The sequence below is a fragment of the Coptis chinensis genome, chromosome 6 (genome assembly GCF_015680905.1).
Source record: "Coptis chinensis isolate HL-2020 chromosome 6, ASM1568090v1, whole genome shotgun sequence".
Taxonomy (NCBI): Eukaryota; Viridiplantae; Streptophyta; class Magnoliopsida; order Ranunculales; family Ranunculaceae; genus Coptis; species Coptis chinensis.
This window is the reverse complement of record NC_141461.1, coordinates 3,782,789-3,926,967: the sequence shown is the minus strand read 5'-3', so window position 1 is coordinate 3,926,967 and position 144,179 is coordinate 3,782,789. Positions and strand designations below refer to the sequence as shown.

General features: G+C 38.0%; 9 protein-coding genes, 1 long non-coding RNA gene and 2 pseudogenes across 13 annotated transcripts; 4 read left to right on the top strand and 8 right to left on the bottom strand.

The window, feature by feature from the left end:
- The first annotated feature begins 5,212 nt into the window (after positions 1-5,212).
- LOC147490859 (uncharacterized) lies at positions 5,213-7,828 on the top strand. The gene is made up of 2 exons (XM_086567124.1): positions 5,213-5,911; positions 6,752-7,828. The coding sequence occupies exons 1-2, from the start codon at positions 5,213-5,215 to the stop codon at positions 7,826-7,828; spliced, it is 1,776 nt and encodes a 591-aa protein (XP_086423250.1).
- Positions 7,829-17,388: 9,560 nt separating this feature from the next.
- LOC147490858 (LEAF RUST 10 DISEASE-RESISTANCE LOCUS RECEPTOR-LIKE PROTEIN KINASE-like 2.4) lies at positions 17,389-21,497 on the bottom strand. 2 transcript variants are annotated; one of them, XM_086568946.1, is made up of 4 exons: positions 21,390-21,497; positions 19,284-20,663; positions 19,105-19,185; positions 17,389-18,870 (listed from the first exon to the last, which is right to left on the bottom strand). In XM_086568946.1, the coding sequence occupies exons 2-4, from the start codon at positions 20,077-20,079 to the stop codon at positions 17,609-17,611; spliced, it is 2,139 nt and encodes a 712-aa protein (XP_086425072.1). In that variant the 5' UTR covers positions 20,080-20,663; positions 21,390-21,497; the 3' UTR covers positions 17,389-17,608. The 2 variants fall into 2 exon arrangements, with proteins under 2 accessions (XP_086425072.1, XP_086425074.1); XM_086568948.1 differs by having other exon boundaries at positions 19,284-20,333; positions 21,390-21,481.
- A 9,859-nt stretch (positions 21,498-31,356) lies between these two features.
- On the bottom strand, positions 31,357-32,991 carry LOC147490857 (uncharacterized). Its single transcript, XR_015199241.1, has 3 exons — positions 32,433-32,991; positions 32,263-32,343; positions 31,357-31,719 (listed from the first exon to the last, which is right to left on the bottom strand). It is a non-coding gene; the product is annotated as an uncharacterized LOC147490857 (long non-coding RNA).
- An 11,006-nt stretch (positions 32,992-43,997) lies between these two features.
- Positions 43,998-51,990, bottom strand: LOC147490856 (rust resistance kinase Lr10-like). 2 transcript variants are annotated; one of them, XM_086565247.1, is made up of 4 exons: positions 51,334-51,458; positions 51,043-51,227; positions 50,873-50,953; positions 43,998-45,525 (listed from the first exon to the last, which is right to left on the bottom strand). In XM_086565247.1, the coding sequence occupies exons 2-4, from the start codon at positions 51,146-51,148 to the stop codon at positions 44,264-44,266; spliced, it is 1,449 nt and encodes a 482-aa protein (XP_086421373.1). In that variant the 5' UTR covers positions 51,149-51,227; positions 51,334-51,458; the 3' UTR covers positions 43,998-44,263. The 2 variants fall into 2 exon arrangements, with proteins under 2 accessions (XP_086421373.1, XP_086421372.1); XM_086565246.1 differs by having other exon boundaries at positions 51,043-51,990.
- Positions 51,991-52,400: 410 nt separating this feature from the next.
- On the top strand, positions 52,401-66,093 carry LOC147490855 (Small GTP-binding protein). Its single transcript, XM_086565248.1, is given in 23 exon segments — positions 52,401-52,715; positions 53,051-53,227; positions 53,556-53,642; positions 53,936-53,992; positions 54,205-54,270; positions 55,341-55,403; positions 56,350-56,394; positions 57,130-57,230; positions 58,358-58,454; positions 58,766-58,837; positions 59,048-59,202; positions 59,446-59,503; positions 60,237-60,317; positions 61,141-61,227; positions 62,742-62,813; positions 62,905-62,962; positions 62,965-63,038; positions 63,240-63,313; positions 63,494-63,581; positions 64,039-64,116; positions 64,938-65,013; positions 65,164-65,204; positions 65,731-66,093. Coding segments are annotated over 23 exon segments (2,067 nt in total). The 5' UTR covers positions 52,401-52,451; the 3' UTR covers positions 65,827-66,093.
- Positions 66,094-67,184: 1,091 nt separating this feature from the next.
- On the bottom strand, positions 67,185-69,498 carry LOC147490854 (Lung seven transmembrane receptor family protein). Its single transcript, XM_086565249.1, has 5 exons — positions 69,233-69,498; positions 68,249-69,164; positions 67,959-68,054; positions 67,537-67,673; positions 67,185-67,442 (listed from the first exon to the last, which is right to left on the bottom strand). The coding sequence occupies exons 1-5, from the start codon at positions 69,448-69,450 to the stop codon at positions 67,277-67,279; spliced, it is 1,533 nt and encodes a 510-aa protein (XP_086421375.1). The 5' UTR covers positions 69,451-69,498; the 3' UTR covers positions 67,185-67,276.
- A 10,939-nt stretch (positions 69,499-80,437) lies between these two features.
- LOC147490853 (putative plastid-lipid-associated protein 4, chloroplastic) lies at positions 80,438-83,069 on the bottom strand. The gene is made up of 6 exons (XM_086565252.1): positions 82,698-83,069; positions 82,472-82,585; positions 81,945-82,040; positions 81,244-81,318; positions 80,683-80,750; positions 80,438-80,598 (listed from the first exon to the last, which is right to left on the bottom strand). The coding sequence occupies exons 1-6, from the start codon at positions 83,010-83,012 to the stop codon at positions 80,526-80,528; spliced, it is 741 nt and encodes a 246-aa protein (XP_086421378.1). The 5' UTR covers positions 83,013-83,069; the 3' UTR covers positions 80,438-80,525.
- Positions 83,070-86,180: 3,111 nt separating this feature from the next.
- LOC147490852 (GATA transcription factor 26-like) lies at positions 86,181-92,280 on the top strand. 2 transcript variants are annotated; one of them, XM_086565250.1, is made up of 7 exons: positions 86,181-86,752; positions 86,917-87,023; positions 88,406-88,765; positions 89,473-89,977; positions 90,095-90,150; positions 90,558-90,684; positions 91,634-92,280. In XM_086565250.1, exons 2-5 carry the CDS (start codon positions 86,984-86,986, stop codon positions 90,135-90,137), a joined length of 948 nt encoding a protein of 315 aa, XP_086421376.1. In that variant the 5' UTR covers positions 86,181-86,752; positions 86,917-86,983; the 3' UTR covers positions 90,138-90,150; positions 90,558-90,684; positions 91,634-92,280. The 2 variants fall into 2 exon arrangements, with proteins under 2 accessions (XP_086421376.1, XP_086421377.1); XM_086565251.1 differs by having other exon boundaries at positions 86,435-86,557.
- Positions 92,281-93,250: 970 nt separating this feature from the next.
- PTAC6 (plastid transcriptionally active 6) lies at positions 93,251-95,648 on the bottom strand. The gene is made up of 6 exons (XM_086565253.1): positions 95,115-95,648; positions 94,951-95,019; positions 94,744-94,856; positions 94,319-94,430; positions 93,629-93,718; positions 93,251-93,542 (listed from the first exon to the last, which is right to left on the bottom strand). The coding sequence occupies exons 1-6, from the start codon at positions 95,607-95,609 to the stop codon at positions 93,426-93,428; spliced, it is 996 nt and encodes a 331-aa protein (XP_086421379.1). The 5' UTR covers positions 95,610-95,648; the 3' UTR covers positions 93,251-93,425.
- A 1,047-nt stretch (positions 95,649-96,695) lies between these two features.
- Positions 96,696-106,986, bottom strand: LOC147490850 (putative wall-associated receptor kinase-like 16; annotated as a pseudogene).
- A 10,684-nt stretch (positions 106,987-117,670) lies between these two features.
- Positions 117,671-118,650, bottom strand: LOC147490849 (uncharacterized). Its single transcript, XM_086567123.1, has 2 exons — positions 118,099-118,650; positions 117,671-118,003 (listed from the first exon to the last, which is right to left on the bottom strand). Exons 1-2 carry the CDS (start codon positions 118,648-118,650, stop codon positions 117,671-117,673), a joined length of 885 nt encoding a protein of 294 aa, XP_086423249.1.
- Positions 118,651-130,063: 11,413 nt separating this feature from the next.
- On the top strand, positions 130,064-133,706 carry LOC147490848 (wall-associated receptor kinase 5-like; annotated as a pseudogene).
- Positions 133,707-144,179: the final 10,473 nt, after the last annotated feature.

Here is a 144,179-nt window from a genome sequence, read left to right as displayed (position 1 = left end):
TAATGGAAGGTGGTTTCTATCAAGGCTAACTAAAAGAGAACAACTCTACGCAAAGTTAGAAAAAAAAAATTTAATAAAATAGCAGCACAACTATGAATCTCTGCAAGTGACCCTATTAGTGAGTTATGACCTAACTTAGGCCAGAGAAAGGAAGATCTCTAACAATGAATAAGCTGCCTTTCTTTAACTCGTAAGATAATATCTCTAATTAGAACTTCAATAATATAACTATAACTATAAGTTCATAAAAATTCATATGCACTAATAGTTTATAACTAATAGTTATATGTTTGTCATAAGGACTCTCGGGAAGCACGTTTATGTTAGTAAAAATATTCATGTCATTCAATTATTCTAGGAAATGACATTGCAACCATTAGCACATCTCACCCTACACAATCTATAATGAGCAACACAAGGTATGATCCAAGCACATATTTAACTAATGAGCAACACAAGGTATGATCCAAGCCAAAACCTCAAGGTATGATCCAAGCACATATTTAACTTAGAAACCTAACTTAGGAAGCAATTAAAGTGAGCAACACAAACTATAATGAAAAAAAATGCTTCATTTGTAGTTAAAATACCTAATTGGTATGCAAATTACATAGATAAAAAAACGAAGTGTTTACCATGTCCAACAAACATCTATGACCAATATCCAGTTGTCATTTTATCTTCCCATTTAGGTGCATGTTCCAAGCCTTTATACCCTTTTATCCTCTATCTAATTTAGTACTTGAAAAGAGAAAATATAATAACAAATGTAATAAAACAATAGACAAATTTCTTCCAAAACAGATAAAGAGTTTGGGGTTGACTACTATTTTCAAGGGAAGTTGCAGGGATACAATGCTCAGGTTTACATTCTCCCAAGTGAAGAGCTTATGAATGTAGAATTTCAAACAAATCCACCGTAGGGGCTTTCTCAAACCTCTTCCACCTCTTGTCTGAATTAGATTTATGTATGTATATTGCTAACATTTTTCTACCCTTATTGTTTTTGCAAATTAAATTTTGACAATTTTCATTTTGGATCTACAATATTTTACTTACGTATGTTAAAGTTGAAGGTCTTTTATCGGACAAAATTTTAGAAGAACAACTGGTGTAGTACTATAGATAAAAAAACCGAAGTGTTTACCATGTCCAACAAACATCTATGACCAATTTTCATAACAGGTAGGGAGAGAGAACTAACATATATGAATTGCCAGTAAGCATTGAGGGAGTCAAAATCTTTACCAAGGTATGCCCGTAAGCTTTCGAACGCTTCATTGCCAGGCAATATTTTCTGAAATCAGTTTTTTGTTTAGATACATAGGATCCTTATTTTTCTCAATACTTAAAGTACAATATCTATGAGACATATCCCCAAATACATAACAATATTCCAACTTCCTGAGCTTATTGAGTTCCATAGAAGAGCAATTAGGCAGACTTGACGAAATTGTTTAATTATATTCTTTAACAAACTATAAATTCTATCTAATATATAGCGCGCGATAGGGAAAAAAACTACTATAGTACAATATTTGAAGTTGGAATTAGATAGATCAAAATAGAAACGAACATAAAAACTCTCAAACCCAAAATCCTACACTCATTCTAGATAAATCTCTTCAAAGAGATAGTTTATTTTTTTTAATTATAAAGTAAACACCGATACAGAAAACAGAGAAAAAGAGTTTTCAAGAATTACCCGAGTCATATTCTCAAAATCCATGTCCTTTATTGCTTTCATAGTTAGTTCAGATTAACTAACTGAATTTCCCCCTTCTCCAACTGTATGTGCCACCATATCTGCACCCCCATAAACAATCATCGTTGGGTTGGGTACCGTTATAGCACCACCCACGACTATGTGCGCTGCCCAAAATCATGGCGTGCCAGTGCCGCCCAAAATCATGGCGTGCCAGCGCCGCCCAAAATTATGGCATGCTTGCCCTGCCCAATTTTATGGCGTGCCTGCCTGCCCAATTTTATGGCATGCTTGTCTGCCCAAAATTATGGCATCATAAGCTAGATATAGCAGTTTCAGATTTAGAAAATATATTTGGCAAGATACGCTTTCATATTAAAACTTTACATAATTACAGAAGATTTTGTAGCAATGAAGGAAATAATACTTCTCATTATTATCCTATAAATACTCCATTCCTCTTAAACAAAGAACTACGTTCATTTGAGAGACTTGATTCCAGAGAACGATTTGGATACGTAGGCAGCCATTGAAGGTACAGTCTCAACAATTCATTGCAGCAACCTCCCTTACGAAATCATTGGTGTGCTTGGGTGAGTTTCTACCCAAACATAATTGGCGCCGTCTGTGGTTCTTACCAACGAACCTTCGTCCACGTTCTTTCTTCCAAGATCCGGTAATGGCAAAAACAACAAGATCTCAAGTGAGCAAGAACGCAAGATTACAACAAGAAGAAGAAAACAACTTACCAAATCCCGAAGTTCTGACTAATTAGACCTTGATGAATCAACCAGTCGCTCCAGATCTGCAAGCTCAGCCTTCAAACTTCTAGGTGCCACGATAACGCAGATCTAGACGTACACGACTTCAGGCTCCAATAACTCATTCTCAAGATCTAGAGGCAAGCAAAGCGGATTCAGAGAATATGGAGATAGGAGATGAAGATGTGCCTTTAGAAGTGTTGCGTCAGAGGTTTAGAAGAGAGAAAGAACATAGCAACTACTTGCAGAAGCAACTGGACAAAGGGAAGAAAGTACAAAGGGATGACACCGATGCAGCATCTTCCACACTGGCAAGAGCCCCCAGATCTGGTGAACAATGGAGTGTATTCAACCGACTACAATTTAAGTACGGTACATCCCATCCATTGGAGCCTGTCCCTGAGCATCATCAGAATCACTCAAGGTCAAGTAGACATTCATCCCATTCAAGAAGGCGATCCAGATCTCGAAATACCAACAATACTAGGCATAGCAGTGGTCATAACATGACAAGATCATTGAAGGTTGATCATAGCACATCAGAAAGGTGGATAACATCCACCATAAGACGCAATGCTAGACGCCAAGATCAGGACCTCAGAGATGAATTGCAACATGACCTTAGACATGGCTTGAATGCAGCAAACCAATACAGACAGGTTAATGAAGGTCAGCCCAGAGTACAACGACACTAAAGAAACGGCTCCCCAGTTCGACAGCCTAGCCCTTTTTATCGGCATAAGTCTCGCAGCCCAAGGAACCAACCAAATATAGAAGCAAGCAATAGTTGGGGGCGACAACACCGTGAGATGCAACGTAGTGAAAGCACTCCTCAAATCGGAAATTTAGAAGTCATAGGAGCACCATTCACGGAACAACAAATCAAAGACATTATCAAGAAAACAATAACCAATGTGGGTGTCGCTGACGCACAATGAAAAGACCTTGCAGTGAACGAAGATATCGTCGGGAGATTTTCTTTTAAGATACAAAATGTAGAGCATCAGGAAGGATTCAAATAACCATACCTTCCTATGTTCAAAGAAGCAGGAGGTGACCCCAACGATCATGTTATGGAATTTAAAAGTAGGTTAATTCTCTGGCGCAGAGATGACCCCCTCTTATGCAAACTTTTTCCTTCTACATTAAAAGGAGAAGCTCTACGTTGGCTTTCCAGCTTGCCAGCTCGATCTATCGCGTCATTCCAAGAATTAGTAAACTAGTTCACAGATCGGTTTAAGCATAATTGGACACGTCCTAAAGATGTTAACATCTTGCTAAACACGAAGCAGCAAAAGAATGAAGCACTGGCAAAGTTCGTAATTCGTTTTCGCCAAGTGCAAGCAGAGGTCACCGATGTCCCTGACATAATGATCATTCATGCATTTAAAGGAGTCCATTTCGATAAAAATGGAATCTACAACTCCCTTGTACGGGACCCCCCCATAATCAAAGTCCGATTTGTTTGTATGAATACAACAGTTCATTAATGTGGAGGAAGATGTTAGATCAAAAGCCTCCAGAGATAAAGACTTTCGGAGTAAAGACGCAAACGAAGGTAAAGGCAAATAGAAGCAAAACATATCGGAAAGGCAACAATAGAAATCAGAATACAAAAAGGTTAACACAGTTCGTGAGGAAATGAAGCTCACTCCATTAAATGCCAAGTATGATGCGATATATGAGAAGATCAAGGGACGCAACTTACTTTTTCCTCCGCTGCCCTTACATGAACATACTAAGTCTAAACGTGACAAAAATCTTTGGTGTCACTTCCACAATGATTTCGGCCATGAAACAGAAGAGTGCAGATCCCTTAAGGGAAAAATACAGAGACTAGTTGACAAGGGACAATTAGACGAGTTTTTGCTTTCAAAAACTGTGAAGCAAAATTTAGCAATGACTAGCCACAATGTCATACTAGCTGGTCATGCCAAAATCAATGACATTTCACGAGCAAGGCAAAAGTGTGAACAACGAGCTAAGTTCGGTTTCTTGCGTGAATTTTATCACGTGAATAACATTGATTTTGTTGAAGGAATTCGTTCAGAAACTACAGAGCCTGGTCCCCTATGTTTTAGTGATAGAGATCTAATTGGCGTCCATCATCCTCATTATGATGTTGTCGTCATCTCAGCTTTCGTTGGATTATGGCGAGTTCAGCGACATCATGATAGATACTGGAAGTTCTGTAAGCGTCGTTTTTGCAGGTTGCTACAAGAACATGCAGCTATCAGAAAATTTAATTATTACAGAAAATAATCCAATCATTGGATTTGACGGAACAGCAACAACCCCAGTAAGAAGAGTCTCTTTACCAGTCACGCTAATGGACAAGTCAATCGACATTGAATTCCTTATGATGAATTGAAAATCCCCTTACAATGCAATCCTAGGAAGGGACAGGCTCCACAGCATGGGCGCAATAGTCTCTACATTTCACCAGGCAGTAAAGTTCCCATCTCTTGACAAAATTTGTAAGGTCTTGCGACCCGGATGGCTTCCCACAAATTGTCATGAAAAGGTCTTGGAGGAATATCGTCAGTCGGATATGCGGGGAAATACAATTCTCAGTAATTCGCAGCAAGTATCTAAATCAGAATTAATCCCACACAGTATTTACACTGCTAGTTCAAGAAATGAAGGACCGCCAACCATAGACTGTCTCTTAGAAGTTCAGATTGGGAATTTAGGCAGAAAAACAACTTTTATATAGGCAGAACTAACGGAAAATGAACAAAAGGAAATGGTAGCACTCCTTAGAAAGAACAAAAAGATTTTTGCTTGGTCAGTTGAGCAGATGCCAGGAATTAGCTCAGAAGTTGCATGCCACACACTTGACATTGATTCTACCATCAAGCCAATTCTGCAGAAGCTTAGGCGCATGGCCCCAGAAAGAAAATTCAAAGTCAGAGAGGAAATTGATCGGTTACTCTCAACTAAGTTTATACGGCCAATTTCATATCCGCAGTGGTTGTCTAATGTGGTTGCAGTACCCAAGAAAGATGGTAAAATGATAGTGTGCATTGATTTCACCAATCTTAACAAAGCTTGCCCGATTCATCCCTACCCTCTCCCACGAATATCGGAATTGGTGGATGCCACGTCTGGCTACCCACGATTATCATTTATGGATGCGTATTCGGGATACCACCAGATCCTGCTAGCTGTGAAGGACCAAGAAGCAACTGCATTCATAACTGACCAAGGGATTTTTTGTTACCAAGTTATGCCTTACGGTTTAAAAAACGCAGGGGCTACGTACCAGAGGATGATCGACACCATATTCGGAGATATGTTGGGCAAGACAATGGAAGCTTATATTGATGACATGGTTGTAAAATCCAAACACAGTGGAGATCATAACTCTGACTTACAATCAGTCTTTGACAGAATTGATGAATTCAACATGCGGCTAAAACCTTTGAAATGTGCTTTCGGACTGGTATCAGGGAAATTTCTAGGGTATTTGATGACTCGTCGAGGCATCGAAGCTAACCCATAACAGATCCGATCCATTCAAGCCATGCCCTTTTCAAAAACCAAAAAGGAGATTTAACAGCTCACAGGGCGCTTAGCAGCACTAAATCGTTTCATCTCTAATACTCGGACCGGTGTCGTCCTTTCTTTCAGACGTTAAAAGACTCAGCAAGGTGGAATGATGATTGTGAAAATGCATTTCAATCAATCAAGAACTACCTGGTCTCGCCACCAATCTTGGCCAGCCCAGCTACAAGGCAACCTGTTGGAGCTTACTTGGCGCTACGATATCTTTAGGCGATAAGTGCGATCCTGTTCATCGATGGAGAAGACGGTCGCCCGATCTTCTTCAATAGTAAAACACTAACGGGGGCGGAAAGAAGATATGCGAGAATTAAAAAAATTGCTCTAGCGTTGGTTCATGCTGCTAGACGCCTCAAGCCTTATTTCCAAGGAAGACTGGTCAAAGTATACACGGAATATCCTCTACGCAAAGTTTTCCGAAGTGCCCAGGAATCAAGTTGACTCGCGGAATTGGACATCTACTTAAGTGCTTATAGCATCAATTTTGAACCTCGCATTTCAGAAAAGGGTCATGCACTTGCATCCCTAATGGCAGATTTCCCTATCGACGATTTTGTCCCCGAAGTCAACCAAGATGACAGTATCTATAGTGAAACGACTATAGTTGGGGGCGAGGAAGCCTCGCCAAAGCATACTGACCCTTCATCCGATTCATGGATTGTTTAATACGGATGGCTCACACAACAAATCTGGCTCTGGATTAGGATGTGTTTTTATCAAGCCAGATAAATCAACCATTGAGCGCTCAGTTCGTTTTGGGTTCAAGGCCTCCAATAACGTAGCAGAATATGAAGCTGTCATGTACGCAATGCGCACAACTTTGGACTTAGGAGTTCAAAAATTACAAATTTTCACTGACTCACAGTTGGTGGCAGGGCAATTCTCCGGCTCTTTTGAAGTCCGAGACGATAAAATGGCAGCATACCTAGATCTAATTCACCGACTTGCTCACCAGTTTGAAACCATCCAGATTATACAAAGGCCTCGGAATGATGTTCGCCATGCAGACGCCTTAGCATATCTATCCGCAGCAGTAGACATTGATGGACCAAGACATGTTAATGTTGATTTCCAGCAAGACCCAAGCATTGACTTGTCCTTAGAACAACTCACAGACATCTACATCAATGCGTGTTGTTTTTTCAGTATTGATAGGGAACATCTACCATCAGACATTAATATTGTCAATACGTGGAAAAGGAAGTATGATATTCCCCTACAAGACAAGCCCAGCGACGACGCTTCCCAAAAAGATAGAAACATGATTCTTCAAAAAAATGATGCAGACTCCTGCCCTATACCTGAAAGTAACGATCAAGGTGACGACGAAATTGCAGAAGAGCCCGACAACTTCACTTACCCAAACGTCGTGGCAGACATCGGCGATTGGCGCACCCCGGTCATTGCATTTCTACGCAATGGCATAGTCCCTTCAGAGCCCAAGATCGCGGATAGCGTCAAAAGAGACGCATGGAAGTTTATATTCGTATCTTCATCCACAGGAACTCTGCAATTGTACAGGAAAGGTAATTCATTGTCTCTTATGCTGAGGTGTCTCACAACACAGGAAGGAGCAGCCGTGCTACAAGAAATCCATGCAGGGATATGCGGAAATCACTCGGGTGGTCGAAGTTTGGCTCATAAGGCAATGACGCAAGGATATTGGTGGCCTCATATGCAATTGGATGCGAAAAACATTTCCCAAACATGTATTCCTTGTCAGAAACATTATCATTTGGGTACTCTTCTAGCCACTGAGCTGCACCCGATTTTCTCACCATGGCCATTTGCAAAATAAGGTTTAGACATCATTGGGCCTCTACCTAGAGCTCCAGGGAATGTTCGTTTTCTGCTCATAGCTACAGATTACTTTACCAAGTGGGCAGAAGTACAACCTTTGGTGCACATACAAGCTTCGGACGTCAAACGGTTCCTATGGAAGGATATAATTTGCCGATTCGGTATCCCCGCTGAATTAATATCAGACAATGGAAATCAATTTGATGCAGAAGAAATACACAGGCTTTGTGCTAGTCTCCATATTCAACACAATTTTTCTACACCCTATCAGCCCCAAGCAAATGGGCAAGCCGAAGCGACAAATAAATCTATCTTAGCAATCCTCAAACGTCGACTCGAACAGGCTAAAGGCAAGTGGACAAGGGAGTTACCAGCCGTTCTATGGGCGTATTGAACAACTCCAAAACACTCGACAGGAATGTCACCATTTAACCTGGCTTATGGAGCAGAAGCAGTATTACCCACGGAAATTTTTGCTGCGATGACCCGCCGCTACCTTAAACGATGGCAATAATGACGAATTACTAGCTCATTCAAAGGCCAATCTAGATGAAGTGCGCGAGGACAGTATTGCTCGTCTCCTCCATTACCAAGCTGCAATGAAGAAGCAATATGACAAGAAGCTTCACTTGAAAGTTTTTCATCCGGGCGACTGGGTTTTGTGTGACAATCAAAGATTATTGATGAAGGGAAGCTAGGTGAAAACTAGGAAGGACCTCTTATCATTGACCGTACTGCTTCCAAGGGAGCATATTTTCTTCGCACAATTTCGGGAACCTCTCTCTCGAAACCATGGAATGCACTCCATCTTAGGCGTTTTTATCGTTAAATTTGTTTCCTATTAGTTCAAATTGGTAGCTTAATTGACAGCTCCTTAGTGCTTGTCCATGAGACAAACTAGCTATGTTGTTTCAGATTTCAAATCATCAATAAAGTCCATTCTTCCACATTTGACTTCTTTACTTTCATTCAGCAAGGCAAACATAGTGTATGTCAATTACTCAAAAATAGTGTATGTCGATTACTCTAGTTCAGTCACCACTATAGTAGTTTAGGTAAGGTTAGTATTTAACCTATACAAATTCAAAGTCGTGGAGTTTGCGTTTGTGACACCTTACTCCACGCATAAAAAAAGTCGTGGAGTTTGCGTTTGCGACATCTTACTCAAACGCATCAAAAAGTCGTGGAGTTTGCGTTTGCAACACCTTACTCCACGCGTCAAAAAATCGTGGGGTTTGCGTTTGCAACACCTTACTCCACGCATCAAGAAGTCATGGGGGTTGCATGTGCAACACCTTGCCCCGCACACCAGAAAGTCGTGGAGTTGGCGTTTGCAACACCTTACTCCACACAACCAAAATCGTGGAGTTGGCGTTTGCAACACCTTACTCCACGCATCCAAAATCGTGGAGTTTGCACTTACAACATCTTACTCTACGTAAAAAAAAAAAAAAAATAAAAATAAATCACAGAGTTTGCGTTTCCAATACCTTACTCTACTCATCAAAACTCATATATATATATATATATATAGTGAACGTTGATGATTCCAACCACTACAAGTTACAATTACAAATTACACTTGCACAAATTGATCAAGTGGGAATGACTGTATAAATGCAAAATGGTTTATAGTGTCTATCAACAATATTGAATTATCACCTAAGGTATTCTTCACTATAAAAGATACTGGTCACGCACCGGCACTTAATTACAAGCCTTCCAATTCCATGACCTGAACGCTAATCATATAACGTAGTCCTCGAGTATAACTCGTTAGGATGAAAATCGAGAAGGTTGCCAAATGCCCGTATGCATTGCCTTGTACTTAGGAATTTTGCCTAGTAGTCGTGCAAAAGTTCTAAATCCACTAATATGTGAGAAAGTGGATTATCAAAGTCTAAACTCTTAACATGGTATACTTGTTAAATGTTTCAATCTTCAGGCGTTAATGTACAATTTATGGCAAACATCTTCAGGCGTTAATGTACAATTTATGGCTTCACAAATACTCCATAGTAAAATTTGGACTTTCACAGGCTAATCTTGCGAGCTGGGAGCCATTTCATGGTCGTTTCAAATTCCATCATCCTGGGACACATAAATGACACAAACAAGCACCATAAAATGATTCTGCAATTTATAAAATTGAAACTACAAATGTTAAAGAATATTGCCGATCATTAGATGAAACAAATATAGGAAAAAAGAACACCCCAGGGTATATTTCTTTTCTATTGCTACAATGAACAACCTACGGCTTTCCAATTTACATATGTTCCAGATACCCCATACCCAAACACTCATAAAGTTCAGACCAATTTTGGATCGACATCTCTAACAACAAAATTATGATCAAGAGAAGGGACACGTAACACGGAAAAATAAGATCTAGAACAAGATACAAGAGAGTATAAAAGCGGTTAAAATGTCAGAATTTGAGGAGGCAACTAATTCAGTGTCACAAACTCACAATATATTAATTTTCTTTTACAATTTGCACATCCAAGAGCTCGAATGTGAAACAAAAAATTGAATGTTTTCATGGACACATTTTGGTGTTGATGCCTCTCTGGACCACCGTGATCAAGCTGTTGTATCTATCTACCATCATGATAGGATCCTTCGATTCAAAGAACTTGTTTCAATGCATACTTTCAAGAACAGCATGATCACACTCATCAAAGACCAGGATCAGTTCAACCATGACCAGCGCAATCTTGGTCCACAGCAGGCGGACACACTTTCAATGTTGTTAATGACTGCAAAGAAATTGAACGGGTAAAAGGTATTACTTTCAATGACTTAAGGCAGCAAAACCGTTCCCATCTATCTCCAGTTGCCATCTGCTCCTGACATTACTAGCTCTGTGGATACTGAAAAACAAGGCCTTCGGCCACACTTCTTGCTCTTGCATGACCATACATCTTGCTGACAATGGTCAAAGCAAAATCTGCTGCAGTTGCAAGGCCCTTACTTGTGATAATTTTACCATCAATTACAACATCAGCACCATTTCCAGCATGCCTGGTGACCTTGCTAATGATGGATGGATGACCTGTAGCTCTTCTATCCTGTTACGCACACAAAGTACCAGTAATAATATTACAGAAGTTATATTAGAGAAGCTCTCAGTCTTACGAAGTTTGAACCTATCTTTCAATAACCTTGATGGTGAGGTACCAAACAAAGGGATCTTTCAAAATGGAAGGGCTGTTTCAGTTGTAGGAAACTACAACCTCTGTGGAGGCATTCCTAAACTCCCTTAGTGAAGTCCCTCTCTTATCACTTATCACAAGTTATCAATGTATATTTGATTATAGTAGTTTCTCTAAGCATCAATGCTCAGCAATAAAGCAAAGGAACCATATCGATGCGGTAAGCAGTGGCGTTGAAACAAGAGTTCCATGTTCCATATCCAAGCACTTGCAGTATATGCAAAAAAAAAAAAAAAAAAAAAGATCAATCGGCAGTATATGCAAGCACTTGCAGTACAAGAGATACGCGGAGCAACAAGGTTATTTTATTAATCTCTTTTTCCAAACTATATAACACAACAATAACTAAACATGAAAACACCATTTCAAACACCTATCCAGCTATAGATAATAAATTCCTACTAATGCTGCTCCTAGAATATGGTAGAATGCCACGTTAAGCAGGAGAGCCATAGTCATCCCCCGTTAACCCGGGAGCCTCTCCTGCTCCATCTTCAAGTCCAAGATCTTCAATTGCATCCTCCAAGGCGCTTGGCATCAGTACACCACAAATCTCCTTTTTCGGACAGCAATTGTACATTGAAGTATAATGTTGCAAGGCATCATTCAGTACACCGCGCGCGCCACTCAAATCGTTAACATATTTTTTCGTCAAAGCCTCAAGTTGAGCTTTCTCAAGCAAGGCCGATGAGAGTTCTTTATTCAATTCAGATTGTGTACTTCTCTCCTCGCGCTTCTCTCCTCGCGCAGCTCTCGAATAACTCTCTTACACTCTTTGTCTTTCCCTATGATCACTTGCGCCATCTCGGAATTTTGATGCACCAAACCGTCCTTTTCAAAGGTCAACACGTCCAATTTTTCCTTTAGGACCAGCGCCTCCTCGTCTGCCCTAACAGCCTCGGCCTTTGCTTGTTCGTTTTCTTTCTGTAACACATCGATCATCAAGGGTGTTGGAGTCAGTTCCTTTTCTCGGCCCAACATTGCCATCAGCTTAGCTAAACTCTCTCTAGCCTGTAAATAAAGTCCAAAGATTCAAATTTATACAAAAAGAAAGACACAGGGAGTATATTGGTATTTATATATCCATTTTACCTCTTGCAATTTCTGCATTCCCATGATACACAATTCTGACGTCTCCCCTATGCTTTTCACGTTGCTTGAGCAAATTTCCGAGGCAAATTGGTTATTCATATACTCTTCAACCATCTCGCTAGAGAAAACTATGTCATCTGCTGGCTTCAACACATCTATCACGTCATCATCAAGAAAGACCATCGGGACGTTATTTAGGGGCGGATCCAGTGTAATATTTCCAGCACGTAAAGAGACACCAGACATGTCTTGCATAACTCTAGCTTCACTAGCATGATTGGGGGCGGCATGGATATGTTTTGGTCGTGTATACTGAGAATGTCTCTCCATGGTTCCAGACCCTTTTTCACTTACAGCAACACCATTCCTTATAGCCTCATTGCTCATAGCAGCAGGGTCCACTCGACACCCTGCATCTTCAGCAACTTGACCACAACTAACTCCGTTTGTGTCAACCTTCACGCCTTCATCGACAGCGACCACTTCGGGTTGCAGGTTCACGCTAAATCCTTTGTCGGCTTTTCGCTTGCTCCTTCGTTCTACAGCAGCGGAGGCTTTATGAAGCACTTCCAGTGCATTCAATTCCTCTTCATTACTTAATCTTTTCCTTTTCGGTTTCGCAAGAGCGTCCGAACTCGGAGACATATTCCTTTGGGAATCTCTCTCTTTCTGATGTTGTTCGGGACCTTGACCTTGAGCTTCAAGTTCTGGTTGCTTGGCAGTTAATAGCTTAGTTCTATAAGGGCTCTTCGGCACATAAAGCGGGGGCCCATACTTTTTGTCTTCACCATAATGACAGCCAGGGACTATTTCATTAGGCCATGACAAATCTAAATATTTTCGTCTCGATCCTTGCTGAAGTAAAATTGAAGATGATCCATAGCTTCTTGACTCACGTCAGCTCTCGGGATGTCAGCTCTCGGGATGTTTGGTCGCTCATCTACAAGTACAACACAAACAGACAAATCACAAAAAATAAAAAATAACAATAATTAATATATATCTATAATAAAGCACGCAATTCTGAATCTTTTCATACTTAGGATTCTATTGGGAACGCGATACCCATGAGGATTCCAATCCCTTCGTACTAAGAAACAATACTTGTCCCAGTTAAAGTACCCTTTTGGGAGCCCTCTAAATCTCATATCTTGATATGCCCATTCTACATGATACGTTATCGACCCGTCTTTTTCTTCCGTATGTTTTGGACAAATTAACAACATCAGTTCGTCAGCCCCAAAAGGACAACGATATACTTTAGCCAAAGTGCGTACCTGCGAAAATACTAACCACAGTGACATAGACACCTGAATCGGAGCAATGCGCCATACAAATAATACCCGAGATATCTCCTTGTCAAGGGGAAGCACCAACCCATACTCCATCTGTGCGAACGTCACTACCAACTCGTTTTCTTTCACCACGTGTCCCCTGTCAAATTCTGGAAGTTCTTCAACAGAAAGGTTCCTCAAGTGGAACATTCTCTTCAGATCACTAGCAGTAGTACTTCGAGCAAATTTATTTGTTGGTAAGGCAGAGTGCTCTGCCCATCTGCGATGCAGCGTCTCGCCCGACAAGCTAGTCATCATCCATCTCGCCCCATTGACGCCGGCCTTAGCCTTCAACTCCCAGAATCCTCTGTCACAATCACCATATGGCCGTATAATATCTTTCGACTGCACAAACTTTGTGGCCTGTGTTTCTTACAACCTTACCACGCCCTCAATTTACTTAGTATCACTATGATATGAAATACATGTGAAACAACACTCGTTATATAAGCTTCTTATGATTCTCACAACTTAGGGATGGAGAGCAACTTTCTATCTTCACGTTCCTATCCTTCTATTTTGACATTCAAGGACCTTACTAATAAGCAACCCTTAGATCAATGTTTCTATACCCCACAAATTTACCCTTTATTGTTTCTTATTTCTTAAATATTGAGTCAAACTTCTATAACCAAAGGTTGCTTATTATCAAACTTCCTATTCGCACATGCCAACCTTATTAAACCCATTTTTTATCCAAAACTTTCTATTCGCACATGCCAACCTTATTAAACCCATTTTAAGAGCCGTGAGATTTTGCATGGGCCTTAATAGCTACATATGGTAAGTTAAATTTGACGTCCTCTCCTGCTAATAATCGCACAATCCACTCGAGAGTCGTAGCGTTTGGATTTGGTCAGGTTTGGATGTGGTCAAGTACCTTAGCTAACGTCCACCGTCACATCCCCTTCGAGCTAGTTTTTTTTATTATGATTCTTCACCACAAGGAACTAGTTCCATCTAGCAAAGAGGGGGCGGTGTATGTGCCACCATATTTGCACCCCCATAAACAATCATCGTTGGGTTGGGTACCGTTATAGCGCCACCCACAACTATGTGTGCCGCCCAAAATCATGGCGTGCCAGCGCCGCCCAAAATTATGGCATGCTTGCCCTGTCCAATTTTATGGCGTGCTTGCCTGCCCAATTTTATGGCGTGCTTGTCTGCCCAAAATTATGGTTTCATAAGCTAGATATAGCAGTTTCAGATTTAGAAAATATATTTGGAAAGATACGCTTCCATATTAAAACTTTACATAATTACAGAAGATTTTGTAGCAATGAAGGAAATAATACTTCTCATTATTATCCTATAAATACTCCATTCTTCTGAAACAAAGAACTACGTTCATTTGAAAGACTTGATTCCAGAGAACGATTTGGATACGTAGGCAGCCATTGAAGGTATAGTCTCAGCAATTCATTGCAACAACCTCCCTTACGAAACCATTGGTGTGTTTGGACGAGTTTCTACCCAAACACCACACCAACCAAGTCATTATTCCCCGAAAACAAATGATGTGCAATTGATGAATTCTGAAATTGAATTCAATCAGAGATTTAAAAATATGAAATTCATAGAAAAGTGTACCTGGTGGGTATGGATGATTGAAATCGAGATTGAACTGAGAACCAATAGTTGAAGTGATAGAGAGATGACATACCCATATATCTCCGTTAAGAGATCTGAGTTTTTTTTTATGTAGGAGTAGTCGTAGGTTATTTGGACTCATTAATCTCTTCAAGCGAAATGAATAACCCTAAATTTCAGAAAAGGAATTTATTAAATTTGAAGAAAAATGAGAAGTACGTGCATGAATGTTGTTTTTCTTTTTTTTTTCTTTTTTTGGGTGGTTCAAGCTAGCTGGTTTTGGACAAAAAAAGGGCAAGAGAGAGTTGGGCGAGTTGACTGATTATCAATTTGTGCATATAGTTTTTTTTTTTTTTTTTTTTTTTTTTTTTTTTTAAGTGGAAATTTGATTGATACTGATAAAAAATTTTACAAATAATTAGGACAAGCGTGCAACAAGCTGCACCGCAAGTCCTTTCTGAATATCAAATCCTATTCTTCTAAAAACAAACTCGTTAGAACCAGCTGTCATAACATTACTGTCCATAACTTTCTGAAGTCTCTTGAGAAGCTCAACGGACTGTTGTTCCAAGAAACCGAAAGTGTCGAAACTAAACGGAATGAAACAATGTTGGTTAGCCGTGCAAGCTTCCTCATGCTTCTCCATCTTCCCTGTCGCTGCTCTCTTAGCTGCTTCCCCCACCTCAAAAACTCCATTTTCAAGCCCTACCAACGGAGAGGCTCCAGTTACATCAACACATGTATGTCTCCACTCAGACCAACTGTATATCAATACATCCGTAGGTCGGAGTGTAGATCGTCCCTCATTCGGATCAGTGAGAAAATTCACAGGAGCCTCCTTCTTCACTTGTACCCCAGCCCTCCAAAATGCATCACATAAAATATCTCTGACATGATCATGTCGGTATTTGAAACCCGGAAAATATCTATTAATGTCTTTGCATGGTCCCCGAAAGCATCTAGTCTACTCTTTTGCAAACGGGGCATAGACCACCATCGAGTACAAAGAAATCATGAGAGCGGTGCCGAGAATAGAACGATACTCCACCGGCGACATCTGTTGTCCAAGTCTCTCCATCGGAATAGCAAGTAGAAAATCCTTTGCGTGTTCTGACTGCAAGCATCCAATGACTGCTTTCTGACAAGCAGATAACACAAACTCCCTCTCAAGACTAGCAGCAATCTTACTATAGAACGCTTCCGCCAAAAAATTTGTGGTTTTGAGGGGACGGTAGCATTCCCAGCCATAGAACTGAGGTCAAAATCAGGTAGACAAAGACTCAATGCACTGCTAGTAATATCAAGAATCTCATCCAAAGGCACTGGCCCACAACTCCTAAGAATGTGGTTCTGAAGCTCAGAAGTCTGACAACGGGAGGCCACAAAAGCAAAAGTAGAGACATCAGTGGCACAATAAATACCTAACCCACCCAGACGTAATGGGAGTGTCGATAAATGCCACTGCAAATCACCGAAGTTAGGACCATCAGAAACCACAATACCCTGGAGAACACTGTGGAAATGCCGATCAAAAGTCTTAGCTGCCTCTCTAAAAAGGGATGGTGGACAAGTACGAATCGCAAATACCAACTTAGAGAGCCCAGCACAAGCACGTAAGAGAGCTAACTCACACTGTGGATCGTCTAATATAGCTAAACGGTCCATCAAAGTCACAACCTTTTCAACACGCTTGCAAGCAAGGCCCCTGACAAAGGATGGATCAGTGCTGACCGCACCTCCAAGCAACCTGACTTCCTGCTGAGGAGGGACAAATCTGAAGGAAAGAGACCAGGAGTGGAGAGACATGGATCCAATGATGGCCAAAATAGCTCAGTTTTAGCCACATTAAGAACCAGCCCATAAGAAGGTCCTTCTTTCTAAATCATACCCAAAGCTGTCGCCTCCTGTTCTGTATCTCCAATCAGAGTCCCATCATCTAGATACCAAGCATGTAGCAACAACTGGCAACTGGACCGGATCTGCAGAATCAGGGGATGCAACACCAGTGCAAATAGAAGGGGACCCAAAGGGTTGCCTTGTTGTTTTTTTTTTGGTAAACGGGACGGGGTTTTGAGTTTTGACGAAAGGTTTTTTTTTTTTTTTTTTTTAAGATTGTTACGGGAATAGTTCCCAAAACTGGGCGTGAATTTGTTTTTTTATCTGCCGAATCATTCTAACAGTTGAGGTGTCCATCCAAGAGAAAAAAAAAAGGGCTGACGTGTTTCACTGGGAGCATTCTCGACTATTCAGTATTAATCTTTGATTATAGAGTATAGAAAAAAGTATAAAGAATGTATGGTACATGCCAAACGATATATCACCAGTTAATCTAGAAAAAACACGGTCTCCATTCAAATCATATATGACTAAGTGGTACCATTTCATTCTTTTTCAACGCAGTTCCAATAACAAGATGATACATAATTCTCCTATGCCAACACTACCCAAGAAATGTTCAGTACGTGGAAAATTTAAGTGGAAAATTATTTGCTGCTACATATTTGCCAGGCAAATGACATTTACTTTCTTTTATCAAGCCAGGCCTTAGTTTCCAGAAGTCCCACTCCTACTACTTTCTGGCCTTTCAAAGGAGCTTAATGTATTCAACTCAGGCACCATTTTGACATCAATTCCATATCCATGTGACATGTTGGCATCAAATGGGGCTGAAGGGATCTCAATAGCCACATTCCCTTCTAACATATCTACCACTTTCCTCATAGAAGGTCGTTTCGAAGGTTCGAGCTGGATACTCCATAATCCTACCAATTCCAACTTCATTGCCATTTCTTCCTCCTCTTTCCCCTTGCATTCATGCCATTTCGAACCTCCTCCATCACCATACGCATTTTGTACATGATGTGAGAAGACCCACTTTGGGAAGTACATCTCACTTGTTTTGCTAACATCAGCGTCAAAATTCCTCCTCTTCCCTGCCATCTCTAACACAACCATTCCAAAGCTATAGACATCAGACTTATCTGTCACTGGACCAAACTTCATATACCACATCTCCGGTGGAGCGTAGCCAGGAGTACCTGTTCCATGTGTCAGTGAGATGTGACTATTCTCCTTGTTCAATGCCCTTGCCAACCCAAAATCTGATATCTTGGGCTGAAAATTTTCATCTAAAAGGATATTATGAGGCTTAATATCACAATGCAATATTCTATTTTGACATTCCTCGTGAAGGTAAGCAAGTCCTTTTGCTGTTCCAATGGCAATGTCGAGTAGCTGAGCCCATGTCAAAGTCATTAGTTCTGGTACATCCTGGGGTGATAATGTGTTTTTGGACTGACCTTTTTTCATATGCTTCTTTTGGAGAATGTATTTGTCAAGAGAACCGTTTACCATGTACTCGTAAATAAGAGCTATTCTAGAATGGTCAAAGCAATACCCCAGAAGCCGGACTACATGATTGTGGTGGATGCAACCGATCGTTAAGACCTCATTGAGGAATTGAGTCGCGATTTGATTAGTAGTCTCATCGAGGATTTTAACAGCAATGGTGAGGCCATTGGGAAGTTGGCCTTTATAGACTGAACCAAAGCCTCCTTGGCCAATCTTTTGAGTGAAATTGTTGGTGTACTTCTTGAGCTGCTTGTAGGAAAATCTGGTTGGCTTTCCTAAAGTGTAGTTGTGCAAGAAAGTCTCTATTGAAGCTGGAGTAGTGCCGCTAGGCCCCTCAAGATAGCGCAACGCTTGATCATCTGTGCTTCTGAAACGATTCTGTTTCTTATGCATTCGTTTGTAGGAAATGTACGAAGTACATAGAAATATGAATACTGCTCCCGCCATCCCAATACCTTTTTCCCACACAAAGAAGTACATTAGTTAAACATCTTAAGATAATGTTATCAAACAATATCTCAGACGTAATAACACATCATTCGGCTGGCGTGCTCCTAGTTTTATTCAGAGTTTATCAGACGTAATGCATATTGTATCTGACATATTACAATAAGGAGATGGGCTAACAGATTGATACATATTAACAAGTTACGTTTGATTTGTGTGTTCAGCCTAAGAGTTTGTCTTACCTACAATCAGCCCAATTTTGTTTTTGTGAGGGTTGATTATGACATCCTTTCCAGAAGTAGCATCATGGTCAATAAGCTCCCCTTCACAGTACAATAGCCAATCGATCAGAACATAAGTATAATAAACTTAGACCAGAATGGAAAAAAAACTAGCATTTGATCACTTTTTAATAACTTACCATTGCAAGTGTCTTTGTGAATCCCATCCCTGCAAAAGCAATACTCCCAACCACTAATTTTCTTTTGTTGATTCAAATACCCACATCTTCCATCGTCATTTTTCATACATAAATCACAAATTTTATCCTCATCCCACTGAACCTCAAATCCTTCTTGAAGCACTCTTCTTAAATTCCTAACCCGACTAAGATTACCATAAATGTTTACAGGGATGGCAACTCTAAATGGTATACAAGAATCAACACGACCAAAATATCCATCATAAAAATAACACAAGTTGCCAGTCTCACCACACTCCAAACAACGAGACCTGATCATCCTAGCCAGAGTATCCTTATCAGCTGGTTCTTTTGTACAATTAAAAAAAGTGCCTGGTCTGTATATAGAACTATAGTAAACGGCACCTAACAAGCCCCTCTTTTGTTCTTCAGAACCTGGTCTTGTATCAATAAAAGGAGGAATAGTACCACAACCAAAGAGAGAGTTGTCAACAAGCCTTATTGATCTGTTGGTGTAGACTTCATTTGTGAGATTTTGAAGAAGTTTGTATTTGATGTACGTGTTCTCTTCATCTATGAGATAAACTGAGTTGTTTTCACATGTTGCTGCCTTAATGTTGCCATTACTACAAAGTGGGTTTTTACCAAAAGGAAACTTCAGAGTAGAACCTCCACATGTTGATGGAGCACACAGGTTGTAGTAGTAGGTTGAGTTGGTGGTGTTGGTTGAGTGAATGGTTTGGGAGAGACTTGAGAAGCAGAAGAGTATCAACATGTGGTGTAATGCAATCTTCATGTTAAAGCTTCCGTGTGCTGTTTTTTCCCCCCTTTCAATTCCTTACCATTTTCTTTTTCTTCGGAGGCCGGGTCTTCTTGCTGGGGAGAGGTAGACACTGTTGACTATGGAATATTAAAAAGGAATCAGTGGTTCGCTGCAAGAGATCAGTAAAATTCTGGCTTTCCCAGTGACTGTTCTATATTCATCCTATAACCTTGCTGCTTTCTTCCTCAGAAATATAGATTGTGAATCATACATCAATTTTTAACATCCTAAAAAAGTACAACAAATTTTGCACAAAATCAACTTTCTGAAATTAATCAAAATATTTCATTGATAAATGTGGCCTAATTAATTAAATTTGTTAAATGATAATAGTCTCCGTGATGTTTCCTCCAAAGTGTATTGTGCATTGGTTTCACTATTTCAACTCTGAACTTTCAACTTTCACCTCTAAACTTTCAACACCCAAAGAAAAGTCGAAGTACATCTAGAATATTGGACGGAGACGCGATGGATGATAAATGTGAGGAACCAAGGACCCATTTATACAGTGGCGGAGCCGGACAGGATTTTGTTTGAGGGTTAGCTATCAAGACAACCTACACACAAACACACACACACACAAATAAAAATTGATGCAATTTTGTTTTAACTAATATTTCAAATCCAATTTCCAAGCAAAGACTTTAACATAGCTGTTTAGATCAAAATGAACCACCAAACCAATATGTGACTTATCACTTACATATCATATAAAATAGTATTCTACTGAAAATTATTATGCAGTCATTTGATCATACTCGAATTAAATGTCTAACTAATTAAGAATCTAACCTTCAAAAAATAAATAATAAGAATAACTAGCTGGACATGTGCTTAGTAGAATGACAATCTGAATTGGTGAACTCCAGTAGTCCAATCCAGTGTGTACTCATATTAAACGACAAGTTAAGTTTAAAAATACAACAATGCCCATAAACATGATTACATGACAATATAATTGTAAGAACTGGAAGGTAACAAAGCAACTAGCAAGCTAGCTAAATAGCTAATGTGTAGTCATACTTCATGAATGTATAAGGGCATGTCGTGTGGGTGGCAATCCTCATGGGCTTATCAGAAAGTATGGGCTTACTAGGACGGTTGAGATCGAAACAAAGATAAGGAATTTGTTTCTAACTCCTAAAGTATACGAATGAATTAGTGGAATGAAAACTATAGAATTAAAGAAAAGTAAATATAAACCTACGGGTTAGGAAAATAGGAAATTCATTCAATTGAGAGTTTAGAAAGGGGGTGTTTGATTTTCGCTTATTTATACTTACCTTGAGTGTTGATTCTCTATTTCTCTGGAGAGAATTAGTAAAGTGAAGAGAAGACGAGGTGAGGGATTTTTTTTTCCCACTTAATAAGGTAACTGCGTAAGGTATTTTTTTTTTACTAGTAGTATTTTTTTCCCCACGAAACTTGAGGGTATGCCAAGGTGTACCCTGGACCCCTTGGCTCCGCCAATGCATATATAAACTTATCAAACACTTGCCAAGTATAACGGAAAGGAGGGGGGTTAGCCCACCCCAACTTTCAACAAGAAAAAAACTATTAGTAATAGTATACAATTTACCCTAAAAATTAGTAGTGGTGACTAGTACGTATAGTAGCAAAAGATCACGGATCTGCCCCTGTAAGTATTGAATGATTTTTCATTTTTTTTCTTGGTCTGCACTTTTGTGTCGATAACAAAAATACATAGATATAATAATAAGTATATAACTCCACAAATATATATATATATATATATATATATATATATAAAAGTGAGATCATATAAAAACCTAATGATTGTGGAAAGAGATCAGTCAGCAGCAAAAACACTTATAAACAAACTGAACTTTTATTTATATGGTTTGTATAATACGAGGGGGGGGGAGCACTCAAAACTTTTTTAAAATTTAGAGCCGGAAATAAAAGATAATCCTCAACAAGGGTGCATGAGTGGCAATGTGTGCTGGAGTGGTTGCAGTTGGCGGGGCCACCTTGACAAAACATGTTTGTGGATAAAAATCTATAAATAATGCATCAAAACTATTTACTTTTTGATTTTTAGTGAATAATTAATTTTCAAGTCTTCTTCATTGGGCGATAGGATAAACTTCTATCTGTTGATAAGAACAAGTCTTAGTTATTAAGTCCTTGGTATTAAGTCTTAATTATTAAGTCTTAGTTATTAAGTCCTTGGTATTAAGTCTTAGTTATTAAGTCCTTGGTATGGGTCCAGTAGATTCTCAACAACTTGAGTACAGACTGGATCATCTTCAATTTCTGAATCTGATGTGAAATTTCTTAAATGATTTAGGAATTCTCCAGGGCGTTTTCCTCAATGAGATTAAATGTCTCCTTGCAATAAGGACTCATATAAAAGTATCTTTGGCATATTTTCCAATAGATATGCATGTTTGTCAGAGGAAGTAGGGTTTTGTCTGGATAATAATGAACCCATCAGTTTTAGATGAAAAACTGAATTGAAGGCTCTTATGTACCGAGTTAGGTCTGATCATCTGATCTGATGAAGTCCAATGACATGTATATCTACCATTTTTTTATGTGGGTTCCTAGGGGTGTCAAAATGGCCCTCAAACCCTTAGCCCGCCCGGTCCATGGGCCAAAAAAACCCTCAAAATGAGGCCCTCACACATTCGTGGGCTGGGCCGACCTGGCCCTCAAGTCTTTGAAGGGAGGGTAAGGGCCTAGACTTTGAAACTTAAGTCCCTTAAGTCCTCATTAGACCCTCAACATTTATTACATATATTTTAATAAAAAATTTTATAATATATTTTATTTTAACATTAATATGCTAAAAATCACTTAAAAGAACGTTTATCTATTAAGTTTGCCAACCTTATAATTTCATTATAATATTTTATAAAATGAATTTAACTAATCTTAATTGACTAATACAACTTTAACAAAAAAATTTAGTAGTTTGAAAGTTTAATTGTGAAGTGCATTCGATTTTATCATTTTTAACTAATGTTTCTAAATTTATTTTGTAAATTAAATGTATAACATAGTATCCGGCCCTCACATTTGGCCCTCAAGCCCGGCCCTTCAAACCCTCTCGAGAGGGTTGAGGGGCGGGTAAAGGATTCGAGATTTAAACATTGGCCCGACCTGACCCGGCCCTCAATGTAAATGAGGATAAAACTGGTCCGCCCTCAAAGCATGAGGGCTTCATTATTTGAGAGTCGGGCCAGCCCGGCCCAGCCCATTTGACACCACTAGTCGGTCCTATGCAGTAATGGTTATGAATAATTCCTCAAATTCTTGAATATTATAAACCTTTGATATTTCCGAAGGTTTCTTTTGGTATAAACGAACCAAATTTACATTTGGATGAGTTTCATACTCATGATATTTAGGACATATTATGATAAATTCATATAAAATAAGATGATGCCACCTAATCATGGCGGTTGTAATTGCATTAACTATTAGTTAGGGTAAAAATGTCTTTCTTGTATAACCTACGTAGCAATTCCAATGGATTTAAATATTTAATAAACTCCATTTCCAGTAGTTCATCAATTATATATATCCAGTGCTTTGCTCCAATTGAGATTCAATTTTAAAAGAGAATTAACACCAAAACAATAATTGCTAAATGGTTGCCAACAATCCTCAAGTGGGAAATGTTCCGAAGAATTCGAGATCGAACAACAAACATCGATTTTAACTTCTAATTCAATTTTCTCACAAAAACCCGACAATTCGAAATCATAGTTTAGGATAAAAACCTTTAATTTAGGGTGATCTTGGACATACCCAACAAAACACTCCCATACCCAATTTTAAAAAAAATAAATAAAATAATTTTAAACACATTTAGTTTCCTAAATTACCCTTCTTTTTTATTAGACATACCCAAAATATTTATTAACTAAAACAAGTTATTTACTCTACGTGACTCAGAAGAAAAAAAACCACCCGTTTTTTTTTTTCTTCTACCTATTATTCTTTTATATCATCAATAAACCTAATTGGTAAGTCTTTTCAATCATAATAAACCAGCATTGGTCGAAATTATTTTAATCACGCCAGTCATTGAGTCTCTCTCTCTTACCTGCACTTAAATAATTAAATAGCAAGTAAATCACAAAACCGCAAACGATAATACTTAACAAGGACATGGAGAACAAGAGCTTGGAGGTAAAGGACGGATGGATAGGATATAATAACTAGAGGACAAAAAGACCAAAACAACACTATTTTTTAACACAAACCTACCAAATTCATTAACAACCAAAAGACTGTCATTCACACAAAAAAATGACAGTCTTTTATCAACAACACTTAGTTAAGTGGTACGAAGTGTTTTCTTTGCAAAGGGTTGACATATATGGCCGAGAGGGAGTAGGAAAGAAGATTAGGACAACTAAGGTTGGGATAAGTGGTTATTGATACTATGAAGATTTATTCAATGTTTGTGGAGCTGGAGTTTATATTATGATTACGACAATGATCACTTAGATACAACTGAGTACCAACAACTGAAAGCTTGAATAGAGATTTACTTCTCTCTTAGGCTGAGTCCAATGGCTCTCTATCCCTTTAAAAGTAGTGTTAAAGTCAATAAAGTAGAGCTAAAAAAGTCGATAAAGTAGAGCTAAAATAGAAATTAAAGTCGATAAAGTAGAGCTAAAGTCAACATATTTTACTTTCTATCTCTATTTTACTCTCTATATAAAAATATAGAGAGAGTAAAATAGAGATGAGAGTAAAAAAATGTGACGACTTTAGCCTTTACTTTATTGACTTTAGCTTATTTTTTAGCTTACTTTATTGACTTTTAGCTTTTATCGACTTTAACACTACTTTTAAAGGGATAGAGAGCCATTGGACTCAGCCTTATTGTAAGCATGGTTTTCTGCTTTCCAAGTCATTTGTGGCTCTCAATGATGTTATAGAGTTGACCCTGCATGCCCACTATACTTGTTTGTCGAGTTGTTAACTTTTCCTCGACATTAAATGGATAAGCTCTTGATCTCAAATTAATAACTGATTTGAGATGTTTTGAAGCTATCACGTAAGGTTGTAGAATTAAAGAGAATAGGGGCTACAAAGCAAAACAGAGGAACCCAAACTCAACAAAGAATGACGTTATCCTGATTTGTGAATGTCCCGATTTGATCATTGAAAGAGAGCGAATAATTTCTAGTGAGAAACTAAATTAAATCGTCATCGGTCCCAAACAAAATCCAATAACAATTTACATGTAACTGGCTCTCTTCGGGATCACATAAGATCAACACAGTTTTCAAGTATATATTTTAGGGGTTGGGAATCTGCCACTCACTTTTTTTTTTTTTTTGGCAAAATGTGAATATATTATATATAATAATAAGGTTACAAACTAGGGGTTAAGCACCACCCGGGCTGGATTAAGTTCCCACTTTGAAACCAAAATATAAATTCCATGAAGGTGATAAAGCTTTCATTCTAATGTCCAAACCATGTGTATTTCCAGTAAAAGTAAATCATTTATATCTTGCTGGAATTTTCCTTGCCCTGGGTGGAAGAGGAGTCAGATCCACATCTTTCCCCTTTGTCTTGCTTTCTTTCTCCTTTTGAAACTGCCATGGTTCATCACCATCCTGTGAGTTATCCTCGTCATCAACATGCTCATGCGACATCCATGCAGGCTTATACTTTTTCATTGCTATCTTCTGCCATGGTTCTTTACCATCCTCGGCATTGTCATCATCATCTGCGAGGTCAGCCCAATTAACCGATCTTAACAGTGAATTTTCCTCATTCAATAATTTGAGCCTGTTTCCATCTCCAGTAGTGGAAGAACATTGATCTGCATATCTTGTAGATGAAGAAGAATAGGAGTCTACTCTACTATTCAGGCTCTCAACTGCAGTGCCTTTATCTATATCAGGAGGGGATGCTAAGTTAGGAGCTCTGTTGAGAGTTGGAAACATCTCAACATCTGACCTTATCTGATTCGTCTCATATCCCCCGACCCCTTGTCAACATAATCTGACAAATCTTTATCAGTAGTAACAAGATTTTCAGCCAAGTTAGCGATTGCCTCGTTCTTTCTTTCAATCGGGTAGGGACTAGAGTTTCAACCGGTGCATTGAGGGCATCTGCATATTCTCGTTCGAGCCACTCACCGACTTCATCCTTAGATCCACTACCCTCATTATCGGTTCCATATTCTACATCTTCCAAATTGCACCATCAACAAAGTTTTCGGTTCGCCTTGACACGCGAGATTTTCCTCCTCGGCTTGAGCAACTTGCTCATTCTCTACAACCGTGTTGCCTACAACATTAATCACTTCAACCACCACCTCAACTTGCTTTTACGCAGCGCTTCTCAACCATCGGTGAGGATGATTTAGTTGTTGAAATGTTAGACTCATCTGCATAAACATCAGCGAGGTCTGCAAATACCAAATTTGTTTGAATCTTTAACTTGGGGTACTTTAGAGACCCATGTTTCCTTCCCCTTCTCATTCGCATTAGCAGTTTTCTTCCGACATCTTTTCTTACCCATGGTACCGACATCTGCTTGATGAGATATGGATGCAATATCCTCATCCATAGCCTTCATTTTGTCTTGCTGTTTCAGGACTCATTTCAACTTTTTGCAATCAGTGACTAGGTGCCCAACACACTTACAATGATTGCACATATTAGGTAGCTGACCGACTTCTACAGTTTGCCAGAATTCTGTAGTTTTAGTATTCACATAGATTTGATCAGGAATATTACAAGATAGATCCACATCTACCAGTACTTTTGCGAAGTAGCCGAAGTAGCCGAAGTCTCTATTAAGTGTCTTTTGGTCGATTTGCATAGGATGCCCCACACCTCAAGCAATTGACATGAGAGCTTCGGGGTCCCAATATTCTTGACTTAGACCTGGGAATCTAACCCAAATGAGGGCATGAGATTGGCGTTGTACATCTGGGTTGAAGTCAGGGCTCCAAGCGCTAAGTCTCAAGGGAGAATCCCCAAAGATCCAGGATCCCTTAGCCCAGATTCTATTCAAATCATCGGCGTTAGAAAATCGAATGAAGAGATAACCCTTACCTATAGGTGTGATGAGCCGATCTCAAAGGATTCCATTTCTCCTTTGCCATCCGCCTCACCTTGTCAATTGGTACTTTTATCGGATCAATTCTTCCAATGAGACGTAACTTGCAATACGCAAACCGCTGTTAAGTAAAAGTCGCTTGATCGAGGGATTTGAATAGGCTGGGTACTCCCCATCTTCTCGGGTTGGGGAAGGTTTTGGAATTCAATGCGGTGGTCGAACTTGCCTTCTTTGATCTGCATATGAAAAAGGTTGTCTTTTTTTTCACTTGCATCGACAACATTTTCATCGCGGTAGTTTCTTGATTGTGTGCTCTCACTATCTTCTTAACAACAGGTGGAAGCTCAAACTCTGATAGATCCATAGTTAAATATGAAAGTGGACTCTTGAAGATAAGAAATCGCCTTCAAATCGCCCTTTTAGACTCAAGTGACGTCACGAGAGCCCATTGATACTTTCCATCGACTGAAGGAATGTCTCTGCCACTCACATTTGTTGACTCAAACCACATCTAAACATTCATCTGGCTGACCGGCGATTATATGTGTTTATTCCTGTTGCTTTATAAGTGTATGCATATTCAACATTTGGGGTCTCTAAGTGTGTTGTATAAGTGTATGTATATTCAACATTCCATGAAGAACTGGGGGGTAAATTGGCCTAAGTTCTGGGGGGGGTAAAGCTAGAAAACTTGCACATGCCAAACAATATATCACCAATTAATCTAGAAAAAACACGGTCTCCACTCAAAACATAGATGACTAAGTGGTACCATTACTTTCTTTTTCGACAGAGTCCCAATGACAAGATGATACATAATTTGTCAATGCCAATACTAACCACGAAATGTTTGATGGAAAATTTAAGTGGGTAATTTTTTGTCACTACATATTTGCGGCAAATGACATTTTTTCTATCAATTGGCTTTTCAAAAGAGTTTAGAGTATTCAATCCAGGCACGATTTTGACATCACTTTAATATCCATGTGACAAGTTGGCATCAAATAAGGCTGAAGGGATCTCAATAGCCACATTCCCTTCTAGCATATCTACCACTTTCCTCATAGAAGGTCGTTTCGAAGGTTCAAACTTGATACACCATAATCCTACCAGTTCCAACATCATTGCCACTTCTTCCTCCTCTTTCCCCTTGCATTCATGCCATTTCGAACCTCCTCCGATCCATTACCATACGGCGCATTCTGTACATGATGTGAGAAGACCCATTCTGGGAAGTACATCTCACTTGTTTTGCTAACATCAACCTCAAAATTCTTCCTCTTCTCTGTCATCTCTAACACAACTATTAGAATATGTTAGTATTAGAATATATCCAATATGGAAAGTTCTATGTTTCTATAAGTGTGGACATCCATATATAGTAGTTTCTATTATCATGTTTTAGTTTTAGTATAAGTATGTAACTCTGAGTAGAGAACACTATCTTAAATACAAGAACTCTCTAATCCTAATCAATCTTTAGTCTTCTCAGTTCTTATTCTTGGTTTCTCTAATATATCAATGTCACAACTCTCCTAACATCACTACTAACATAGAATTCAACATGGTATCGGAGCGAGATTCAGTGGTATGTTAGGAGAGGAATCCCTCACCAAGAAAAAAAATCAAGTTTATTTAAGTTTTTCAGTATATTATTCAAGTCAAGTTTCAAAAAGAATAAGGATTTCTCACAAGAAGAAGTTCTTATATCTCAATTCAAGTTTTAATCTTTCTCTGGAAGGATTTACTATTCACCGTTACTGTTCACCAGCACTATTCACAGGCACTGTTCACTTTTTCAAGATTTCGCTGGTGTTTAAAGTTTGTTTGAATAAAGCTAAGAGAGAGATCCAAAGTTTCTCAGTATTGGTTTCTTAGTATTGTTTCGCTTCCGCAGTCTCATTCTTCTAGAATCTCTCTGTCTTAGTATTGTAAGAGGGGCACAACCTCTCTGTAATTCGCAGTCTTTGAAGTTAGTATTGGACGAGATGTGCACGCCTTCTGCTACGCGCCCATGCTGTGAAAAAGAAGTAAGTTTTCTATGTACTAATTCGTTTTTCTAGTGAAGAAGGCGCGCACGTGCTCAAGTATAGCCAGGCCCAAAGGGCGCACGCGCCCATGCCATGAAAAAAAAAATACTTTCGCGAAACAAAAGTACTGAGGGCGCGCGCGTGCTCGAAATTGGCCTTGCCAAGAGCGCGCCCGCGCCCATGCCTCCACAAGTTTTCGAGATTTTTGAAGTATCAAGCCTTTAGATGGTAGTTTGCACTCTCATCCAGGATTGGAGGGATAGTATAGTCTATATGTCGTTATGGATGTTTGGGTTTCTAGCTTCCGCGCAGTTGGTATTGATGTCGTCTTCTGTCTCAGTTTCTAGAACATGATCAAATTGTTTGTTTGAAGTATTATAGGGGCACATGACTTCTATCTCACGAGGAATTATTCTTTCCATCTTCCACTATTCAAAAAGTTCGCAGTTATAAAAAGGCGCGATCCACTCTCCACCCTTTATAGTGAGTATTGTTTGATGCATGTTCTGTTACATTTTTTTTTTGTGTATTGGAGTATGAAGTATTGTTTTTTGAAGTGGGCATTGGTTGGTTGTATAAGTTAGTATTTGGTTTTCTCTGTTTCAAGTTCAAGTCAGAATAGACAAGTCTTTGTATGTTCCTACTTAGCTTTGTATATTCCAACTTGAGAGGGGGAATAGGGAGATATGAATACATTCAGTAGTATATGAGGGAAGGAGAATATGGAGACGTATGAGAAAGAGTACTCGTGTCTCCATATTCCGGCATGCCTTGACGAACCCTTCATGACAAGGCATATCCACTATTCAGTCTTCAGTATTCAGGTAGCAGTCAAGCCTAAACTGCAAGTATGTTTCAGGTAGCAGTCAAGCCTTAATTGCAAGTATGTTTCAGGTAGCAGTCAAGCCTAAACCTAAACTGCAAGTATGTTTCAAGTAGCAGTCAAGCCTAAACTGCACTCATTAGGATTTAGGTAGCAGTCAAGTTATAACTGCACAAGTATTTAGTATTTAGTATTCAGTATTCAGGAGTACCCATAATAGTATTTTGTTAACATTAACAGTGATATTGATAGTAGCAGCTAAGAAGCACACATCAAGTCAGTGTTATTGTTTTCAATTTATATTATGACAGCCATAACAGCGAATGGAGTGAGTAGTAGCCAAGCAGCGCGCCACTGAACCGGTGTTATGATTTCAGTTTGTGACTGTAGTACACCTTCAGTATTCAGGTTAGGTCATTGTCTACATTGACAGTTTCATCTCCATAACGTCTCAACAGTTGTTTGAGTTCTTCAACTAAAGACTATGCGAAAGGGGGAGCAGTATTCTTATATTTTGTTTTTTGTAATCCAAGTTGTAATTTGCATAGTTTGCATAATTACAGCTTGAGGGAGAGTGTTAGAATATGTCAGTATTAGAATATGTCCAATATGAAAAGTCCCATGTTTCTATAAGTGTGGACATCCATATCTAGTAGTTTCTATTATTATGTTTTAGTTTTAGCATAAGTATGTAATTCTGGGTAGAGAACACTATCTCAAATACAAGAACTCTCTAACCCTAATCAATCTCTATTCTTCTCAGTTCTTATTCTTAGTTTATCTAATATTTCAATATCACAACTCTCCTAGCATCACCACTAACATAGAATTTAACAACAACCATTCCAAAGCTATAAACAATCAGACTTATCTGTCGACCAAAGTTCACATACCACATTTCTGGTGGAGCGTAGCCAGGAGTACTTGTTCCAAGTGACACTGAGATGTGACTATTCTCTTTGTTCAATGTCCTTGCTGACCCAAAATCTGACACCTTTGGCTGAAATTTGTCATCTAAAAGGATATTATGAGACTTAATATCACAATGTAGTATTCTATTTCGACATTCCTCGTGAAGATAAGCAAGTCTTTTCGCTGTTCCAATGGCAATGTCGAGTAGTTGAGCCCACGTCAAAGTTATTAGTTCTGGTACATTGGGGTGATGATGCTTTTTTGGACTGACCTTTGTTCATATGCTTCTTTTGGAGAATGTATTTGTCAAGAGAATTGTTCACCATGCATTCGTAAATAAGAGCTATTCTAGAATGGTCAAAGCAACCCAGAAGCCGGACTAAGTTATTGTGGTGGATGCAACCGAACGTTAAAACCTCATTGAGTAACTGAGTCGCGATCTGATTAGTAATCTCATCGAGGATTTTAACAGCAATGGCAAGTCATTGGGAAGTTAGCCTTTATAGACTGAACCAATTCAAAGCCTCCTTGGCCAGTCTTTTGAGTGAAATTGTTAGTGTACTTCTTGAGCTGTTTGTAGGAAAATATGGTTGGCTTTCCTAAAGTGTTGTTGTGCAAGAAAGTCTCTATTGAAGCCGGAGCAATGCCGCTAACCCCCTCAAGATAGCGCAACGCTTGATCATCTGTGCTTCTAAAACGATTCTGTTTCTTATGCATTCGTTTATAGGAAATGTACGAAGTACGTAAAAATATGAATGCTGCTCCCGCTATCCTAATACCTTGTTCCTACACAAAGAAGTGATAATTAAACATCTTAAGATCAATTATGTTATCAGACAATATCTCATACGCACTAGTCAAACACGTCATACAACAGGCATGCTCCTAGTTTTATTCAGGGGTGGCCGTATTTACAGCCCAACTATTGGGATTGGCACCCCTTCGACAATTTCAAGGAATTAGCACCCCTCCTTGCGGTGGAATGTGGAAACTCACCGCAACTTGATGTCGTGAAGCGTGCGAACTCACGACAGCCTTATGTTGTGGGACTATATTGAGGATGTTGGGGGTGTAAAATGACTTATAGGGAATAAGCATTATTCTTCAACCCTTTTGCCAAAGGGTGTCGATCCCATAAAGTGGGGTGTAGATACTGCACCCCTTATTCGGAGTTTATTTTAGATAGTAATAATGCCTGTTATATCTGACATATTATAATAAGGAAATGGGCAGATTGAATAATAATACATTAACAAGTTCTGATTGATTTGTGTGTTCAGTTTAGAAAAAAAAAATGATTTGTGTGATCCGCTTAAAACTTTGTCTTACCTACAATCAACCCAATTTTGTGTTTGTGAGGCTTGGTAATGTCATCCTTTCCAGCAGTAGCATCATGGTCAATAAGCTTCCCTTCAAAATAGCCAATAATCAGAACATAAGTATATAATAATAAGCTTAGATATGAAGAAAATTTAGTTGATCACTTTTTAATAACTTACTACTGCAAGTGCCTTTGTGAATCCCATCCCTGCAAAAGCAATACTCCCAACCACTAATTTTCTGTTCTTGATTCAGATACCCACATCTTCCAACGTCATTTTTCATACACAGATCACAAGTTTTATCTTCATTCCACTGAACCTCATATCCTTGTTGAAGCACTCTTCTCAAATTCCTAACCCCACTAAGATTAGCATAAATGCTAACAGGGATAGCAACTCGAAATGGTATACAAGAATCAACATGAGGAAAATATCCATCATAAAAATAACACAAGTTACTAGTCTCACCACACTCCAAACAAGGAGACCTGATCATCCTAGCCAGAGTATCCTTATCAGCTGGTTCTTTTGTACAATTAAAAAAAGTGCCTGTTCTGTAATCAGAACTAAATTTAATTTCACCTATCAATCCCCCCTTTTCTTCTTCATAACTTGGTCTTGAACCAATAAAAGGAGGAATAATAGGGCCACAACCAAAGAGAGAGTTGTCAACAAGCCTTAGTGATCTTTTGGCATAGACTTCATTTGTGATGTTGGTAATAATTTTGTATTTGATGTATGTGTTCTGTATATCCATGAGATAAACTGAGTTGTTTTCACATGTTGTTCTTATGGAGCTATTAAAAAAAAAAAAAAAAAAAAAAAAAAAAAAAAAAAAAGTAGCCATTATTACAAAGTGGGATTTTACCAAAAGGAAACTTCAAAATAGAACCTCCACATGCTGTTGGAGCACACCGGTTGTAGTAATAGCTTATTGAGTCGTTGGTGGTGGTGTTATTGACTGAGTTAATTGTTTGGAAGAGAGTTGAGAAGCAGAAGATGAATAGTTTCAATATGTTGTGTAATAATGCAATCGTCTTCATGCTTCTTTCTTGTGCCACCCCTTTTTTATTCCCGCTTTCTTTACTGTACGATTTTTTTAAATCTTTGGCGTGGAGACTGGGAGAGGTTGACCAACGTTGACTGTTGAATATTAAAACAAGAAATAAACCAAAAGCCTAATTTCTAATTTTTATCATAGTCAAGAACAAGTGGGTTTTAAAACCATTGATTTTTTTGGGTTATAACTATTAAAAAACCAGATTTTACGGTTTAATTATTAATAAGAACAGACTTGATTTTTTTTATATTTTACTCTTTTCAATTTTACTCTTTTTATTTGGTATGTACTAACGTTTGTATATATCTAAGATGGGTATGTACCGATACCTATGCATACCAAAATATTATTGTTTTTTATCAGACAAAAGTCAATTTTTATTTTTGAGAATGTTTTTGAAATGAGGGTAGTCTTTTTGGATCGTTATTTTGGAATTTTTTCATTATTTTCAATTTTGTGTTTTTGTCCCCAAAAGGCATAACATATTATAAAATACGGTTCGATCGATATATACCGGACACGATATTTCAGATACCGGGCGTTTGTTTATGTGGTTCAAAACGCGCGAAACAGCACACTGCCATCAGACACCTGAAATTTTATGTTAAAAGATGGATAACAAACTGACTTCAAAACTCCACACTTCACGGTTCACACTTCACGAGAGAGAGATGGCGAGGGGCATGTCTTGAATAACAATCCCGCAATTAATATCAGTGAATACTCATCATCGAAACTGTTGTATAAATTCGTCATATTGTTTTCCGTATTAGTTCATTTCTAATTTATTAGTGGAACATGTTCGCAGCTAGCGTTCATCCTCGGTCTTTTGTATAATATTTTCTTCATAAAACTGGGGTAAAAACCCTGATTCCAGTCTTTATTAGCTTAAAACCCATTGACTTTTTGAATTACGGCTAAAGCCCACCCCTTTTTTTTAGTTGTGAATTAAAAGTTTCCGCACGTTAAAATTATGGAATAAGGTCATTGATCCAATTAGATCACCTCCTTTAATTTCTTCTAATACCAAATTTACCCTTTTCTTCTCTATTTAGTTCTTATTGTAGCTTGTTTTCGAAAAATCGCTCTTTTATTGAGTTTGAGATCGTGATATATGTGATTTCAAAAATGTTTGGATAACATAAATTTGTTATCCATGTTTGGGTAATGGAGAAAGGAATCACTAGTGGCTTAGCAAGAAAAAGGTTAGATTTTTATGATGTTGGGCTTTTGATTTAATGTGTAAATGAGAATTGGTGTTCTTCATTTTGAGTTTTAAGCTTGGTTTTGTTAAGGTATAGTGTACATTTGGCTTTGTTAAGCTTCAAATACTTAAAGAAATGAAAATTTTCTTGTTTGTTTTGATGTGAAACAGATCTAGATAGAAATGTCAAAGATGCAAAAGCTCTTATTGCAACACAAGATCAATTAGAGATGGTTACAGTACCTAATCTTATTGATGCAGCACTTGCACTTTCGCCTATATATGAAATAGCATTGGAACTCAATTCTAGAACACTTCTTTCGATTTAAGGAAGTGGCTAATATGCTCCATGAATAATGCTATTAGCTTTAAAATGGTGTATGATGAAGAATTTACTTCTTTAGACAATAGTAGTTAACAAGAGATTTCGAGAGAAATAGTGAAGCTTCTTTCTGAAAATTCTTCGTCAACCAATTCATCTGATAGACAGTCTCCACTCAAATGCTTTTTTGTTTTTGATATGAAGAAAAAGTTATGGTTGGGCTTTGTAAACAATATGATAAATAAGGTCAATGTGGGAAAATTATTCATCTCAATTTCTTTAGTAATTGTGATTTATGTGGATTGATTTGGAGGATTATTGGAATAAATGGTATCTCACTATCCCTATGCAATGCATGTATTTGGTATTGGGTGAAGCTTGTTGCTATCTTGGATTAATAGAAGACACAATGGTTCTCCTACAAATAGTAAGCCGCTACAGTGATTCATATGATGTTATGAGGATATATTTACCTTGTCTAATGCCACTTTGTGCAATGACATGAATAACACCATGCCGCCCCCCTCCGAGGTCGCATCAAGTTTCAAAGGGGTATTATACCGAGACATTGTTTGTATTTGTGATTCTTCCGAGCATTGGACTGAGTTGTTGTTTTTTTTTTTTTTTCCCGACAAACCCGTAGTTTTACAAAGGATCCATAAGCTAAAATGGAAGAGCACTCATTAAATGAGAGAGTGATGGTTCGAGTCCATCCGATCCAATTCTAACACCTTTGCATGCATGCTTTGATATTTCTTTCACTTTCGTTTAATTGATTTGATGAATAGAACATGTACTTGTAACTATTGGCGTATTGATAATTTCCTTTGCATACATGCTATCACCAGATTGGTAGTAAGGGTGATTTCCTTTTATGGCTACATTGATGAAGGATATACGGTGATCGCGTTCAGCAATGCTACTCACATTCTATCAAGCCAGCCCGAATGGTTCTATGCTAAGACGATGCCTTATTCTCCTGCGGTTTTTATCCGTGTAGTCCAAAGATTGGTCCCGTAGACCCAAGAAGAAAAGAATTGAAAGCACCGGGTGTGATTCGTTAGTCTATGATTAGTTTTGATGTTCTCGGCAAACCATATGTTTTAGTTGTCTTAATTGGGATTTTTAAGTTTGGTCTTTTGACATTTATTAATGAGAAATTGATATTCATTGTATACTTTTATGGAATGTTGATACTCATTTGAGATTATTAAGCTAGTCGGTTTGTTTTATTTTTCATTTGTTATAATGAAATTTATAGTCCAGTAAAATTATTCATGTTGCAGCGATTGACAATGCAACATTCATGTTGCATGTTCTTGAATTGAGAGTGCAACATTCATGTTGCAGCTTGTAATTGATAGTGCAACATTCATGTTACAATGTAATTGAGAGTGAAACATTCATGTTGCAGCTTGTAATTGAGAGTGCAACATTTATGTTGCAATCATTGTAATCGTAATTAAGAGTGCAACATTCATATTGCAGCTTGTAATTGAGAGTGAAACATTCATATTGCATGCACATCGTATGCGTGAGACTTCTTCAACCTATCTCTTTTAAATGAGACTTCTCCATTTTACAGTGTCATGCTATGTACTACAACTACATAGTTTGATGTTTCCTTTTAAACTTGGTGTTTTTGTCTTTGGAATCATGTACTCATAATGTAGACAAAGCTAAACCCATTTATTAGAAACTTGGAATTTAGGAAGCAATTGGCTAATGAGGTATTCAACGTCTACTAATACAAATTGTAGGATTATAGGTCATCCTATATAGGGTCTGAACTTTACTACATATTCATAACAACAATCACAATTCACAAGAATGAACCTAAGCACAAAATGGGATTTATGAAGTACCAAATTCTCAAGAAATGACGAAACAGAAGCCTCAGTACCACAACCTTTCATCTCTAAGAACTGAATGAACCCTAAACATTGGCCCAAACTGAATTCCAGAAAATTTAGGCATAAAAAAGTAACCAAACTTTACAATTATTCTAACATTTTCTTAACTGACATCATTCCAATTCAAGATCCACAACCACCATCATTTATAACTATCTCAGATTTGAACTAGGTAAAACGAACGAAGAAATCAACCAAAATAGAGAACACCAGAAACCCTAATTTCATTCACAAAAGATCTAACTCTGATTCATAGGTTCCAAATCAACTATATATTACATCGACACCACTAACATTGAAACATTCTAATACTAAATACTAAAGACAGAAACATTGAAACATTGAAACAAACCCTAAACAAATATCTTCAAGAACTAGTAAATTTGGTAACCGCCTTTGGTGCCTTTAGAAACGACATGCTTAGCCAATTCACCAAGAAGAACAAGACTAACAGCTAGCCCAATCTCTCTCGAAATTTTTCATAAAATGTGTAGAGACAGAGGACACTTCGCCAACAATAACTACGATGCTAGCTAGCTAACAACAAGACCAACATAACTACGAGTTAACAGTGCAACATTCATGTTGTATTAATGTTTCGGCACCCAACAATATCTTTTCTTTGCCTTTCGTTTTTGGGTTTTTGCTCGTTGAGGCGGTAGTTGCATCTTTAGTTTGTTTCGGAAGGTTCAGTTTAGATTTAGCGGCCTTCCCTTGTTGCGTAACCTGAAAGAAAACTAATGAATTAGTAGCTTGTTTCAACCAATTACGATCAACATATGAATGTTGCAAATTAATCGCAAACATAGATGTTTTAGTGGAAAACATGCCTCAAAAATTCAAACAAACATCACCAATTTAAACCTCAAACAACACTCATGTTGCATTCACCCAAAATACTCATGTTAAAGTGGGATTCGACAATGCAATATCCATGTTGCATTGATTTGATAAAGGCAACATCCATATTGCAAAGGTGGTCGGATCAAATGAAAATCCAAGTATATTCGATGCAACACTCATGTTGTAGGGAATACATTCAACACACTTTAACCAATTTTTCATAAAATGAAAATCCTAATATATCAAAATTGTGAAACTATCAATGAAATTTGGTATCTAACATTTTTGCCCTCTTGTTCTCTTTTTTTTTTGTAGTAGATCTTGTGTTTGCTTGCACATTATCATTTGAATCTTTTCTTTTTTCTTCATTAGGGTTATTCATTTCGAAATTTGGGTTTAATTTGGGGAACTAGGGTTTTGAAATTTGGGTTTAATTTGGAGAACTAGGGTTTTAAAATTTGGGTTTAATTTGGGGAACTAGGGTTAGGGTTTCGAAATTTGGGTTTAATTTGGAGAACTAGGGTTTCAAAATTTACATATGTTGTTGATTGCAACATGAATGTTGCATAATTGTCTAGTTTTGATTTTTGTTTAAGGGACAATTGTGTAATATTGCCAACAAATGGACCGGATGGGCTTTTGATATAATTAGAAAAAGTTGTGTCTTTTTTACGTAATTAAATTGGAACACTGGGCTTTAAGCCCATTCTCTGTATTTTCTTCAGGCCTACATTGCTTAGTAAACTATACCCAATCAAATTGTCTCAATATTATCATACTATGCAATTATGAAAAACAAATTCTACAAAGAATACATTAAGAGCAATAGGTTGCACCTTAGATATTTTCGTCTTCAACCATTGATTTTCTATTTATTTATTTATTTATTAGTATTATTAGAGTGAGATTTAAATTTTACTCTCACTTGCTACATAAAAACACCAATATCCAAAAAAAAAAGTATGAGAGTATGTAGAACTAAAAAAACAATAAGCAAAATCAAAGAAAGATGGTAACTTTCTTCTTTGAAATGCATGTGGACTTGCCGTTAACCTACCAAGAAATCTTAGCTTCTCAAAAGCTTGGCGTGAAGAAGTTATCTCTAATGCAACGTATTCTCTCCATATCAACTATTCATTCTAGAGTTTGGATGTATTGTGGTTCCTCGATTATAGTTTGTTCTTGCTTTCGATTTTAGTTTATTGGTGTTGCTATAACATGAGCTTTCAACTCCCTCTTTTCCTTATAGTTACAACACATTGAAATCTTCTAATATATACATGTTGTCTATTTGAAGTTTTTGGAGCAAAATTATTTTCCAAAATTTTAGCATGTTTTGAAGAACTTTATGTCATGTTTGCAATGACACTACGGAATAAGGAACAATAGAAGTTGGCATTATAAACTATTTTGAATAATTAATGGGAAATCGGAAACTAGTTACATATGCGTCAAACTAACCTTATAGAAATCAAACCGGATGCAAATGCATTGAACAAACTTTAAAGCATTGTTGAAAGAAGGGGTTTTTTTACTTAACCCCCCACGGATGTACCCTCCTTTTGCAATAACCCTCCATTTTGAAAATCATTACTGATTGCCCCCCCATCCGTCTGTTTTGTGAGTACCGTCAATTGATATTTTCTATATTAGCCATTTTACTCCTACTTCAAATTTGTAAAAATGGGGTACCCCCCATTTTTAACATGCGTCTTTGACCATTAATCAATCTTTTCAAAAAATCAGAAGTTGATGAATCCACCTGTTGCCAAAATGGATCTAGTAAGTGTGCGTACGCACCTTCATCATTTTAGCTCATTCCTCATATCTCTCTCCCCAAATCAAATCCCAAAATCCTAATTCCCCAAATTAACTCCCAATTTCTTCAATTCTCCCAACAATTCACCTCAATTCCACACCAATTCACTTGAATTCATATCGAGCTTCAAAAAATTAGCTCGAATTCATTCAAATTTCTAGCCGTGAGATATATCCGTGAAGCTTCGTCAATTCTAGCCGTGAGATATATCCGGAAGCTTCGTCAATTCATTCAATTGGTCCAATCGTTGTATGGATAAGAATCACCGTTTGAATCCCCTTGACTAATTGTCATCGTCTTCCTCCAGCTAGCTCTACCAAGGAGGGACACTGAACCGAGAAATCAGATCGGCTAATAAAACTCAAGAGTTTTGGTAAGGTATTAAGATGTAGGCACATCAGCAGAGGGAGAATCCCTCTATCTTCCTTGGCGTCACAATCTTCCTCAACCCTATCATATGCAAATATCTTCTCTAAATTTGAACAATTTTTTACATTCATCTCTTTTAATTGAAAGAGACCTCGAACAGCTCTTTCTGGGAAGAGGTAGTTCAAGGCGTCGCAATTGATGATGTCCAGCTTCTGTAGGCAAGGGAACATCGAAGATGATTGCAAACAAAATAATTTACTCTTGTTTGATTGCTTTGAGTTGGTATTGGAAGTAGTACCGAGAGAAGTATGGGCCGGATGAACCAAAACTTGCTTCTCCCCTGCTTCATTGTCCTCCACGAATTCAGCAAGTCTTTCCAAACCTTGACAATCCCTTGGATCAAGTTGTAGAGCACTCTTGAGAGCCTTGCATTTATACAAACATACTAAGCTTCTCCATGCATATATTAGTTCAATGTATTTGCATTCATTTCCAAATTTTCCGTTAATTATTCACTGAGGTAATTAGTTCATCTTATTTGCATCCAAATTTCCGATTTTCCGTTAATTTTTTCTTTGATGTTAGTTCATCAATGTATTTGTATTCATTTCCAAATTTCATGTTTATTATTCTGTGAGACTAGTTCAATGCATTTGAATCCAGTTTATGATTTTCCGTTATTTTTTTAGATTAATTCAATGCATTTGCATATAGTTTATGATTTATCGTGTTTTTTTTTAGGTTAGTTCAATACAAATGTATCTAGTTTTCGATTTCTCGTTAATTATTAAAGCTGATGTGTAATACCAACTCCTATTGATCCTTCTATAGTGTTCTTTAAAACATGACATAAAAAATTATATTTTGGCAACAGGTGGATTCATCAATTTATGATTTTTTTTCTTAATTTTCTGATTTTTTGAGAAGGTTAGTTAATGAGATGTATGTTAAAAATGGGGGGGGGGGTTTACAAATTTGAAGTAGGGGTAAAATGACCAATATAGAAAATATCAACTGATGGTACTCACAAAACAGACGGAGTGAGGGGCAATCAGTAATGATTTTCAAAATGGAGGGTTATCGCAAAAGGAGGGTACATCCGTGAGGGGTTAAGTAAAAAAAAACCCTTGAAAGAAAAGATGCAACTATGTATGTTGAACAATTATGCTTTTTAACTATTAAATAAAAAATATCTAATGCCATTATTCTTAGTTATATTCTTAGCTTTCAGTTACAGTTATGCTTTTTTAAAATGTAGTTAGAAAACTTTGAGGATACAACATAGTGAATCATGTATAATTTTTTATGTCATGTTTTAAAGAACACTATAGAAGGATCAATAGGAGTTGGTATTACACATCAACTTTAATAATTAACGAGAAATCGGAAACTAGATACATTTGTATTGAACTAACCTAAAAAAACACAATAAATCATAAACTATATGCAAATGCATTGAATTAATCTAAAAAAATAACGGAAAATCATAAACTGGATTCAAATGCATTGAACTAGTCTCACAGAATAATAAACATGAAATTTGGAAATGAATACAAATACATTGATGAACTAACATCAAAGAAAAAATTAACGGAAAATCGGAAATTTGGATGCAAATAAGATGAACTAATTACCTCAGTGAATAATTAACGGAAAATTTGGAAATGAATGCAAATACATTGAACTAATATATGCATGGAGAAGCTTAGCAGTAATATAAGATTTAGCCAGGAAGATAGTAGTCCATCTTATCCACTGGGAGATTCAGAACTGATGTTTCCACCTGTAATAATACACAATAAGGCGTCAAACAACTTGAAACGGATTTCCTTTTACCCTACTCTCTCAAAAAACAAGTCTCTTGCACAAAACGGATTTAAGTTAGACGGTGACATTGGGCTAAAAACTAATGTACCTCTTCAAAAGGCACAAAGACAAAAGGATTCAATCCCTACCTATGTGAAACTGCAGCACATTCGGGTTGTGGGTTTCCTTACTTGTTGCCTGACTTGCCTCATCAAGTAGCATTATTTCAGCCTTCTTTATAAAGGCTTGAGCTATGGCAATTCAACCCTTTGCCGCTGCCCACCAGATAGCTGGACTCCCCTCTCCCCATCCCATGTTTTGTATCCATAAGGTAATGCTGAGATGAACTTGTGGGCATTCGGTAGAGTCGCAACCTCAATGACCTCAATGACCTCAGCCTCCGTCACAATGCAATGTTGTCATGTATGGTGGCAAGACAAGAAAAGAGAACTAGGAAAGAGAGATAAAAGCCTGAGACAGAGGAGAGAGAATTTGGAGGGAGAGAATATTAGGGAGAGAGAGAGAGTCACGAAGAGGGAAAGTAGGAGATTTATTTGCCTTTTTTTGTGGCTGTTGGGGTTTTCTTTTTGTTTATCATATATATTTTCTTTTTATCATCCGTATTATATATATCCGTTTAAGAGCCGGGCTATATATATATATATTCCAAACAATCTATATATATTTGTTAACAGTGATTACGTCCCAAGGACAAAGCCTAATAATAATTTCGCCTCAAGTCCATCTTGATTTTTAATTTCGAATTTAAGGAAAACTAGGCTAATGTCATCATATGTCATCATTTTTTACTTATAATTTCGGCTCAATGACACATTTTAATTAATAATTTTGGCTCAAGGACAAAACGGGCTGACGTCATCATATGTAAATTCGAATTTACATGTGTAAATTTAAATTTTCATATGAAAATGTAAAATGTAAATTTACATATGAAAATTTTAAATTTGCATTGCTGACGTTAGCTTGTGTTTTTGGACTTGGGGTGAAATTAAAATTCAAGCGGACTTATGGTGATTTTTTTTGGAAAATTGGGCTCTACCCAATTACTTGTTTTGTTAATTGGGAAATTTCTAATAAGTTGATTATTATTATTATTTTTGTGTAAATCACATCATTTACTTATTTATTCCGATAATTCCACATTTCATTAATTAAAAGATAGAACCTTACAAAACAAACAACTAGCAAAAATATAGAAAATATATGAAAGAAACAGTAAATCACACAAAAAAAAAAACACACACACACACAAAAAGCATTCAAGTATATACGCTTGAGATAGAATTCCCTTGCATCCTATCGACCACCCAACACCAATATAATATGAATATGAAATCTTCAACCCCATGTTTCTTCCCCACCTGAGTTACTTCAGCATTGATCATCCTTTACTTATCCACTCAAAATACAACAAACTCCTTGAACCCCCGTGAGCAAGATCATGAGCATCTCCATTGACCATTCTACTTATCCACTCAAAATTACATGACTTAAAATCATAATAAATCGTACTAATATAAACTACAACATATACTAATATGTTGATTATATATTTTGTTACTATTGATTTATTAATTTGCTGACTTGTTGTCACTAGTCACTTTGCGCTAGCCCCCCTGGAGGAAGTTCCTGGCTCTACCACTATTCATGCTTACCTTGGCAGTAAATTGTTGCAATCAGATTTGATGAAGTTCAAGTTCTCAGGTCCCCTAGCTTCTAAACAAAAATGATAATAAATATCCGTTGGTTTATTTTATTTGAGCCTAGAATCTCGCATTTTTTTCATAATTATATTCTAGCTTGAGAATTTTTAACAGCTCTGTGAGACTTAACCAAATAGGAACTTGATGGCGGGACAAGGCCATGAGTGTGTTCCCCTACGGCCCTATCTATGAGCTTGGACAACACATATATTCCTTCTTTGTTGAGTGTGAAATTTGGCCATACAATGAAATTGTCTCTCCTCTTTTTTTTTGTAGAAGTCTTGACCTTAATGTACGCACCTTCACAAGAACAACAAAGTGTTTGAAGCACTATCTTAGTATGATATCCATCTTAATGCTAAACCCAACCAATATCTTGCATACTCATTATAGCAGTCATATTCCTCTTTCAAACAGTAAAACAACATTCCCAGTTTTGGAATCAACTCCTCATCGACAACATCTTCTAAACCAACCGAACTATCTTCGACAGCAAATTCTCCTTAATCAATGAAATCAATGAAATTTAGACTATTAATATTTCCATGGTCGTTTTCTTATATATTCTCAAAACTGAAAATTTTGTATAAATTCAAACAATCTATTCAAAAATTGCAAACACTATCTATCACCTTTTTTAGTGCACCTCGGTTAATTTAGATAAATTATATATATTAGTGAGTATAGAAAAAAGTAAAATGAATGTACATACCAATAAACAATCTATCACCAATATAATTAATCTAGAAAAAACACGGACTCCATTCAAAATACAGATGACTAAGTGGTACCATTTCATTCTTTTTCGACGCAATTCCAAGGACAAGATGATACATTATTCGCCTACGCCAACACTAACCAAGAAATGTTTGATGGAGAATTTAAGAGGGAAATTATTTGCGACTACATAGTTGCCAGACAAATGACATTTTTTTTTCAAGCAGGGCCTTAGTTTGCAGAAGCCTCATTACTTTCTGGATTTTCAAAGGAGCTTAGAGTATTCAGTTCTAACGCGATTTTGCATTCATTTCCATATCCATAAGGTGACAACTTGGTATCAAATGGGGATGAAGGGGTCTCAATAGCCACATTCCCTTCTAGCATATCTACCACTTTCCTCATAGAAGGTCGTTTTGAAGGTTCGAACTGGATACACCATAATCCTACCAGTTCCAACATCATTGCCATTTCTTCCTCTTCTTTCCCATTGCATTCCTGCCATTTCGAACCTCCTCCATTACCATACGACGCATTCTGTACATGATGTGAGAAGACCCACTCTGGGAAGTACATCTCACTTGTTTTGCTAACATCAAACTCAAAATTCTTCCTCTTCCCTGCCATCTCTAACACAACCATACCAAAGCTATAGACATCAGACTTATCTGTCACTGGACCAAACTTCATATACCACATCTCTGGTGGAGCGTAGCCAGGAGTACCTGTTCCATGTGACACTGAGATGTGACTATTCTCCTTGTTCAATGCCTTTGCCAACCCAAAATCTGACACCTTTGGCTGAAATTTGTCATCTAAAAGGATATTATGAGGCTTAATATCCAAATGTAGTATTCTATTTCGACATTCCTCATGAAGATAAGCAAGTCCTTTTGCTGTTCCAATGGCAATGTCAAGTAGTTGAGCCCACGTCAAAGTCATTAGTTCTGGTACATGTTGGGGTGATGATGTGTTTTTGGACTGACTTTTGTTCATATGCTTCTTTTGGAGAATGTATTTGTCAAGAGAACCGTTCACCATGTACTCGTAAATAAGAGCCATTCTAGAATGGTCAAAGCAATACCCCAGAAGCCGGACTAAGTGATTGTGGTGGATGCAACCGATCGTTAAGACCTCATTGAGGAACTGGGTCGCGATTTGATTAGTAGTCTCATCGAGGATTTTAACAGCAATGGTGAATCCATTGGGAAGTTGGCCTTTATAGACTAAACCAAAGCCTCCCTGGCCAATCTTTTGAGTGAAATTGTTGGTGTACTTCTTGAGCTGCTTGTAGGAAAATCTGGTTGGCTTTCCTAAAGTGTAGTTGTGCAAGAAAGTCTCTATTGAAGCTGGAGCAGTGTCGCTAGCCCCCTCAAGATAGCGCATCGCTTGATCATCTGTGCTTCTGAAACGATTATGTTTCTTATGCATTCGTTTGTAGGAAATGTACGAAATACATAGAAATATGAATGTTGCTCCCGCCATCCCAATACCTTTTTCCCATGCAAAAAAGTTCAATAGTTAAACATCTTAATAAGATCGATTATGTTATCTGACAATATCTCAGACGTACTAGTCAAACAAGTCATACAACATGCGTGCTCCTAGTTTTATTTAGGGGTGGCAATATTTACACCCCAACTATTGGGATTGGCACTCTTTTGACAAATTTCAAGGTATTGGCACCCCTCCATTAATTGTATAAGTTGACGTACACCCTACACCCCTCCATTCTCACGACAACAAACTCCCGCCATCTTTCGATACTCACGACAGCGTGTTACTGTGGTTTTGGAGACATTACGGTATCTGTTTGCCGTGGGTTTTGGGATATCACGGTATTAGCTAGAATGCCGTGGGTGTTCAAAATTTGAGGTAAAAAATGAAAAATCCTTTGCCGCAAAGCTTTGCGGTGGGATATGGGAACTCACGGCAATGTGCGGCCGATGAATGTGGAATCTCACGGCAACTCGATGCCATGGGACTATTGAGGATGTTGGGAGTGTAAAAGGACATATGTGGAATAACAAGTATTCTTCTAGCCTTTTGCCAAAGGGGTGTAGATTCCGCCACCCCTTATTATGAGTTTATTTTAGATAGTAACTAGATTTTGGACCCGGACATACGCCCGGGATCTATTAAATATTTTGTGGGCTGAAAATGCTTTACAAAATGTCTCACACACATTTTCGAATCAGAATATATTTTTATTGAAAATAAACCAAAATACATTAATGACCAACGATTATGGTACATAAGTACTTGGAAATTAATTAAGAGATCAAATTAAGATAGCCTCATCACTTTGTGGTTTAGGATATTAATCCGTAATTTTCAAATAGAATTATCTTAAACTCGATCTATCTTGTATAATAGTTTTATTATATTTATGGTGATTTAGCGGCAAATTTTTGAATCATAATATATTTTTATTAAAAATAAACCGAAATACGTTAATGAGCAGCGATTATGATGCATAAGTACTTGGAAACTAAGGGATCAAATTGAGATAGCCTATTCACTTTGTGGTTTAGGATATTAATCCATAATTTTCAAATAGAATTATATTAAACTCGTCTAGCTTGTATAATAGTTTTCTTAGATTTATGGTGACTTAGCGCAAATTTTTGAATCGGAATATATTTTTATTGAAAATAAACCAAATACGTTAATGAACAAATGATTATGGTGCATAAGTACTTGGAAACTAAGGGATCAAATTGAGATAGTCTATTCACTTTGTGGTTTATAATATTAATCTATAATTTTCAAATAAAATTATTTTAAACTCGATCTAGCTTGTATAATAGTTTTATTAGATTTATGGTGATTTAGCGGTAAATCATCACTGCTCGGGCTTTACGTTAATGTGTACAAATCACTAAAACAGATTGATTATTTCCATATCCTCAAATAATACACTACTCCCACTTGAAAAGATTTATCATATGAACGTGTCCTACGAATGGGTGCCGTTATATTAAATTATTCTAAAAAATATTAGCAACTATGCATAGTTATGATATATGAAAATTATATTAATTACTCATTTAAATTGCTTGCACCACTCTCTATAAAAAAAGGAAGCACCAAATCTTGATAAAACTAATCGACTTTTTTTTTTTTTTTGTTAGGTTTAATAATTAAAGTTTTGTGAGAATGCCCAATGCTAAGATAATATTGAAGATACTTGAATAGCAAGGTATTCCCAATCACAATAAAAATAATTATAATAAACACTGCTTAAAATGCAAAACTATATTTGTCGAGACATTTATTCCCCTACATAAAATACAAATATGTTTTTAGGGTTATTAATTCAATGCATTTGCACCAAGTTTATGATTTTCCATTAATTATTCTTTTGAGGTTAGTTTAATATAGTATGTTGCATCCCGCTTCTAATTTCTCATTAATTATTCTTTTTGAAGTTAGTACAATGCATTGCATCAAGTTTTCGATTTCTTAATTATTATTTGAGGTTAGTAGGTCAATTACATCCACTTTATGATTTCCCATTAGTTATTCATTAAAGTTAATTTAGTACGCATACTGATTGCATCCAGGTTTTTATGTTTCACAATTAGTCTTTGAGATTAGTTCATTTGATTTGCATCCGTGTTCCAATCTCCGTTAATTACTCTTTGAGGTTAGTTCAATATATTTGCATCCAGTTTACGATTTCATACAATTGTTTTTTTTCAGGTTAGTTCGATAGTTTACAATTTCTATACGGTTTTTGCATACATGTAAGAGTCCTGTTTTTATAAACTCACTTTTATTTTGGGTTCATAATTACTTGTAATTATTCATATGAGAAGGCTAAAAAGTGGATATTTATGCCTTGAGGTCAACGCATGCGCTTACATCCGACTTCGATTTCTAGTTAACCATTTTTTATGTTATTTCAATGCATTTGCATCCAATTTTTGATTTCCGCTTAGTTAATCTCATTTTAGTTTAATGCAGTTGCATCCAGTTTTTAGTTTTCCGTTAATTATTCTTTTAGATTAGTTCAATGCAGTTGCATATAATTTTAGATTCTATGTTAATTGTTCTTTGAGGTTAGTTCAATGCATTTGCATCAAGTTTCGATTTCCTCGGTTAATTATTTTTGATGTTAGTTCAATGCGCTTACATCAAATTTATAATTTCCGTTAATTATTCATTTAGGTTAGTTCAGTCACAGTTTCATCCATTTTTAATGTTTCATTAATTAGTCTTTGAGATTAGTTCATTGCATTTGGATCCAGCCGATTTCCCGTTAATAACTCTTTAAGGTTAGTTTAATACATCCGATCTAGTTTCGATTATTTATGCTTTGAGGTTAGTTCGATATAATTATATCCAGCTTTTTATTTTCCGTTAACTATTATTTGTATTTCAATGCATTTGCATTTAGTTTTCGATTTCCCACCAATTATTTTATGAGGTTTAGTTCAATGCAATTGCATTCGGTTTTGATTTTATGTTAATTATTTTTTTGAGTAAAGTTCAATGCATTCGCATTCGATTCGGTTTCTCATTAATTATTATTTTTGAGGTTTGTTTGATGTATTTGCATACCGTTTCGATTTTCCGATAAATATTTTTCAAGGATTTGCATTCAATTTCTAATTATCCGTTAGTTACTCTCTGTCATTAGTTTAATGCAATTTGCATAAACTTTATGATTTCCCATTAATTACTCCTTGAGCTCGCTTATGTATTTGAATCAAATTTCCAATTTCCTTATAATTATCCAATGTGGTGTGTAATACCAACTTCTACCGATCCATCTCAGAAGTGTCCTTGAAAACATGACATAAAAAGTAAATTATGCTTAATTTACTATGTGGGATCATCGAAGATTATCTAGTTTCCGATTTCTCGTTAATTATTCTTTAAATTATGCATGACTCACTATGTGGAATCTTCAAAGATTATCTACGAATGGGTGTTGTTATATTAATTATTCTAAAAAATATTTGCAAATATGCATAACTATTATATTGATCACTCAACCAAATTTCTTATAACGTGAAAACCTCACTCTCCATTAAAAAAAAAACTCACCTTTGATAAAATTCTTCAACTTCATTTGTTTTGTTTAATAATAGAAGTTTAATTGAATTTTGTGAGATTGCCTAATAAAGGCGAAGTTCATATATATTGAAGCTACTTGAATAGCAAGGAGTTCCTAATCATACTTAAACATCATTTTAAATGCAAAACTATACTTATCGAGACATTTCCACAACATATAACCCAACTATGTTTTGAGGTTAGTTTAATGCATTTGCATCTAGTTTCGATTTTTTTATTATTTATATTTTGAGGTTAGTTCAATGCAAATTGCATCTAATTTTCAATTCCCATTATTTATTTTTGAGATCAATTCATTGCGTTGCATCCGGTTTCATTGATCGTTAATTATTCTTTTCGTTAGTTCAATACATTTGCATCAAATTCCCAATTTTCTATTAATTGTTCTTTGAGGTCGGCCAATGCATTTGCATCCAGTTTCTGATTTCCCGTTAATTATTCTGTGAGATTAGTTTAATGTATTTGCATCAAGTTTTCGATTTCTCGTGTTTATTATTTGATAAAGTTGCATTTGCATTTAGTTTCCGATTTCCCGTTAATTATTGTTTGAGGTTAGTTCAATGAGTTTGCATCCAGTTTCCGATTTCCCGTTAATTATTTCTTGAGGTTTTGCATCCAATATATTTTTTGAGATTAGTTCAATGCAGTTGCATCCGGTTTTCGATTTCCGTTAATTATTTTTTTTAAGATTAGTTCCACGATTTGCATTATGTTCCCAATTTATAATTAATTTTTCTTTGAGGTTAGTTCAATACTGAGATCCCGTTTTCGATTTCCGTTAATTTAATCTTTGAGGTTAGCTCAATGCATTTGCATCCAGTTTCGATTTTCCCACAATTATTTTTGATGTTAATTTGATGTATTTGTATCCAAGTTTTGATTTTCTGTTAATTATTCTTTGAGATTAGTTTAATGCGGTTGTATCTATATTTTGATTTTCTATTAATTACTTTTTAAGATTAGTTTAATGCTTGCATTTGCATCCAGCTTTCGATTTCCGCTAAATATTATTTGAGGTTAGTTCGATGCATTTGCATCCAAATTCGCTTCCCCATTAATTGTTTTTTTGTCGTTAGTTTCATTCAATATTATATATATTTTAAAATATTTATCATTATTGCTTTGCCGTTATTTTTTTTTTTCATTTTCTATTATATATTTTGTATAATTGTTTTTAACTATGTTTTGAAGCCATGTTAAGGATATATTCAAATAAGTTTCGGTGTTTTATCATAAATACTAAAATTGTATGATTTGTAATAGGAAATTAGTTTATACAAATCACCTATTTTTTTAGCATTTTTTTATTTGATCAAATATATAAGAATTGGAGCACTAAAAGTGTTTGATTCAGATTTTCTACAAATCACCTATTTTTTTTTAGTAATTTTTTTTATTTGATCAAATATATAAGAATTGAAAATACACTTAAACTCTCAAAATATAAGAATTAGAAATACACTCAAACTCTCCAAAGAGTTCCATGTACGTGGGAGACTATTAGAAAATATTATCTTTCATGCCACATAAGATAGAAAAAAAAGCTAACTCTCATATTAGAGTGCCACATAGGAGAGAGAAAATCCTTCTTTAAAGGTCTCTGTTTTAGTATATAGATAATAGATAATGCCTATTACATCTTACATATTATAATAAAAATTGAATAATAGTATATTAACAAGTTATGAATGATTTGTGTGTTCAGTTTAGAAAAAAAAAAATGATTTGTGTGATCCGCTTAAAAGTTTGTCTTACCTACAATCCGCCCAATTTTGTGTTTGTGAGGTTTGGTTATGTCATCCTTTCCAGCGGTAGCATTAAGGTGAATAAGCTCCCCTTCAAAATAGCCAATAATCAGAACATAAGTATATAGTAATAAGCTTAGATATGAAGAAAATTTAGTTGATCACTTTTTAATAACTTACCACTGCAAGTGCCTTTGTGAATCCCATCCCTGCAAAAGCAATACTCCCAACCACTTGTTTTCTGTCCTTGATTCAGATACCCACATCTTCCAACGTCATTTTTCATACATAGATCACAAGTTTTATCCTCATTCCACTGAACCTCATATCCTTGTTGAAGCACTCTTCTCAAATTCCTAACCTCACTAAGATTACGTAAGATTTTAACAGGGATAGCAACTTGAAATGGTATACAAGAATCAACATGAGGAATATATCCATCATAAAAATAACACAAGTTACTAGTCTCACCACACTCCAAACAGGGAGACCTGATCATCCTAGCCAGAGTATCCTTATCAGCTGGTTCTTTTGTACAATTATAAAAAGTGCCTGGTTTGTAATCAGAACTATAGTAAATTTCACCTAACAAGGCCCCCGTTTGTTCTTCATAACCTGGTCTAATAGGGCCACAACCAAAGAGAGAGTTGTCAACAAGCCTTAGTGATCTTTTGGCGTAGACTTCATTTGTGAGGTTGGTAAGAATTTTGTATTTGATGTATGTGTTCTCTATATCAATGAGATAAACTGAGTTGTTCTCACATATTGTTCTTATGGTGCTATTAATTATAAAAAAAAGGTAGCCATTATTACAAAGTGGGTTTTTACCAAAAGGAAACTTCAAGATAGAACCTCCACATGTTGATGGAGCACACATGTTGTAGTAGTAGCTTGAGTCGTTGGTGGTGGTGTTATTGGCTGAGTTAATTGTTTGGAAGAGAGTTGAGAAGCAGAAGATGAATAGTTTCAATATGTGGCGTAATAATGCAATCATTTTCAAAGCTTCTTTCTTGTGGGCTTGCATTTCTTCTTTTTCCCCCTATTTATTTCCTTTGGAGCGGAGACTGGGAAGAGTTTCAATATGTAGAATACATATTTATGTCATTATGTGGACTAACTATTTCTTAGGTGGCTGTTGAGTATTAATCACCTCTCTCTGTGTTAAATGCAGAATACATATTTATGTGGACTAACTATTTCTTAGTTGGCGCGTTCTTGAGAAAGAAATGTCGTGTGGATACACTTAAATCATAAAAAATTTATAATACAACTACAACTCTAATAAGTCAATCAACACAAGGAAATTTTATACAACTCCAATTTCTAAATCAATTCTAAAAATTATACTAATAATTATCCGTTATTGAATTTCACGCAAAAATTTACATGGACGGTGAATTTTAGAAATAATTCCGGCCATATGACCAGGTGGTCTAAAACTTTGTAATAATTAAGATATTAAAATGGGATTCGATCGATATTTCAGATACCGGGCCTTTGTTTATGTGGTTCAAAACGCGCCCGAAATTTTCTGTTAAAAGATGGATAACAAACTTGAGACTTGAGAGAGAGAGAGAGAGAGAGGGGAAATGGCGAGGGGCATTTCAGGAATAACAATCCCGCAATTAATATCAGTTAACACTCACCATCGAAACTGTTGTATAAATTCGTTATCTTGTTTTGCAACTAACTTAACTACCAGCAGTTGTAGTAGTAGTTTTAGTTTATACAATGACAAATGGAAGGGAAGAAGATATGAAAATATTGTTTGTAAAGCAGCATCAGTAGTCGGGGCTGAAGAAACTACTCAGTCTAAAGATGATATCATTGTTGGCCAATCTCGTCTTTTGAAGGTATATTTTTATTTATTTATTTTTAAAGATTATTTCTTTTATAGTTTCCAAGTTTTATTAGTTTAATTAGTGGTTTAAAGAATCGGTTTTTAGCATTGCCTCAACTAGTGAGCTGGGAAACTTTTTGAGGAAAAGAAAAATTACCCGAATAACATTACTTCAATGGAGTCAAATAGCCAATGCCCCTGGGACCCCCTTGTGTGTAAATTGAATCTTGCACCTTATTCGTCTCAAAGTTTGATTCAACGAATAAGGTGCAATTTTGAAATCTTATTATTATTCTTCACACATATCATGTTCATAAATGTAAGAGATTTTTACATGCTGAATCACAGGTTCCTATCTCTAATATCAGAAATTTCTCCATCATTGCGCATATTGACCATGGGAAGTCAACTTTAGCAGATAAGTTGCTACAGGTGACTGGTACAGTAGAGAAAAGGGAAATGAAGGAGCAGTTTCTAGATAACATGGATCTAGAGAGAGAAAGAGGTATCACCATCAAATTACAGGTTGGTATTCCCTTTGTTCATCTTATGTGCTTCATTTGGTTCTCATTTTAAAACAAGGCATTCATTGCTTTCATTCTAAAAAGAACCTAGCTGTGATAGGCTTAAGTGTTGAGTAATGTCCGAAAGCCATATTGTTCTTCTTTCACACTTTAATGTATTCTATTAGTTAAGTAAGCCACATATTCTTTCATCTGCAAGCTTTAGTATGAATTGTTGGATATAAATGGGTCTTAGCGGGTGAACCCTGAAAAGATAATTGATGGGTTTTGCATTTCATATGCGGTTTTAAATACACTATTCTCACCCATTTCTCTTCTGTTTGCTGCAGGCAGCTAGAATGCGTTATGTGAATGAAAAGCAACCTTATTGTCTGAATTTGATTGATACTCCTGGGCATGTTGATTTCTCGTATGAGGTACGTGAGTATCTGATGCTTAAATTTGTAATGAAATATTAAACCAATGGTTATATACACGACAGTTGTTCATTTTATTTGGAAGGATCTTTGAATTTGGTTGGAAATGAATTTGAATGCATGTGAAGAGACATATTCTATATTCTTCATTGGAAAATAGTAAATAACTTTTCTTCATACTTTTGCACCATAGTTTTTCGGTTATCATTGGAATCAGCTTCCCTTGCAATTATGTTTTCTTTTTGGAAAAACTTCTAGGGTACTCTTGTCTTACTATAACATTTGTTAACTAGGTTTCTCGTTCTCTTGCTGCTTGTGAAGGTGCTCTCCTTGTTGTAGATGCTTCACAGGTGCGTTTTCTTCTCGTGTCCACATATATATACATCTCACGTATTGTCAACATTTCTTGTTTCTTTTAAAATATAGGTATGAGAAATGTCAGTTAAATTTTGGACAATTTTAGGTAGTTTACTTGTTTTTACCTTATAAAGTTATAAATTGAAAGAGAAGTATTGTTATATATATATTTTCTCAAATTGTTCTTATTTTCTTCTTGATGCAGGGAGTCGAAGCACAGACATTGGCTAATGTGTATTTGGCTTTGGAAAACAATCTAGAAATCATCATTGTAGGTGCATATTTTATGCTTTTCTATCATTTTATTACGTATCTCTCAAAACTTCCGCGGAAATTTAGCTTCCAGTTTTCAGAATGTTCTCACCTAGTTTCTTACAAATGATGTAGTGGTTGTTTCTGTAGTTTGATGCTACGCAATCAAACCTTTATTTGATGTTAAAGTTATTTCCATCTTTGGAGACTCATTTTGGTGGTAGTGGGCTCTTCTGGTTCAATTGTAGTGGAACTATTGACACAACATAGCGCAATGTTAGATTATCATAGAAGTCCTTTGTTATTATGCTTCCAATTTGAAATGAAAGCTGGTTCTTTAAGTACCATATGTATTTGTAACTAAGTTACATTGACAGGGTGCATGTGTTTGTATTCAACACGTATACAAAGTGTTTGACATAGCGAAATATGAAAAATAAAAAATTAGGGTTTATCACATACGATATGTCCATGAGTTGTCGGACACGTCGTTACATGCTGACACTGATTGTTTATAAAATATGGCATATCCATGTTACATAGATTTGCAACTAAGCACTATTAATACTAAAACATATAATGCTGGCAGAAATATAAGTTGGTTCCTTTCCTTTCATTATGCTGACCAAGAATGAGAAGAGCGAGTTTGGGATCTCCAGCATGCAAGCAATACTCTTGTCTGTAGTTTCTTTTACTCACAACCAAAGGAAGGATGCGAAATGAAATCCCAATCCCTCTGTCTGCATGTTCCAAAGGCCCATTTATATGATTAGATGTTACCGGCTTCCACGTGAAGGAAAATTTTCAGTTTTTCTTGTTATTATATCAAATCCTGAAAAGTGTACACCCTGAGTTAGTTTTTGTATACCGAGATACGGTTAAGTAATCATTATTTATACCTGGTCTGATCTGTCATAAGAAGTTCTGTGGTAATTCTTTAGTATGACATCATCATATTTGGCTTCATTGCCCACTCTCTCACGCCTAGCATCATATTTATAATGCTTCTTGCTATTTACAAGTTTCTATTCTTATGAGAAGTATGTATTTAAAGCTATGATAATTTGATGATATTTGTCATTATTACAGGTTCTTAACAAAATAGACCTTCCAGGCGCTGAACCAGATCGGGTTTCACAAGAGATAGAAGAGGTTGGTATGCTAACAGTCACTGCAATACCAAAAAAATGGTTTTTAGTCCATCTGACCCCCATTTTGTTAATTGATAACTCAGATTCTGGTAAATTTAATGCAATTGATTCAAGATTTTTGAAGCAACTTTATATATGCCCTACACAATAAATGTTTGTTACTCTTGAATCTTGATCATATATATATATATATATATATATATATATATATATATATATATATATATATATATATATATATATATATATATATTGGCAAGCCTGTTTAAATGAGATCAGTAACTCTTTGATGCTAGCGGGGTTCGAGCCCCAGACCTCTGGTATCATCACCCAAAGGTTTTACCGACTTTGCTAGTCGGCACCTGCAATCTTAAAATGTGTGGGCAAGCCTGTTTTTAAAGAGATCAATAACTCAATGGTGTGTAGCGGGGTTCGAACCCCAGACCTCTAGTATCATCACCTAAAGGTTTTACCAACTAAGTTAGAAGGCACTTACAATCTTAATGTGTGGGCAAGCCTGTTTTTAAAGAGATCAGTAACTCAATAGTGTGTAGCAAGGTTCGAACCCAATCTTGACCATATATCAATCTCTTACCTTACAATACTGCATTCCCTCCTATGTTGGCCTCCATTTTCCTGAAATGGCGTAGTTTTGGCCTATGTTGGCCTCCATTCTGTTTATTAGTGACAGAAGCGATGTTACTTTCATTGAACATATCTATAATCCTAAAGCAAAGAGGTGGCGGGGAGAATATTTCCCCTACCTAAAATTTGTATCTATGCTTTTTCGTTGCCAAACCACTTACTTTTACCTTCTTGCATTGAGATGATGCGGTAGATTTTTAACCTTCCAGTTTTGATCTTAATTGCATAAAGAAATAGTTTGAAACATTGTAGGTTTCCCCCTCTCAATACAATTGTACATTTACACAGGGTCTTCTTTGCAGCTTATTGGCTTGGATTGTAGTGAGGCCATTTACTGCTCAGCTAAGGTTAGTTGGATTAGATTTGATTTCTTATGCAGACAGTACGTTGATGTTGACAGTTGATAAAGTCCCATCCTTCAATTAAAGATTTTCATATGAAAAGGTGTTCTGTGTATTATCAACCGTGTTTTTTGTCAAATATTGTTTTTTTCCATTGATCACTGGCATCTGGACCAATACTTTGATGTTCATATGAAACCTTACATGGACATGCCATAATGTAAGTAGGGGTGAAGGTGTCTATAAGTCAGGGGTTCTTAAGTTTTTCCTATTGTGAATGCTAGAGCTCCCCCTACTTTTTGTAGGACATTAAGGTAAAAGTAAAGTTCATTCATTGTTAATCTCAAACTTTCTTCTTACGCCTTCGGCAGCAATTGTTGTGTATAAGATCCTTTTGTAGACAGTTTTCTGCTGTTGTGGGAAATTCCTAAGAATTAATGTGTGTTGAGGGCTTGAGGTGGAGTTGTTCTAAGAACAATTTCCTAGTTAAAGTGTTTTTTTTTCCTTTCTTCCGCCCCACTTTGGATCCCAGAATGCACCTTTCATATTTCCTTGTTGACCGTGGTTCACATCTGTCAATGTGTAACAACTAACAAGCGATAATAAATTTATTTTCTGGCTCTTGAATGGAGTGTGTAAAAACTCAATGAGCAATTTTGTACTAGCCTTTGACTTGACGTGAGATATAAAAATCATAAAAACTTATCGTGATTTTGTTGTGTCGTTTTCTTTGTTTTGCAGGAGGGAATAGGTATAAATGAAATCCTAGATGCCATTGTTAAAAAGGTTCCACCACCCCCTGATACGGCTGATAATCCTCTAAGGGCTCTGATATTCGATAGGTAATGTCAGTATATTAACTTTAGTTCTTTGATGTTGGCAGAGTTTCTTTTCTCTTTTCTGCTGCATTCTTTGATATTTTGTTTTATAATTATTTCTGTTTGGTTCCTTGTAGTGCTATCTATCATGAGCCAAACACTAAGATTATAAGATAGCACTTGTTTATAGCATTTTTGTCAGTATTATACACAGATATTGAAGGTGGAGACCAAGTTTCCATCAGTTTAATAACACTCTTTTGTCATTTTTTAAGTTCATAATGGAATCCACGTGTTTCATGCAAGTCTTTTTCAAACTTATGTTAAACTATAAAAATCCCTGGTTATGTTCACAAACTTGGCAAATGTACATTTTTCACCTGGTTCGTATTCCCAACTTCTGTTAGTATTACTGCTGGAGTTCTTTCACTGGACTGCAACCTAGTTTTTTTTTTCGATCAATAAAATCCATTTCATTTCATTAAACATAGAAGGTTACATAACTTACATAATAAAACGTATGAGTCTCAAGTATCAAGGAGCTACTAGACCATTCAAATGTGAGCACCTCATACTAAAGAGTGTTCCAATTGCATATAATATCAGTAATAACACCTTAATTGGCGGGCAGGCACAAGCCCAATCAGACAAAGTCTCTATGACCTCCTCCACAATCTTGTGTATGGTCATCTTCTTTTGTTTGAAGGTCCTCAAGTTCCTCTCCTTCCAAAGTGTCCATACAATTGCATCCTAGTTATGTCAGGTGAATTCAAGATTTATAGGTACCTTTGTTTTGTGTCTTTAGTGAATACTTGGAATTCCTTCTAGACTTGTTGGATTTAAACATTCTTAAGCATATATCTTGAAGTTCTGTTTTGGTTTGCGCCAATGAAGTCCACCTAGTCGTTTTACATAATTTACTGTGAGAGTATTAGCACAAAGAAAGGAGACGATTCAGAGTTTAGATATATTGTCTGCTAACTCCTTTAAAGTTCGCACTTTGCACTAGTCTTCATGTTGACATTAATCCTTTTTTTTCCTCATTATTTGCGAGGTCCAGCTATTCTGAGTATAGCCCTTTTGGATCTATATGCAGCACAATTCTCTTTACTATAGTATTTCTCTTAGCAGTTTGGTTCTATTTTTTGCAGTTACTATGACCCATACAGAGGTGTTATTGTATATTTCCGTGTCATTGATGGGACTATAAGGAAAGGTGACAGAATTTACTTCATGGCTAGTGGCAAGGTACACTCTCCTTGCATTTTACTTGAACTGGAGTTAGTATGAACAATTCTTTGTTTCATTTGTTGACTCCTTATCCAAAGAAGAAAACAAAAAATAAAAGATCTTTCTGTTCACATTATGGAAATTTAGTAGACCTTGAGTTGCACTGTAATGGTTAAAATGAAGACACAATCTCTCCCATCATTCTCTTTCTACTTACCCAAAAAACAAACTAGATGTGAAATTTCAATGTACTTTTTTTGGCAATCCCTTTAGGTTCTTTTGGTATTGTTTTTTGTTGACATTATTATCATTTTACTAGTGAATCTCAGGATTATTATGCCGATGAAATTGGTGTTTTATCGCCCAATCAGTTGCAAGTAGATGAACTGTATGCCGGTGAGGTAAAAATAACATTCGAAGTTTTTGTTTTTTGTCCTTATCTTCATGGTTCCTACATTTTATATATTAAGTGGTCTGATTACTATGCTCAAATTCGAAGCATGTTTCAATTATTGCCCTTATTAAGCTTATCTTCATGCTGATTATTATGCTTTTCTCATTTTCCAAGCTTACCTTATCTTACTTTTTGAGTTTTTCCCATTCCTATTCAGGTTGGCTATCTTTCAGCTTCTATACGATCAGTAGCTGATGCTAGAGTTGGTGACACTATTACCCAGTATGGCAGAAAGGCAGTTCAGTCCTTGCCTGGATATAAAGAGGCCACTCCAATGGTGTTTTGTGGCTTGTTTCCCGTGGATGCAGATCAGTAATAATCTTTTCCTTGTTAGTAACGACCTAAAAGTTTATGTAGAAGAAGAAGAAGAACAACAGCAATAGCAGCAGTAATAAGAATAATAGTACTGATAGTAGTAGCAGTCAAAATAGTAATGATTACTATTATCATCATTATTTTAATTGTTGTTGCTATTGTTATTGGGATTCGTCATCTCTACCATCACCATCACTCGTTGAACTCATACCATCAAATTTGATCAATTGTATTTGATAGGTTTGCCGAGTTGCGGGATGCGTTGGAGAAGCTCCAGCTTAATGATGCAGCACTAAAGGTGATTTACCATAGAACAGATGTTTTGTTTTTGATCCATAAAAGCTGTATTTCATTCCCAATAAGAAGTGTTACAAACAAGATAGTTAGCATTCAACATGGAACTAAGAATAGCTAACTACTAAAATATCTGTTCTAAGAGTAGATAGAACAGCTTTTCACAAGTCTTCCTTCAGTATTTGAAATCGAAAGCAAATGCTTTTTATATTTCATTTATGCTCTAACAAGAGCAAGAGAAATGGGGTTGTTTTTGTTAGTTAGAACTTTACCAGGAAACATTCTGTATGACATCCTCAGAAACCCTCGTTGTGGCGGTCCAACCCATACTGTCATGCCGATAAGATCCCCACTAAATCACCAAGGCAAACAGCCGAACAGCCGAACCCCATCATTGCTTGGTTGTCCCAGAAGGCCTCGACATTAGTATGAGATTTATCATTGGCCATATATTCAGGATGTAGGACAACTTCCTTACTTTGTGATACCTTCCTTACTGATGTGGGACCAAACCCCCATGGGGTATAACACTCATCCTTGCTTTTGTGATAGCCTTACATATTTGCCATATGTGTTTCTTTAGCACATTCGTTTTGGTTAGCCTGCAATAAATTAGCATATTGAGTACATTTATTTGTTTTATCAGTTGGACTAACGGTGTTTGATACTACTGTGTCAATAAACATTTTCTGTTTTGGCATTAACAAATGTTTTATTTATTTTTTTGTTTTTTGTAGTTTGAACCTGAGACTTCAAGTGCAATGGGTTTTGGCTTTCGATGTGGATTTTTGGGGCTTCTCCATATGGAAATTGTTCAGGTATATTTAGTTCTCACTATTCCTTTATATCCCATAGGCAGTCCTAATTTGGCAATATAACATGCTCATCACCAACCTAAGACTAATATTTCACTATTTGGGAATGGTCTTTTTCTAATTGTTGAAGTTTCATAAAGGTGATCTGGTAACTGCGAACTACACCTTGCCAGTGAAAACAAGATCTACTGACTTTGTGGCTAGTAAACTACCTACAATATCCAGTAGTAGGCTGTTTAAGAGTCTAGTAAGTGTTAATACAGTATTATGAACATTCTGTCAAAGACACACTATGAACACTACTGCTTTCACCACAATATGTCGTGGGCCTGATACTTTGCATCTGCATTTAAGGGAAAATCGTTTTGAGGAAGGTGTAGATATTGGATACGTTCATGTATTGATGTAATAACCAATTACACATTGACGTAATAACCAATTACATAAGAAAGATCTCAGCATTTAAGGGCAAAAGTTTTGAGGAAGTTGTACATATTGGATATGTTCATGTATTGATGTAATAACCAATTACATAAGAAAGATCTCAAAGTGTAATCTACCTTTGAAAGTAAGTTCCAAGTATTAAAATTGTCATAGACACGTAGTATGCCTTTTGTAAAACTGGCCTGCAACTAATATACAATATATGCTTCGTAAGCATTATTAAAAGGTCTAATATCTATTGTCTCTGTAATTTCTCTTTATGTGTTTTATACTTCTATACTCTGCAAATTACTAAATGTCCGTTAGTTAACATGCAATTTTGTAATGTGTGCTGTTTCTTGGGAATCTCACCAACTTTTCTCTAAATGATTTCTATTTTCAGGAAAGGCTTGAGAGGGAGTACAACTTGAATCTGATAACTACTGCTCCAAGTGTTGTATACCAAGTGAATTGTGTGAATGGTGATACTGTAATTTCTGCTCAATCCTAAACACACTTCTACCATCGTTTCATATCTTAAATTGAAGTATTTATAGATTATTTCGTTCCTCCTGTTTGCTCTCTTTTCTTAAGAAATGCTTTGCCTGTTATTAGTCTCTGGGATTTGTTAATTGTGTTTTCTGAAATTAGAACATTGAATACATCAAGTGGCATGATTTAGCTTCATATTAGAGCATTCCCAATGCAAGCAACAAGTTTTCACCTCCACGTAGGACAATTTCCTCTCTTGGCTACCTTTATGGTGAAAAGCTACGAGGGGTTGCCCAATGCAGAGGTGGTTTTAAAACGTATTCAGTCTAAATGTAAAAAATGAAAAAATATCGAAAAAAAACGTTGGACGGAATGAAACATCCCGTCCGAAAAAAAAAAAAAACAAAAAAAAAAAAAAGTTGAAAAAACTCGCAGGACGGAATAAAAAAAAGAAAAAAAAAATTGAAAATAGATGCAAGACGGAATAAAAGGTCCCGTCCGAAGTTCATAACTCAGCAGCTATCTCCGTAGCAGGTGCTACCCTCATTGTCACTGAGTTACAAGCTACCAGATTTGTCACCCTTGCATTAGGCAAGGGTTTTTGGCTCCATAAGGGTGACAAATCCCTATTTCCCCTCATAGTGACTTGCATTGGGAATGCTCTTATGGTCATTATTCTGTAGGCATATGTACTTATTTGGGCACTTTGCATGAGCATAAAAGATTTAAAATAACAACCATTTCAATTAATCTTATTACAAGAGAAGGCATTTCTTGCACTATAGCAAAAAGAAAAAGAACATTAATATGAAAGAAAAATACTATACATGAATATGGTTATTTTAGTTTTGACAAACTATTTAATCAACCGTATTCTTCCAGTTTCTCTGATCAACTGTACTTGCTGGTTAGCTGTAGCTAGTGGGAGGTAGTTATTTTCCTTCCTAGTTGATTTAATATGTATGTCGAGCAAGTAATTGGTGAAAAGTGATTATCATTCAAAAGAGCATTATAGACATACCCCCTCCCCGGTTGGATCTTGGATTGGGTGGGTGGGTAGTCTAGAAATTTTATTGAAACACTCATCTTAAAGCTAAAAAAGAAAAGCAAAATTCAATTTACTTCTCATCAGATTGGAGATCGCAATATATGGAAGATGTTCATTAGATTTCCAAACTCATTGTTAGATATAAATTTTATGAAGCTAAAACAATTGTTTTGAAAAATCTGTTTCCCTCAGTCAAACTGTGGAAAGGTCTCGAGAGCTCCTTTTTTTGCCTAAGGTCAAGTTTTATGGTTTTCACTTATATGCAACAATGCTTCAGTATATTATTTATGTTTCTTTTGGCAGTCTTTAAGAATATTATCATTTTGATATTTGGCCTAACCCGATCATGGCTTCCAAGCTCCCTCGGAGATTCTCATTCCAATTACCATTCTGTGTTCAGTACAGAGATCATACTACTACTGAGTACTGATAACTGATATTGGATAACTATGTGCTTAAATTAGGTTGAGTGCTCAAATCCATCAGCGCTTCCTGAACCTGGGAGGAGGAAGTCCATTGAGGAGCCTTATGTCAAGGTTCTTTTTCTCTTTTAAGATATTTTTCTGTCATTTCTCCGCGTCTGTTTGACTGACTGACATTTTTCTGTTTACAAACCAAATTTTGTAGATTGAATTGCTCACTCCAAAAGAATATATTGGTTCTCTCATGGAGCTTACTCAAGATCGAAGGGTGAATTTAAAGAAATGAAATATGTGACTGAGAATAGAGCGTCAATCACATATGAATTACCACTAGCCGAGGTAGTCTTCCATATTGCAATTTATTTGTAATTTTTATTTGATTTTTCAATGCTTCGAGTTGTCAAACCTCCATCTGTTGAAAGTGTACATTTTTCTCCTTTTTGACTCATTCTAAATTGTCTTATGAGATAAACATCACATCAGCTTTATTTACATAATATGTTTGACTTGCATCTTCACATTCTTGAGCTCATCGTGCAGATGGTGGGGGACTTTTTTGATCAGCTGAAGTCTAGAAGTAAGGGATATGCAAGCATGGAATACTCATTTGTTGGGTAGAGACTCTTTTATACATTCCCTCTTTGTCTATCAATGAAGAAATGCGTAAAAAACTAATTATGTCCAATCATATAAATCTATTTAGTTTATCACATGCGTGCATAATCCATTATTGTCTCCCACCATCTCTTGTAGCACATTCTGATTATTGATAATCTGTCTTCCCTGACTGCCAGGTATAGGGAAAGTGACTTGGTTAAACTTGACATTCAAATCAATGGTGATCGTGTTGATCCATTGGCGACCATTGTCCACAAGGATAAGGTGATTGAGAGAAAGTGAATTATTTGAATTATCATTATAGGATTTGTGTAATGCAGGAAGAGAAAAAAAAATAGTTCTGTTGTATCATCTTAGAATGCTTAGAAATAACCATGAGCATAAGCAAATATTTATAAGTGGAACTGAAGCCACCAAAACTATTGGTTAACTCCGTCTTTTTATGCTCAAAAGACTTTTGAGTTTTGATCCAGTAGACTGCTACATACCATTTAGAATTATGAACTCTCAAACGTGTTTATTGCTTATATCATCTGAAACCAGTCTTAATTCTCAATAATCTTGTTTTAGTTGATCTAGAATATGAAATGTCTAGCCACAGGAAAACTGCCGATTTAAGTATCCAGACTGAAGCTTCAATTGTTAACCTCTTTTGGAGGGAAAAATTGGTGTCTGACATTTTTCAATGAAATAAATGCATGTCAATGATGCACCTTTGCAGGCTTACGCTGTAGGGAGAGCTTTAACTCAAAAACTGAAGGAGCTTATACCACGTCAAATGTTTAAAGTGCCCATCCAAGTAAGAATCATTTCATTCATTATTGTTTATTCTTAGAATGCAGAGAACCATAAAATGAGTATCAGCAGTAAAATCATTACTATCATTAATCTCTATGATTTATAAAATTGGTTTTTGAAAAATGCCTAAACGGGGCTTATGTCAATCAATGAACCACATGCTAATGTTACTAACTCTAGGAGCATGCTATTATTAAAATAGAAAGGAAAAATTAAAGCATGTACGTTTATTTGTTCAATTAGGAAGTTAATACTGATTCTTTGCAAACTTTTGCTTCCGTTGCAAGAGATCCAAATTATTCTAGAATATCCGGAGATTGCATGGCATGTAGAATTGATTTATTGTCGAACCCATGTTCTTATGTTGAATTTAGTCAAGGATCGATTGGATTATAACTTTATCTGCTGTATTCGATTTTTTAACCTTCTATACTTAAAAAAGAGAAAGAAATACAAAGGTTCATCAATATGCAATTTATATACCTAACATATGGTAATATATTCAACTAGTGATATTTCAAGGCATTATGTAGGCAAATTGGATATCCTTGAGATCAACAGAAACCTAAGATATTACATGACTCAATTATTTATATAATAGTCGAATTGACTTATTATTGCACACACCTCCAAATGGCGCGTTTAATATACTTTGACCACAATGTCATTGTACTTCATTTTGATTTTTCTCCTATTGCTTCTTTTCTCAATTTGTCTGGAGGTTCTTGCGTGGAGGTTTTGATAGGATTTCATGAATGTATACTGTTTTGTCCGTAAGCTTGTGTCTGATCTACAAGAGCACGTGTATATTGTCCATGGCAGGCAACGATAGGAGCCAAGGTGATTGCTAGCGAAGCTTTATCAGCAATTAGGAAGGATGTCTTATCAAAATGCTATGGTAAGATAAATCCTTTTGCAATGTTCAGTGGTCACTCTGGCCAATATGTGTGCTTCAAACGTACCCCTGGAGTGTGATTAGGTTTATGGTCGTTATTATCTCAGGTGAAGAGATTATTTAGGATGTGAACTAATTTTATATTCTTTTTAGGTGGTGACATCACTAGGAAGAAGAAATTACTGAAGAAACAGGTACTTAACTTTCATCCTTCGTCATAATGTTCTTTACAGAAGTTTGCTCTTATAGATGTGGAAATGTTTTAGGATGTGGAAATGTTTTAGGAGATTGGGAGTAAATATTTACCATTGAGCTTTTACAAGTGCATCTATTCTAAGATGCTGAACATATGTGAACCTAGAAATTATGTGGAATCCTTGGCATATCAATATCCAATCTTTGGGCCATGACTGGAATCTTTTAGGAGAATTAAGAGTTTTTTAGTAGAGCGTAATATGCACCCAACATTGTAAAATCCACCAAGTTTACAGGTATACAAGGGTTCTATGGATAATACCATAGTTCATACCTGCTCGCTCATGCAAGGGTACCCTATCTTTTCTGCTGAAGTGAGGGCACCCTCTCTGAATCCTTGGTTTAGATAATGGATTTATTCAATATAGAAAGAAAGACGAAAATGCTGCTTAGTGCTTATAGTGGCTTAGCCTAGATATATTCTCACTTTATGTGCTACGCATTTCTTTTTATTAATGTGATCAGGCTGAAGGGAAGAAAAGAATGAAGGCAATTGGTAAAGTTGATGTACCCCAAGAAGCTTTCATGGCTGTCTTGAAATTGGAAAAGGAAGTATTGTAAGCATACATTCTCACATTGGGAGAAACAAAAGCCTTCATGGCTGTCTTGAAATTGAAAAAGGAAGTGTTGTAAGCATACATTCTCATTCTATACAAAAATTGTGCAAGTACAATAAAGAGTGATATATGGGTGGAAAAAACAAAACTTGATAGCTGAGAAATTGAGAATGTGTTGCTGTTGCTCCAACTTCGTCTCTCCAGAATGTAGTGATTTTGTTTAATTTTTTGACACTGGCGTTCATCCATAATGAATGTGCTGAATTATCAATGTTGTGATGGTTTCAATCCTATTCCATTGGACTAAATACATACTAACAGTATGTCACTGCTGCAATGTCTTTTAGGTTTTAGGTCTCCTATCGTATTGTTTTTCACTGATTGGAGACTCAGAATGAAAACTTGATGCTGATGATATATACATGTTTATGATGATGTGCACCCAATAGTTTTGCAAATTGAAATCTTACTGAAACTATTTGACTGGCCAACTCTAATCTTGTCTGGCCGAGCCACTTTTGGAGCAAACTTCTGTCAATGACAGGATATCCACATTCTGCCATACTGAATTGAGAGCTAAAACAGTACTTAGTCAATCATTATGGGGAAAAAAATATCTTTAAATATTGGAACAGCTTATACAACTCATGGCTGGCATTAAGATTGTGTGCGTGCTTATCCCAAATTCCCAATTTCACGAAGCACTCCTTCACCCTAGATGGATGTTCAATATGTGGGTGGGGCAATTTGCTCTTACTAACATAACCCTGCCGATTCTGTCGTCACCCATCTTTTCCACGCAGTTCCTCCTTTTGCCGTTTGCTTTACTTTACATCTGATCCCATTAAGTTTAGGCGTTGGCTTGGACGACTGCCAAGCAAATATTATTCATCAGTGATTTTAATCTTCATATCTGGACTTGTCACCTCTCTAATTTTAATCAGCAAAACATATTGTCGCGTTGGTAAACATTGAAAATTTAGTATTTGCAGTTGATGTGGTAAACAGCATCAGTGGATTGTCGAAAACAAAAGAGAAAAGATAAGCAACATCAGTGGCTTCAGTGCTTCAAACTTTAAATCTGGCCTTGGGAGCATTGTACATAGGCACATTAACTGTGAACGCGTCAAAAGAGGAAGCAAGAATTTGACTCGACCTTACTGGTCCTGTTCGACACAGAAATGTTTGATTGGCCTAATTTTTCCAACTATTCTGGAATCTGTTAACTTGAGCTTTCACCAGATAGGATAAGCCTTTTAGAGTGAAATTGGCTCTAAATAGTACTGACCATTGAAAAACTTAAACATAAATGGGATTACGGGATCTTGTGACAACTCAAATGTAATAACTGAAGACACAAAATTCAATCAAAACCTTCTAAATTACTAAATCTGTTGTTTGAGCAAGTGCTTCTTACAATACATTCTTACAATCTCTACAAGGATTCTTGGCGGTCATTGTCTTTTTCCATCACCAGTGTCGTCTTCCAGATCAAGAACGATGTTTCCAACATTCTTCTCTTGCTTAACTAAACTGACATCTCCTTCTGGTGGCCCTCTAGTTAAAGATTGAGCTTCTTCCTCCTCAAAATCTTCCTCAGCTTCTTCCGAGTAGGCATATCTGATTGGCAAACACAAATATTAGTTATGAGAAATTAATACCTAGGACCCATGTCTTTTGACCATTCTGCATAACAAAAATCAAATGAACGCACCGTTGAGAACTCTGAGAAGGGGCCCAAAGATAGCAGATAACACAGAGCAATAAAAAAGCAAGAACATCCCAGAAAGCAGTGATGATCCATGCACTTTGCCACCGTTCGCTGAAGGGATCTGTTGCTTTGAAGTATACCTACAGGTGTGAAGTCCTCTCTTAGGAAAACCAGAGACTTTAAGACAAGAATTATATATGGTTGTAGGGACAACATCGTGTTCATAACTAGGAGATGATAACCTAAGATTTTCTCTAACAGTCTTGACAGATAATGTGACCTCATTACAAGAAGTCTACGTAAAAAAGCATATCCCAAGTGAGAAGAAATTACGCGTTTTTTTTTATATAATTTTTCAACACATAAATAACAGCATTTGAAGCAATAACAACTTCACTGAACTCTTCCAAAGTGAAGAAACATACCTCATAGCCAATCCAAACAACTGAAGCAATAACAGCAATTGCTAATGCATTTGAAAATTTCCTATAGATATCCAACTTCACTGAACTCCTCTTCGCCTGTGAAATAGTAATTCAATGTAAGGGAACACTTAATAAAAGTAAAACCGAGAGGCATATAACATACCGGAAGGAGATCATAAATAACAACGTTGAACAACTACTAGGCATTCCTTAAGCTGATAGCTTTTGAAGCAGATTATATAGTCGCTATTCAATTATTATTCTATTCAATTCATAAGTATTTTAGATACCTGTAGCTGTTCAAGCGTCTTAGAAAGAGAAGTGAAAATCCATAGTATCAGAAATGCATCCAGGAATGCATCTGGAAGAACCAAGAAGAGTCTTGCTTTCCCCGATATATCATTGATGGTTCCTACATTCTCAGCAATATCCAATAACTCAGACGCCAAGAAGTAGGTTACCCCCAGGAGAAGCACTTTCGAGGTAAGGCCGCCAAGAGTAGGTCGTACAACACCATACCCCATGGAAACAGAAAGTATAAGAAGCCTAGAAACAGTTTTCCTCACAGCACCAACTGTGACAACCCAAGTCGTGATTCCAACCGGCCTTGTCCCCATAATATTAAACCGTGAATACTCAAACCACCAAAGCGTCATTTCAAACAAACCAAGAGCAATAACAAGAGCAACACAGTTCTGTATTTGCAATATATCTTTCCGAAACCTAACATACTGAGAAAACCAAATAACACTAAGCACCAAATACGCAAGCGACATAATTGCATAAAAGTTCATTAACGGTGCCATCCTCCCAGGTAAATAACCATCAGGATTCTTCCACAATGTCTTTCCACTCATCACAAGTCCCCTTAAACCAGGATCACACGACACGAAAAACAAATTATACATCCCAGTCTTTGTAATAACAACCTCTGTTGCTTCCATAACAGTTGTCCTATCATTCCCACTGAAGTGTGTATTCAACACAATAGGCCACTTAACATTAGTAGCAGAAGGCCTTCTAATAATTTCACCTTGCTTACAACCTTCAAGTTTAGCAAGATCAGGTGTACAACATATAGACCTTTGTCCACCATAAGCAGACCCACCAATATTATCCCTATCAGCAGCTTCAAATATAAATGCTTGTATTAGCGAATGCTTTTCAGCTGCTTCCTCATTTCTCCAAAATGTAATGTTCTCAAACCTACAGATCTTGAATACATCAGTTAAAAATGTGGAAATAGAGGAAAATAAATATGCATATATAAATACCTGATGAAAGAACGTGTTTCATCAGATCCAGAAGATGAGACAATGCCTTCACTACCACCGGATAAAAGAAAAGAGTTTCCGACTTCTTTAAATGAGTCATGGTCGTAGAAATGGATTGAGCATTTTACTTGTTTTATATCTGATGAAAAAACTAGGAGAAGAACAAGTGAGAGAATAATAATATTATATCTTTTTTTATGGATCAACCCGAAATCCATGGAGAAGAAGAAGGTGTGTTTTTCGACTGACGAGTTGGTGAGTGTGTGTCATTTAATATAGATAGATGTGTCAACCGACAGTCTATGTCCAAATTCCGTTTGAAATCTCGTGAATTTCTGATTTATTACACCCCAATAAGTCTCGGCTAATTTATGGGCCCTAATTCACACAAGTTTTCGGTTTCTCAGTGGATGATATACACTATGTAGCATACCATTTTCTAGATGATACATATTATATAGCATCATGTTGAGCCCCATTATCACTTGATTTTCACAATTCTTAATGAAAGTTTTGGTCTGCCAAAGTAAGGATGATACATAATTAATATGTAGCATACTATTTTCTGTATGATACATACTATATAGCATCCTGTTGAGCCTCATTATCATTTGGTTCTTACCATTCTTACTAGAAGTTTTGGTCTGCCAAAATAAGGATGATACATACTATGTAGCATACAATTTTCTGAATGATACATACTACATAACATCCTGTTGAGCCCCATTATCATTTGGTTCTCACCATTCTTACTAGAAGTTTTGGTCTGCTAAAGTAAGAATGATACATAATATATAGCATACCAAAGTATGTATCATCTTTACTTTGGCACGTGGTTAAACACTTGAGGTCCCCGTTAAACAAATTTGACGGATTGGGATGGAAGATAGACGGAGATACTAAATTGAACCAAATTAAGAGTTCGTGGTACTAATAGGCGAGAAACAAAGTACATGTACCATTTAGGGAAAAAAATGATAGTATGTGGTACTAAATAGTCATAAACTCAAACTGATCGAAGTCCACATGAAGCAATCTCTAACAGTTTTCTGACAGATTACAATTTTTGACATATTAGTAGATTATTACACATTCTGACATATTCTACCATTTACAGAGCACTTAACATTCTAACAAATTGATACAATTTACATAGCACTTAACATATTCTGACATATTAATACTATCTACACAGCACTTAACAAAAACTAGTTAATACCATTTCTGACATATTCTAATACATTATGCAATTTCTAACAGTATATATACATACACAAAATAAATATTAAAGCAAAAAAATATTGTTAGTACAAAGATAGTTACGAAAAGTCTAAATCCATAACATTTTTTGGGGGCCCTTTTATACCACTTCACGATCCTTGGTCCCATTATAGTTGCCCAATCCCAAGCTTCTATCCATGCAAATGACTCCCATCCTGGAGCAAGTGGTGGAATAGGACTATCATCTTCAAGCACGAGTTTCACAAAATGTGTGCCTCCTCCAATGTGGCCTGTTTCGACCCCCACCTACGTGGCAAACGTCTATTAGTAGGGGTTTCTATTTTATTCATTTAATCAACAGGGCTAAAGCCCAATTTACAATACCATGGATCAATGTACATGCTTATTAACTCGTGTCTAAGGCTGAACCTTAGCCACATGGCTTGCCACTAATGTACATTGATTTATGTCAAGATTCATTTCTTATCAAAGAGATAATTATCGGTTAGCTATTATATTCTATCACAATTACTCAAGCAACAAGATTACTTGAGCTACAAGGACTCTCTACTCTACCTATATAAATACCACATTATTTTTCATAAGGAACTACGTTGAAACTTGATCCCTAGAGAATAGATCTTGGGTAATGCGTGAGGCCCATTATTTGGTTCGGGTTCATCTCCCTCAACATCAAATTCCTCTGTTTCTTAGTGCGTTCTTTACCATTGCTCTCGTTGTGTTGAAGTAGTTTACTGCCGAAACATAATTGGCGCCGTCTGTGGAGAATTTAGAATTCATTATCACGTGAAACAATCAAGATGGTAAGCACAAGAAGTAGACCAAATAGTCAACATATTCCTCCTGCTAATAGGAATTGCAACCCTCGAAATTCAAATCGGCCAATGCAAGAACCGTTGAACAATCAAATTGCTCCTAGTGGTAAGATCAATTCTTAACATCCAACCGTAGCAGCGCCACCGCCACCACCACCGCCTCCGCTACCGCCACTCCTAATACGGTTGAGCGTGAGTTACGACAAGTCAAAAATTTAAAATATGAACTTGAGAAGGAAGTCGCAAAAGAGGCAAAGGCGGTGGGACGAGGCTCGCAAATTCAACAACATCGGCGACCACGAAGGGGCCTTGAGCCATTCCATTAGTATGGGACCGGACCGCTTGAAGATCCACTTCATCGCCCTCAACAACGTGTTATTTCTCAAACACAATCAACCGGTGCACACTCTAAAGAGTAATGACCCTATTACCCGTGATTTATGGGAGAATCGGATTGGCGAGATAACTACTACCCTAGACATGTCCAATCTCAAATGGAAGATTTACCTCGAGAAGCAATTTCGGGAAGACCGCCATCCGAGATATGTCCGACATGACCGGGAGGCGGGTATCCCGCATAAGAGCAACAAAACATGGAGAAGTGGTATAATTATACCCGACACCCGGCCAAGGGTGACTACCGCCTAGACAAGCCGGGTTACTGGGATAGACAAAACAATCACCGGCCGGAGTTGATCGTGTGTACCACCAAAGATCTCTAACTCCAATAAGAGATAATGGAAGGTATCCTTCTCCACATGGGCACGACCAAAGCGCCCAAATTATTCGAGCCAATACTTTAACTCTAACGGCAACAACAAATTGAAAGAGTTGATTGCAAAAGAACTTAACGATAGAGTCAAGGGATGTAAGAATGAAAAACTTGGCGATCAATGATGGCGTTTGATAAGTTTTAAAACCGACATTCGGGAAGCTTACCACCATCCCGACTTCAAACAACCCGATTTTGAACTTTATGATGAGTTGGAAGGAGATCCCGGCTTGCATGTTCTATCGTTCAAAAATAAGTTGGTGTTATGGGGTGGAGATGATCCGCCATATGTAAGCTCTTTCCATCAACTCTAAAGGGAGAAGCATTACCGGTTTAGTGAGTTTCCTTCAAGATCAATTCACCAATACAATAAACTAGAAAATCGGTTTGTTAATCGTTTCCGCCACAATTGCAAGGCGCCAAAGGATGTCGACTCACTTTTGAACATCAAGCAACAACGTGGCGAAAAGTTACGTGCTTTTTGTTACTAGGTTTTGGCGGCGCAAAGAAGCGCCGGCCGCCGCTACATGGCTTGGCGGTACAAACGCCCGAAGAAGGCATCGCGGAAGAAAGTATAAGGAAAAACTTCATCCCAGTTGGACCGACTGGCGGGAAGGCCGACCTCGCAGATTTCGCGGAAAATCGCCATCCTAGACGAGTCCGGCCCGCGGGGGAAAAGGCATCACGGAAGAAAGTATAAGGAAAAACTTCATCCCAGACTGGACCGACTTGACAGGGAAGGCCAACCTCGCAGATTTGCAGAAAATCGCCATCCTAGACGGGGAAAAAAGGCGTCATGGAAGAAAGTATAATGAAAACATTCATCCTAGACTGGACCGACCGACGGGGAAGGCCGACCTCGCAGATTTGAGAAAAATCGCCATCCCGCATCCAGGCCACCAGGGGATAAAGGTGTCCTGAAATAACTAGAGGAAAGACCACAATCCCGGACAAACTACCGGCCCTAGATAGGTTGGTTACACGCATAAAGAAAAGACAATCTCGGTCGGACCGAAAGTGTGTACCGCCTAAAATCTCTAACTCTCTTGTAAGAGGTAATGGCGGGTGCCATCTTCCACATAGGCTCAACCGGGGCGTCATGCATTTTAAATCTTAAGGTGAAATAGATTTTACTCTTCAATACAATTTTTTCCGATATGCTGGGAAAAATAATGGAGGCTTATATCGATAATATAGTCGTTAAATCGAAGGATAATGAGACTTTAAAGAGGGCGACAACTTCGAACATTGATTGTGAGATGGCATTGCAACAACTGAAGAAATACTTGGCCAGTCCTCCTATATTGACAAGTCCTTCAACGGGTCAACCTAGTGGTATATACCTGGCAGCTACAACTCAAGCTGTTAGTGATGTTCTTTTCATTGATGATGGTAGACCCGTCTTTTTTTTATCAGAATCAAGTAGATTAGCTGAATGGGAAAGTTATCTTAATGCATATAGCATTGTCTTTGAAAGTCGTACTACTGAAAAAGGACATGCTCTGGCTTCTTTGGTAGCTGATTTTCCGATTGATGATTCTCCTATTAACGATTTTTTGTGCCAAGAAGAATCTATGGAAGACATTCTGCCGCCAATAACTGGGGGCGACGAAGACCAACTTGAAAACGCAATTCCTAAACCCATTAACCTATGTATTGTTTACTCAAATGGCTCCCATAATAAATCTGGGTTGGGAATTGAATGTGTTTTTGTTAAACCCGGCGGAGAAAAGATTGGGAAATCTATGCGACTTGGCTTCGCCACTTCAAATAACGAAGCCGAGTATGAGGATGACATTTGTGCCTTGAGAACAGCTTTGACACTGGGGGGCGAAAGCTCCAGTTATACACGGATTCTCGCCTTATTGCAAATCAGTTTGGTGGGTCTTTTGAAGCAAGAGATGAGCGTATGGCGGCTTATCTTAGTTTGATACATAGTCTTGCTCAATAATTTGATAGTATTTCTATCACTCAAAGACCCCGAAATGACTTACGTCATGCAGATTCATTGACTTATCTCTCCGCCGCCGTTAGAAGCGAAGGGCTTGACACATCACTTTTGCGGGGGCATCTTTTAAAATCGATCTAAGTTTGAACGTTTTTATACTCGCTTAATTCATTACTATCATTACGAAAAAATCTGACGAAGTTACCATATTTAGCTTTGTCAGTCTAAGTTTGAACGTTTTTTACGCTCGCTTACTCATTACTATCGCTACGACAAAATCTGACGAAGTTACTATGTTTAACTTCGCTAGTCTAAGTTTGAACGTTTTTACGCTCGCTTAGTTCGTTAATATCGCTACGACAAAATCTAACGAAGTTATCGCATTTAACTTTGTCAGTCTAAGTTTGAACGTTTTTACGCTCGCTTAGTCCATTACTATCGTTCCGACAAAATCTGACGAGGTTACCACGTTAAACTTCGTCAGCCTAAGTTTGAACGCTTTTATGCTCGCTTAGCCTAATTTTGTAAAGTTAAGTACGCATTGGGGGCGTTTTTCTCTACATGGGGGCATCTCGTTCTATTTCATTTCAATTACATAAATCTACAACATTGTCAGTATTCCTCAGGTATATTATCTGACACAACAACAATATTCAATACCAAACCCATCTTTATTTTTATTTTTCATCAAAAGAAGTTTTATCTCTATGGTATTACATTCACACAATTACCTAATCAATTGTCTCTGTCAATTGTCTTACGGTCGCTCTATTAAATCTTCGTTTTCTTATTCGAAATCTGCATTCGTTTCGCTAGCGCTTTCGGTTAACTATCTTCCGACTTCATTATTTTTTAAACATTGTGCCGATCTTTCTCCGAGAAATTTTCTGAGCAAAAATTTACATCAACTTCATTATTTTTCCTAAGGCATTGTACCGATCTTTCTACGATAAATTTTCCTAGCGATAATTTTCGTCAGCTTCATTATTTTTTCTAAGGCATTGTGCCAATCTTTTTATGAAAAAATTTCCGAGCGAAAATTTTCATCAGCTTCATTATTTTTTCTAAGGCATTGTGCCGATCTTTCTACGAAAAATTTTCCGAGTGAAAATTTTCGTTAGCTTCATTATTTTTTCTAAGGCACTGTGCCGATCTTTCTACGAAAAATTTTCCTAGCGAAAATTTTCGTCAGCGTCATTATTTCTTCAATACAAATCTTTTCGTTAGTCTTTCAAATTTATCCAAAATGTGAAGCTAACTGGGAAAAAAAAATACTGACATACCTGTTTCATGTTATCGAATTTTTTTTGCCACCGCTTTGTCATATTCTCCGAACTTTTATCCGTCTTCTTCGGCAGCCCAATATAACTCAATTATTGCACAATTTCCTTGCTTAACGGAATTGTACTCCCGCAACTTAATTGTGAGTAAGTCATTACTACTTCATCTTCTTCGACTTTCGTTTCAAATTCATACACTTCGTCCATCTCAAATCTCTCGAGTACTAGTATTTTCCGTAGTTCTTTAAGTGACCATCGTCGTGGCGTCGTGTGTTCGTTGTATTTGTCACCTTTTTTCCACCTCACCGTATCTACGATCGTCATCCAGTTTTTTCTTCTCGATTATCTTTCGCCCGTATAATACGATTGTTTCTCACCTGCGGGAAAAAAAAAATCGGGTCAGATTGGTCAAAAATCGGGTTCGCTTTATCCAAAAGGGTGCACCGGACCAAATTAAAGAAAAGCAGGTACAGTGCCCTTCCTTTACTGGCGCTGTATCGTATCATGTTTGCTTATATCCGTTTTTGAATTAAGGCGCCATCAGTATCTCCATCTCAGCATGTCTTCTACAGCAGCTCATGAAGAAAACCGACGTTCGTATTTTTTGGTTGCCACCATATGTTGACATTCCTAAGGACAAAATTCAACAGTTCAAAGGCCATGCATAACAAATAAAATAAATAAATAAAGAAAAACGACAGCAACATACCACGCCAAGTTTGTTTACCACAAACATCGAAATCCAAGATGAGCTGAAAAGTGGCAGTTTGATGGAAGCGGCTGATTTTTTTATACGGGGTGCTGATCTAAAGAGGGACACCACTTTGCAACCAAACTCACCAGAGTTCAACAACTTGTGGTCCAACCCACAATAATCAGCACCGCCATGCGATATTTGATCGTTTTTGATTGTTCAGAAATCTCAAATCTGGATCACGTGAGTACCTCGTTCACGCAAAGCTTCATGGCGAGAGCACGTCGTTATGAGGTAAGCCGCGGTTAACTCGCCACCAAAGGGCTTTGTTGCTTGGCCGACCGATACGAGTCTAACCGGAAACCGACGCAAGTTTATATATAAACAGAGTTTGCTGGAGATAGAACGTACCTGCTAGTCTACGCGAAGACGAAACACAGCGTTCTAGATCGGCAGTACTGCGACTTCAGGGAGTCTTGACCACGTCTGTTTGATAAGCGCAACACTTATATCGGGTTTCCGAGCTAGTTTTCCATTCTTTGGTAGGATTCTTCTCTAACTCCAACTCCTTCCAACTTCATCTCTACTCTCAATTCTTATCTACTCCACATTCTTATCTCATCCGAACACTTTGAGTCCGATTAATGTTTAACTTCCTTTTATTACTATTATTACTATATTGCCCCTCATTATAATTTCAACGGTCTATACTAGTATCGCTATTCGGCGGCATCGCGTTGTCGAAATCATCTTTCATATTGTTACGTTATCGTTAAATTAGGTTACAGTTTTTTGGCAATCGAATTCTTTTGCAATTTTATTTACGTGCATATTTTATTTTTTTCTGTGCATTTTTCGGCCATCTTTTATTTAATTACATTGCGTTCCGTATATGTTAGTTTGACATTTTTTCGTTCTCGATAATTCACGATTTTTTCGACAGTCAATTTTCCTCTCATTTCCTTTCGCACGACACTTCGTTATACATTTTGCTCATTTTTCTTCTCTTTTTTGCCATGTGAACTTTGTTCGCATGACAAAGAAGGGGCGGTGTTTCGACCCCCACCTACGTGGCAAACGTCTATTAGTAGGGGTCTCTATTTTATTCATTTAATCAACAGGGCTAAAGCCCAATTTACAATATCATGGATCAATGTACGGGCCTATTAACTTCGTGTCTAAAATTGAACCTTAGCCACATGGCTTGCCACTAATGTACATTGATTTATGTCAAGATTCATTTTTATCAAAGAGATAATTATCGGTTAGACGGGTTATATTCTATCACAATTACTCGAGCAACAAGATTACTTGAGCTACAAGGACTCTCTACTCTACCTATATAAATACCACATTATTTTTCATAGGAACTACGTTGAAACTTGATCCCTAAAGAATAGATCTTGGAATGCGTGGCAGACCATTATTTGGTTCAGTTTCATCTCCCTCAACATCAAATTTCTCTGTTTCTTAGTGCGTTTTTTACCATTGCTTTCGTTGTGTTGAAGTAGCTTACTGCCGAAACATGGCCTATTGCCGAGTTAGATCAGGAGCAGTCCACAAAGGAAAGTATGACATACATTCTTTCTCTCCAATGATGACAAGGACACACTGAAAAGTATTAGCAGCTAAAAATCCCATTAAAGGAAGTTCAAACCATTTATTGGGGTTCATCGTATACGGAACTGTACATCGTAGATTTGTCTTGATCGCTTCTTTTCGTTCTTCTCCACCCATCATTATAGTATAATCTACCTCATGGGAAATCAACTCTGTCAACATAAGAGCCCTCATAGTAATCCATGCATAATCTCCATTAGACCCTAAGCATCGTGCAATCGCGCTAAATCCACAATGTCCATTCGGTTCAACATCTTGCCAATTCACAATGAAGTCTCGTATCAATGGATTTAAGTCACGTAACCTATCATCCCAATTAGACCCAATTTTAGGTAAATCTACAAACACTTGAATATGAGTTCCTCTTGGTTTTCTTTTACATGGTACCAACTTCTTGCCTTTACTATTCTTGCTTTCTTGATTTGCAATTTGTTCATCAACTGTTTGTGCATACTCGAAAACTGAAGGCTCTCTCTTTGCGTCAGTTTTACCTTTACAAGTCTTCACACCAATTTTTATTCCAGGTGGCTTACCCCTCAAATTGGTGTTAACCCGAGGCTCTCTCATGAAAGTTGTCTTTGGATCACCTAGTTCTACACACTTTTTCAGCATCAAAACATTTTGTTCATCTGAGAGCGACTGAAACTTCTTTTGAATTTGTGCAAGCTCGGGCTGAATATCAAAGGACCCATTAGGAAGATCAATCGGAGTGCTACTAAGTTGTCTCCACCTAGGGTGTATCAAAGATAAGGGGATGCTTCCCCTACCAATTAGAACAATTTCACATATAACTCATGCGCACAAGGAAGCTCATACATACTTTTGTAAACACAACGACAACGAATTTCATCTGTCCAAACTCTAATAGACCTTATTAGCTCTTTTGCTATCAAATCCAATGCATCTCTAGAAATGTACCCTCTAAGTTGCACATATGTGTTTTGTTTGTAACGATAATCCCAAAGATTCAAGCTCCTATTAAAAGAACTTTCAATTTCTATCACTTGGTTTGTCATGAGATTATTAATCAAATTAAAGTTTCGGTAGAAGTTACCATTGCTAGAACCCAAATGTCTCTTCAAAGAGGAATGTATACTTTCAACTCGGTTACTACTCGAAGTACCAAAATGTATATGGACATCTATTCAAGCCGAGGCAAACCTTTCTTTGTACTTCGAAAGCCACTGGTCTTCTATGTATTCCACCACATCATAATGATCTCTGTACTCAAGTTTAAAACAACGTAGGTGTTCCAAGTACTCAACTTCAGTACGAGCTGTTATCACTGTTTCAAACATAAACATAAATTGTTCATACTCAACAAATTTCTCAAATGTTTTTTTGGCCTCTGTCTCAATGTTCCTCTTGATGTGAACTCGACATAAGAAGTGTGTAGCTTCAGGAAACACTATTGCTATCACATTCATAAGTGACAACTCACAATCAGTCATAATTATCTTTATAGAAGTAGCTTTGTAGTCCAGAATATCACACAACCTCTTCAAAACCCAAATGCAATAATATTCTTTCTCACTCTCCAAATACCCAAAAGCAATACAGAATGTCTTCATCGTGGATGTGAACTCAACAACTTCAAACAATGACATCTTAAACACATTCGTCTTGTACGTGCAATCCATGATAATGACCTCGGGAAAACATTTTACCAAATGAACTGATTAGGGATGTGCAAACAACAAATCTCTACATTCACTTGTCACTGGATTATCCCTATGAAACTCTGTGTAACCAAATTTATCTAAATTTCTTAGAAATTCTTACATTTGGTTTCTTCCACTCAACCGAACCAACTAATTCTTGTGACGATAATTGTATAAAGTACTTTTGTTTGACAAATTATTGTCATCTCTCTGTTTCAAGAGGGGTAAAATTTCACGCAGTTTAACACCACTCAAAGACAAATCTTGAACAATCAATTTTTCTTCAGCTTTTAATCTTCCGATGAATGCACGACCTATAAGATGCTCTCTCATAGTATGATTATGAGTTCCAAACATAACACTCACTATCCATCCACCTTAGTTTTGTAATTCTCCTTTCAACACAAATGGACAGTCACATTTCTTCAAACTGGATTGCTTATATTCTTTCGTTTTTTTGTTCAATATTTTCGGCTTTACGGATGGTCTAAATTTTCCACTCCTTTCGCAACTAAGGAAAACTCTAGGTCTTCGCCCAAGTCCCGAATTATCAGACTTTGATATCATAACCACAACTCCAACAGTCATACCAACTGTCAAATACCATCGGATCAACGAGTGACAATCTTCGAATATCTGCGTAAACCTTTGATCTTAGATACTATTGATGAAATTTATTTTTTGCTAAGTTATTGATAAAATAAATAAATAATACAAGCTTTCAAATTATTACCTCAATTGTTGTAAATGATTCGGTCATATCGGGATAGCTAATTTCAACATTGTTGTAAAGTTCATCATCGGAACAATAATTTGATTGCAGTAGTGTTAAAGCTGATTCCATGTCACTCGGAAAACTTTGAAAGTTATCATTTTGATTTTGGCGGGAGAATTTATCTTGAATGTTGCTTCCACCACTTGAGTCCATTCTCAAAGTGAAAATTTGGTGGGAATAACAACAATTTTGTGGGAGACTCAAAACTAATCTAAGATAACAAGAGAGGGAGAGGGAGAAATTTCAGAGAGCATGAGTGGTAGGAGTGTTGGTGGAGTTGTAAGCACGGTGAAGAGCAAAGAGTGAATAGCTGGACTTCTGAATTACAATGGGGTGTGGAGAAAGCACTAGTTTTTTTTGGAAAAAACTTAGCCGTGTGTAGAGAGACAATCGGAGTGTGACGAGTATTACTCTTGTTTTCGAATCGAAACAAAATATACAAGATTACAAGTATATAATAGTTACAATGGAGCGCGATATTTTACATCAGACAGGTACTCTATAAGATCGGTCAATCATTTGGAGAATGAATAAATTCCCTTTGTCACCTCTTGAAATTCTGCACACAAACACACGATCAAATTTTGCATTGGATACAATCGAAAAACTAAAGTATACAGATAAGGTCTAGATCAGATTTTACCTTAAATCTTCATCCAAATAGGTGATTTCCAATTCACCAGCTGCTCTATCAGGCGCTTTCACAGGTATCTGTAGGCCAAATATCAGTAGCAAATAAGGAGGAAATTTTCACTCACTAACAATTTAAGGTGTTATCATGGTGCTATACTCAATAGAGGTCTAATAGCTAGCATGGATGTGAACAAATTAGCAGGAAAAGTAAGTGCAGTATAAGGACAACGTAACAAAGGAAGGTTACGGGCATCTTCCATATATTAAAGGACTCCCCATTTTGAATTTGTGCAAATTTGTTTCTAACTTTGAACAAATTAATACTCTGGAAGAGTGTGGAAAAGTTAGTAAGTTACACATATATATATATATATATATATATATATATATATATATATATATATATATCCATTTGCCATAATGATGCCCCAAAGAGACTGGAAATTTGCTCGTTCCCAGGAAGAAGCCCATAATAAGAGCTTGCACAAAAATGATCGAGACACTTATCACATGCTGTACATTCCAAACTTGAAATCATAATCAGTTAAGTAGAGGGGGAGTTAATCCTTACCAAGCCAAGAATCTTGAAGTAATCGAATTTAACAGCAACTTTTCTTGCATTGAGAGGCTTTAAGTCTGCTGTTACCTGCAAAAATGTAACAGTATATACGTTATCATTTGCATATCGTATAAAAAGTTTTGGGGCATATACATTATCATATACATATACATGTGAAAGATCACATAAAAGGTTTTGGAGGGTACCAATGAACTGAACTGTAGGTCGACAAGAAAGGTTTAAAGAAGTCTTCTTAAGGTTCTAATTAATTTGGAGTTTTGGACTCCCAAGGGTAAAGATATGCCTTGACATGTGAAGTTTGATTTGAAACATTTCTTGGGGATTTTTTTCGCTTCCTTTTGTGAGTTCCTCCTAACCAATCTCTATCATGTGGCAAGTCTTTGTTAGTTGTTCTGACCATATCTGGTTAGAAAACATTTATCAAAAATTAATTATGAAATCCACAGTCAAATATGCTGAAGACAACCACAGTTAAATATGCTGAAGATGTGTCTAGCCAGTAATCAATGATAACAAGCTTGCTTAGTCTGTGGAGCTTCAGAGTTTAAGGGTACACTTTTTATACACCACTCAACCTTCCCATAGACTCATAGTAATTAACAAAGAGTGTAGTTGTTGTTTTTTTAATTGCATAAGCACAAGCACGCAAAAGAAACAGAATCTTTCAAACTTAAGAAATCGAGTGAGCAAACCTGATTAAAAAATGGCCCAGATTCCATGTTCTGCGCCCTCAAAGTATCCACATTAATAGCCTGGTAGTTCACCTTTGATCTCAGGAATTTTGGCCTCTGTCATAAACTTATCCCTCTTAGTCATATTCAAATCACCACACAAAAATGTATGCCACACCCAGATTAAAGGACATACACCTGTCACCATTCATGTGAGTTCATTTCACCTATCAATATAGTTCTACGCAAAGTAGATGCAAAAATGAAACAGATAGATTAAGCAACAAGTGACAGATATAGTTTTCCAATTGGAGCACCAACACATTCACCACTTGTTGGTAAGCCTCCACATATGATGCCTGATCATATAGGCGTACTATATTTGTTCTAATTAATTGATGGTCTCATGGTACATGATTTAAGGATCTCAATAAATCCCACAAAATACTAAAGGGCCGCGCCTAGGGAGATTTTTTTGGCGCCTTGAGCATTTTTGGGCGGCAATTTAAGGGACCATATTGATAGATTTTATAACACAAACAACACACCTGAGTCTGCAAAATCGATGTCGAGGTGGTATAAATAAGTTCCCATTTACCATTCAGTAAATCAGACTTGAGTGTCTCTTTTACCGGACTCAATGCTTCCAATTCCTTTGCCATCTTCTCACATCACCATTTCAACAAAAAATAAATGAACGAGTATAATCAATATCCATAGTCCAATCTCTTCAAAATCATTAAAACTAGAAAAAAATAATATAAAAAAACTCACCTTATCAATTCGTTCTTGGTCTTCAGGAGTAGCATCAGCACCACGATCAAGTAAAGAAATTGCTTCCAACAACTCTTCTTTTAAGGCTTTAACATCTTTCTTAGTCTTAAAAAACGAAGGAATAAAAGAAACACCAGCTCTCCATTTCTCACTATGAGTAGTAATCTTCAAAGAAAGCTCATTTGTTCTGATACTTGTGTTATTAGTTGAAGAGTGAAGAAGCAGACGTTGAAGAGGAAAGAGAGTAGAAGTTGAGTTTTGAATGAGTGTTGGTACTGCTAAGGTGGAAAGTGAAGAAGGAGATGAGAATGCCATTGAAGTGTGACGAGAGTGAAACGGTTGGTTTTTTCTGTTATTTTGTGGTTGTGAAACGGTTTGGTCGTTCACAAAAAGAATTTATCTGATCATGGGACCATCGAATTTTTCGTGGTCCTTCTCCTTTTCGTTTTCCTCGTGATTCGTAATATGTGAGCTCGATGCCTCGATGAATATAATTCAACCCCAAGTCTCAATGCGTGAACAGGACTTGTACATAGTCAATGGCTCGCCCATTGATTTTTTTTTTAACAATGGGGTGTCTATCACTCTAGCAGTCTAGCCCACTCCATTTTTTGCTCTTCCTCAAATTTAGGAGGAGATTATGACTACTCAGCGAAAAAACGAAGGTTTAGGTGAATTGCTTTACTAGAAAAAATCTGTGTCACGTTGTTGTGTTTGCAGTTTTGCACACAGTTTTGCAATTTATCATGGATTCATGGCGTCAATTTTGTTTGAATGTGTATTGGACAATGACCCACAGAGTACTAAATAATAGCATAATCACAAATTCAGAATTCCAGATTAATTCGGCGAGATGAAATCGTTAATTCGTATAAATTTGGTAAAAAATAAAATAAAAATCGGAAAAGTCATAAATAATTAAAACATAAAATAGTATGTAGTGTGTGATTGTGCATCATGTCAGAGTTATTTCAAACATATATCAAATTCAAAATTTGTAAATATATATGTAAAGTCTTGTTATATCTTACGATATCCTACAAATATTTGCAATTCAAAAAATAAAATATTAAAATAAATTAATAGAAAATTATCTATCATAAAAAAAAATCGCTAAAAATCGGTAAACATCAAGAATTATAAGACTTTTACCATTTTTACTGTTTATTCGTTTAGAAATTTAATAACTAGTAAATTCAGAGACTTTTTACATGTTTTTGAAAAAATCATAAATTTTTTGTGACTATGCTAAATAGTAACTATGATCGAATATGGTGGGCTATAAATAGTAAAACCAGGTCCAGTACAAAGCATAGAACATCAGAACCAGACCCCTTGACCTTCAGATCAGGAGCTATTATTGCATATATATGGACCTCATGGCTTAACCAGCAAATTAAATAGGAATCATCTTCAGTTCAAAGTCATGAACCATGAAGTGCGTGCATGACTAGAGAGTGGATTTGAAGGTACTTCCATTGAGTGGCTGTTGAGACTTGAGAGCAATGACAAGAATGTCAATGGTTGATTTCACAGGGACGAAAACAATGGGCTAAGTTGTTTTCAGATTCAAAACAAAGGGAACTTTGTTCGAGCAATAAAATGCCAGACATGAAATGCACTATGAAGTATGAATGACATATTATAGACTGTGTAGTCGTTCGGCACCTTCACGCTCGTCTGGGTACGTGATGTGGTATATTAGGTAGAAGTTGCATTGGTCTTGGTGGGGCAACTGTTGATGTAAGGGCATCATATCCTAAGGGTTTAATTCCCACCCCAGCAATGCATTATTGTAGTTGATGTAACACATATATAATATATACATTATACGCCAGAAATTCCCATTTCACTAGCCAAAGTAATGGTGTTTGACCCTCTTCATCTAGATTCTAGACAACCTAGGTACAGTTTTTACTTTTATCCATGGTACAAAATGTTGATATTGTCAAAATTTCACAATTTACGAAAATATCAAAACTAAAAAAATAAAATGATAATGAACATAGTGAAAATGGTGTAGCATTATTGATTTACAAAACTTTTAGATAGGATATAAATGTTAGTTTAAGTTCAGTAACAAGAAAATCAAAAGTGTGGAAAATGACAGACTAGAAAAAGGAAATAACTCCAAACATGAAACAACCTCTCAAATATGTGGGATAAATCATGATCCTAAGAATTGTTCCTTATACCGAGTATAGATTTTAGGAAAAATCTATGGAAAATAAATATTACTCTAAACATGATCTTTGTTAATTTCTAAATATATGGATTACCATGAGAGTACTTTTCCAACTTTGAAAGTTTCAAATCCATTGCATCTGCCTAGCCAAAGAAGAGGGATGAAATTTGAGTGGAGCCATAAAATCTGACATTATATATTATTCCCTTCTCTCACAAAGTGCCATGTTTTAGAATACCATATATATATTTTCTCATATTCATGCCTCCAAAACTTAAAAATTTTATTGTTAAACATCATTGTGAACAACCCAAGATTGTCATAATCAGCAATTGATAAGAATTATGACCAATGTCAAGGATTATTTGTGACTCTTTGACTGATTCAAAATTAATTATTAATCAATCAATTGTCGAATATCTATACTTTTTTCGACACGAAAAATATCAATGTAGTCAAGGCGCAAAGAAGCGCGCACCTAAGCTGCGAGATGCGGAGAGGTGCACTTTAGTGCCTCGTCTTGACCAAGGTGCGGGAGGTAACATAAGGCGCGAGTTTTTTGTGTCTTTTTGCATCTTTTGTTGAGACGCTTGAGGCCTGAAAGCGCGCCTGATTATTAATTTTACAATTTTTTTTGTTTTTTTTACAATTTTTGCTATACATGACACATTTACACTTGATCTAATTGTTGTATGGTACAATAAATTGTACAAATTTAATAAGTTTCATTTTGGAGTACATTTTTTTTTGCTAACCGGGTGTTCGGGCCAGCTTACACGCACCTTGACTAATCCCGGGGCTTTGAAGTACACTCTAAACTTTATTTTGACTAATTTTTTGTTAAGTTGTATGGATTGAGAGAAGACACAAAGATAAATTAAATGAAGTTTTACAGAATTCTAGAATTTGAATCACATGTTCTATTTCATGAAGAACTCATTTGGTTCAATTCGATTGATTTATTATTTTAGTTTATTAAAGTCGAGCTAGATTGTATTAAGAAATACGAATTTTATTTTGCTATTTACTTATTGTTTAAGATTTTTCTTTTAAATGTCTACAATGATTTTATGTTTACAATCACATAAAATTAATTTTAAAGTTTGACTAAGCAAATCAGTGATAATTCATGTCATATTTAATATTTATATTATTTTTATTTGATATATTTATTTTTTTTTATTATTAAAACACCTCACTTCAATCAGACGCACACACACGCCTAAGGCACAATGAGAGTATTGTGCCTTTGTCATATATCATTTATCATATACCCAGTTGCCCACACAGGGATCAGTACTGCAAAGCTAAAAAAAAAACTAGATGGTACATTTGAAAAACTTGGAATCATTTTGAGAAAATGGAAAATGAGAAAAAGAAAAATTGAAAAGGACTAATGGAAGTAATAATGCCAGTCATTTTTATGAAAAAAAGAGAGAGAGAAGAAATGGTGAATGGAGTTCCACTTCCACCAAAGTCCTCATTTGAGCCAACTCTTGTATAGAGTAGTTTAAATAATAAAAACAAGAAAGAGAAAGAAAAGAAAGTGAAAGGAAGAAAAAGGAAAGTAAACCCAATACAATACCAAACCACCCCCATGTCTTTTCCCATTCTCTTCTTCTTCTTCTTCTTCAACTGACTTGTTCTTATTCATCTATATCTCTAACAGCCCAAAGTGTGTTCCTTTGCTTTCTTGTTAAAAATGACACTTTGTTGTTGTTTATTTTTTGTACTACTCTTTGTTTCCTTTCCCTCGTAAATGTCACTGAAACTTCTTCTTTAACTAAAAAACACTTTTTTTTTTTCTTTAAACATTACAAAGAAAACAAAAATGAATAAGAGAATATGAAGAAGAATTGAGGGTGTATCTGTAAGTGTATAATTTCACCTTGGGGAATTCTTTTTTTTTTTGAATATGAATACCAATGTTCTATATCATAATGGGCTTCTTCCATTTCTGCTAAAAATTGGACTCTTTTTCATTTGTCTGGTTTCTGGGATTTTTTTGTTTGATTTTTTTTTATCTTTTTGCAGTTTTTGTGTTGTTGGACTAGTTCCTGTATTGAGACTGAAGTCTCTAGAGAAACCAAGAAGAAAGTGTATGGGAAAACAAGGACCATGTTGTCATTGTGGAGTTACAAGTGAGTCTGTTAGCCTTTTTAGTGTGTTTACTTTGCTTTAGCTGGTTCAAGATGTCTGTTCTTCTTCATTAACTAGGGAGAATTGAAAATTGTTGATTACAACTTGTTCCTGAGCTGAAATTTGTAACAACTAACGGGTGTGAAAAATGCAAGGTGGACTTTATTACTTTTGTTGGTCATTATATATTGTGTTAAGAAACTAAATGTGACTGAAAATCTTTATCCTTGTTGAAATCCAAATGGTGTCGTTTTGCCTAATTGTATATTTGTATCACTAGGTGTAAGGTTCACTTGTGATTGTCTACATTAAACCGAAAAATTATGAGTTAGAAGTCTTAAAATCCATACAGGATCAGGTCCTTGGCTTACTCCTTCGTATGGCCTTGAAAGTCTATGGCCCTTAATGCCATGAAAAAAACTTGCTCAGCATCAGTGCTTGTATAATTGCCTAGTTGAGATTTCGGTTTGAATCATATTGCTCTAAGTTAAATTCACACGGATACATGTGTCGGAGTCCGACAGTAGCACGAAGTGTTTGAGCCAGGCACCTTGAAAGTTCTAGAATAAGGGAAACTTGTGTGTTAGTACTCTGCATTCAAAATAGCTGATCCTAACTCTTCTAATATCCATTTTAAGGCTTGATTTTGCTTTGTTTCTAAGACCAGCTTAGCATTACTTGAGTCCATCTATAACTAATGATTTAGATAGAGAGAATGGTATTTCTCTCCTTCGCCCTAAGTCTTCTCTTTATGTACATGGTTTCAGTGTATAGTGTATACCAATCACTGGATAAACAAGTCTTCCTGTCAATTTTTCTAATACTTAGTTGCCTATCCCGGTAGAGAGGGAAATATATTTTCACTTAATAAACTTCACATGAGGTCCTGAGCTGCTCTATATGTTCTAGATAAGCAAAACTGTCTATTTGTAAGTTGGTTAAGTGCTGCCAACATGCTTCAAATATTGTTTATCTCGACGGAAATTTGGGTCAATCCATCAATATATATCCAATAACTTTTATAGATGTTCATAAGCTAAACTAAGATGATTCTTATATCTTCCTTTATCCTTTGATAAACTATTTGAGTTTCATTCTTTTGGGCTACTTTTGCAATTTATCCTTTGATATTACATCATCAGTTGATGCCAGAGTGTTTGTGTGCAATTATTTACTTTCCTTTATCTATCGTTGTAAATGCCTCGTTCTTGGTTCTAGACTTAAACATCAGAGATTAATCCGGCCAGATTCCTTTAAGCCTTTAAGGTGTCAAATATTTTTACTGTCACCCCAGCTGTTTCCTATGTTGGATGATCATGAAAGTATACAATTGGCTCTACAAACTTCCCCTTATACATTTGCTGATGGTTGTCCAATGACACAGGCACTCCACTTTGGAGGAATGGACCTCCTGAGAAGCCAGTTTTGTGCAATGCATGCGGATCAAGATGGAGGACAAAGGGCTCACTTGTCAATTATTTTCCTATACAAGCTCGTGTATTCACACCCCCCGACTATGAGGGCTCAAGATACTCCCGAAAGGATAAGTTACCACCACTGACAAAGTATAAGAACAGTTACATAAAAGTTCACAATGAAAGTAAAGTGGAAGATGGTCCTTCCTATGCAGCATATCCGTCATCTTTTGAAGATGACGCAAGCAACAAATCTAGTTCAGGATCTGCAATATCAATTTCTGAGAGCTGTGTTCAGTTTGGGAGCACAGATGGGAATGAAATCTCAGGTTAGTCCAACACCATTTTGCAAGCTGTCCTAGCTCTTGGATATATAGTAATGATCTACCACATATTGATGTCTCTAGGCGTCTTTGCAAAACCCTATGCCCAAGGATGAGGCCAAACTGTGGCCTGTGGGCTCGGTCTAGATTGCTAAGTGGGCAGAATACTGACACGGAAGTATGAAGTGGACTGTTACAGGACTACATCATAGAATTTAAGTAATCTAAGTCGTCTTTGTTCTCATCATCTGCATCTGCTTCTATGTGGAATACATTCTTCCTCTGTTCCAGTACAGCTTCAGACTAGATTTTTCCCTAAGCAGTTGTTCCTCTGTCTGATGGCCTTCTCCTGGATTCTGTTCTCCAATAGCTTCCTAATATGCGAGCTTTGATACTCCTTGAATTTTTCCACCAGCGAACATTCATATTGGTGAAATTACTAAAGAAAAGGATATGCGAATGAATTGACAATAACAAATATCCGATAAAATCTGAGGTTTTTCCCTATCAGCAAACAGTCATACTTTCATTACTTTGTACTCAGTCCTTGCTTTGGCACAAAAGTGGGGTTTCCACTCCCGACTAATGTAATCTACTGTTATTCCATTTGGAGTAGAGGTGCTATTGCATGTATCACAATCTTCATTGTAATAATATATTGTAAACTTTGCTTCAGTTCATCTCTACTGATCTGGTGACGTTATGGTTTGCAGGCCCATTTGAATCAAGTTTCTATGACGTTCAGATTCCTTCAAAAAAGAGGACGAGGGTTAGACGCTGTAGTCCGCCACCTATTGAGAATCTCAGACAAGATCTTAGATGCCATAGTCCATCACCTGTTGAGAAACTCAGACAAGACCTCGTGTCTATTTTACAACAGCAAGATTCATCTTATAATTCTGAATTTTCAGAAGAGCTGCTGCTATTTGAGAGGGATGATTTGTCATTTCAATCTGAGATAGGTCATGGGAGTGTTCTTCTCAAGCCTCAGGTTTCTTCCAAAGAAGAAGAGTCAGAAGCAAGCTCACATAGAACCGAAAACAAGGCTTCCTGCATTCGTAAAACCTACATGGGATCATCATATTGGTCTTTACAATCCCAAAATAATCAAATCTGTTCTCTTCAATCAGTAAAAGACGACATGATCCAGGACACAGGGGATACAAATGAATTGAAAGAGAATTTAGTGAAGCAGTGTTTTTCAACAAATAAATCTTTGTAAGAATTGGTGTGCATGTTCAGATTCATACCACTTTAAGCCTTCTCTTCATTTGTCACTTTGCTTATACTATTGAACTGTTATATTCTTTTGCTTACCTATGCTTTTAACTCCAGGGAGGGTGCATTTTCTGGCAATCCAGATGTCTTCACGAAGTAAATATCCGTGTCAGGTCAGTGCAAGTGAAAAAAGTATTATTCCTTTCCATATGATTATTATTTACATATTATCATATTCTACCTGTTTAGCCACTGATGCATCCATATATTCTTGTCTATATAATGACATCCTAGCTATGCTACATTCAACAACATAGGGTTCCAATCTAGAGAGATTTTTAGGCATCTTTGCTACAATTCTTGTACTCCAAATGAAATTTTCTACCTACGTTTTGAAAGTTCTCTTAATAATTTAGACATGATTTATCCTACGCTCCTGGTCGCCTCCTTGCCTGCTGAAGTAACATAAATACATTCTTATATGAAACTAACACAAAAATTACTGTAAACTACTTAATGTTTGTGATTAAGCTTATGTGTATTCAAAATCATCTGATTTGTTGTTTCAATGCGATTTCAGGCTTCTATTTCGGAAAGCTCAAATTCTGTAAAAGAAATCTCTTCTTTTACATCTGATGTTACTGGAAGTGGAAATTCAATATGTGCTAAAAGACCCCGTGATTCTCCTTATATCCTTGCATGCAAAGGTACATGTCAGATCTAATTTTGCACTCTTAAATATATATAGTTTCCTATAACTTTTTTACAGCAGCTGACCAAAATTTGTTTGGAACTAATAAGGCTCAATTATAGAAGGTAAAGTGATGTATCTTGTTGGCGTAAGCTTCAACAATTGATGAACATCAATAAGATTTAATAAATCAAATACCTAAATCTAGGGTTTAAACTTTCAAACATGAAGAACAATTCACAAAGAATTAATAATCAATAATAATCAATCCAACAATGAAGGCCTAGATACCTTTATATAAGAAAACAACTACTAAACCTAATTGGAAACCAAATAGGAAACCATCTAATTCCTATTCCTAATTGAATTAGGAAACCAAACAAAATAGAAACTACTAATTAATTAATAATCCATGCTCATGCATCATAAAGTATCATAAAATTGGCACACGTGAACAATGTTTTTCCTGAAAGGGAGTTTGTAAGGAGAATCCATAAAATGAAAAATGACACATTCAGTGTCGGAAATATCCTGACTAAAACAACTACTTTCAAAAACCTTTTTTTATCTTAAAGAAAGCCATGCATTTAGCTACTTATTATACACTACACGAGCATTATAATGCTTCCTCAATATATGCAATGTGATGATGCACGAGTTCAAGTATCAAGTCATTGAGTCCATTGGTCTGTCTAGCCATTTTTCACTAAATAGTGTCGATAATAAGTTTAATGTTCTTCAATTTTTGTGTCATACACCTGTAAATTTTGATCGTCTTGCGGAATCACTCCAAATCCTATAGTTTCTGTTTGTGAAACCTGATACTGTTGAGTTCTCATTATGTATTGAAGGACTTCCAAAAAGTTGAACAGTAATATAATAACTAAGTTGCTTGTCGTGTTGGTCCAGAGATGTTTGGTTAAAGCAGTGCTAATTCGTGATGCTTCTCCCTGGAATGTAAACAGGAAAAGGTTCTGGCACTGGCAGTACATTCAAAAGGCCAAGAGAACCAACACATGTAGAGACGCTGACCTCAAGAGGTGATGAAAGTGTACATACATCATCAGGCACTCAAAATTTCTCAGAATTTCACAATACTTGGACTCCAATGTAAATAGTTCCATGAGCAAAGTCCAAGTTGAACTACATTCAATCCTGTAATGTCGGTGCAGGCTTGGATTGGATTGGATTGAGAGTGATTATGACGAAAAGGGCTTCACAGAAAGCTTAAAGTAAATAAAAGGATATTTGATATGTCCAAAAATAGATACAGAAACCCTTTATTTGCACTGGTTGTATTTTCCTTCAATGAGAGAAACATCTTTTCCATAGAGAATCTCAGAGACACTTGGATATTTTCTCATACAGGAAAATGCGATGCTTTGCTGTCTCATCAAACACAATTTTACTACATTAGATTACTTGTAGGTGACTGGCTGTGTCCCTTTTCTTCAGTGAGAAAGTTGTGTGTTCTCCTATAGATATTTGATTCCTAATGTTTAATGCACTTTTGCTGGTAAATAGAGATTTTATTGTCAGGAAAGAATGAGTAGACATGGGCAGTGATATAATTTTGCTTAATGTGATTATTAATAATTTATGTTGAATTTCTTATCTTGTCTTCAGATTTAACTTCTCATCTGTAATGGTTTAAGGCCTGACATTCAAATTCTTTCCCTCCACTTTTTATTTGATATGAGGTTATTCTTCTCGTTGTCTATATTATAGCCCTTTACTGATGGGTGGAAAAATAAGCATCTATTCGTGATTGTGGGCAGTTTTTGTGGATTAAAGCTTTTCTAAGTGCATGCAGCTGATAAAAGATATGAACTACAATATATCTTAACAGGTGTATACAGACCTTCACTGAGAGAATGAAACTTGTGAGTACCAAGTTACTAATTCCACTCAAAATAAAGAGTTTTTGAGAGAAATATGCTAGAAACAAAAAGTTGTATATGAAAGATTGCAAGGGAAAGTGATGACCGCTGGAAAGGGTCTACCCTGCCTGTAAGGGTGATGGCACCAGGTGCCCTAGTCCTACATTAACGTTCCAGATTCTGGCTTAAATGATATATTCTGTACTTAAACCAGTATTGAGGCGTTTTAAGAAAATTACACCCCTTGTTGGTGCTTACTGGTTAGTAATCATTATCAGTAGCCGGGGAGGATTTACTTGTCGATGGTGAGAGAGATACCTTGGAAAGGCACCATAGTCCAAGCCTCCAGGAAGTACATTCTTGTCTCCGATCTACGGTATAATGTTCTAAGTATGACTATATATCAGACTTAACTGTCTGCAGTTTCTTATCAGAATAACAGAATTCAACTTCCACTTCCTAAACTTCATTTTAGGATAGATTTCTTCAATTTGAAATTTCTACAACAGAATTCCCTTCTGAAGGAAATTCATTATGAAAGACAAATAATTTTTTCAACTTTCTCCAATAATCCTATAGTGGATTGACAGGTAGTATAGGTTTACATCTCCTAAATAAATAAATTGCCAAAAATTATTTTTTTGTATGTTAGAAATTCATCAAACGAAATTCAAAATAACCAACAGGCTACTCTAAGGTGAATTCATCAGAGAGGTCACTTCATTTCATTGACAACATTCTAATTGTACGGGGGAAAATTAACCATGTTGATATAAACTATGCGTACTTTCAAGTTCATACATGTTGTCTTCATGAAAATTTCTAATTTTATATAAGGGATCACGGAGGAAGAGATTTCACAACCACGGCTTTCACATCAGAACCAATTTGAAACACCAAAATCTCTGAGCTTTCTGAGATGTCTCTCCATTTCTTGTCTTGTTTTGTTCCATTCTTCTCTCTCTATGACAACTGTCGGGTCATCCCTTTCACTCTGTATCAATAGAAGCTCCAGTAAATCAGCAAATGCAGAAAGTACCGACATCGGGTGAGAAGCGCAGAAAGGATTTAGATACTTACCGTATGAATTATCTTGAAGGAGGTTCCGTTATCACGTATAATCAGCAGGTCAGTCTTTCTATCTCTATCCCTTCCTCCTGGAACAGTAACCTGTCAAAAGGTTCATCAGCTGATATGCAAAGGCATGTACAACAATCGGAAGTATAACACCACCATGCAATCTAAACATGGACGGATGTGAGAGTAAGTAAATGTGCAACTATTGACTGTCCAACCCAAACCATTCAACTGTTTGTTGGCTTTCACAAGTCACGTGAAGGATAGCAAGCGCTTATGGATATAGAAGGCTCATTTAGGACAGAAGGATTTAATCTGTTGCTAAGTTTCTTGGGCAAGATGTTTTTAGTTGCCCTGATCAGGATTGACACAACTGAAGGTGCTTTGGTGGAACAAAAGCAGCTCGAAAATGATACAGGCAAAAGTTGATGTGAAAAAAATACTGCAGAGAGATATAAAGACACATAACTGACTACATGATTCAAGTAGTTGAATTACCAATATGATTGCAGTTACCGATTCCAAAAACGTTAAAAAATGTGTGGGCTCTAATGTTTCGTGTGACTAGCTCAGGAAATCTGGAAATAAATGGCAATGGAGAAAAGAAGTATAAAAACGAAGTGGTGATAGTTAAGTTGTTTATTTGTTGAGCTTGCAGTTTGACTAGTCTCCATAAAAGCAAAAATTTCTCACCAGAACTTTAGCCCTGGTGATTGACTTTGTTTTGGAGTCGATGACATATATCTCTTCAAAATCTAGAACAAACTCTGGGTCACGCGATCTCCTGTTTCTGTAATGCTTCAAATAAGAAAACCTGTTACATAAACAATTAAACAAACTTTATAACTGAAAGCAAAGGTATTTAAGAAAGCATATACAATTCAAATTTAGTAGCATTACATAACAAAATCCTTCCCCTCTTGGAGATCGAACACGCCATGTTTGATGATCTTATACTTCAACGGGAGGACTTGAATGTCTTAAGTCTTAACAATTGATCTAGTCTCTTTTTGCTTTGTCCTGGCTACCTTTTCAACAAACTGAATTTCCTCTAATCTCGATAAAATAAGAAAATAAAATACAGGTGAAAATACTGTCCCTATGAGATATTTGGAAATAGATATACCTTCAGAATTTCCCTTTCAGATTTATATAGTGGATCTCGAGGCGCATCAATAGGTGGCTCAGTAACATTATACCATCCATAATCACTTTTTGCACATCGAATGTACTACATCATTTTCAGAACAAATAGAGAGTCAACATACTATAATTCTAAAATTTATATATCAAGCAAGGTTCAAAAAGAAAAATCACATATACACCTTTTGAGGCAGTGGAGCTAGAACCCTTGGTATTGAATACACATCAGTATCTGGTGGAGTAACATACATCTACAACAAATAAATCTTTGATTCATCACAAAAACATACTAAGCAAGAAAATGTATATATAAAATTCAACTGAAGAGTGAAGACTAGTTTCTCACCTCGCGAAAGTCGTAAACATCGTTATCAGGATCAGGCGGTTTTCTAATAAAGAAATCACAATCTAACAAACTAATCTTATGAAACTCATCTTCATTAATCCTATAATCAACAACCATTTCAGAATCCCATCCTTGAATTGAAACAAAACTTTTACTCTGAACCATTTCAATATCTTCCTCACCATCCCTAACAGAAACACTACTAGACCCCGCAAGTCTGTCATACTCAACATCATAATCTTTCTTATTATCAACTTCTTCAGTTTCTTCTTCTTCCATATCATAGTCATCTGGACTACCCCCATCTGCATCCCCATCATCAGCTCTAACTCTAAAACTGTTTCTTGAGCTATACAAGACCAATTTTGATGATTTGAGAGAAGGGCATTTGGGGAAAGTGAAGATATGAGGTTGGGTATGTGGAGAAATGGAAGAAAAGGGAGTGTAGGGTTTAGGGTTTAAGGAGGAGAAAGAGAGAACTAGGAGTGAGCTCATTTCTTTCTCTTATCTGCTTTCCACTCTAAAACCCTGTGTTTGTTAATTATTCTGCACGTGTGTTACACGTGTGGTTCAGTTTTACATCATGCACGTGTTTAGTTAGAAGTAGTTATTAGTCTGGTTCGAAAACAGTTGAAGACCGTTTATGGGTTGCAATGGGTGGTTATTTGCACTCATGTCATATATTTCTAAGTACACCCCAAGAATTTTAAAACATTAATGTTACAAATCTTGAGAATCACGTACTTTATATTGAGAGAAGCTCTTGCACCACAGTCTTATCTTCTGCACAACATTCCATCAGTTTGTATGTAGAAATATATTACGAAATGTTAGAAAATATAGATCAACAATTACTTATTTGTATCTGTTCTATAACCCATAACTTATTAGATTCATCTCTACCCAAAAATACATCATCTCAAACCCAAATTTCATAGTAGATTACCTCATAAACTTATGTGGTTTATCCCTAGAATCAGCTCTCAAAATTTCAAAAAAAAAATATACTAAAAAGATTCACAACAACTAAACCTGACGCAGTCCTTTCTCTCTCTCAAACCTATGGTCTCACTAATGCCCACATCCCAAAGACCATTGCCAATCACCTCTCAGTACTCTTTTCTAATCTTGATAAAATTCTAGAACCCAAGTTGAAGTTTTTCAGCGATCTCGACATTATTGGACTCAATCTTGGAAAATTTATCTTGTCCGACGAACTGTCTTGTCAAGGAGTTTAGAGAAAAAAATTATTCCTTCAATTAGTTTCCTTAGGAGTCTACTTGACAGTGGAGTTGGCTCCTCCATGAGGCAGAAACGAGAATGGGACAGAACATAGCAAGCCTAAGACACGATGGTGTGCCGGCTAGAATCAAATATATTAGAGGTCACAATGATTAGATTCTTTCTTTATTTTTTAATACACTTATTATTGCTATCTTTATATATGATTTTTTATGTTCATTTTATACTTGTTTTGTGATCGGATTTGAAATATTAGTTAAAAAAATGAGTTTTTTTTTTGTATGCTTGGCAGTCGGGTTGGCTCACCCTCACTCAATTTCCTAGCTCCGTCACTGGTCTTCATTGCTGGTCTTTCAGTGCCAAAGACATTGAGACTTCTATTGGCAATATTAGATACCGCTTTGGCGCTTTAATTTCTTTCGTGTTGCTCTTCTCTAATATACCTTGATCTAAAATCTCGAGAAAGTTCTCTTTGCCAACGTACGACTGAAAGTGTATCACTAGGCTACTGTAGTCCATAGTGTCGTCCTCATGTCTAACAGGCTTTCTACCTGTTAACAGCTCAAGCAACACTACCCCAAAACTGTAAACATCACTCTTTTCAGTTAGCTTACCAGTGGCAAAGTATTCGGGATCTAAGTACCCTATGGTTCCTTGCACCGCCGTTGAGATACCGCCTTTTTGAAGGGGAACATGCTTTAATATTCCAAAATCAGCAAGTTTGGCAGTTTTATTCTCATTCAAAAGTACGTTGGATGACTTGATGTCTCTGTGGAATATGGGCATCGAAGTATATGAGTGCAAGTAAAAAAGAGCCTCTCCGACCTGTATAGCTATACTAAGTCGATCCTTCCATGATAAACGAGTTCCCTGTTCCAGTCTCCATGGAGTTTGTAGAGAAAAAGGGAGAAAAAAGGGCAACAGCGTTTTTTTTTTTTTTTTCTTACTTAGTCAAATTTTTTGGGTCGTGCCTTTTCTGGGAAACAGGTTGTTAGGCACGCACACGCTTGAAGTAAGCCTAGAGAAAGGCACGCACGCGCTACACCGAATTTTAGCAGAAACTCGATTGTTTCGGAAACAGTATAAAAACAACACTTTTTTTTTTCTATAGAAACTAACCTAACCAAAAGAAAGAAAGAAAGAGATTGTAAGAGAGAAATTCTTAGTGAGTTGAGTATTTACTCTTTGTGAGTGAATTGAGAGCTTTTGTAGTCTGTTACTTTGGACATCTAGAAAAAAGCTGGAATTCAAGCAGCGTGGATCGTGAAATCAGTAGAAAAAAAAGCGTTTTTCTCTCTGGGTGTGAAGAAAGGCGCCACCCGCTCATGCCTTTGACAACCTCCAGTACTTTTGGCACGACCCGTGCTCCACCGTTTTCAGCATGAAATTCACTGTTTCGGAAGTTTTTTGAAACAGTATAAATATATGTTTTTTCTATAGAAACCTAACTTAACCAAAAACCAAGAAAGAGAGAGATTATAAGAGAGCAATTCTTTGTGAGTTGAGTGTTCATTCTTTGTGAGTGAATTGAGAGACTTGTAATTTGTTACTCCGGACATCTAGTAAAGTTTGAAACTCGCAGCGTGGACGTAGGCAAATTGCCGAACCACGATATATCTCGTCTTGTGGTTTGTTATTCTTTTACATTAATTGTTTTACTTTATATGCTTGTTATTTGATATTGAGAAGTGTTGTGATATTGTTTGGAGGGTGTTGAAGTCTTGTCTAGTGAGAAGGATCGATCCTTATGTAGGATTGATCTATTTGTTGTGGATAACGTTGTTTCCGCATTGTCCTATTCACAACAATTGGTATCGGAGCATAAGTATATGACCTAGGATTTTGAGTTTAGTGTTCCAAATTTGTGTAGACAAGGTGTTCGATTAAATTCCGAAGTGAAATTGTTTTTTGGGTTATTGTGTGTAACTTGAAAGATGGCTCCCAAGATGTCAAATGCAAGGTTTGAAGTAGAGAAATTTAATGGGAAGAATAATTTTGGGATTTGGAGGATCCAAGTTAGGGATATCCTCATCCAACAAGATTTGCATAAGACTTTAAAAGGGATTAATTTAAAGGCTGCGAGTATGAGTAATGATGATTGGGAAGAGTTCGATCTTCAGACTTGTTCATCAATCCGGTTGTGTCTTGCTAATGAGGTAATGTATAATGTGATGGGAGAAAATACCGCTGTCGGTATTTAGCTCAAACTAGAGTCTATGTATATGACCAAGAGCATGACGAACAAGATGTACCTTAAGAAGCGTCTTTATCAGTACATGATGATCGATGGTTCAACAATGCAAGAGCACGTTAGTGAATTCCGTCGACGTCTAGCGGATTATTTGAATGTTGGCATGAAGATGGATGATGAGGATCAAACGACATGTTTAATATTCTCCTTGCCAGAAAGCTATGAGCATCTAATGACTATATTTATGAACAGAGAAGACGTTGATCTTGACGAAGTTCAGAGTGCACTTCTTTCTTATGAGTTGATGAATAAGACACGTGTAGAGAATAACATTGATGCAGGTCAGGGGCTAGTGGCAAGAGGAAGGTCGTATGACAAAGCTTCTACAAACAATGAGAAGTCTAGGTCAAAGTCAAAGAAGCCTTTGACACATGTGAAGTGCTAGAATTGTGATGAAAAAGGACATTACTCAAGTAATTGTCCTCACCCGAAGAAAGAGAACAAGAGAGATGGTAAGAAGAACGGTAAGACAAAAATTGAGGCAAGTTATGCTTCAGGCTCTGAAGGGGACGAGTTGAGTCTCTGTGTGTCCACACAAGACTATATGGCCGAAAGGTGGATTCTTGATTCAATTCCGGATGTTCCTACCATATGTGCCCGAATAGAAAGTGGTTTACTTCTTATGAGAGTATTAATGGTGGTTCCGTTTTGATGGGTAATGACGTTGCTTGTAAGACGGTAGGAATTGGAATTATACGGGTCAAGATGCATGATGGTATAGTGAGGACTTTAACTGATGTGAGACATGTTCCTGAGCTAAAGAAAAACCTTATTTCTCTTGGTACCTTAGATTCCAAAGGCCACAAGTTTATGGGCGAAGGTGGAGTCCTAAAGATTGTCAGTGGCTCTTTAACTGTTATGAATGGCAAAAAATATGGAGCCTTGTATATTTTGATGGGTAGTACGGTGATAGGCGATGTAGCAATGGTTGCATGTAGTGATGATTCTGAGTGCACTAAGATGTGGCATATGCGACTAGGGCATATGAGTGAAAAGGGTTTGTTTGAGTTGTACAAGCGAGGGTTCTTGAAGGACTTGAAGAAGCCAAGTATCGGGTTTTGTGAGCATTGCGTCTATGGGAAGTAGTGTAGAGTCAAGTTCAAGTCAAGCAAGCACACGACAACAGGCATCCTTGACTATGTGCATACGGATGTTTGGGGACCCTCCAGAGTGACTTCAAATGGAGGTAACTACTATTATGTCTCATTCATTGATGATCATACCCGCTATGTGTGGGTGTATATGATGAAAATGAAAGATGAAGTGTTTGAGACATTTAAGAAGTGGAAGATAAGGGTTGAGAATTGCACAGATAGGAAGGTAAAGATACTACGGTCTGACAATGGTACTGAGTATATCTATGGGCCTTTCCAAGAGTTTTGTGCGCAACAGGGAATTACCAGACACTGGATAGTCAAGGGCACGCCTCAGCAAAATGGAATGGCAGAGAGGATGAATAGAACCTTGCTTGAAAGAGCGAAATGTTTGTTGTCTAATGCCAGTCTAGGCAAAAGAGTATTGGGCGAATCAAAGGTCCATGGCGTGTTACCCGTATAATAGGTCACCGGTTCGGTATATAGATTGCAAGACACCTTATGAGGTGTGGTCGTAACCCAAATTGATTATAGTATTTTGCGAGTGTTTGGATTGACTGCTTACTACCATGTGAGGGAGATCAAGCTAGATCTTAGAGCTAAGAAAGCTATATTCTTAGGCTTCACAAATGGGGTAAAGGGATACGATTGTGGTGTCTAGAAGACCACAAGTTCCCCGGTCGTGAGATGTTACCTTTGATGAGACTTCGTGTTATCTTTTAAATGGCCCGAAAAGGAGTTAGGCGAGAATGATGACTCTATAGTTCGTTCAAGCCGAGCCTGAGCTTGAGTTATGCGATCTGATGAGATGGGGTTGGTTCATGATGAGGTACCAAATCATGGAACCACATAGCAACAGGAAGAAGAGCAAGAGCATCCACAACTTGTATTGGCTGACCCTAGGCCAAAGAGACAAGTTAAAGAAGTGCACAAGTATGGGCACAAGAAGCCGGTAAAACACTATGGTCAGGTGGATTTTGTGGCATATGCACTGAATATCGAAGATGATGAGCGAGATAGCTTTAAGGAAGCTGTTAGAGATGCTCATTACAGAGACTGGTTGGTTGCTATGCAAGAAGAGATGGAGTCTCTTGATAAAAATCACACATGGGACCTAGTTTTATTGCCTAAGAGCAAAAAGATTATCGGCAGTAAATGGGTGTTCAGAAAGAAAGGGGTCCTTCCTGAGTTCGACAGTACTGGGTACAAGGCAAGAGTGGTAGCAAAGGGTTTCTCAGAGAAGGAAGGAGTCGACTACAATGAGGTATTTTCCCCGATGGTCAAACATACTTCCATTCGTGTGTTATTGAGTTTAGTTGCTCACTTCGGCTTGGAGTTAGAGCAACTTGATGTTAAAACTGCTTTCTTGCATGGGGACTTGAAGAAAGAGATCTATATGAGACAACCTGAAGGGTTTGTTGTTGCTGAGAAAGAAGATCATATATGTAAATTGAATCGGTCACTGTATGGGTTAAAGAAATCGCCCAGGCAATGGTACAAACACTTTGACACATTCATGATACAACATGAGTACACCCGAAGTATGTATGACTGTTATGTTTACTTTCCTAGACTTCGTGGTAATGACTTCATCTATCTCCTACTTTATGTGGATGACATGCTTATTGCTTCCAAAAGCATGGTGGAGATAGACAAGTTGAAATCTCAACTTAGCTCTGAGTTTGAGATGAAAGACTTAGGTGGAGCCAAGAAGATACTGGGCATGAAGATTGACAGAGATAGGAAGAAGCGATGGATAGTTGTATCTCAAAAGAAATACCTTCAGAAAGTAATTTCTCGATTTGGTATGGAGAATGCAAAGTCGGTTTCTATACCTTTAGCTGGACATTTTAGGCTTTCAGCTAAGTTCTCTCCTAGTTCGGTGGAGGAACAAAAGCATATGGCTAATGTTCCTTATGCAAGTGTCGTGGGCAGTTTAATGTATGCTATGGTGTGCACACGCCCAGACATTTCATAGGCAGTTAGTGTTGTAAGCAGGTATATGACAAATCCTGAGAAGCAGCATTGGGAGGCAATGAAATGGGTACTAAGGTACTTGAAGGGTACCTTTGATGTGGGATTAGTTTATGGTGGAGGCACTTGTTATGTCAGTGGGTATGTGGACTCAGATTATGCAGGTGATCTAGATAGACGACAACCGACTACTGGTTATGTGTTTATGATGCATGGTGCACCAGTTAGTTGGAGGTCTATGCTACAGGCTACAGTTGCTCTATTTACTATTGAGGCAGACTATATGGCAGTGGTAGAGGCAGTTAAAGATGCACAATGGCTTCAAGGTCTTCTAGATGATATGGGTATTGAGCAGAACAATGTTGCTTTGTTTTGTGATAGTCAGAGTGCTATTTATTTGGTAAAGAATCAGGTTCATCATGCTCGGACCAAGCATATTGATGTCCGTTATCACTTTATACGGGATGTCGTTGAGGATGGTGATGTAGCACTTGAGAAAGTGGACACCCATGACAATCCTGCTGATATGTTGACAAAGGTTGTCACCGGAGTTAACTTCCAACACTGTTTGGACTTGCTCCAAATCCTACATGCTTGAATGAGCCCCTTGTAGGCATGGCCCTTCGGGGCGGTTGACTGCGAATTCTGGATGGATGTGTTCTTGCTGGATGTGTTCGGCTCGGTTTTATGTGTTAAAACCTCGCCGAGGTGGAGAATGTAGAGAAAAAAAGAAGTTTTTTCTCTCTGGTGTGAAGCGTGACCCGCGCTCTATTTTTGCCTGGATAAGGCGACCCACGCTCATGCCTTTAGCAACCTCCAGTACTTTTGGCACGACCAAGGCGCGACCCGCGCTCCACCATTTTCAGCACAAAATTCACTGTTTCGTAAGTTTTTTGAAACAGTATAAATATATGTTTTTTCTGTAGAAACCTAATTTAACCAAAAACCAAGAAAGAGAGAGATTATAAGATAGCAATTCTTTGTGAGTTGAGTGTTCATTCTTTATGAATGAATTGAGAGACTTGTAATCTATTACTCCAGACATCTAGTAAAGTTTGGAACTCGCAGTGTGGACGTAGGCAAATTGCCGAACTACGATATATCTCGTATTGTGGTTTCTTCTTCTTTTACATTAATTGTTTTACTTTATATGCTTATTATTTGATATTGAGAAGTGTTGGGATATTTCTTGGAGGGTGTTAAAGTCTTGTCTAGTGAGAAGGATCGATCCTTGTGTAGGATTGATCTATTTGTTGTGGATAACGTTGTTTCCGTATTGTCCTATTCACAAGATAGGCAAATTGCCGAACCACGATATATCATTGTCTTGTGATGTGTTCTCTTTTACATTAATTGTTTTACTTTATATGCTTGTTTAATTAACATTGAGAAGTGTTGGGATAGTACTTGGAGGGTGTTGAAGTCTTGTCTAGAGAGAAAAATCAATCCTTGTGTAGGGTTAATCTATTTGTAGTGGATAACGTTGTTTTCGTATTGATTTATCCAATGGATAAGTTTCTCATATAATGTAGCATCTACGATGAACTTGTATACCAACACAGGAATTCTAGTCTCCAAGCAACAACCAATCAACTTTACTATGTTTCTGTGGTTGATATGAGTTTGATGAGCTCATTTATGAATATCTCGACTTGACACTGATCCACCAATTGGGACTTCTTAATAGCAATTTCGTAGTCATCCCTCAGGATTCCTTTGTAGACAGTGACCTAGAACTTGATTACCTTCGAAATTGTTAATTTGTTGCCTTTTCCAACTCTTGGGCAGAGAAAATCCTGGGATAGCTGTAGGCAGTACTTTTACTCGATACTTATTGGTTTTGTAGGTGGCGTCTATGATCAAAACTTTTAGAAAAGTCCGAGCCATTTTAACACCGTCCGGATGGCCCCATAACAATCCCGTTATCTCATCCGTATTTGTATCCTCTCTCACCTCCTCGAAATAATGGTTTTCTGCTAACAACTCACGCAATCTCTGCATTTGCGAGCGATCATTCATATCCAATGTCCTCACCTTGTGCCTGGCATTGTAGACTTGACATATGCTAGATAGGTTATTAGGAAACCTATGTCTGATGGACTTCAAAACTTCTTTAGGCTTAACTTCATTTTGAGTCATCTCTGATAAGAACTCGAATTGTGGAACAGTCAGTCGAACAGCAAATACATGTCCTTCAAGGGTCTTCGCCAATGGATGGTTGTGAACACCATTAAGAATGACAATTTTCTAACTATCGATAGTGCCGCGTTGGAAAATACATCTTAACTTAAATGAACATCCATGTTTCTTGGTTCCCGTATTTCTCTTATTAGCCTTCTCTGCTTTTTTGTGTGAACGATACACGCCCACACTCTCGCAAGCTAAATCCAGCCTTGGTAGTCGGTTCCCGTTAGCATTCTGCGACTTCCCAATTACCACAACCACATTACATTGTTTTCCCCGAGCAGTTGCCCAACCAATTACGTCATTACGTGTATGAAATACCTAAAGATACGAAAGAAAACAACAATCAATAAACTAATATAATTTTATTTAGAAAATAAAAACAAGTGAAAACAATGCCTACTATGTACCTCTTTCGTAGTAAATAATTCTGTTGTATCCATTGAAAGCGGTTGAACATCATCCTCGTCATTCGAGTTTCCAGAGTTCTCGAAACACAGCGAAGGATCCTAAATGAAGAACAGTTGTTAATTGATGTTTGGCTTAAGTACCAAATGCCACAAATTACCACTGTTTGTGTTTTTCTATGTTCAAATCATAAAACGACATGGCCACACCGTTAGAGATTCCAAAAAACAGAACTTCATATATTTTCAAAGTTCAAATCCAAAATAACATGGCCACACCGTTTGGACTGAGTCCCAAATGGTGTGGCCAAGTCGTTTATGACTTAGTCCAAACACCTGTTGTTTGGGACTTAGTCCAAACAGTGTGGCCACACCGGTCAAGAGGCCAAAAAATAGAACTTCATATTTTTTCAAAGTTCAAATCCTAAACAACATGGTCACACCATTTGGACTGAGTCCCAAACGGTGTGGCCACACCGGTCAAGAGGTCTAAAAACAGAACTTCATATTTTTCAAAGTTCAAATCCCAAACGACTTGGCCACACCGTTTGGGACTTACCGGTGTGGTCACACCGTTTGGACTAAGTCCCAAACGACATGGCCACACCGTTTGGATTGAGTCCCAAATGGTGTGGCCAAGTCGTTTGGGACTTAGTCCAAACGGTGTGACCACACCGGTAAGTTTTTTTTTCTAAGTCCAAATCCCAAATGACATGGCCACATCGTTTTGGACTCGGTACATACGGTGTGATCAGACCGTTTGGTGTGCAATACGAACGACCTAGCCGGGTCGTTTAAGCCTTCAAATTTTCTCTTTCAGTCCTATACATCACTGTACACATGAATAATTACTACATGTATAATTACTACATGCATAATTACGTTTAATTTGGATTTACCTTATTCTTATTAAATGCATCATCATCCATTCCTCTATTTTCTTCACTTTGAACTTGTTCTATATTTTTTTCTTGAATGGGGTCACTTGGAACTTGTTCTACATTTTCTTCTTGAATGGGGTCACTTGGAACTTGTTCTACATTTTCTTCTTGAATGGGGTCATGATGCATTACATTTTCTTCTTCATCTTCATGTTCTAAAATGGGGTTGGGCTCTTCCATTAGTGTTTAGTGTTAGTGTTAGGATATAGTTTTCTTTAGAGTTTAAGGGTTTAAGGTTTTTGATGGTGGAAGAGAAGAGAATTGAAGAAAAAGGCTGAAAATGTTGCAACAAGTCAAATTCACTTTAGTTTGGGAGGTGCCCAACACAAAACAACTTTTGGGACCAATGGCACATTTGTAATAATTGTTTTTGTTTTTGGGGTCTGCCCAACACAATATGGGGTCCGGCAGTAACAAACACCAAAATAAAAGGGCTTAATTTGTCCAAACCCTCCACTTTTGTCACCACTTTATAATAAATCCCCCACATTTGTAAACATCACGATTTTCCCCTGCTCCGTCTGACTTCTATCCAAATTCCGTTGGTATTTAACCTAATACCAAAAATACCCCTCAGTAATGTACATTGACTAAATTACCCTTGAAGATTTCTTTTGTCGCTAGTGACAAATGTGGGGAGTTTATACAAATTAACCTGTAAATATAAAAAACCCATACCTACCAACTAATGGCCTAGATGCACCGTAGTAATTTCTTCTCCAATTCATTCTCGCGAACAGAAACAGAAAGCTTCTTAAATTCCGGCGATTAAATTATCGGACACCCGAAACCAATCAAGACACACCACCTCTTTTGCATCCAATCTTTCAATAAATCCCTAAACCACTGAAACTCAATCACTCACTTAATAAATAATACATTCTTACTAACCAATCAACATATATTACCATATTTTACTAATTAATCACTTAAAACACTCAAAAGAATGCTTTCATATTTCGGGAAAATAGATGTTCCATCAACCAAATTCAAGTGAGAGGAGACGAATTTGAAAGAGGTTGTTTATTTTTAATGGAAGAAATTTGATAATAGATGAATCGGATTTTGTTGGTATGATTTCCAAATCGTTTTTTGATAAACGGAATCAGCATCCTCACAACTCGTCTCAAAAAAGGGGAAAAAAAAAGCGATAGGAGTCGAAAGGAAGAAGAAGATAGTATTGGCGGCTGGCTTGGCTTGGGTTGAAGGGAAAAGCAAAAAAAAATTGATTTTGACTTGCCAGCACGTGGCTAATTCGTAATCCTTGATTTTAAACCCATCTTAGGGTCAACAACTTGAGCGAAACTAAGTGTCACATATGTATGTCTCTTGAGGGGTAATTTTGGTATTAGCTAAAATACCAACAAAGCGGGAGAAATCGTGATGTTTACAAATGTGTAGGGTTTATTATAAAGTAGTGACAAAAGTGGGGGGTTTAGACAAATTTCCTCAAAATAAAAAAAAATAGGAAGTTTGATAAATGAACATGGGAGAGTCCGGTTAATTTCTCTATGAACATATATGCCTATCAACCAAGTACAGTCTTGCTTAAATGTAGAACATAAGATAATATGACATCAGCCTAACACAAGATTCACAATCCCACTCACCTTGACATCCTTGAGAGCAATTGAGATAAGGATTCCCAGCATACCCTGATAAACATTTGCAAAGATAGCTGGGTTTTTTAATAGATCTTTCGGGATAGCTGTTATTTCCGCACAAAGTCACTGTGGCATTACCAAAATGATGTTCCTCTATAGCCCAGTTTAGTTTCATTGTAAATTTTGTTGTTCGGTTACTGAATTTAAATGCATCTTCTTTGTTAAAGATGTAACTTCCTTCTTCAACGACAAATCCATAACTGCAAGGACTAGAAACTGAGCGGTTGTAGTTGTATTTAATGGTATAAAATTCGAGCTGCGAATTAGCAGTTCTAGGAAGGGTTGCTTCACAACAACCTCGTCCTGTGCAGTAATTATTGTAAATGCCTGAATCACAAAATTATCCCTTGGGTTTGGAAGGGTCAACTGGGTCAAATATAATACCTCCAACATTGCAGCCAATTCAAGAACTAGAAATTTATTTTTCCGCCTTGAAATTCTGTAAGGACTTTGTATGAGCAAATTCATAAATTGGGTATCACTTGGATTTGTTGAGCAAACAGTAGATAGGAATGGACTAGATCACTAGAGTCTACGAGTACTTCTCCTTGAAGGATCTCTATGAGTTGAAGGTTTGGACCTGACAAGAAGCGGACACTTTGATCTGTGCAAGTGATTCCGAAGCCTTTCAAGTAACAACCATCTCCAATCCCAAAAGGATAGCTGATTTCTACTGCACCACATTTATTTGGGCAGCCAGGATGGGAAGAACCAAGGCTGCTGGCGAGTACAAATACTGGATATAGATTTAGCACTGATGCAAGCACTAGTACCTTTAGTAGTAAATAGTAATGGAAGGACACGAGTATTGCGGCAGAAGTGAATACCATGATTGATTCATAATATCATGAGCACTCATGTAGTCATGTGTTGGTTATATATATATATATATATATATATATATATATATATATATATATATATCACTTATCTGTATCACTTACATGAGCCTTGGAATTTCCTCAAATGACATGGTGGAATACTTTGAAAGAAGGTGTCACTTTTATATTAGTCTTCCTTTTTATTAGTTATTTTATGCGATTCCAATGCTTTTAAGAACAACAAAGTAGTTTTAGCTAGTCATATATTCCTGAAAAATGAAGGCTGTTGTAGATGTTGGTGTTTACTGGATAACGACCTGATGATTTGGGTGATGGAGAATGACTGCACTCTTATTGGGATAAGAGTTGTCTACGTATCAAGTTTTTCGGGATAAACTTGAATCAAGCCTAGCTTACGTAGTTCATCTATCTCTATTTATAGATGTTTGAGCTGATCTTCCATATTTGCTCTGGACCATTATGAAGTGTAGATCCACCTTGTGTGCTATCTTGATGATTCGTCATTACTCTGCTGTTACAAAGTTGATGTCTTCATGATTGTGGCGTTGATTGAGCTCTAAGATTGCGCTAGTTGGTTTGCTTCCATAAATGGCTGTAATTAATGCTGTGGACGGCCTGGGTGTTGGGTCATGGGGTACGATCTGATGGTATGAGACGAGTTGAAGGAGGACGACCTAGTATGTGGACACGTATACTGCAGTGTGGAACGGAGGGTACTTACACAACCCCCTTTATTTTTATTCGTTCTTTGGACAGCTGTTGCGTGGAAAAAGAACGGTTTAAAAAGTAAAGTTTGAAAGCACGTGTTTGACAGCTGTTTGTTTTGAATTTAGGTTTCAGAAAATGTGCGGGAACTGTTGGGCTAGATTCGTAGGCCCGAAATTACGGCGATTTGTGGGCGAGTAATGATTTAGGTATTTGGGAACACGAAATATTTTTGTAGTCTCTTGAGGTTTTGGCAGCTAAAGGGTTTTGACTTGCCAAGGGCTTCTCTTTCTCATTTCTCCATCTAGGAAAATAAGGAAAAAAAAAACAGTGCGAAAGAAAAAAGAAAAAAGAAAAATTCTCATCTTCGGTATCAGGTGCATCTTTTGATCTTGCAAACTTTGATCTTTTGTTTATTCTAGAACTCGTAATGTCTGCTACCAGTGATAGCTTGAGTGGTGAAGTTGAAATTGATGAATGGAGAAAAAGAACCGTAAGTGATTAAGAGAAAGATGTTGAAGTTAGGTCTCGTAGTGGTGATGAGGCTTCATTGTCTCCACTGTTGGAGATGAGGGCTGAGGATGCGAGGAGACCTAGGTCGGAAGATTGTTATGCTTCTCTGGGGGAGGGGTTTGGCTGGGTGAAGGCCGACTTCGCCATTTATGACCTGAAGGGGGAGAGGAATTTGTTTAATAGTGACTACGTTCCTTGGGGTGGAGGAGTAGTTGTTTGTTATGGACAGTTGAAGGCTAGGATGAGGTTGCCTCTATCCTATCTTACTGTGGAGGTGCTGAATTATTTAGGAAAAGCCCATTGTCAGTTCGTAGGAAATAGTTGGAGGATCTTTCATGTATTAGATCTATTCAATGATAGGAGTTATAACATCTGTTTAACAGATGTGTTGGAGTACTTTGTTGTGAGGAGGTCGGGTGTTATGAATTTCAGTTTTCAGATCGGTAAGGGGAAATCTCCTGTTATCGTGGGGGTGAGTAAGGAGGAATGGAGTCATAGGCCGTTTTTGGTTGTGGGTAGATATTGCCCTCCTAGTTTGGAGTTGGCAAATTGTGTTGTATAGTTTGCTGGTAGGTCGTTGGTCTTAGGTCGTAATGTGTGTATGGTATATTATGATTTGGACGTCCTGACTTATTTGTTTTGTTTTTGCAAAGGTTTCTATTCGTGGTTGTACCAAGACCGGTACTATAGAAATGTTTGCTTGTTTGAGCTGGGAGGAGAAGCGAGCTTTGCTGGGGGAGGTTTCTCATTACTTTAAGAGGCGTGGAGGAGAGAAGATTAACCGTAAGAAGTTGGAGCAAAAGAAGAGGGCTCGCAAGGCTGTCGTTGTTCTTTCTGATTCTAGCTCGGATTCTGCCATAGAGAGGGAGAGCCAAAAGAAAGCACCTGTTTCTGGAGTGAGAAGGGCTGGATGGGCTGGTGATAGCCGTTCTGGGGCAGCTAGGACGGGTGGCGTGGCTGCTGAAAGCCATTCTGCATCTAGACGCTCTGAGGTGGGTGATGTGGATCGTTTGGCATCCCAACGTTCTGAGCTGGGGGATGGAGGACACTCTGCATCCAACCGCTTCTATGCTGGTGATATGGATTGTTCTGCATCCAACCGCTTCTCCTCTGGTGATGTAGATCTTTCTGCATCCACCGGTTATGAATCGGGTGTTGGAAGTGCTGGTGGTCTTGCTGTTGATAATGCTGGAGGAAGTGCTGGTGGAGATGGTGATGCTCCCACTTCGTTTCGGTGGCCTAATCTGAATAGGCGCTCTGAAGTGGTTGAGACGGAGGGGGTTAAGAGGTCCCGAACTGAGTCTGAGGAATGACCTAGTACTGTGGAAGGTCGTACTTCTTCAGGTCGGGTACCTTTGAAGAAGATAAACCTGATTGATTTGGCTGTTGACGCTGGGGTAGCTGAGGCCCGTGGTAAGAAGAAGGTTGGTGATGGTGAGCCTGGCCGCTTTCAAGCGGTCAGGGGTCGTGAGTGTGGCCCCTGCCGACAAGAGTGGAGATGACGCTCGAAAGCGGCCTCGCCATGTATGAGGACCCTGTTAGTTGTGTGAAGAAGTGTGTGAAGAATGGGGACTGCAGTTTTAAGTCCACATTGGTTGCTGGAGGGTTACTGGAAAGCATTATTCTTGATGGAGATAGGAGTAAGGTGGATGGTAAGAGTCTGGAGGTGAACCTGAAGGAGATGGATCGATCGCTGTGATATGTGAGTGTTATTCCGTTCTGAACTTGTTTTCTTTGGGCTTTGTCAATATTGATCCGATCTAATCTTAATTTATTATTTGTCAGGTTCTGGTAATGTATATGAAATTGAGGGAGATGGCATCTATCTTCGATCTGTACAAGAAGGAGTTGGATGCCGTCAAGAAGGCTTATGGCAAGCTAGTGGCCGAGCAACAGGTGGAAAGGGCTGAGGTCGCGGGGCTGAAGACTTAGGTGCAAGAGCTGGGTGGAAAAGTGGCTCTGTTGCAACCCTCTTTTGACTTTGCAAAGTTGGAGGTTCAACAGTGGGTCGCCGAGTGCAAGAAGGCGCGGGCTATTGCTGAACGAGCTGAGACTGAATATAACAACCTGGCTGATTTGGTGGAGGGTAGTGATACTTATGTTCTGGTAGATGATTTTATGGAGCTAGATCGTAAGTATGAGCTCCTCAAGATGTCAGTTGAACGTGGGGCAATGTGTTGTCCGAAGATACTGGTGCAGATGCTAGTAGACGATCTGACCCTCCATCCGATGTAGGTGCTGCTCCAGCTACCTCTCCTGATGATGTTGTCAAAGATGTGTCGAATGTTGGTGATGATCCGCTTAGCGCTTCTAGTGTCAGATGAGTAGCGCGAAATGGATCCCTTGAATGTTGATCAAGTTTCTCCTGCTGTTTTGTCTTGAACTTCTTCTGGTTTGATTTTTGGTTGACTATTTCTTTGAACAATTTTGAAATACTTATGCTCTTGCTACTGATAAACCATATTTTTGATGATGGGGATACTGGGGTCGTTTTCCTGGGATGACCTGGGGACTTCCAGTATCTAACCGAATTTGTTATTTAAGTAGAAATATTTAAATTACTTACTTGTTGATCAGGTTTCGAGGTTTGCATGCATGTGATTGCTTTTGTTGTCGTTGCTTGTTGTTTGACGACTGCGGTTGTATTGCAAAGAGCATTGATGAACTCAATGAACTTTAGTAGGTCGCCCGATTGTAATAGGTCATAGGGCTTTTGCAGGTAATGACACGAGATTTACATAGTTGACACCTAGGCTTTGCCATGTTTAGGTGTGTGTGTAAGTCGCTTCCTTTTGGGGAACCCGCTATAATTAGCCTTTGAATGGTCATTATAGTTGAGTCTAACTTAAACTATTCCGGTATTCGTAAGTTTCCTTGGGGTCCTTTTGGAGGTCCCTTGGATTGTATTTGTCTGATAATTGGCCTTTGAGTGGCAATTACAGTTGAATCATACTTAACCCTGGTGTTGGCGTTAAGTTGATCTAGTGTCCTTTTGGGGGACCTTGGTTTGAATTGATTAATAATTGACCACTGTGTGGTTGTTGTATCTGAGTCGTTCTTGGCTTCCTCTTTGTATGTCTGACGACATTGTGGATGTCCTAGGTCGGGTTCTGTAGTGCAAGATGCATGGTACTCATGTAATGCAAAAAATGACATATGTACTCGAAATGTTGATGAAATCTTATTCATATCGACCTACATATCTGGAGAAAATCTTATTGATAAAATCGCTTTAGGAGAGCTGTATTCCAAGGTCGGGGAAGTATGTCACCGAGCTGAGTTTTGATCCAAAGACGCCCGCTTTCCAACGACTCTGTCAACTATGTATGGTCCCTCCCAAGTTGGGTTGAGTTTGGCTGGTGCTAAAGTCTTTTTGAGGACTAGGTCACCAGCTTGGAAGGATCTTGGGACGACCTTCTTGTTGTATGATCGCTGATCGCCCGGGTACCGAGCTAGGGATATTGCACCGTTTCTCTTCGCTCTTCTAGGAGATTGACTTTTTGGCTAAGATGTTGTCATTGTCTCCCCGATTCGACGATATCTCTGCCGCGTGTGGTTGTGGATTGTGAGCTCGATGGTATTATCGCCTTCTTTGGGGCAAAGTGTGAAAGGAGACTCATTGGTAATCGGCTCGTCCGTTGTTCTCAGATGCCCATAGAATGTTCTTGAGAGCTGCTCTAGCCATTGGCTTTTCTTGCTCTCCAACTTCTTTTGGAGATTTTCTTTGATGGTTTTGTTTGTGGCCTCTCGCCCATTGCTTTGTGCATATCTAGGTATAGAAAATGCTTGAGTGATGTGCAATTTTTGTAGAAAAGCCTTGACTTGTGTGCCAAAGAAATCGGGTTCCGTTGTCCATTCACACAAGTGGTGGGGTAGACAAATCTTGTGATGATATTGGTCCATATAAAGTTGATGACGCTGACTTCCTTGACTTGACTAAATGGGATTGCTTCTACCCACTTGGTGAAGTAACTGTGGCTGCTAGGACGATTTTGAGCCCCGCTTTTGTGGGATGAATGGTCCTATGATGTCTAGCCCCCACATGTGGAAAGGCCATGGGCTTGCAATATTGATCAATTCCCTTGCTGGACTTAGGTGGTTGTGGCCAAATGTTTGACATTGGAGGCATTTAAGAACGTACCTTTTTGCCTCGATATGCATGTCTGACCAATAATACCCTTGGGCTATTGCTTTATGTGCTAGAGATCTTGCTCCTGCATGGTTGCCGCATTCACCTTTGTGGATTTCGTCGAAAATAAGTTGGCTTTCGCGCGGAGTTATGCACCTTAGGTGGGGTTCTCCTGCGGATTTGCAGAACAATCGTCCTTTGATTATTGTGTATCTTGGGGCTCGGAATTGTATTGCACGAGCATTCTTTGCCTCTGCCGGGAGCTCACCCTATAAAATGTACTTGAGTGAATGGGCCTATCCAAGATTGAGTGATTTCTTCTTCTTCGAGATGAAGGTAGGGGTGGGTAATGGTCGGGTCGGCTAGCCCTACCCTAAACATTTAAAAGCCCTTCAAATATTAAGGTCGCCCGGCCCGCCCCAAAGTCAGCATAGGGTCGGGTCAGTCGGGTCACAAGTTTAAACCAAGCCCTTACCTCCTACCCTAAGCCCTCTTTAAAGGCTTTAGGGCCTGCCTATATATTTTTTTTTTTTTACTACATCAGCTTTAAAACTCATTTATATTACAAAATGTACAATAATCTACAAACTCAAAGTCCAACCAATCTAGTAATAATCCTCATAAGTCCAAAAATTTAAAATGCACATCCACAATCTAATGAACTCAAGTACATCGAGAGTTCGAATTTGTTCTTCCTTGTACTCAAACCCTCACTAAAATTACATTTTAAATTGAAATACATAGATAAATAATTATATTATTATTTTAAAGGAAGAAGTAATAGATATAAAGAAGAAACATAATAGTTTTGGTTAAGAGTCATGGAAGTTGTTAAACTATTTGTAATAGGTTTAAATACAGCTATATGCAACGTACTTAGGTCCTATTAACACTTGTATCAACATAGAATTTTTTTTCACAAACGATACAATGTACTATGCCCGATTTCACAAAAATAGCAACTGTTAGGTTCCGGCGGTTAAGTGATGATGTGTCATTGTTTTTCATTTTCGCTTTTATTTGTATTTTCCACTAGGCATACCACACCTCAGATTTCTACCACCTCGGCATTTCCACCTCAAAGATTTTTGACCAACTCGAATTTTTAACCACCTCACCTTCAAGACCCTCTAAAACACGTGACCTCTAAAACACAAAACCTTCTCCAATTGAAACAATTTAATCCCCTACATTTGTGCATTTCCCACTCTTTTCTCATTTCTCAAATTAGGGTTCAAAATCAAACTTGTGCATTTATTAATCAAAATCAAATTTGTGATTAGGGTTCAAAATCAAATGTCTTCTTCAAAGTGTGCTTCAACTTCTTCTCCAAATTCTTCTCCAAATTCTTCATATTCAAGAACGCCATACACTTGTTTTTGTGGACATCCCACATCATGAAAGTTTCTAGGAGTGTCAAAAATCTAGGGAGAAAATATATTGGTTGTCCCTATTTTCCGGGTCCCAATCATTGTGGTTATTTTATTTGGGCTGACGAAATTGAAGAACATGAGTTCTGGGGGTGAATAAATTGTTGAAAGATGAGAATTTGGAACTGAAAATGGAATTGGGTGAGTTGAAGAAGAAGTTTAAGGAGTTGAAGAAGAACCATCAGAAGACTGATGCGAAGAAGAGCTTCTTCTTGACTGTTATTGTTGTGTATTTGTTACTTGTTGTGTTTCAAAATTTCTTGTAAGCTACTGAAGAATGTGTAATGTGAATTTGGAATGTTAATTAAATTTCTTGTAAGCTACTGAAGAATGTGTAATGTGAATTTGGTAATGTTAATTAAATTTCTTGTTGTGTATTTTGCTTGGTTGGATTTTTGTCTGAATTTGGGTTTTCTGATTGTGTGCATTATAGTTGCATTTAGAGTGCACGTTGATTTCAACTGAATTTTTTGTGCATTTAGAGTGCACCTGAATTCTTTTGCATTTGGACTGCAATGTTACCTACATTAGGACATAACATACACAAGTGCAATAACAAACAATTTAAGTACAAGAAACAATTAAATTTAAGTCTTAACTGCAAGAAACAATAGCATTTGGATTGCAAGACATAGGATTTCTGACATGAACATGAACATGAACATTCATGCTTAGATTTCTGACATGAACATGAACAAAAAAACAATAGCGTCTGATAGAAAAAACCAAAACAAAATTACATAAGACTGAAATCCTTCCAATCATTTCTGACTACCCCCATTATTATTGGTCTTAGACCTAGTCTGACTTGCCACTGGTGCACATGATGACCTAGTAGCAACTCTTCTTGCTGCCATTGGTTTAACTTCCAAATCCTTTGTTGCAGCTTCTATTTTTGTTGGGCTTCCCACTTTCTGTGACCTAGTAGCAACTCTTCCTCACGCCACTAGTTTAACTTCCAAATCCTTTGTCAGAGCTTCTATTTTTGTTGGGCTTCCCACTTTCGTGACCTAGTAGCAACTCTTCCTGGTGCCACTGGTTTAACTTCCAAATCCTTTGTTGCAGCTTCTATTTTTGTTGGGCTTCCCACTTTCTGTGACCTAGTAGCAACTCTTCCTCACGCCAATCGGGTTTAACTTCCAAACTTTGTTGCATAGAGCCTTCAGTTCTTGTTACAAAGCAGCCTTCAGCTTATTGTTACAAAGTAGTAGTTCTTGTTGTGGCGTTTCAGTTCTTGTTACAAGAGGCAGCTTTCTTGTCATGGGCAGCTTCGGTTCTTGTTGCAGAGCAGTTCTTGTTGCAGGCAGCCTTCTTGTTTTGTTGCAGTTCGCAGCTCTTGTTGCAAAGTAGCTTCCAGTTCTTGTTGCGATGCAGCCTTCTTGTTGCAAAAGAGCCAGTTCTTGTTGCAGAGCAGTTCTTGTTGCGGCTTCAGTTCTTGTTGCAGCAGCTTTAGTTTTGTTGGGCTTGAAACTTTCTCAGGACCTAGTAGCAACTCTTCCTCCCTGCCATCGGTGGTGGTCTAACTCCCAAATCCTTTGTTGTAGCAGCCCTTCTTGTTGCAGCCTTCAGTTTTGTTGGGCTTCCCACTTTCTCAAGACCCTAGTAGCAACTCTTCTTGTTCCAAATTCAGTTCTTGTTTGCACTTTCAAATGACCTAGTAGCAACTCCCAAATTCTTTGTTGTGCGGCTTTAGTTCTTGTTGGGCTTCCCACTTTCTTTGAAGTTTCTCGCAGATCCATCCTTTTTGGTGGTACACCATAATCATTCAAACTAATAGGTTCACCTCTCTGTTCCTGTTTGAATATAACCAATTCAATTTAAAAATAAACTTAAATGGTAACCAATTCAATTGAAAGTTAGCAAAATAACTAACTAACCATGACATAAGATTCTCCAATCGGTAGGGATAATGAATACACCAAAACCTTGTGGTATTTTGTCTTTTTGGTGTGTTTCATCAATTGGGGCTCTCTGAGCCTAAGAAATATTTATACAATCATACACAAAAATGAATCAAACACAACATACACAAAAATGAATTTATACAATCATACACAAAAAATTACTTACAGTAGGTGTTGTTTGATTGGTTATTTTTTCTTTTCCTTTTGATTTCCTATTAGTCCTCCCTCTTGCATTGGCATTGGCATTGCTAGTAGCATTAGCGACAATATTGAATTGGCACCCTCAAGCATGGGCATTGGCAAGAACACCCTCACCAAAGATTGGCAAAGAACCCCTCACCAACATTGGCGGCCAACACCCTCACCAACATTCTCAACTCCATTTCCATCCTCACCAAAGATTCTCAACTCCATTTCCATCCTCAAGAACAATGTCTACCAAAACAATGATGCGTAAAACAAAATAACAATTTACCTTCATGCAAAATAATGATGCATTAACAAAATAACAATAGTTTATAATAATTCATGCGAAAACAACAGTTTACCTTCTCTCGACATGTCCTCTTGTTATGCCCAAATTCTTGCATAGTGTACAATACATGATTCTTCCCTTTCTGCTTACTTGTGAGCCAACTCCTTCTACTTCATGTACCTCTTTCCTTCTTGCTTTCTTGGGCCTTCCAGGCATTCTTCTTAGTGCTGGAGGTAAGAACTTCTGACAATTTGTTTTAGGCCATAACATTTCCCCATTCAATGGCTGCAAGTAGAAGTCATATATTTTCAAGTTTGTTTCTTTCTTGAACCAATGAGCAACATACTTATCAGGGTTTTCATGAAGGTGATATATGGCTGAAACTGCATGAGAGCAAGGTATTCTTGACAAGTTCCACCCCCTACATGAGCATGACTTCTCCTTCACATTTACTACAAACCCTTTACATGAATCAGGTACTGCACTAGTGTTACTACTCTTCACCTCATACTTGGAGTCACCAATATAATGTGCTCTCCAAAACCTTGAATGTAATTTGCTCTTCTCTAGTTTCTCTCTAGCTTTGGGACAAAGATCATCACTCCACTTCTCCATTAATTCCCTCTTCTTCTGACACCTAAGTGCTTGATTGATTCTTATGTCTTCTAGCATATCAATGATGGACTTTCTTCTTGCATCAAGTATGACACCATTAAAAGTTTCACACATATTATTTTCCACTGAATCACTTGAAGATCTAAAATCAAAAAGGCCCTACACCAATACTTTGCTGGTCTTGCTTCATGAGTGTATCATATGCAGTGGTGGTGAGGCTTTCTTCAACTCATCGCTGACAATATCCCATTCTTGTGGAGTCCTACTCTTGGCCATTCTCCAGAACAAATTCTTCAACTGAGTTCCACTATGAAGCTTTCTAAAGTTGGCATAGATATGCCTGGCACAACATCTGTGCTCAACCAATGGTAACAACAATTCAATTGCTTGAATGAGTCCCTTCGTTGATCGCTGATCAATGTCAACCCAAATTCCATCACCAATTCCAAGATCTTCTATCAGCAGCTTGTAAAACCAAATCCAATTTTCCTTGTTTTCCACACTAACAACAGCCCCAAGCTATTGGGAACATTTGATTGTTCCCATCTCTCCCAACAAATTAAGAAGCTCCCTTTACAAAAGCTTTTCAAAAAAGCTCCATCAAGCCCTATTACATGCCTGCATCCTGCCTTCCACCCTCTTTTAAGTGCAGCAAAACAAACATAAAACCCTTTAAACCTACCTTCATCCACAGCTATCTTGCAAGTAGTTCCTGGGTTGGACTTGTACACTTCAGCTCCATAGTCCCAGAGTTTACCATAAAGGGTTTTTAAAGATCCTTTAACTTCCCCCATTGCTTTTCTCTTTGCCCTTAAGCACTGCATTTTTGTGACTTCAATACCAAACTTGTGCATCACCTGCTCTTGGAACTCTCTAAGTGTCCATTTGGGATTTGTAGTGATCCTATCAAAGTAATGCTTAGCTAACCATGCAGCATTTATAGCTGTAATTTTCACAGACCTTGAGCATTCATGCTTAGATTTCAAACTCTTAATTTGAAAACTTTTTTCACACTGCATCCAAGTAGCCCACAATCTCCAATCACAACCCTTACACACAGCTTCCAATAACTTAGTACCACTCCTAGGGAACCTTATGTCATACCCATGAGTCACAGCATAAGCTTTCAACAATTCCTTAAGCTCTTCTTTAGACCCAAACTTCATCCCAATAACAAAATTCAACCTGAAACAAATCACAACCAAGAGGCAAGCTAGGAAACCTAGAATTAACTCTTTTAATCCCACCTTCTTCATCATCAGCTTATAGGGTCATATAATCGATTCACTAGCATATTCACTATCATTTTCTATAAAACCAAGTAGTAACACCAAGCTCGGTTGGTTGGTTCCCATCGGTTTCTACATTAGCCTCAACATTATCTCGCTTCTATATGATCATGCTCGGTTGGTTGGTTCCCATCAGTTTCTCAGATTAGCCTCAACTTCAACTTCTATATCACCCCCATTGAACCTTTCTTCTTCTTCTTCTCATTTGCCTTAACTGAATTCTCTTTTTTCCTAAATTCAATTCTTTTTTCCTAACCTCTATCGGTTCCACATCAACATCATCATCACTAATATGATCCAAGCTAGCAATATCGAGTCTTCACTATCACTCTCCTTATGAATCCCCTCCTTTAATTTATCTTCCTGAGAATCCTCATCAATAGCAAAGATCTTCCTCAGAATCCTCATCAACAACATTTTCTTCAGAATCCTCATCAATAGCATCTAACACATAATTTCCACCCACAACATACAAATTTGTATGACACCATGTGTCTTTCCTCTCCGAAGCATAGCATTGGTATCATTGTCGACTCAATCAACCTAAGTCCCGACTCTAAAGTCTTCCATGGCATGCAATAATACATTTTAAAATAATTTATGTACCCCAAACTATTGACCACATTACAAAGCCCATAAAATGTGTACAATTCCAATTTCAAATCATAACAATACTCCATTTTTCCATTTTTATAATGCATAATGGGGGTATTACAGAACTCCCCCCCATGGTGTATTTCTAACACATAATTAGTCACTGCACAGTAAAATGAATGCATTGAGTTAATAAAATGAATGAAGAACTAATTTTAAAACGCACAATCCGCTTAAATCAACTTACTTGGTCAAGGAAAATGTGTTACTTCTTCACCCGAAGTCTTCAATATCGCTTTGGTTATTAATCAATTTTACCAATTCCAAATCGAATATCACGCTTTTTTAGGCAAATTTTCAATTTAGGGTTTTCTTCATCGATAGACATTGAGGGGATTAAATTGTTTCAATTGGAGAAGGTTTTGTGTTTTTAGAGGTCACGTGTTTTAGAGGGTGCAAAGCTGAGGTGGTTAAAAATTCCGAGTTGGTCAAAAATGCTGAGGTGGTAGAAATGCTGAGGTGGTATGCCTAGTGGAAAATACAAATAAAACGAAAATGAAAAACAATGACACATCATCACTTAACCGGACTTTAACCTAACAGATTGCTATTTTTGTGAAATCGGGCATAGTACATTGTATCGTTTGTGAAAAAAAAATCTATGTTGATACAAGTGTTAATAGGACCTAAGTACGTTGCATATAGCTGTATTTAAACCTTTGTAATATCATAAATTATTTCTATAATAGATTCAAACAAATATAATATTACCTTTCTTCTAATTTAAAAGTGATTCAAGCTTTGTATATGGAAATGAAAATATTGGCTTTTGAACAAATGATGGAGAAAGGTTTGAGATTACAAATGTCATTTTTCTGACAAATGTTGTTTTTTGGTTTCTATATTACAAATGTCTGCTCTGTATTTTGCTTTAATGGTGTGGAAGGAAATCTTTAGTTTTAGACTTGGCTTGGATGTGAATAAAAATATAATTTATAAGAAATAAGTGAGAAAAGAAATTGAGAATAATAAGTTATGGACTTTGACTTGATGATCAAAGGAATAAAGTCTTATTTTTTATTAGGCTAGTGCTCATTGTTCTTCATGGTCATTAAGTTGACAAGTTTTTGTTATATAAGACAAGTTATTGGAAGTACCCTCGGGTGTAAGTGATAAATTGCAAAGGACAATGTTATTTTAATTGAAAATATTTAACAAAGAGTTGACAATTATGGTATATGTATTTATAGTGAAAGTGTGAAACAGGGCCGGTTAGGACTTGGTTAGGGGCTTGGTTAGTATTCGGGCTAATGAGGGGCTGAATTAGGGTCGCTTATGTTTTAGAATCTTAGCCCTAGCCCCGCCCTAGAAGGCATTAGGGCCGGTCGGGCCGGCCCTAAACTCGCGGAGGCTTTAGTTGTGAGGGCTTTTGTGGCTTAGGGTTTGGTCGGTCGGTCGTACCGGGTTAGGGTCGTTAGGGCCAAATTCCCACCCCTAGTTGAAGGTCGGTGAGGCTGTAGATAGTTTCTTTCTGGTATGTGGGCCTTTCCAGGATTTTAATGTAGAGTGTGCTGGGGCAGACCTCTTGTGTCTTTGAGGCTAAGAAAGCTAGATTGTTTGCATGTTTGTTATCTTCCCTGGGAATGTGCTCCAATGAGAACATTTTAAACGATCTGATGAGGTCATTGATGACCTGAGCGTACTTTGCCAGGTTTGCTCAATTTGTGACATATTCCTTGGTGGTTTGCTTGACGATTAGCTGGAGTCGCTGTAAGCTTCAAGCTTTGGAACTTGTAGCTGCTGTGCCATGCGGAGGCCTGTGATCAATGCTTCGTACTCCACTTCGTTGTTGGACATTGCGAAATCGATCTTGATTGATTTTTGTAGCTGGGTGCCTTCTGGTGATGTTAACACAGCCCCCAATCCACTGCCGTTGTTGTTGCATGCTCCATCTATGTAGAGGTGCCATGTGTCTAGGGTGGCTGGTTAATGGAGTGAAGTGATGGGCTCAGGTTCCCAGTTGATGTCTTCAACGGGAAGTCCACAAGGAAATCAGTAACGACCTGTCCTTTCCGAGACATTCTGGGAACGAACTCTATGTGGTGCTCTCCGAGCTATTTAGCCCACTTGGCCATTCGAGCGGTTTTGTTGTTGGAACTCAATACTTGCTTGATGGGTACCTCGGTGATGACCTGAATGCTTTGAGATTGGAAGTAAGGTCGGAACTTTCGAGCTGAGTAAAGTATAGAAAACATCATTTTCTCCATCGGAGAATAATGCTTTTCTGAATCTGCCAACGTCTTGCTGGTGAAGTAGACTGACTTTTCGACTCCTTCGTGTTCGCGAAAAAGAACTGAGCTGATTGCAAAGTCGGTTGTTGCAAGGTAAAGCCCTAGTGTTTCTCCTTCCTCTGGTTTGGACAGGACGGGCGACGTTGATAAGTAAGCTTTCAGGTCGGTGAAAGCTTTGTGGCACTCGTCTGTCCATGTGAATATTGTGTCTTTTTTGAGTATTTGTAGGAATGGTCTGCATTTGTCAAATGCTCATGAGATGAATCTGTTGAGTGCTGAAACCATGCCTGATAATTTGTGAATTTGTTGCTTTGTAGTTGGTGCTGGCATCTCAAGGAGAGCTCGTATTTGTTATGGATTTGCTTCAATGCGCCTTTGTGAAATGAGGTAACCTAAGAATTTTTCCGAGGCTACTCAATACGCATTTTGCTGGGTTGAGCTTCATCTTGTTTTGGCGAAGTCGTTCAAAGGCTTCTTGCAGGTGGGAGATGTGATCGCCCGCCTTTTCGCTTTTGACCACCATGTCGTCTATGTAGACCTCCATAGTGTCCCCTAGCAAGTCTTTGAAAATTTTGGTGACCAATCTTTGGTAGGTCGCACTGGCATTCTTCAAGCCGAATGGTAGGACGTTGTAACAGAGCGTTCCTTGCTTGGTTATGAAGGATGTCTTTTTCTGGTCTTCTTCTGCAAGCGGTATTTGGTTGTATCCACTGTATGCGTCTATAAATGATAAAAGCTTGTGGCCACACGTTTGATCTACCAGTATGTCGATCCTTGGTAAGGGAAGTCGCCCTTCGGGCGCTGTTTGTTAACGCCAGTGAAGTCTATGCAAAGTCGCATTTGACCGCTTCTCTTTGGAACGGCTACAATGTTGGCTAGCCAGGTCAGGTACTCGACTTCTCTGATGAATCCAACATTCTTGAGCTTTTCTATCTCTTCATTGATGGTTTTTTAAAATTTGAGTGCTAGTTTTCTAGGTCGTTGTTTGATAGACTTGACGGTTGGGTCTACATTTAACTTGTGGCAAGCGACTTGAGGATCAATTCTTGGCATATCGATATACAACCAAGCAAAAACATCTTTATTGAGAGATATAAATTTGACAAGTTGCTCCTTGAGCTTGGGGTCTAAATCAGCCCCTACATAAATAAACTTTGGGTCATCATTTGTACCCAGATTGACTTTTTCTCCTGGTTCTATTTGAGCTTGTTTTCCTTTGAGCTTGTCTGCTGCAGTTGCTGGAGGGCTGGATGCTTGAGGATCTTGCTTCTTTGGAACATCTTTGTGTTCGACGACCTGAGTCTTAAGTAAGGTCGCCAGGCCCGACGGATTGCATCGGGTGAGCTTTTAGTTGGTTGCTTCGAGCTCCATGATGCCTCTGGGTCCGGGAATCCCGTGACCTGTGTAAGGTTGATGGAATTGCTTGGATCTTGTGAATCCATCGGGCGCCCTAGAATGGCGCAGTAGACGACTTGACATCGATCACACTGAAACGTGTTGAAGTTTTGACCATGTCTTCCTTTTCTCCAATGGAGACTGGCAGGATGACATCTCCAATGGCATCTGTGGGATCTCTGTTGAACCCATAGAGCGGTGCATTTGATTCTATCATCACCGAGTCTGGCAGGTGCATGTCCTTGTAAGTTTGATAGAAAAGTATGTTGCACGAGCTGCCTGGATCGATGAAGACTCTTTTGACTGTCCACCCGTTGATCTTGACATGCACTACCAGGGCGTCATTGTGGGGTAGGCACACCTTGTTTAGATCCTCTTCAGTGAATGAAATTGTTGTTGTTGTTTGAGGGTTGGTGGGATTGATCACCTCAGCTTTGTGGGAGAGGTGATAGATTTCTTGAAGCGCTCCCACTCGTTGGCGCTTTTCACGACCTGAGGTTTCATTATTGGAGGTGTCTGTAATCATGTTGATTACCTTTTCCTCATCATGGTCGGAGGAGTGTTGTCTCCTGTTGTGCCTCGACCGACCTGGTGACTTAGATCGCCGAAATCGCTCGCCCCCGCCTCGCTATTGGCGTCGTCGCTCATTGTTCGCGCGCTTTACTTACGTGTCATTTGGCATCCAACTTGTGCCTTAGGTCGCTTTCTGGCAGGAACTCTTTTAATTTGCCCTCCTCCACTAAGTCTTGGAGGTAGTGCTTAAGGCTCTAACGATCATTGGTGTCATGGTGGTAGAGCTTGTGGAAGTGGCAGTATGGACGTTTTGGAATGGCGATCACCTTATTGATGTTGGGCTTGAAGTATGGTGTTACATATATCTTCTTCAAGATCTGGCTTGGCGTCCTGGAGAAGTTGGAGAATTTTCTCTTTGTGTAAGAGGGTTTGTGGGAGCTGGAGCTCTTGTTGTTATTCCCAAAATAGTGGATGCTTTGTTTGGGCTATTGTTTGTCACTCACCGCGAGGACTTCTTTGCCCTTACGCTGGGCCAACCATTCTTCGTACTTGATGTACTTGCCTATTCTGTGGTATAGGTCGTCTAAGTGTTCTGGTTTGTTTCACATTAGAGATCCTGCTAGGTCGGAGTCATCTAGGAGAGCGCCAGTGAATGCGTAGTTGCAAAGTTCGTCCTTTTAGACCCGACTCCATTGAGAGGAGCTCCTTTTGAAACGCCTTTAGGAAGGCGCCAGATCGTCCTTGCCGTGTGCTTGTTTGAGCTGAAATAGGGAGTCCAGGTCGGCTTGCTTCTTTCTCATTATGGACCGAACTTCTGCTGCGACGACTTCGCCTAGCTTGTCGGTTGCTAATTGAGTCGGGGGTGAAAGGTGTAAAACCATTCCAAAGCTCCGCCTTCGTGCAGCCGGAAAGAGTTTGCATTTCAAGTAGTCATACTGAAGATCAGATAGTGTGAGGATTTGGGTGAAACGAGCTACGTGCTAGCTCGGACACGAAATTTGTCGCCGTGTGAACTTTATCGGATGAACTCTGATGGAGGGTGCTTGTCTCTGATTTCAGTTGTGAATGGTGACGCCTTGTACGTCTGGAAGATCTTCTGAGCGATCTGGAGCGCGCTTGCCTTGTCATTCGACTTCTCCAATCTTTGCTCGAAGTCTTCTAACCTTTTGTTTGTGGTTGTGGTGAGGGCTGTGACGGCGTTGTTCTCCACTGCGTCTGGAGTGCCGTTGTTGTTGTTGGAGGTGGTGTGCTCGCTCATCGTCTGGTTCTCTTGCTGAAGCGTTATGAATGAATCCTGTAGCGTCTTCATCTGATCTGCTAGTGCTTGTAATTGTGCTTATATGGTGGCTTGTTTGTGACTAGCTTCGTGGGCTTGAGAAAATGGTATGTGTATTTTCTCAAGAGAACGAACCGACAGACGACGCCAATGTAGATGTTGGTGTTTACTGGACAACGACCTGATGATTTGGGTGATGGGGAATGACTGCACTCTTCTTGGGATAAGAGTTGCCTACGTACCAAGTTTCTCGGGGTAAACTTGAATCAAGTCTTACGTAGTTCATCTCTCTCTATTTATAGATGTTTAAGCTGACCTTCCATATTTGCTTTGAATCGTTATGAAGTGTAGATTCACCTTGTGTGCTATCTTGATGATTCGTCATTATTCTGTTGTTACAAAGTTAATGTCTCAATGATTGTGGCGTTGATTGATCTCCAAGATTGCGCTAGTTGATTTGCTTCCATAAATAGCTGTAACTGATGTTGTGGATGACCTGGGTGTTGGGTCGTGGGGTACGATCTGATGGTGTGGGACGAGTTGAAGGAAGACGACCTGGTATGTGGACACATGTACTGTAGTGTGGAACAGAGGGTACTTACAGCTGTAAACAACATATACGTGGGAATATTTACAGCTGAGGAGAACCACTCATGGAACTAAGCCTGCCAAAGATATTCATCTTCCTCCAACATTTCTTAGTGTTGTTGATAATTATAACACCCCGTGTTTTTATAATGTATTTTTCTATTTAATTAATTAATTTAATTGTTTATTTTAAAATTAAATGATTGACTTCGGGATACGTGGGCCCGGTTTTGGGCCGAAGTTCAGGTTGGGCTTGGGTTTGGACCCAAGTATATAAACACTTTTTCTAGAAAATAGGGTTCGAAGATAATATAATATATTAAAAATGGAGGCGAGAGAAGTTTCGATTTGTGGAGCATTGGAGCCGCCAATCGGGCTAGGAGGATTCGTCGAAATCGCTCATACAGTGAGTAGCTATTTTGCTATTTCACCGGATTTATGGTTTTCCCTCAGACGGAGTATACCGAATAAGGTTTCGCCTATTAATACCGCTCGTTATATCGTTGTGGTTGGACTTCGTGCCATCCGTTGTATTAAACTTTGTTATATATAGGTTTTATTAAAATGTTGAACTGATACTCGAAGTTTAAACCGTCGAACTTTGATCGGTGGCCTTTAAAACTGTCGAAGCTCAGAAAAAGCTTGCACGGTTCGTTAATGGCAACAAGCACCCCAAGATCGTTTTTTTATTCATTGATTGTTGTGTTGTTTGTTTTGTTAAATTGTGATTTGGGTCGGTGTGTGGTCTGTGATGAAGCTCTCTAAAGCGCATTAATGGCGGCGATCAAAAATCGCCGATTTATATTAAAATTTATTGTTTGGGTTTTGGTTGGGGATTTGGATGTTGGGTTATTAGTAATGAGATTAGGAGGATTGATGGAGGAGGGATGGATGCGAAAGTGTGGTGTCAGTGAGAGTGGAGCTTGAGGCACCATTAATGGCAACCAAGAAATCGCCAATAATGGTTTATGTGACTATGATGGTTGTTTTTTTCGTTTTGATTGGGTTGATGTTTGGGTGTGAGGGGTGTGTGGGTTGGTTTGAGGGGCTGTTGGAAGCTTGAGGCCGCCATTAATGGCGGCGATAAAATTTCTAGATCCGGTTTTGGTGATGTTTGGATTGAATGTATTAGAGTTTTTGGTTTTGTTAAAGATGTAGGGTTTCATGAGGATCAAAACCGTAGTGTGTTTGAAGTGGGTGGTCGTGGGGAACTTGTGGTGGCCGGATTTTTGGTGGAGGTGGAGGAGGTGCTGGAGGAGGAAGATGACGGTTTGGGCTTGGGCCTTAGGTGTTTAGGTTAGGCCCGTGTGGGTTAAGTTCCTTGGGCCGACCTTTGTTTGTTTGCCCGGCCAAAGCCTTAGTTGTTTGGTTTGGGCGGATTCTATTATTTTGTTTGGGCCCGGGTTTGTTTTAGTTGTTTGGGCCAACCACTTATTTGTTTTGTTTGGCCCCGATTTCTTTAAATTTTTAGACCGAACCACTTAACAAATTTTGGGCCCGTTTCTAATATTCTTGGGCGGTCCATATAATTTAATATAGATCCAATTAGGGTCGGGTAGAATAAATAAGTGGACTTTTTTAGACTTCCGGTTCTAAGGTTTGGGGCTTGGCCTTGTTGGTCCGAACCATTACCTTTGGTCACGGCCCCACGCCCATGCACTTTTCGACCTTAGCCATGAACCATGGCTATGACCCCGACTGTCGAACACCTTAAACGATGCGGTTTTGGCTTTGACCAAGACATGTTGGACTTTGACCAGATACTTGACTTTGACCATCGACGGTTGACTTTGACCTTAGCCATGAACCATGGCTATGACTCTGAACCCACAAAACACCTAAAACGCCAGCTTTGACTTGACCATGGACGGTTGACTTTCACCTTTGACTTTGACCATCGACCGCTGACTTTGACCTTTGACCATGGACGGTTGACTTTCACCTTTGACTTTGACTAGGACAGTTTGACTTTGACCTTTGACCATGGACGGTTGACTTTCACCTTTGACTTTGACTTGGATAGTTTGACTTTGTCAGTTTGACTTTGACTAGGATAGTTTGACTTTGACCATGACATGTTGAGTTTGACCTTGACCATGAGGTGTTGACCTTTGACCGCCGACTTTGATTTGTTGGCCGTTGACTTTGACCGCTGATTGTGAATGTTGACTTTTCCAGTTTTCATATGTTTGCTTTATATGGATATATATATATAGTAATAAAATAATCGGATGATATTGTATAACTTGGTTTGGTAAATTATCTAATTTAGATTTGATGTTAAACAAGAGAAAGTAAGTTCGTCGGCTTTCTTTGCAACACAAAAAGCTTCATGCGTTTGGATACACGCGGAAAAGAGTTGTTCCATTCGAAGATATCCCGTCGAAATCCCATTTCTTTGAAATTAGGATTTTGACCGCTTTCAACCTAAATTTTCTTTTAGATGGGCTAAGGTTGGGACTTCGAAGTTCTACATGAAAAAGTATATCTAAATACCTTAGTTTCTAAATAATTAAGTTACATGTCATTTGGATGAATGTAGGAAAAACCTTAGCATTGATTATGTGGGTGATAAGAACTACGAAGGTTTGATTCCAATCTTGAAAGATTTGGATTGGATCGAGGCAACTTTGAGCAAAGTCGCAGCCCACTACACTATATCTATAATATATATATTAGTTTGTGTGATAACGATATGATTGTGTTAGAAAATCTTCGTTGTTTTGATACTACATAAATATATATGTGAGATAGATAGAAGTTGTATATGAATATAGACTTTAGTATATGTAGATATGTTTTGGACATTAGTGTGTGTGGACTTGAATTTGGGTTAATGAACTATTTGTTTACAATATTGATATATATGAGTGTGGTTATGTAAATTGTATTTGTGTGATTATAAGTCCGTTTACATTAAATGATGCTTAAGTGCTTGATTTGCCTTGACACGCCGAAATGACTCTCTACATGTGTGGTCCGCTTTGACATGAGTAATGATAGTATAATTATAAGTGATAATAATGTTTTAAAAGTGTAAGCCCACATCTTTAGAACTCCCATGCCTCGAGATTTGGTAATGAGATATTATGACTTGTGATGTCATGTGATAGATGGGTATTCATTGGATGTGCCATGAATGACCCTCGTATTCATTAGAATGTGCCATGAATGACCCAATAGTTTGGATTCCCTAGAGAGGAACTAAGGTATTCGCCTTGCTATGGGTGGTCGATTCCTTTGAATGTACGGGAATGTAGGTTTGGGTATTCCTTGAATGTGGCGGGAATGACTCGGGCATTCATTGAATGTGCCATGAATGGCCCGTTAGTGTTATGATGGGTATTCCTTGAATGTGGCGGAATGACCCAAGGTATTCATTGAATGTGCCATGAATGACTGATATTTTATTATGCCCAAAGGAGGCTTTGTGATTATGTGTATGGAAAGCCCGAGATGGTGGCGCGACTCACAAGTTACGAGTTTACAAGATGAAAGTATGTTTCACGGAGGCGATATCCCGCTTGGGACATATGTCTTGTAGTGGTACTTTCGGTGTGAGAGTGGAGGCACACGATGTGTGATTTGGCAAATGTGTGTAGTGCAAATCGTGGAGTAGGAACTAAAGGTTGAATGCGTCTTTTTGAATAAAGGAGTCAACAAGATAATTAATAAGCAAAGTAAAAATATTTGATTTTACGTGTGATGGAGTTATTGTATGTGATGTATATGATTTCTTATGAGAAATATATACATGGTTTGTATAAGTTGATACTCACAAGGGATGAATGTACTCCTTGGTTGTGACTTTTCCTCGCTCTCATAAGTAGACGAAAGATACTAAAGTAAAAGTATATGAATTGTGTGATGTTATGGATATGAAGTGTGACGAATAATACTAGTAAATGATTGTGAGTTCTATGTGATTGTGAATTGACTATAACTTGATATGTTATTACTTAAACTATTAATGACTTGTGATAGTCCGAGATCTATGATTATGCACGCAGAAACTTTATAACGTAATGATGTCATATGAATGACTACCCTTAATATAGGTATTATGATAAGTGGTATTCCCGAATACTTGATCTAACCAGTTATATCAATTAGACTTAAATGTCTTAAAAGGAGGTGTGGTCATGAATGAAATTTTGACCGGCCGAGATAAATCAATTTATTGTGATGTCTAACTCGCTTTGCGGGAGGGGTAGGATCTATTAATCTTTTCTGCAGGGACGTAAATATCCTACCCTAAGACGACGTGTTGGCTTAAAGGTAAGGTATACCAAACTCATATTTAATTAGGTTATCATATGTGCAGTTAATAAATGAAATGTAAGTGGTATTGTATTGTGAGTTATTTTGGAAAGTGGAAATGACGAAAGTACTATTATATGAGATTCTTGGAATTTGTATGTTGGGGGTGAAATCTTACTTGGGAAGAAACTACACGCCGTTTTTGGAAAACGGAACTATATTGTCTTCCAAGTTGAAATTGTTTGTAATGTTATATTATTCATTTGAAAGATTATTATATATATTTTGTTGTTAGTCTACTCATACCAAAGAAAATTCAATTTGTTGACCCATGTTTGCTTTGTTTTGCGTGGGTGTGTTCTTAGGAACATAGATGGTGGAGTGCAAAGGGATGAAGACACGTGACTTGGATTTGCTCTTGGAGTCTTCTGGTTTAAGTTTTTCGAAAGTGTATAGTTTTGAATTGAAACAAAGGTAATAGAGTTGGTTAGAAAAAAATTTATTTGTAAATGAAGCGTTGTTCTTTCAGTTTTAATTTGATCTTAGATTTTAATATTGTGGTTGATAATATGTTAGTAGGTTTTGTTTCACCCTGGGTTTCCAGATGATTGAATATCAGTTTTAATTTTTCTGGAAATTTGGGGTGTGACAATAATAGTATTAGATGGATTTTCTGTCTTTGTTCTCACTAACCTTGCTGGTTCCTTAACAGGGTGCACTGACAAGTGTGGCAACGTGGAAATCAGCTACCCTTTCGGAATTGGAGATGGGTGTTTCATTCAAGGCTTTGAAGTTAAATGCACTAACCAAAGCATCCTCTTCTTGGCTGGATCAAACTTTCAACTTATAGAGATCCTTCAAGGAAAAGTACGGGTCGACTCTACTCCATACTTGTACTCTGATTGTACACCAAAAAGTAATGAGTTGGTCAAAGAGTTGGAGTTTGCTCCCACAAAGTCCTTATACATTTTCTAAAACCTCAAACAAATTTATAGTAATTGGGTGCAACGTTGAAGGTGATATATGGGACGCAGCTAACCTTTGGATCTAAATGAAATGCAAGTCATTTTGTGATGCTGAACTTCAAAATGGTCCCTGCACCGGAAATGGTTGTTGTGAGGTACCCCTTCCTGAAGTGCCTAACTATAACAAGACTCTCAACTTTTATACGTTTGAAAACGATAGCCATCGTCGCGGAGAAACTAGTCCTTGTAGTCGTGGATTTATCATTGAAAATGGAAGTTACATCCTCAATGCATCTGATGTGTATGAATTTGATAAGCAAAGAATAAACTTTGTAATGAAGCTCAGCTGGGCTATAGCAGACGTCTCTAGTGACAACAAAGTGAATTTGTGCGGTGAAAACAGCTATCGTGACAGATCAGTTGGCAAGTCTAATTATCTCTGCAGATGTTTACCAGGGTATGAAGGGAACCCGTACCTCAATGGTACTCAGGGATGTCAATGTAAGTATAGGTTGCTGATTGACAATTAATCTCAAGTAAATTTTCAGTCATGTCCTTGAACTAATTTGCTAGGCTTTGGAGAATTACTATTTGCTTAGCTTATAGAAATTCCAAGTGTGAACCTGCAGATTGTACTTCTGTGGACTTCAAATAGTTTACTGTCCCTGATTTTTCATCTATAACTCTACAGTACTGTCTTTACAATTGTGGCTGACAGTCAATTTTTAGGGACATTCACTCATTCATTGCAATTGACATTGATATTATATAATTCACGTACACATGTTAGTGTAGGTCTAATGCTGCATCCATTACAGCACAAACATGCGCAACACACACATAATTGCCCTTGCACAAGCGATCTTGTAACTGTTGGGGTTTATACCAATACCAATCGATTCCCCAACTACACAGATAACTTATATTTGAACACAATTTAACTCTAGACAAATTCTAAATATCAACTACAACCTATACTAACATGCCCAACTCGCCAAACAACTATTAACAACAGATAATAGTGTAAAGCAGAATTAAACGCATACTACAACACAAAAATATACCGTAGTTTGGCCAATGATGCCTACTTCCACAAGAGCTAGTTCTTTACAAAGTGGGAAGGAAGATTACAATCTCTCCTTTCAGTCTCTCACCTTATTAGATCACTCTTATCTCTTTATAGAGTTGTCTCTCTGTAAAGGTTATCTCTCAATCTTGATAGCTTTCAAGATTGTGTTTTCTCTGATTTTTATACTGCCTCTCGTGTGTTTTCTGGGTGTTAGGTTTTGCCAAAAACTCTAACTCTTATTGCAAACTCGCGGTTCACAAAATTAGACTTCTTCTGAAAATAGACTTGAGCGCGGGGTGTGCCTCGAGCAAGCACAAGTCGAGCGCAGGGTGCTCTCACTCTACTGGAAGTCCATCAAGGCACGAGTGTAGGTTGCGCTCCTAACAAGGCAAATCTGAGCGCATGGCGTGCTAAAGCTCCTGGATCTCGAGCAAGGCATGGGCGCATGCCGCGCCTCGTGCAAGACCAAACCAAGCGCAGGGTGCGCTCAGCATTCTTCATGCAGGCCGAACTTCAGTTCCTCCTCATGTGAGGGATAAAGCCAACATTAACTAATAGTAATCAAATTCTATACTACATTATCTGTTTCCCTAATAATTCACCCAACAAATTAGATTCCTTGGTTGGGAAAACTCTAATTTGTTTCTTGTTTCGCGTTGATTAAAAGATCCCAATAATTGTACTGCAATAAGCAACAATGCTTGTGTACCGGAATCTACTCGACTTCACAAATTCAGTCACAGGCTTGACAATAAGAAGGTATAGTTGTTCATGCCCAGCAGGAACAATTGGCGATGGTTTGAAAACCGGTAGTGGTTGCAAGAAACGCTCACGAATCCAGGTTGAGATTTTCGTCATAGGTCAGACTTACTTTCTGATGTGAAAACTTATATATCTATTGATGTGAATTATTTTTCCATTTTGGCAGACCCCTATTTAGCCTGTAACCTTAGATAATAGAACGTTTACATGCCTTCCTTCAAAAACCATTTTTAAGATGTCCACCCAGATTCTGTATCCCGCAATCTTCTACATAAACCGATTTAGTAAATACAATAGAACATGTTGCTCTGAGAACATAATTCAGTTAACCTCTTTTCACTAAGTTTACTTTCTTTGGCAGCTGGCATGTTAAGCATTGGATTAGTATGCTGTGCATCTTTGTTTCATTGGTTTTTAAAGAAAAGAATCCTTTCAAGGATGAGAGCAAAATACATCCTCCAGAACGGTGGTGTCTAGCTGCAAGAACATGTATCTTCTAGGAAAGGTACTACCAACAACCATATCAAGATCTTCACTGCAAGGGAGTTAAAGAAGGCAACAGCATATTTTGGCTGTAGTCGAATTCTTGGCCGTGGTGGTCAAGGCACAGTTTATAAAGGAATCCTCATTGACGCTCCAGAGTTGCTATTAAGATATCCCAATCAGTGGATCAACGTGTAGTAGGACAGTTCGTAAATGAGCTCATCGTCCTAACACAAATAAATCAAGAAACATAGTAAAGCTGATTGGTTGTTGCTTAGAGACTGAGATTCCTTTGCTGGTCTACGAGTTCATTCCGGGTGGTACTTTGTACGAAAAACTCCATGGTAGCTTAGAACAGTCAATCCAACTTTCATGGAAGGATCGTCTTCGAATTGCTATTGAGGTTGGTGAGGCTCATTCTTGCTTGCACTCATATGCTTCGATGCCCATATTTCATAGACATTAATTCATCCAACATACTCTTACAAGAAAACACCACCTCAAAACTTGCTGATTTTGGAATTTCTAGGCTTGTTCCCCTGGATAAGAGCCGAGTCTCAACTGCTGTACAAGGAACTATAGGATACTTAGATCCAGAATACTTCAGGACTGGAAATCTAACTGAAAAGAGTGATGTTTACAGCTATGGTGTGGTATTGCTTGAGCTATTAACAGGTGGAAAGGCTGTTAGGCACGACGACACAAGGGAGTACAGTAGCCTAGTGATGCATTGTTAGGTTGGTGGAACCGTCGAGCTTTGCTCCGGTTGTCCGTATACCACACTCACCCTGGTATGCGATGAAGAGGATGCGACCGGCCCGTCCATGGGCCGCCCCAAGCAACAGCAGCCGCTGATGCCTAAAGAAGAAGAAGCGCCAAGGCCACCTAAGCGCCGCGACTCAATCCAAAAACTATTGAAGAGGGCCACTCACCTAAGCGCCGCGCTCAGCTCCAGCTTTATTGAAGAGGGCGCCATTTCACCTAAGAAGCCGCTTTTCAAGGCTCCAGCCTTTAATGAAGGCGCCAGCACTATACCTATGCCAGCCAAGCTCCGTGAATTGCGGCCCAAGCCCATTTTTTTCCCTTTGTCTATGTACACCTATATAAAGGAAATAGATTAGGGTTTTGAAGTACAACTTTGAGAGATTCATTTCTAGGTATTGTGGGAGCTCGTTGAGCTAGGGTTTGAGTGAGGCCTCTTCTTATTGATTCTTGATCTCTTGTAAACTCTCCAATCTTTGTTATAAAGGAAACTCGGCTCTTGTGTGTGGATGTAGGTAACATTTACCGAACCACCTAAATCTTTGTGTCTCTTTGCATTGTTACTTCCATTATTATTGTTGCTATGAATTGTGATGATATTGTAGTGGTTTTGCTTGGTTGAGGTTGTTGTGATAACTACCAAAGTCTTGGGTGGGTGATTTCCTTGGTGTGATCTCCAAGTTGAAATCATTTGGGATAGAAAGTAGCTAGATTGAGGTGTGACCTTCTAGTGAAATCTCCCAACAAGTGGTATCGAGCATAGGGATGGTCGAGCTACTGAGGTGTTTGAGGAAATTCCTCTCGAGAGGTTCTCCAATCGTAGGTTTTGATTCATGAAGTTATGACGACCGAAAAGGAAAGCTACAAGATAGAAGTTTGACTGGAACAAACTTCGCTATTGGAAGATGCAAATCGAGGATGTTCTCTATCGGAAGGATTTGATGGAAACATTGATAAGTGAGAAGCCCGAGGAGATTCCACAAGATAAATGGGATTTGCAAGATAGAAAGGCCTTGGCCACAATCCGGCTTGAGTCTTTTCGAAGTCGGTAGCCTTCAATATTAAACCGAGAAGACGGCTAAGTCTCTCATGGAGGCACTTACTACGATGTATGAACAACCCTCCGCCGCAAACAAAGTCTATTTGATCACCAAGCCGTTTAGTATGAAAATGTTGGAGGGACCTCCTTCAGGATCACCTAAATGAATTCAACCAAACTAAGGACCAATTGAGTCGGTTGAGATTACATTTAGTGATGAGGTGCTAGCTTTGGCGATACTTGGACAATTGCCTCCAAGTTGGAAGGCTTACTATATGGCGGCTATTAGTGGCTCTAAAGGGAATGACCAAGTTGAAGTTTGAGCATGTTGTTAGTATGGTACTAACCGAGGAAATCCGAGACAGGATTGTCCGTCATCTTCGGATCAACTTCGTGGTCGGCATTGAAAGCAATCGAAAGTAGGGGAAGAAAGTCTAACAGAGTCGTAGTAAGAAAAGTGGAGGGGAGATCGAAATCTCAAGCCTCCCAATTGCAAAGCGTTGAACACAAACCTCGAGACATAAGTGAAGTGGTGTGCTATAATAATTGTGGTAGGCCCGCCACTATAGCCCCAATTGCCCGGCACCAAGAAACAACAACAACATTAATAAGAACAAGAAAAAGAATCAAGAAGCTAATGTTGTTGAGATGGTAGATGACGCTTTGATATGTTCATGGAGCACAAGAAGGAGTCTTGGGTACTTGATTCCTGGCGATCTTTCCATGCTACCTCACATCGAGAGTTCCTTTGAGAACTACAATCGGCGGTGACCTTGAACGGTCTTTTCGGTGATGACCAACCTTGTGACATTGTCGGCAAGGGTGGTGATGGCATATCAAGATGAATGGCTCGCCATGGTTATTGAGGGACGTCGGACATGTTCCGGATTTGAGGAAGAATTTGATTTCGTGGGGGCAATTGGCAAGTGAAGGATTTGTTACGCCTTTTACCGGGTGATACTTGGAAGGTCTCGGCGGTTCATTGATTGTTGCAAATGGTAAGAAAGATGGTACTTCTACATGACTGCACATGGTTGTGAGTCGATTCTTTGTGGGTACATGGCAAAGAGGATCCAATGTTTGGCACCGCAGACTTGGTCACATGAGTGAGAAAGGAATGAAAATCCTTCACTCTTCCGTAAACTCCCAAAGTTACAAATGACCGAAATTGACTTCTGTGGAGAACCGTGTATTTGGAAAGCGTAGCGGGTGAGTTTTCGAGAGAATGGGTCGACCAAAGCTAGAAGGCTTGAGTTGATACATACGATGTCCGGGGGCCGATAATGTCTCTTCACTTGGCGGAAAGTCATATTTTGTGACTTTCATTGATGACCATACTAGGGAAGGTGTGGGTCTATTTCTTGAGACACAAGTCGGAAGTATTTGAAGTGTTCAAGACTTGGAAGGCCATGGTTGAGAATGAGACAAGCTTGAAAGTAAAGAAGTGAGATCCGACAACGGTGGAGAGTATGAGGATTCAGGTTTTAAAAGTCTTGTCGACAATGGCATCAAGATGGAAAAGACTTTGCCGGGGACACCTCAGCCAGAATGGGGTTGCGCGAGCGGATGAATAGAACATCGACAGAGAGAGCTAGGTGTATGCATTACACAGCAGCTTGCCCAAGCAGTTACTGGCAGAAAGTGTTAGCACAAAAGCTTACCCGATCAATAGAGGACCATCGCTGCCTTTGGATTTTAAGATTCCGGAGGGAAGTGTGGAGCCCGGAAGGATGTGAACCTTTCCCATTTGAAGGTGTTTGGTTGTGTGTCCTATGTTCACATTAGTGACCAAGCTAGAAGCAAGCTTGATGCTAAGTCACTAAAGTGCACCTTCATCGGCTATGGCGGTGATGATTTTGGGTATCGCTTTTGGGATGATCAAAATCGGAAAATCATTCGTAGTAGAGATGTTGTGTTTAATGAAAAGGTGATGTACAAGGACAGAGATGAAGCACAAACCAAGGAATCGGGTACGCAGAGCGCACGCAGTATGTTGAGTGGAAGACTTTGATGTAAGTCGGTATATAGTGGGAGCCCCACAGTCAGAGGATGACAGTAGTAGTGACTCAGAGAATAATGAGGATACTACACCACAGAGTCCATCTCCACCTCGTGCCCCAAGGAAGACATCCAGGCCACATGTACCGAGTTCTAGATATCCGCCCTCCACCTATGTGAATTACTTGCTACTTTCATCGATGGTGGCGAGCCCTCAATGCTATGATGAAGCATTGAGGTGAGTGATGCAAGCAAGTGGGAGCTTGCTATGCAAGATGAGATGAAGTCCCTCATCTCCCGTGGCACGGGGAGTTAGCCAAACTACCCACGGGGCAAGAAGGCTCTACGTAACAAATGGGTGTATAGAGTCAAAGAGGAACATGATGGTTCCCGTGAGATACAAGGCAAGGCTAGTAGTCAAGGGCTTTCAGCAGAAAGCGTGCATTGACTTCACGCAGATATTCTCCCGCCGGTGAAACCAATACTATTCGGGTCGGTGTTGAAAGTATTGTTGCAGCCGAAGATTTGTATCTTGAAAGCGGTTGGATGTTAAAACCGCCTTCCTCCATGGTGACCTAGTTGAGGAAATTTATATGCAAAGAACCGGAGGGTTTCATCAAGAAGGGTAAAGAGAATATGGTATGCAGGCTCGAAAAGAGCTTGTATGGTTTGAAACAAACCCCTAGTAAAGCACAGAAGTTTGATAACTTCATGCAAGGAAATGGCTACTATAAGTCTGTGGCCCGACCATTGTTGCTACTTCAAGAGGTTCGACTCCAGCTACATCATCCTGTTGCTATATGTTGATGATATGTTAGTAGCGAGTTCTGATATGTCAGAAATTGGGAGATTGAAAGAGAAGTTAGCAAGTGAGTTCTCTATGAAGGATTTGGGTGCAGCGAAACAGATTCTAGGGATGAGGATCAGAAGAGATAGGCAGAAAGGTATTCTGGAGTTGTCTCAGGCTGAGTATATTGAGAAGGTATTGAAGAGGTTCAGTATGGGTAGTGCGAAACCAGTTTGCACACCTTTGGCAAATCCACTTCAAGTTGTCCAAGAACACTCTCCCAAGATCGTTGAGGAAAGAAACTTCATGGCTAAGGTACCATACCGCCATTGGAAGTCTTATGTATGCCATGGTTTGCACACGTCCGGATATAGCCCAAGCAAGGAGAGCCGTCGATTTTTTATGTCTAATCCCTCGGCAAGCAACATTGGGAAGCCGTGAAGTGGATATTGAGATATCCGAGAGGTACTACGAGAAAATGCCTATGTTATGGAAGGGTGTTGTGAACCCGCAAGGGTATGTGGATGCCGACTTTGCGGTGAGGTAGATCGCAAAGAAGCACTACCGGTTATGTCTTTACAAGAGGTGCTACCTTGCAGCGAAGTTGGATTTCTCGATTCTGAGGAAGATTGTTGCTTTGTCTACCACGTAAGGCGAGTATGTGGCCGCTACGAGGGCAAGCAAAGAGATGATCCGTTACGGGATTGATGGAAGAGCTTGGGATGAAGCAAGAGAGAAGTGTGTTACACGCTGATAGTCGAGTGCTATACATCTTGCCAAGAATTCCGCTTTTTCATTCTAGGACCAAACACATTGGTCTCCTCGGTATCATTTTATCCGATCTGGCTTGGAGGATGAGGTTTTGGCACTTGAGAAGATCCAAGGGAGTGAGAATCCGGCGGATATGTTGACGAGGCCGTGCCTATCGAGAAGTTGAAGTTGTGTTCAACCGGTGGTCTTCTTGCTTGAAGACCATGATGAATGAGCCGAAAGTGTTTCTTTAGTTTTTGGATTTGGATTGAGTTGTTACAATTGAGATGTGATGTGCATGAAGAATCTCGGCGTTCCAAGTGGGAGATTGTTAGGTTGGTGGAACCGTCGAGCTTTGCTCGGTTGTCCGTGATACCACACTCACCCCGCATCGATGAAGAAGCGACCGCGACCGCCCATCCATGGGCGCCGGCGCTCGCAACAATGGCCTGATGCCTAAAAGAAGAAGCCATACACCCTAAAGCGCACTCGCTTCCAAAATTTTATTGAAGAGGGCGCCGCCTTCCTACCTGCCTCGCAGCTCGCTCGGCTTTATGATGAATGGCCAGCATCATGGCGCGCCAGCCCAGCAAGCTCGACTGCGGCCCAAGCCCATTTACTTCCCCTTTGTCTATGTACACCTATATAAAGGAAATAGATTAGGGTTTTGAAGTACAACTTTGAGAGATTCATTTCTAGGGTATTGTGGGAGCTCTGTTGAGCTAGGGTTTGAGTGAGGCCTCTTCTTATTGATTCTTGATCTCTTGTAAACTCTCCAATCTTTGTTATAAAGGAAACTCGGCTCTTGTGTGTGGATGTAGGTAACATTTACCGAACCACCTAAATCTTTGTGTCTCTTTGCATTGTTACTTCCATTATTATTGTTGCTATGAATTGTGATGATATTGTAGTGGTTTTGCTTGGTTGAGGTTGTTGTGATAACTACCAAAGTCTTGGGTGGGTGATTTCCTTGGTGTGATCTCCAAGTTGAAATCATTTGGGATAGAAAGTAGCTAGATTGAGGTGTGACCTTCTAGTGAAATCTCCCAACATGCATTTCCAGTCATATATGGACAGGCAGAACGTTTTTGAGATTCTAGATGAATGTATACTAGAGGAAAGGAATATGGCTGAAATTACAGTCGTTTGCTGGATTGCAAGTAAATGTCCAAGGTATCGACAGAGCAGCCAACAATGAAGATTGTAGTGCAAGAGCTTCTATCATTACGGAATGAGACACGATGACCTTTTCCTTATTTGAATTCAGTATTATAACACTTATTAATGTTCATATCTGTTTTTCAATAAAATTGGTACTATTGAAAATTATTTTCTGGTCTGTTTCTGTTGAGGTATGTAGTTTCGGTCTCACACATTCTATAAGTGTGAGACCGTACCTTATTTAGCTTGTTGCTATTTAGGTTATTCCATCTCTAATATAAATATATGTATTGTAGGTTAGGGTAAATAGACTCTAAACCCTACTTTCTTCTTGTGCCTCCATCCTTTCTTCTTCTTCTTCTACACACTCAATCCCTTTAACCTAACAAGCTAACCACCATATGTATCTCCTAGCATAAAGAACATGGTATCGGAGCTGACTCTGTTTAGAGAATGCTAGGAGAGAGATCCTCAGTTTAGAGAATGCTAGGAGAGAGATCCTCAGTTTCAAGGTTCCAGTTTTAGTATTAGTTGGTGTCTTAGTATTGTTTCGCTTCCGCAATCTCTTGGTATTGATAAAGAGGAGACATCCGGTCTCGCAGCTTTTACTGCTTTAAGATTCTTTTCATCAAGTGAGTTTTTCTTCTCTTTACAATGATTGATGTTGTTCCAAAATCCGATGAATTCGTAATCACGCCTGTTTTCTCTCTTGGTATGACCTCTGTCAAATTGGAGGGTGTTGCCAATTACCTTCAATGGGCAGAGGCAGTTACTGTTTATCTTATTGGAAAAGGTAAGGAAAATCATCTGACAGATCCCCCAAATGATAAAGGAAAGACAACCTGGACAAAAGATGACGCCTTGGTTAAGAATTTCCTGTGGAATACTATGGAGAAAGATGTTTGTAATACTGTGCGGTTTTTTAAAACCTCGAAGGAGATTTAGGAGTATCTACAAGAATCATACTCTCAATCTCATAATACTTCTCGTATCTTTCAGTTGTATGAGAACATCTTTGATCTCACTCAAGGAGATATGTCTATTTCTGAATATTACAATTCTCTTCGTAGCAAGTGGGAAGAACTGAATATATATCACCCACTTACTACAGACATAAATCAGTTGAAGAAACAAAGAGAGGAATTTCGAGTCTCCAAATTCCTATCCGGCTACGCCCCGAAGTTTGCTAATGTGAAAGCCCAAGTTCAAAATTTGAATCTAAGCTCCCTACTGCCTGCGAGGCTTACTCTCGCTTGTCTCAGACTCACGCACCTCCCCCATGGCACAATGATAGTGCGGCCTTATTGATCCCTCCAAGCAGTAATAACAACCCCTCTTCCGGTCGTGGTAATGGCGAGGGGAGGTAGAGGAGAGGAGGCGTGGCGGTGGGGGTGGTCGCACCCAAGGAGTGGCCGTGGTCGGTATTATTGGCGCTTTTGAGCCTTGTGAGCATTGTGGGCGCACAAATCATAATGCTGATTTTGTTGGGATATAACAGACGCCCCACCTTTGCACAAAGCCAACAATGCCACGCGATGGTTGATCAAAAGTGACTGATTTTCAACGAAGTTCAAGAAAACTTTGCAGCCCCGATGAAGTAGATACAAGCTATTCCCGGTTCATCGAAGTTTGTCCGACTACCCCATCTGCGACCCTAACCAATTCAGGTAAAATATGTCTTCATACAAGTGGTAACAACTCTTGGGTTATTGACTCGGGAGCTTCGATCATATGACGACGTAATCCCCTGTTGTTTTCTAGTCTTGCAGATACTCACACACCATCATATGTCACATTAGCAAATGGGGCTAAGGCTAATATTCTTGGTCGGGGTACTATTCAGTTAACTCGTAATATATCACTTGTCTCAGTCTTGCGTATTCGAAATTTCCCTTTAATCTATTGTGCGCTCATCGTCTCACCCAATCTCTTCAATGTAATGTCATGTTTTCTTCCACTCATGTTGTGTTTCAGGATCTACAGACAAAGACATTAGTTGGTGGGGGGTATGAGCACGGGGGCATCTATTACTTTCAAGATGATTATGGGCACTCTCACTAGAAGCAGGCTCTTACAGTCTCAGTCTCTCTTGTTCAGTGGCATAGACGTCTTGGTCATATTCCTCTGGCTAGTTTGCGAAGTTTAGTTCCCAGTATTTCTTATAGTATTCAGTCTTTAGGTTGTGAGGTTTGTGAGTTAGCTAAACATCGTCGTGCTACTTACAAAAATAGGTTAAATAAGTGTTCTAGTGCTCCTTTTCAATTAGTCCATTCAAATGTCTGGGGTCCTTGTAGAACCACTGGCCTTTTTGGAGCCAAGTATTTTATTACATTTATAGATGATTTTTCTCGTGTTTGTTAGGTCTATATTATGGAAAATCGTTCTCAAGTATTCTCTGTTTTTCAAAAATTCTATGTTGAGATTACTAATCGGTATTCTACACACATGCATATTTTTCGAACTGATAATGCCAAAGACTATACCTCTACAATATTCCAGAGTTTTTTAGATGACCATGGCATTACACATCAAACCTCCTGTGTGGATACACCTCAACAAAATGGGGTTGCTGAGAAAAGAATAGACCCATTCTTGAAGTCAGCCCGATGCTTAATGTTTCAAACAAATCTCCCAAAGTTTTATTATTGTGAGGCAGTCCCCATCGCCACATACTTGATTAATCGTATGCCCTCTTCAAGATTAGGAGGCAAAACACCACACTCGCTTCTTTTCCCTGGTCAATCTTCTTTCCATCTTCCCCTCGGATTTTTGGTTGTGTCCCGCTTGTTCATAATCTTAAGCCAGGTCGTGATAAGTTAGACTCTCGTGCTATTAAGTATGTTTTCCTTGGGTATTCACGTACACAGAAAGGGTACAAGTGTTATAGTCCTCATCTGTGCAAATCATTTGTCTGTGCTGATGTTACCTTTTTTGAAGATGTCTCGTTTTACTCTTCAGAAGGGAAGATGTCCTCTGAACCATTTGAGGATTGTGTTATGCCATCTGGTGGTGCTGGATATGATCTTGGTGAAAATGAGGGAGCGAGTGAAGAAGGAGCGCTACCTGCACCTATTGATAGCCTTCCAGAGCGCGACCTGCGCTCCCTTGATGGTCGAGTTCCAGGCGATCGAACGCTACCTGCGTCCACTGATAGCCTTCCAGTGCGACCTCGCTCTCCCTTGATGGTCGAGTTCCAGGCGATCGAGGCGACCTGCCCAATTGATAGCCTTCCAGATGGGCTGGCCGGCAGCATCTTCCGGTTTGCCATTCCAGAGTTTGAGGCCGAAGTTCAATTGCTCCGCTGCCTCACCTCTTCCCATCGTGGTTCTGTGGATCCTATTGCCATTCCATCCGACCTTGATGTTCGATTGCACTCAAAAACTTGAACGCCCACCGCCAATTATGTGTCTTCCTAGTAAGTATGCTCAAGATTCTATTTCTAAGTATGTTTCCACCGATCACTTACCACCATCCACCAAGTCTTTTTTACGTCCTTGTTGTTGTCTACGTCATTCCGCCTAACTACAGAATGCTCTATCTCATCCCGGGCCGGAAGTAAGCAATGGACGAGGAGTTGAGTGCCTTGTATTCTAATGACACTTGGTTCTTACGGATCTTCCTTCCTCGGGAAGAAAGCGCTTGCTTATAAGTAGGTTTTCACTATTAAGCATAATTCGGATGGTACTATTTCTCGTTTAAAGGCTCGTCTGGTTGCAAAAGGCTTTACCCAGACATATGGTATTGATTACTCCGAGACGTTTTCTCCGGTTGCAAAGCTCACATCTGTGCGTATTGTGATTTCTCTTGTCGTTCATCATCACTGGCCTCTGTTTCAGTTGGATGTTAAGAATGCCTTTTTACATGGTGATCTTCTGGAGGAAATCTATATGGTTCAACCTCCTAGTTTTGTTGCTCAAGGGGGGAAAGTCTGTCGATTAAAGAAGTCTCTTTATAGGCTCAAGCAGTCTCCTAGAGCTTGGTTTGCAAAGTTTAGTCAAGTTTTGATGGCTAATGGAATGACTAGGTGTGAATATGATTATTCCGTGTTTTACCGAAAGACCCAGCAAGGGATTATTGTCTTAGTTGTGTATGTTGATGATATCATTGTCACGTGTCCCGACAAACGAGGGTATTGATCGACTTAAAGTCAATCTCTCAAGACAGTTCGAGACCAAAGATCTAGGAGAACTGAAGTATTTCTTAGGCATTGAAGTTACCAGGTTCCCTAGTGAAATTCATCTCTCACAGAGAAAGTATGTATTAGACCTCGCCGGTGAGACAGTAATTTAGAGCTCGCCGGTGAGAGACTCCTATGGATTCGAACGACAAACTCCAGTCGGATGTTGGAGAGATGTATGCCGATATTGAGGGATACCGTAGATTGGTGGGAAAGCTGATCTATGCTACTATTACTCACCCCGATATCTCCTTTGCAGTCAGTGTAGTATCTAAGTATATGCATGCACCACGGATTCCTCACTACTAGGCAGTTATTCGTATTTTGAGGTATTTGAAAGGTTCTCCTAGTCGTGGATTGGTCTATCGTTCTAATGGAAATTTTGATGTTGTTGGATATTCGGATCTTTGATTATGCAGATCGGTTTGATAGACGTTCCACCACTGGGTATTGTACTTTCCTTTGTGGAAATTTGGTGACATGGAAGAGTAAAAAGCAAACAAGTTGTGTCAAAGTCTAGTGCGAGGCTGAGTATA

Coding starts and splice junctions, on each gene's coding strand:
- LOC147490859 (XM_086567124.1), top strand. CDS start 5,213: ATGGTAGCACTCCTTAGAAAGAACAAAAAGATTTTTGCTTGGTCAGTT. Junction 5,912..6,751: donor TGAAATGTGCTTTCGGACTG/GTATCAGGGAAA, acceptor GTTTTTATCAAG/CCAGATAAATCAACCATTGA.
- LOC147490858 (XM_086568946.1), bottom strand. CDS start 20,079: ATGAAGATTGCATTACACCACATGTTGATACTCTTCTGCTTCTCAAGT. Junction 19,186..19,283: donor TCACAAAGACACTTGCAATG/GTAAGTTATTAA, acceptor TGTACTGTGAAG/GGGAGCTTATTGACCATGAT. Junction 18,871..19,104: donor CAAAATTGGGCTGATTGTAG/GTAAGACAAACT, acceptor TGTGGGAAAAAG/GTATTGGGATGGCGGGAGCA.
- LOC147490856 (XM_086565246.1), bottom strand. CDS start 51,886: ATGCAAGCCCACAAGAAAGAAGCTTTGAAAATGATTGCATTATTACGC. Junction 50,954..51,042: donor TCACAAAGGCACTTGCAGTG/GTAAGTTATTAA, acceptor GCTATTTTGAAG/GGGAGCTTATTCACCTTAAT. Junction 45,526..50,872: donor CAAAATTGGGCGGATTGTAG/GTAAGACAAACT, acceptor CATGGGAAAAAG/GTATTGGGATGGCGGGAGCA.
- LOC147490854 (XM_086565249.1), bottom strand. CDS start 69,450: ATGGATTTCGGGTTGATCCATAAAAAAAGATATAATATTATTATTCTC. Junction 68,055..68,248: donor AGACGCTTGAACAGCTACAG/GTATCTAAAATA, acceptor ACTATTTCACAG/GCGAAGAGGAGTTCAGTGAA. Junction 67,443..67,536: donor CCTTCTCAGAGTTCTCAACG/GTGCGTTCATTT, acceptor TTTGCCAATCAG/ATATGCCTACTCGGAAGAAG.
- LOC147490853 (XM_086565252.1), bottom strand. CDS start 83,012: ATGGCATTCTCATCTCCTTCTTCACTTTCCACCTTAGCAGTACCAACA. Junction 81,319..81,944: donor CTGGGCCATTTTTTAATCAG/GTTTGCTCACTC, acceptor ACATTTTTGCAG/GTAACAGCAGACTTAAAGCC. Junction 80,751..81,243: donor ACTTCAAGATTCTTGGCTTG/GTAAGGATTAAC, acceptor TTTGGCCTACAG/ATACCTGTGAAAGCGCCTGA.
- LOC147490852 (XM_086565250.1), top strand. CDS start 86,984: ATGGGAAAACAAGGACCATGTTGTCATTGTGGAGTTACAA. Junction 88,766..89,472: donor AGATGGGAATGAAATCTCAG/GTTAGTCCAACA, acceptor TATGGTTTGCAG/GCCCATTTGAATCAAGTTTC. Junction 89,978..90,094: donor TTTTCAACAAATAAATCTTT/GTAAGAATTGGT, acceptor TTTTAACTCCAG/GGAGGGTGCATTTTCTGGCA.
- PTAC6 (XM_086565253.1), bottom strand. CDS start 95,609: ATGAGCTCACTCCTAGTTCTCTCTTTCTCCTCCTTAAACCCTAAACCC. Junction 94,857..94,950: donor TAGCTCCACTGCCTCAAAAG/GTGTATATGTGA, acceptor AAAATGATGTAG/TACATTCGATGTGCAAAAAG. Junction 94,431..94,743: donor GAAATTCTGAAGGTATATCT/ATTTCCAAATAT, acceptor CAGGTTTTCTTA/TTTGAAGCATTACAGAAACA.
- LOC147490849 (XM_086567123.1), bottom strand. CDS start 118,650: ATGAAGTTTGGGTCTAAAGAAGAGCTTAAGGAATTGTTGAAAGCTTAT. Junction 118,004..118,098: donor GGAAGGCAGGATGCAGGCAT/GTAATAGGGCTT, acceptor TGTTCCCAATAG/CTTGGGGCTGTTGTTAGTGT.